The sequence below is a fragment of the Physcomitrium patens genome, chromosome 25 (assembly GCF_059467195.1).
Source record: "Physcomitrium patens ecotype Gransden chromosome 25, ASM5946719v1, whole genome shotgun sequence".
In the NCBI taxonomy this organism is placed as follows: Eukaryota; Viridiplantae; Streptophyta; class Bryopsida; order Funariales; family Funariaceae; genus Physcomitrium; species Physcomitrium patens.
The window spans coordinates 4,317,626-4,448,474 of NC_143434.1; the positions used below are offsets into that span (position 1 = coordinate 4,317,626).

Sequence of the window (130,849 nt, forward strand, 5' to 3'; positions counted from 1 at the left end):
GTAAGGCCAACCCTCTAGATGTCCTTAATAAATTCATTCAAGATTTTTGAAGAATATATTTTTTTTCTCTCACTGATGTGCTACTATGGGATTTTGAATTTGGAACCTCTTAGGTCCTACCAAAGCACCTTATCATCCATCCACCACCATAAGCCCCAAGCTACTACTTAATGTCTAAAGCCTCAATTTGTTTTCCTATAAGATTGTTGTCTGACCTCTTTTTCTTTTTAAATCTTTATTTTTTATAAATTATAACTTCTTTTTTTAAAAAAATTATATATCTATTTATAGATATATTAAAAATATATCTAATAAATTTTATATGAAATAGACACTCTAATAATTAATTATCCTAGAACTTATTTTTCCTTTATATGAACTTAGTTTTAATAACTGCAACACTTTTTGCTAATAAGATAATCTTTTAAATATTTTTTTATAAACCTCTATAATAATTGATTAATTAAGAACTAAGAACTAATATATTTCATAATTTTTATCTTCTTTTATATATTGTACACAAATACAATATGACATCACCCTCTATTACTAATCAATATCTTAGAGCAATCAAATCAAGTGATGATTTGTTCAAATAAGAAGTTGGCTATAGTCTTAGTATCATTTGTTATTAGTGCCTTGGCCTCCATCCATTTAATTAGATATTTGGTGGCCACAATGTTATATTTTTTACCATTAGAAGAATTAGGATAAATTTTTTTAATATGATCAATTTTTTATTTTTCAAATAGGATTAAAGGAAATGATACTTTAAGAGGTAGATTCATATAAATGTTATTTTTTACATATTATTTATATATATTATATTTTTTTGTATAGTCATTGGCATCTCTAAATATGTTAGGCCAGTAATAACTAGTCCAAAGTACTTTTTGGCCTATTAACATACTAAAAAAGTGACCCTTGCATGCACTATTATGGCTTGTAGTTAAAAATGGTTGATATTTCCTCAACCATTACATAATGTCAAAAAATGCCATCTATTCCTTTGTAGTATAATTTATTTTCTATCACTACAAAGTATCTATTATTCACTCTAATCTTTCATCGTTTATTCTTGGATGGATTTTGTGGTAATTCTTAAGTTATCAGAAATTTGATAATATGAGAGTACCACACCAAAGTGGATGAAATAGTAAAGTATTCATGTACAAGGATATTATGTAAAGATGTAGGATTAAGATTCTTTAATAGTTACGAAAAATAATCTACTCAATTATACATTCTATCAAGCTTGTATTCTACAGTTTAGTCAAATTCTTCCAATAGCAAAATCCATTGAGCTATCTTTCTACTCAAATCCACCTTGATGACTAAATATTTAATGGCCATATATTCTACAAAAAAGACTATTGGATTCAAGAGAAGGTAATGATGGAACTTCTTTACCAAAAAAACCATGGCCAAATATTCTTTCTTTATTATAATGAAGTTCTTTTCATCTACATACAATTGTTTGCTTACATAAGTAATAGGATAATCTTTTCTTTTTCCAATTGATGATTGACATAAAGTACTACCTATTACAACTGATGAAGCATCATAATACACATGAAATAGTTGACTCCAATTTGGTGGTTTCAATACTAAGTAAGAACTTAGATCTTTTTGCAACTGATTAAATGTTTGATGGCATTCTTGGGTCCATCCAAACTTAATTGCTTTCTGTTGAAGTTTAGCTATGAGAAGGACTTTGGTGGCATAATCATGAATAACCTCTTGGTACCAACTCACGTGACTCAAGGTCCTTTGTATTTCTTTTATAGTTGAAGGAGGTTGAAGGTTCATAATTACTTCTACTTTCTCTAGATTGGATTTTCTTCCATTCTTAGAAACCACATAGCTTAAAAAAAATAAATGTTATATCATAACAAAGATCTTATCTAGATTGAAGGCTATCTCTATATGTCTATTACAATCAAAGCTCTCTTGAAGACAAAGAAGGTGATCCATCTTAGCAAATTGAGTGCTAAAGTCATCGATAAAAACAGTCATTGATTTGTATAGCAAATAAAAAAAAAGGCATAGATCATTGTTCCTTGAAATATAAAAGAAGCATTATAAAGCCCAAAAGATATGACTATATAGACAAAGGTTCTCCACAAAGTTATAAATATCATTTTGTAGTGGTTCTCTAGAGCAATAGACATTTGATTATATCTTGAGATATCATTCATAAATATATAAGGTTCATAGCTAGCTACTTTCTTTAAAATGGTGTTTATAAAGGGTTGAAGAAAGTGATCTTTTTGGATGTATTGGTTTAATTTTCTATAGTCTATACAAACTCAAAGCTTTACATTTTTTTTTATTCTTATTATTAACACCATAGGAGAATCTTAATTAGTTGTTTCTACAAGTTTAATGAAACCAACTTACAAAAACTTCTCTAATTTGGCCTTGACTATGAGTTTTAGAGCAAGATTCATTTAATATTTTTTTTTGCCTCATTAAGATGAAATTAGGTGGTAAAAAAACTTTGTGTTGAACTACTTCTAGAAGAATTTTCTTGAGAACTTTATAAGATCAAGTAAAAATTTCTTGATACTCTATAATTAGAGTTTTATAATGGCTCATTTCTTTATTTGTTAGTTAAAAACCAATCTTGATAAGTCTTGGTTCTTCATTATTATAGGAAATATCCAAAGTGTTTCAATCTATTTCTCAAATATGATGTTGTTCAATGGATCCTCTATACCAATTCTTTGGAATTGGTGGATAGAGTTTTCTTTCATTGCTAACATTTATTCTAATCAAGGTTCTTTTAAAATGAAGGAATAGATTCGGTTTTTTCTCTTCTACTAATATCTTTAGGTCATTGACTTAGATACCAACTCAAGTAGATGTGGAAAGTCCTCCAATGAAGTGTCATCTATGGTTATTAGATTTTGGTTGGCACCCTTTGACTTAGTTATAATTGCCAAGACAAAAACTTCCATTGCTAAATCTTTTCCTTTGACTTGTAGCTTATACAAAATAAAATTAGAATATGAGGAAGAAGGTTGGCCTTGGTCACTTTGAATTTGAAGTTGCATAGTTATGGGTTCAAGTAAAGTTACTAGAAATTTAATAACTTAGCTAACTTGATCGTTGTTTTTAAGATTGCCTTGAATTTGAATACAGAATCTATTTAATAGAATTATATGAGCCACTATTTATAGACTAAAGAAAGGGTGTTGAGTTTTTTGATTGTTTTAATAATTATAAAATAAATTTGGAGACTTCAAATTATTCTCATATTGAGGTTATTTTGATCCCTTCAAATTATCTGAGGCTTATCTAGAATAATTATCTGGTAGAAGATTTAGAAGTATAACTTGGTCTGGTTGCCTACATCCAATTGTTACTTGGTATATGACTATTACCATAAAGGTTATGAATATCATATCTTTGCTTTGATTGATCCCTAAGACTTTGATTGGATGAATTATAATATTATTGTTGAAAGATAGATCCAACATTGATTTGATGTCTATATAGAAAGACAACAGATTGCTGTCCTCTAAGTTATTATTATTGCACAAGAATCATTGTGCACAATTATCCAATGTGGTCTGTTTTGCTACAATTAGTATACCACAAACTTGAGGCATGTCTATCGAATTCTATAAGTGGTGGCACTTAGTTGAGGTTCTAGTTTTTTTTTTTTTTTTTTTTTTTTTTTTTTTTTTTTTTTTTTTATCAAGAAAGACATCTGTTCTATCTTCATTTTAATTTGTTAAAAAATTTGATTTTTGAATCCATGTTGAGTTTAATAAATCTTATTCATAATTTCTTCTTTTCACCTTATCTTTTTTTTTACATATATTATCTCTAAAAGGATAGGTAGTACTTTAATATCTAAAGGTGGTAGAAAATACCATATTAGATGGAAATGAATGCTAATAGAATCATGTAATGGTTGTTGAATGGTTTCTATGTTTTGAGCATGGTATAAAACTAAAGATCCTTTGATCTTCCTTTTTTTACATCCTTTTCTGTTCCTTATCAATTTGTTCTATTATTCTCACAATTTTTTTAACATTTGCTAAAATTACGGGGTGGTCCTTGAAGATTTCTCTAATGGTACCTTTATTATTAAATCCTTGAATAAATAAATGAATTAAAATGTCATTAATAAAAAGAGCACTAACAAATTTGTAACCACTAATTCAAATTATCTTATGTAAAGAGTGATTTCTTTGCGATTTCCTTGCCTCAAGGCATATAAGATGTGTGGACATTACTTTGTCTTAGTTCTAGCCTAAATTCTTCTAAGAATACTTTCATGAGTATATTCTAATCTATAGAAGGTATTAGGAGGATTATTCTTATACTACTCATAGGCTCCATCCTTCAATGTGTTAGAAAACCATACCAAATAGTATCTAGAGTCCACAATCAAACATGTGGTAAGCAATTCTAAGAACCTCTCTATATGTGTAGATGGATCTTCATCTCTTATATCCTTAAATGTGGATATATTTGATGGCATGGATGTCGCTTACAAACCTATTGGTATTAAAATAGATAATCTTCTTGGCTGAATCAAGGAATTTATGAATATAGGATTTGGAAGTGGTACACCTCCAAGATCCATTTGGAGGTGAAATAGGTCTAGATCCTTGTTTCTTTTCTACTTGTAGATCAAGATGTGATGGTTCTAATACCTCTTCTACATATTAGTTTGTAATATTCAAATCTAATTCTATTATATTTACTAACTAGACTTCTACAAACTCCTCGAGTTGGCTTGGTTTTATTTGGATTTTATTGATAGAAATTATAGACCTAGTGGTTGTCTTGCTTAGTCGTTTCTAAGAATTCTCTACTAGTAAGATTAAGTTCAAATGAGATCTAGTAGATAGGTGCATCTAGCATCCTAAAGGCTTGAAGGCACCACACATGTTCCTTTCACTATCTCCAATTTGCCCTTATCTAAGTAGTGATTTACTTTAAAAGAGAAGGAGTAATCAACCTTGTCCCATATACAATCACTTAATCATTTTTTTTTTGCCTAAAAGGCTCATTCCTTTTCAGCATGAGATATCATCGATTTCAACCTAACTTTTCACTCCTTAATTCTCTAGTGAATTAATGCCTAAAAATGGAGAAAGATCACCAAAAGACATGGGACTAGCTTCTTTAGTGTTGGATAGAATCTCACTTTACTTTTGTTTTCTCACAATATAGCACATTGAAGAATTAACTTTTAATTAAATGATCTGATAGCTATTCTAATTGAAAGCCATATTTTTTTTTTTTTGCTACTTAGTTCAATAATTATGTAATATATGTGTTCACAAAAAGAATACCACCTTTACTTGAATGTAGTACACATAGTAGAAGATGAATGCCTACCCAAGCCTTCTGCAGGCTGTAGGTAAGTGGAGTCACCTTTCAACTTCCACACTTCTACTAGAAATTTTTAAATTAGGAAGCACAATTTCTTTTAATTCTCTATCAATTTTTTTACACAAGGTTGAATTACAAAAATCACAATAGACAAAAAAAAATGACAATCTATAGGACAACTTGTTGCTTTTGACTTTATTTCATGAAAGTCATCACGTTCCACAAGTGCAAGTTCAACAACAAAACAAAGTCATACTGGCTATGGACCCTACTTTACTTTCTGTAAAAAAACTATAAATTGAAATAGCACCTATCAACAACTCACTAGATTTTTTTTTAAGAAAAGAAGTAGAGTGGAGAAATTTCTAGGTTGTATAATGGGTGTTGTCCAATTACACTACAAGAGGATAGAAGGAGTTTAGAATTTACTTGGATATAACAAATCTTGCCATGTATCTTCCTTAACCACCACCTAAAATAAAAATATTTTAAATTAGAAGCTAATTTAATAGAAGAATAAAGAACTTACCTCATGCCATGCTCCTTCCATCACAACCTCAAATTTTTTCTAGTCCCAACTCCAAAAAAATAAGCAAATAAGTCCACAATAATTTAAGATAAAGAATAGAAGAACCAAAACAATACAAGAATAACCAAAAATTCAAAAAAATTACAAAAGAAAAACTAATAGTTGCAACAATTAAGATAAATATGTTCCAAGCAACAACACCAAAAGGGACACTCTCAACAAATGCACCAAAATGTCAGTAGTTTCTTTTTCTCCTTTCACTTAACTTCAATATGATTCAATTGTAATGTAGATTAAAATTCAATAATAACCAATGTGGGTACATAAACCATAAAATAATAAATAAATTATTTATTTATTTATTAAAATAAATAAATTATTTATTTATTTATTTATTTATTAAAATAAATAATTTATTTATTTATTTATTTATTTATTTATTTATTTATTAAAATAAATAATATAATATAATAATCATAATTAATTCAATCAAATATAAAAAATCAAGTATATAATTTTTATGATTTTTTAAATATTATAGTCTAATTAGTTAATTATCTTTCAAGATTTACTTGATCAAGCTTAAATTTTGTGAATTATGAATAAAAATAAATAAAATAAAATAAATTAGAATTAATAACTAAAAATTGAGTGAAAATTTCAAAATAACTACAATAAAAAATTGAAGATAAAAAGTAAAATTTACAAAATATAGTTAAAAATAAAAGATGAAAATAAAATGATTGGATTTTTTTATCTTTTAAAGATAAGGATGGATGAAAAGATAAAACTTTATCATTAATTATTTGAATGAAGGAAAATTTCTTTAAAATTATTAAATAATATTAATTAATAATAATAAGATTGATAATAATAAAAATTGATACAATAGATTAGGTGCTGAAAGAATGTGATTAAAGGATGATTAGAAGAGAAAAAAAATAATATACCTTGAGTATGTCAAGTTGGAGGCAACCACCCTTTGCTACTTAAAAATTCACCAAAAATTCTCTAAGACTTCTATGCATGTGAATTTTAATGTGATGCAAGTTAAATCTAGCATGCTCCTATTTCCTCAAATCTTGTGGCAATCTGATCCAAAATACTTGAGATATGGTTTTTTCCAAGTAGAGCCACATGGATTGCCTTGGCAGTAGACCTCTTTTTATTTAAAAATTTACAAAGAGTTGGTTAGTGATTCAAAGTTAACAGTTTTAATTTTTTTTCCTAAAACTACACTTTTCAAGGTTTTTTTTCCAAAAAAAAGGAGATCCAATGACAAAACATCAATAGGTATTAAGCCACGTTTTTTCAAAGATAATTGTTCTAAACTACCAAGATAGCAAATCCATCCTCTTTAAAAAACATCAAAAAAAATTTATAACTTAGAAGTTTGTGACTCAAATTTTTTAATAAACCAGACTTCAAATTGCATTTATAATAGCAAATCATATTAAAGTTAAGTTAGAAGTCACCGAATTATTAATTTTTAAAGTTGATACTCCTATGCTACTAAGGGCAATGGATGCCCTGCCACTTGGAAATTTGCCAAAAATCCATCCAAGCTTTAAATTACTCATGGCTTACATCATTGAAAAGCTGATAATTAAAAAAAAATGAATACCAAATATAGCTCAAAGCATAAAAAAATTGAATAACTGAGAAGAAAAAAATATCAAGGCAATGATAAGGTGAGAGAAAATTCCTTCAATTAAAAGCATGGAGATAATTTGGCAAGGCTTTGCCTTACAAAAGTGAAAAGAGAGAGAAGGAGCTTGGCCACCCAAGTCTCTCAACCAGGTGGGAGGAGGCCCAAAGGTGGCAACCACATCTCTACCATTCAAATCAAAAAACTCCTAACCAAGATCAAGGGTCCACAATCACTATAAGCCTAAATCCAATTTTAAGATTGGAAATGCCTATAACTCAAAAACTAATACTTTTTTGGCAAAATTAACACCAATAAATTTCTAAAATATATTTTTATCCAAATTTAACTATTTTCAAGTCCAAATTCAAGTTCTAAATTATAAAAACTAATTAATTTGCTAATTTAGTTGTAAGTTTTAACTACAATTTTAATTTGAATCAGTCTACTTGGATATCAGCAAGAATTCTTGCCATCAAAGCCATCATGATTACCATTCTTCAATTTAAAATCTCTTAAATATGAATTCTTAGCAAATCCAAGATCCAATTGCAATTTGGTCTTGAATTAATACACTTGTGATTTTTTCTTTTTTTCCAATTTTTAACTCTAAATAGTGATTAAAATCACTAAGAAAGGAAATTTCACCATAATAATTAATTCACCTATATCTTCTAAAAGTCACTATTAATTTAGCAATTAGACTTTATATTTTTAATCTATTTTAATTGTGATATAAAATTTAAGCTTAAAAATCTTAAAATTAAATAGGAAAATAGACTAATTAGACTAAAGGGATTTTTAACCATAGTCAAATTAAAAATTAGCCTTGGGGTTGAATACTAAGATTATGGATTAATTCAAGATATAATTTCTAGGATTTAAAAAGAAATTCTACTAAAATTTTAATTTTAGTACGTAAAAAAGAATTCAAATTAAATTTTAAAAAATCATATATCTTTTAAACTTACTATTTTTAGAATTTTAAATAATCACTCAATCTAATCATTAGAAGTATCTACCTAATTAATAACCTAAAAATATAGATAAAGTCATAATTAATTAAAAAACTAATTAGGATCAATAAATTAATCATATTAGTATTAAAATTAGTAAAAATATGTTGAAAATCACAAAAGTAATTATAACTTACTATTGGAACTATTAATTGTACTCACACTTAGATTGATGTAGTAAGTGAAAAGTTAGCATTGAAGAGTAATATATGGTCATCCTCCTAAAAGGTCTTATATTCTTGGTAGTTATCCGCATGTTACATCTATCAATTTCATGTAATAAGAAGGCAAGGCCATGCTTTTTGTAAGATAATTCTAAATCATTGTATAAACTCTTCTATTATTGAATTGTTGATGTTGATAGGACAATAGAGAGTTGTTGGCATAATTAGATGATGATTGATATTAAAGAAGAATTGTAAATGATTGGTACTTGCTTGAATACTATCATTATAAGTAAATTCCAAAGGCATCAAATATTCATCTCAATCATTATGGTGAATCGCTACAAATGCCCATTGTATATCTTCCAAGGTCCAATTTGCATCCTTTATTTGTCCATCTATTTGAAGATGGAAGGCTATAGACATAACAAGTTGTATATTTAGTAGCTTGAACAAAGCATGCTAAAAACTCCTCGTAAAGTGTGGATCTTGATCTGAAATGATGACACAAGGTAATCCATAGTAACAAAAAGATAGTAACAAAAAAGACTCATATAATTGCAAAGACATCAAAATCAGATTGCACTATAGCCAAATAAATTTACTTCAAAAATCAATCCACAAAGTTAGTAACTATAGTGTGATTATGGTCCACAGTCACTTACTCTTAATGTGCCATAGGTAGTAGAATTGGCTGCAATATCTCAAGAGATATTGCATTGTGTCCTTTGTTACATTGAGATGATTCGTAAGAGTATACAAAAGCTCAAACATCATGGTCCAAACCTATTCAAAATCATGTCCTTAAGATTTATTTTAGAATCTCTTCACGCTTTAGATGTTTAGATATTAGAAATTCTTGTCTCTCTTTAAGTATGCTCGTCCAAGATATAGCATTATGAAATATATAAATCTGCTTCTTAAAACAAAACAAGCCATCACTAAGACTATAATCTTGATATTATACATCACCTACTTTCAATTGATTGCTAATCAGCTTGAAATAAGCATCTCAATACATAGTTTCTTTCTATTTTATTTCTTTGATTAGGTTTGAAATAACATTATTAATAGTAGTGAATTTTTTCTTATCTTTTGATTTGGACTTTAATTCTGGTCTCCACAATAAGCTATTCGTTACAATATATTGTCATCCTTGCTTATAATCAAGTTAAATATCAAAAACTTGCAATCATTCTTCTCAATAATGATGTCGTGAATTTATATTTTTTAAATATAAATTGTGTAGTAGGAATTGATGATTAGTCCAAACAATTACTAGCTTCTTCAACAAATAATGTCGTGACACTTTTGTAGCATGTATAATTATTAATTGCTCTTAATCATATGCAAAGTAATTACACTTTGTCCTTCTAAGCTTGCATGATTTATACACCATGGATTGAAGGCTCCTACCAAAGTCTTATTAAAAGATCGCTCCAATAGCAAAGTCAAAAGCAACAATATCAAGAGTACAAGAAATATTAGCATCATATGGTTGCAATATTAGAACAATAATGAGTGCTTCCTTCAACCTATCAAAGGCACTTTGCTACTCCAACTTCCATTCAAATGGATCATTCTTCTCCATTAGGCTTTAGAATGAGGTAGTAATGTGTACAAATTGTCAAACAAAATGATAATAATATCTAACACGGTCTAAAAATGAGCGGGCCTTAAAAGCATTTTGAAAGTTGGTAAATATTTCAGTACTTTCTCCTTATTTTGCTCCATGTACACACCTTCAAAGGATACTACATGCCCCAAAAAAGTGACCTTTGACTTCCAAAGTTTGCACTTTGATTGCTTGTAATAAAAGCAACTATCTCATATCCAACTATGAGTCATTGAATTGATTCACTTGAGTATTTAGTATAAAAAATATACTTATGGTGCTTAAAATCATAGATTTTGTGAGTTGGTAGTAGAATTTTTAAGAAAAAATAGAAAATAGATTGCTCATAGCAGATATAGAGCTTAAAGTAGAATTTATTAAGATAAATTTCTATGATGAATAATTTTTTTTTAATTATCATTAAATGATGACCAATAGAAGTAGCTTTCATTGTCAAAAAATATATATATATATATATTTATTGATAGTTCTTAAAACTTATATATATATATTATTAAAAAATAATATATATAAAAAATAATAATAATAAAAATATCAAAAGAATAAAAAGAATAAAAAAAATTTTAAAAAAGATATGTAAAATAAATTAAATAAATAAATAAATTATTCAAAAAGAGATTAAGGTGGCAAGAGGCTCCTTTTGAATACCAAAAGCCTCTACTGCAATAAAGGTCTCGCCGTCGGATCCTTCACCTTCTTTTTTTTTTTTTAATTTTTCTTCACAATTCATGAGCATCGGCTACTTTGGGACTGTTCTCTTGTCTCTTTTGCATTGCGGGAATACAACACATCCCATCATTATTTTCTATGTTCCTATTTAAATTTATTATAGTATGAATTAAGAAAACTGATCTTTCAGTGGCTAGTTCCTAGAAATATAATTTATTGGTACTGAATGGCCACTATGGTTGGAGTCGCGGAAGCTACTATTGCATTGCATTCTCCAATATCATTTTTAAAGGTAGATAATTTTTTTTAATGGTATTATAGTTTAAAGCATTTAGTTCTTATGTTTTTATTCATCTTGAAGGTGGCATTGGTCTGGATTACAAGGTGGTTGCTCAAATGGCAAGTTGAATGTCATGATTGTGTAGCAAAGGATTGTGCTTTGTTGAGCAAAGCAACATTTAGCAAGTATGAATAATAATACAAAATTTATAAGCTTTATATTTTACAAGAACTTTCAATGATTTTTCTTCTTAAGTGGAAGAAGAGCTTTGTATAATCTAGAGTTGTAATTGGAGAATAATTCTTCATTATCATAGTCGATTATACTAATACTATGATATTTGTGGTAGTGCTTTTTGTCGAGCTACTAATCATTATTTGAGTGGTGTCACAAGAAGTAGCAATTCAACCACGATTTTTGCTACAAGCCTTCAAATTCTCCTTCTTCATTGCCTTACTTCATGTAATGCCTCACAACTTGCCTAATTATTTAGTTTTTGAAGATATTTCATAGTATATTATAGGAATTTTTATCAATTTACGTGCACTATCATTGTATTGGTTAACAATAATGATCTTCGGAATTTTGGAGCACAAGTTGATGGGAGAAGTATGTATGTATGCTATTTAGTCCATATAGGAATTATTTACAAGTTGATGCAACTAATTTATTTTTATTAGCTCTAATTCTATTTTCTATGACAATTGAAATTCATTCATAGTTTATAGTTTGTTAAAATTCAAATAGAATTGTAGATGTGATTTTGATTGCTTCTAAAGCTATCTCAATTGATCTCATATCCAAATCAATAGATAGGATCTAGTCGCCTCTTTTTTCTACATTTGAAATGACTTATGCTCACAAATTTCAAGCATTATTAGGTAATACTACTATGAGTTGATGTTGAATTGAGTTGTTCAAGGTAGTTGAGAACCTTATAGCCAACATTTGAGGTCATCAAAAATGAGATCTATACAAAAAGAGAGTCATTGCAACAAAATCAACTGTCCAATTCTTGCGACAACAACGATAGCAGTTGTAAGGGTCTAAAAGATCTGATCCTAGCACTTGTGAGTCGAAAGGTTTGGAGCCCTGGCAATCCCTAAGCCCATGGAAAAGCTATGGTGAGGTGGCAATGGAGCAGTTGGGCGGGCTACCTCCCTTATACCAAGGGACCACATGATGCAAGGATAGCGTGCAGTGTGAAGGAAAATATGTAGAGTCCTTATCGAGTCTTGGGTGATCCAAAGGAATCATGAAAACTTTGACAGCCACGGAGGTTTAGTTTGCCGGCGGCGTGAATCTGGAATTACAGGGACCAGACTATGGTGACAGTATCTGGAAGTAGGAACCAGTTCACGGAGCTAGTACTAACAGGGTTTTTTGCTGGTAGTGTTTGAGGGTGGAATTAAGTAATAAGTAGAAGAGGCCTATGACATGTGGTATCAAAGCTTGTTTTAGATCGGTATTGAGAAGTAGGTTGGAGGAAAATTTTTGGAACCAAGCTCTAGACCAAGATAAGAGAAGCATTAGCCCAAGATGGAAAAGAAAACTACCAAAATTACCTTTCAATGATTGGATAAGGATAAGATCCTTGAAACTAAAGTACAAGTGGATCAAAAAGTAGCTAAACCAAAGAGGAGGTTGATGAAAAAGAAATCTTTTCTTCAAGAGGAATTTTCTCTCATCCAAGTGATAGAAAATGAAGAAGAAGCACAAAGAGAGCAAGAGAAGTTTCAAAAAAGCTAGCAAGAAATTCAAAAACCTCATAGTAATGAGCAAGAAAGTGATAAAGCAGAAAGGAATCTTTGATCACAAAGACCTACTTCTTCCAAAACCTCTAAAGACTCAATACAAGAATTAAGAGTAGAGAGACAAAGTGTTGTCTCCCTTGATGAAGTTGAGAAAATGGTTATGAAGTTGATGGACAAGAAGAACAAGGAGTTTGAGAAGAAGATAGAAATGAACCAACTTCTAATAGACTCCTTGATGAGAGAAAATGTGAGAAGAGAGGCCTTACTTAAAGGACAAAAGGACAAGCTAAGTTCTCACATAGCCAAGACAAATCAACCAAAAAAGTAGAAGGGCACATAGTACAAAAGGATTGTAAGGAGATTTCTTAAGGAAATCGAATATTGGCATTTGGCCAATGATATTGAAAGTGATGTGGATAAAATAAGGACCTTATCTGCATTATTTGAAAGAAGTGCTTAAGATTGGTTTGATGGAAAAATCAGAAACAATGCTAACTATGCTAAGGAAACCACTTGGACTGGAGTCTGTAAAGAACTAATAACTAGATTTGAGAGTAAGTGGCAAAACTTCATTGAAGGATTGCAACTTCTCAAATTAAGGCAAGAAGGAGGAAAAGCCTCACTTTTGAAATATGTTAGTGAGTTCCAAAACCAACTAGCCTACACTCAGCTGGACTATGAAAAGTGTTTATTATTTTTCTTTTACAATGGATTGAGTGTTGCCACAAGAAAGAAATATTGAGAAAAAGAAACCATACCTATCAATATTAATAATTCGTTTGCCTTGGCTTCTCAATTCGAATTGGAGGAACAAAGGGCGGGTCTTAGTGAACAAAGTACTATGACTAAAACTTTGGAAAGAAAGACTAGTTTCCAAGGGGGAATTAGGTACTTCTATGGAAGTAAGAAACCACCTTTTTTCAAGAGAAATTTGAAGAAAGTACTTCTAAAGTTGAGAAACTTAAGACTAAAGAAAGTCAAGGGAATAGTGCTAAGAAGGCAAAAGCAAGTTCTTCTAATATAATTTATTTTAAGTCTCAATAAAAAGGACACTATGAAAATGATTGTAAGAATGAAGAAGTGCCTATAAAGGTAAGTGAACTTCTTAATGCTTCTTTGTCAAATGAGACTCTTGAAGTAGATTGTCTTCAAATTATGAGTCTCAGTAAAGGAATTCTCGTTAAAGAAGGGGATTTTCAAGGAAAACTCACTGCCATTAGTTTACATAAAAAAATCATCTATCTCAATACTAAAGTTGAGAATTATGAAACCTCCATGTTGATTGACACATGGACAACCAATTCATTCATGAATCCAACTTGTGCCCAAAAGCTCAAGTTGATTCAAGAAGAAATTAAGAGGATGAAGATTTTCTTTACACAAGGCGAAGAAGTGATCAACTTAGTTATAAAGGATGTAAAGTTTAAGTGTCGAAATCATAGGTTTCAAGAAGACTTCACTATTTGTAACCTTGATGGAATAGATGTAATTATAGGAAATATTTTCTTGGACTTCTATAGAATTGAACTTCTATGGAAGTCCAAAACCAGAGTGGACATGGTTGGAAAAAATGAAAAAGTAGTAGACTTACTATTTATAAACCTCTCCATATTATACCAATCCAGGATTTCCATAATTTTTCAAAGTGAGTTAGAAGGAGAACAATTTCTCTTCCACTTAAGAGATTATGATATGGATCCCAAAGATGATGTAAAAAGTGTCTCTTTTCTTAATAAAAATGAGTTAATGAAAACAACTTCTCATTGTGCAAACTTAATTACTGATCTTGTGTATGAGTATAGAGATGTTTTGACAAAGAAACTTCCAAAACAACTCTCACCAAGTAGAATGGTGGACCATAAGATAGATTTGGTACTAGGATCACAACCTCTAAATAAAGCACCTTATCAATTAAACCAGTGAGAATTGAGTGAATTCAAAGCACAACTTAATGAATTGTTTAAAAAAAGGTATATAAAACCAAGCAAATCTCCATTTGGAGCTCCAATTCTTTTTGTGACCAAAAAGGATGGAAAAATGAGGATGTCCATTGACTATAGAGCTTTAAATAAGATCACCATAAAAAACAACTACCCACTTCCAAGAATTGATGACTTATTGGATAACTTAGGTGGTAGTAGACGTTTTAGTAAGATTGATCTTAAAAGTGGATATTACCAGATAAGGGTAGCTCAAGAAAACATTGAGAAAACTACTTGTAGAACCAGATATGGTTCCTATGAGTTTGTAGTAATGCCTTTTGGGTTGTGTGTGAGCCTAAAATCCACCACTCTATGGATTTATTACTACACAACGAGCTCAAGAGGTAGAATGAAAGAACTCCCAATTGTGAAATTGTTAGGTTAATTAAAATGTGGTGTTTGTAATTCAATTAAAATTAATGCCTTCCAAGCAATGGTTACTGATATTAAATTAAAATATCAGATGAAATTTACCACACAAAAAAAGGATAAAATTAATTAATTAAGTTTTTCTTATTAATTCACAATAAGAATAAAAACTTAAGTTAAAAGATAAAGTTAAAAGTTAAAAATTAAAGTTAAATATTTTATTCAAAAGTTAAAGTTCAAAGTTTAAAAATTTAAGTGAGAATATTAAAGGTTAAAATTTAAAAGTTAAAATTTATTAGTCAAAAGTTGAAATGTGGAGATTACGAGTTACTGTGAAGATAAAAGTAAAAATAAAATAAGAAGGGTAAAAGCGAAGGTACCTTGACAATGCCAAGGATTGAAGGCAGCAACCCCCTTCTACTCCAAAATTCGCCAAAAATTTTAATTAGCTCCAAATTGAATGATTCGTAGGTTTTTGCAAGGTTAACTTAAAGACGCTCCTGTTCCAACAAATCTCATTGCAATCTAGTGATCCAGTCGTGAGAATTTCTCCTTTGAAGTTGAGTGATCCAAACTGCCGTGGCGACCAACCCCCTTCACTTAGAAATTCTCTAAAAATTCAAATTGTCTTCAAATCCAACGAAACTTGCGCCCTTCAAAGCTTAGCTTACAAATCTTGATTCTCTCAAAATTTCAAACGAATTCAGTTATCAGGCACTGAGAAATGCCTTCTCAAAACCGATTAATCCAAACTGCAAAGGCAGTCGACCCCCTCACACTCAAAATTTCACCAAAACTTCAGTTCAACTCCAAATGGAGCGATCCTTACCTTGTTGGAAAGCTAACAACAAAAGCTACAATCACAAAAAAAATCACGTTGGAACTAAAACAATTGAATGACTGATGGAGGGAAATCTGAGGCTCTTGAAACCCTTGGAGTAATTGGAAGGCCAAGGGAGCCATTCACCACAATGAAACGTGTTTTAAGACCCAATGACTATCATTCACAACTCGAAATCCATGCACACCCACCCACAAAATTCACAATGAGATTTAAAATCTAAATGAAATTAAAATTAGGGTTTTTGGCCAAATTTTAGCATGGCTTCATCCTTCACCAAAAGAGGAGAGAGAGAGGGCTTGGAAAACCAAGCCTCTCTTATACAATTGAGTGGAGGCTCATAGAAGGGTGGCTACATCTCCACCCTTGATTTTTCAGATCCCTAATCTAGATCTATGGCCTTCATTCATCCAAGAGCCAATCTCGTTATCAAGGCTGATGGCCCTTGTAAGTGGTCAAGAAGGCATTTTTTTGTAAATCTAACTTCACTATTGTGTTCAAAACACCTTTTTAAGCTAAGATCGACTATTCACATGCCCTAATCCATGCTCAATTATAATTTCCATGGAAGTTTTTACTTACAAGGATCTTGGCAATTTTTTTGTGAAATTCTTCAAAATGAGAATTTCATTGCTTCTCTTGTATTTTGAAGGAGAGATTGCTGATCTTTTTTTCTTCACTCCACAAGGTAAATCCGGTGCTGCCATTGCATTAAAGAGACTCCCATTAAGTAGAAGAACCACCATGCCGCTTAAATTTGCCGAATTTGGAGGAAAAATCCAAAATTACCATTGCTAACTTTCCTAAATCTTTTAGAGAATTATAATTCCAACCCCTAAATCATGTGAATGATTATAGATGTACTCATTGGCTTTTAGTCAACCCTTATAGTAATGACTAACAACCTCTAAATTATTAAACTAACTAAGTTGCTATTCTAATTTTCTAACTCTTATCACTTTAGTCCTAATTAACCTAATTCAAGGAATTAGGCTATGATTTATACCATGAGGGGTTGTTATCCTAAAAATTCTATAAAACTGAATTTTACTTATATAAATCTTAATCTAACATGTTTAATTATCATAAAATAGGAAAATAATAAAAATTTAAATTTTAGAGTATAATTGAGAGTTGGCATTGTGTAATGCGCCTGCTAACTTCACTACTTTAATGAACTCAATCTTTCATAAGAAAAGTGATGAGTTTGTAGTGGTGTACATTGATGATATTCTGGTTTTCTCTAAGAGTGATGAAGACCATAAGTTGCACCTGAGGATAGTCTTATAAAAATTGAGAGATAATCAATTATATGCTAATTTAGAAAAAAAAACATGTTCTTTTTGAAAGAATTGGAATTTCTTGGGCATATCATCAATGAAGATGGAATAAAAATAGACCCAAAGAAGATTGAAGCAATAAGAAATTGAAAAGTACTAAAAACTCAAAAAGAAGTGAGGTCCTTTTTAGGACTAGCAAATTATTATAGGAAGTTTATAAGGAACTTCTCTAAAATTGTTAGCCCACTTACTAGCCTCTTGAAAAAGAAAAACAACATCATTCAATGGAATGATGATTGTAGTACATCTTTTCAAGAAATCAAGGATGCCTTGGTATCAAGTTATGTCTTGTTCTATCCTAAATTTGATATGGAATTTGAAGTCCATACTAATGCAAGTGATTTTATTATAGGAGGAGTCTTAATACAAGAAAAGAAATTGGTAGCTTTTGAAAGTAAGAAATTAAGTGGAAGTCAATTGAGATGGCCAATCCATGAGAAAGAATTTTTTGATGTGGTACATTGCTTGAAAGCTTGGAGACACTACTTGGGAAGTAGAAGAATCAAAGTATACACTAACAACATTTCTTTAAAGTATTTTACTTCCAAATCTCAGGCCTCACCTAAGGAGTTGAAGTGGTATGATGTGATAGTATCAATGGATATTGAACTAATTCATAAACCAGGCAAAGACAACTTGGTGCCTGATACACTAAGTAGAAGAAAAGAATTCATGGGAGAGAAACTCCATGACACTACAGACTATAGTATATCATAATGACTCTCTCTTGATAAAGGGCATTAAGAAAGATTATGAATAAGATAAGGATGCACTTGAGATTAAAGAAGCCTTTGCTTAAATCAAAACTACAAGAGAACAAAGGAGACTTGTGGGGGTCTCTTTTATAAGAAATGGATTGATTTGGTTTAAGCAAAGCAGACTCTAAGTACCAGAAGTTAAGTGGAGAAAAAAAACTAATGTATAAAATACATGATTCTCTATGTGGTGGACATATTGGTAGAAAGGTCACTTTTAAAGAAGTGACAAGATCTTATTATTGACCCTCTATAAAGGAAGATGTGGACCAATATGTAAAAAGTTGTTTAGTCTATCAAAGGAATAAATACTCTACTCAGACAAAGAATGGACTTTTAGAACCATTGTCTATTCCATCTCTACCTTATAGAGACATTTCAATGGACTTCATAATTAGCTTACCAAAATGTGGTGAAGCTAACTCCATAATGGTAGATGTTGATAGATTCAGCAAGACTGCTAGATTTGTATCAATGACTATGTTTCTAAAGGATTCAAAAGAGGTAATAGAAACTGCCCCAGAATTAATAACAAGTATATTCTTTGATAATTGGATCTCTTTATATGGAGTGCCAACTTCAATTGTGAGTGATAGAGATGTGAAATTCACAACTCAGTTTTAGCAACATATTATGAGAAAACTAGGTTTTAAAATCATATTAACCACTGCTTGGCATCCACAAGGAGATGGCCAAACTGAGAGACTCAATTGAATTCCCTCGATGTATTTAAGGCACTATGTAGCAAGTGATCATAAGGATTGGATCAAATGGTTGCCTATAGCTGAATTTACTTATAATACAACTCAAAATGTGGCCTTAGGAAATATACCATTCCAAGTTGTTCATGGCTTTAATGCTCTACAACCTATAGATTTAGTATGAGTCAAACAGAGTGATAAAACAGCTTTGGAATTTTATTCAATTAAAGTGGCAAAGTGGGTGACAAAACGGGAAGCCATATTACAAACCGCCAAAACTAAACTGGAATTGGTCCAAAGAAGATATAAAAAACAAGCAGATAGGCATAGAAGGGATGTGTAATTTGAAAAGGGAAACAAAGTTTGATTGAATACAAGTAATCTCACTTGTCCAGCACATCTTACTTCCAAATGGACCCAGAAATGGGCAAGTCCTTATGAAATTGAAAGAGTGCTATACAAGAATGTCTATGTCTTGGACATACCTAAAAGATTGAAGTGGCATCCGATTTTCCATGTAAGTATTCTCAAGAAATTTATAGAGGATGAAAAAGGCTTTCATAAAGAGAATGTAAGAATTCCACTTGAAGAGTAAATATGGGATCAAACCATAGGTCGAATAGAAGTGATACTTGACAAAAAATGGACAGATGTTAGAGGGGTTCAATACTTGTGTACTTTCAAAGGGTACCCTCCGCATGAGTTTCAATGGATAAATGAAAGGAACTTACGACATGTGCATGGGTTAGTCACAGCTTTTAATAAAAAAGTGGATGACTATAGAAGATCCAGGATGATAAGGAAGCAAATCAAAACCCACTAAAAGGATAGATGGATTAGTTGATTGACAATTTGGGAGAGATCAATAGAAAGAGTGACCAAGAAGATGAGGGCATCTTCACTCCAAAGTGGAGGAGGGTCACAAGACTATATGACTTATAAGAAAAGAGAATTCATGAGCTATAGTATAAGGGGAAATATGGAGAAACTTGGAAAAGAAGGTGATGAAAGTTTTCAAGAGATAGAAGATTTTGAAAGGATTCCAATCCGAGGGGACTTCGTAGAGGGAAATCTTAAGAAGCTTGTACGAGGCGCATGTAAGACTCTGAGCAACCAGGCCTAAACGGTTGGCCTTTCCTAAATGGGTTTCACATTGAGTGATAGCAAGTCACTTCTATATAGTATGGAAGGGTATTGGGGTGAGACAGATCCTAGTTAAGGAGTTCCACAGCCGAGGCTAAGTCTAAGTGGGGAGTAATTTCCTATTATTTACATTGGAAGATGTAAACTTTCAAAATCCATGAAATTAAGAAAACTTAAGTAAATTGAAGGCAAAAAGAAATTGCAGAGAAGCGCGAGAAAGAAGTAGTGTCCCTTCTCAATAAAAAACTAATAAATCCTCCTTTATCCCTACCACCTTTTGAAAGACTAGAATTCTGAATGGAGGCTAGGTAGACAAAAGAGCCTTCAAGCTACCTAAGAAAGAAAGAAGGATGTAAGTGCAAAACATCTATTGTAAACATTCTGTGAGAATGGAAAAACAAATACACCTTATATGTCAATGAAGACATTGACTCTCAAAAATGGAGCAGGGTGTAAGGGTCTAAAGGATCTCACTCTTGCACTTGTGAGTCAAAAGGTTTGGAGCCCTGGCGATCCCCAAGCCTATGAGAAAGCCGTGGCGAGGTGGCAATGGAATAGTTGGGTGGACCACCTCCCTCACACCAAGAGACCACACGATGCAGGGGCAACGTGCAGTGTGAGGGGAAATTTGCAGAGTCCCTGTCGAGTCCCGAGTGATCCGGAGGAGTCATGAGAACTCTGACAGCCACAGGGATTTAGTTTGTTGGCATCATGAGTCTGGAATTACATGGACCGAACTGTGGTGACAGTATTCGGAAGTAGGAGCCAGTTTGCGGGACTAGTACTAACGGGGTTTTCTGCTGGCAGTGTTTTAGGGTGAAATCAAGTGATAAGTAGAAGAGACCCGTGACAACAGCTAGAGTGGCAATACTACAATAATCTACCTTCAAGTTTTAGGACAAGGCAAGACAAGAGAAGACTACATTACAAGGGTTATTACAATAAAATCGTGGAAGGGTGTTGAAATCAAGAACTCAAGATCAATATGAGAAGTAGGCAAAATCTCAAAAATTATAGATGAAAACTTGCTCATGGATAGAATTTATTTTGGATGAATTTTTGAATGATGATTAATACTAAAAGAAGGTTTAGTAAGTATATAAGTCAATAACAACAACTTTGAAGGGTCATCACTTAATATTTATGAAAGTTGTGGTTATGAAATTTAAAATATATTTATTTTATTAATTCAAGAATCCATTTATTAGATTTTAAAATATTTTGATGTTTGCTTTAAGAAATATACACAAAAGAATAATTAGATATAGGATTGTGATGAAAAAGCAGTGACCAAGAAATTAGCTTAAGAGATTTGCTTGCTATAAATGATTTAAGTCATCAATCACTTTGAAAATTGGAGTATGAAGAGATAAAATATGTAATTTATTGCAAAAGATCTCAAATTATTCCATTGATTTTATATTGAATTATAAGAATTTAAAATGAAGTAAGTTGGATTCGATGCAAGTGAAGATTTGTCCAATAACTTAGAATAAAGTAATGCAAAGAAGAGGATAGAAACTAAGACATAAATTAGCAACAAAGATCTTCACAACAAGAAGCTTTACGTTTTTCCAAACCAATAACAAACTTCTTAATATCAAATGTATAAAAAGAAGTTATATTAGATAAATTATTCATATATGAAGATTTTACAATGTCAACTAGCATTGCCATGACAAACAAAAGTAAGAAGAAATATTTGGTTAAAAAATAAAAAAATAGCCACCTTAAGGAAGTTTAAGGCTAATTTTATAGCACAATTCAAATTAATTCTAATTTTAAAATACATAGTCAACTCAAAGATAGGATTAGAATCTAAGCTTTTCACCTCACTTATTTTTTAGAAACCAACTCAAAAAGATATTTGTCTTTTGAAGCTTTTTTAGAGACATTGCTATATAATTAGTTACAACTTTGCAAGTTGGCATCCAAGTCTATAACTATCTCTATATAGACATTGATCTAATAGCTCAACAAGTTGCAATAAAGCATATTAAGTCACTTTGACTTTTTATTTTTCAATCTTTAAGCTAAAATTTGCAATTATAAAATTAATTCAATAATGATTTTAAATTTGAATTAATTAAAAAATTAAAAAATTAAAAAATTATAACTTCTTTTCTTGTCTTTTGAATATAAAGATTTGTTTTAGCTCTACAAAGCTTAAGATTAATTATTGTTCTAACATAAGATTGTTGTTTAATAACAACTGACTTCATCATTTTATATCCATCTATATTCATCTTCTCCTTGTGAAATCTACTATCAAAATTACAGAGATAAATCACCAAAAAATAATAAGATTTTCAACAATTTAAAAAACTTACACAAAATTATGACATAAAAAATTTCTAACAAAATTGATTCTTAAATCTTCTCTTTTTTTAGTTGATTGTAACAAATATGCCATTATAAAGAAGCAAACTTGAATTAATATTTTATATTGGATTTATATTTATATCAAAATAATTTATAATATGCTTTAAACAATATAAGAAGACTAATATATGATCTATTACAATTACATCTAGTATAAATATGTAATAAATTATAGAGAATGTTCAAAAGTTTGATTGCATATATTTTGACTACAACTAAATATGTATAATACAAAATAAATAAATATTAAATTTGAAAAATCCTAAATAAAACTCACCATTAATATTATATCATATCTAATCTACATTTTTATTAAAATACTTCATTGATTACTCTACTGTTAAGGATAATTTAATATTCTTCTTCATTCTTTCATTATGAAAAAATCTTTATTATTACAATCTAATTATTGCTGAAAAGTCTTTTATTCTTAATCCAATGACTTATACGTGCAAAGATCTATACAAAAAACCAATATGAAATTGATGAATCCATATGCAATTGAGTGTGAGCAAAAGTTTACAAATGCCAGTGTAAAGAAGATTGCCTAAATGTGATATTTTCCTCAATTTCTGATAACTATCTAAAAACTTTAAAAGTCAATGTTAGCCTTCGAAGGACTTCGGTCATCCTTGGAAGCTAGTTTACCACCACCACTAGCATTTTCAACACCATTTGCCAAGCCCTTGCCTCGTGTTCGAGTAATGCCCAACTTGGGCAATCCACGATTTAGACCATCAAGCAGAACACAAGCCTTGCACCATTTCTGCACATTCATAATCAGCTCGAAGATGAGCCTGGACATAACTTCAAACTAATAAAATGCAAAATCCCAAGCCCACAACACGTGACATACCCATCTGGGCAACTCAAAAAATCTTCCAAACAAAAACTCATCGTTTTCAGCAGAAAGCGTGTTGGGTTTTCTACGGGTCTTTTGAAAGTTTACCTGGCTTGAAATGTATCCGCATCTTTCACACAAGCCCTGTTCTGGCATCTTAGCCGTAGAATCTATCCTAAATCTTTCTCCAGAACTTATGATGTCAAGAATTGCTTGCGGCCTGATCAACACACCCAGAATGTGTTAAATTATAAGGATTCTCAGGTACATACAGATACAGGCATATCGACGAGAGAAATTGTGTTCGTCAGAACCTGATAGCTTCGAGATCTTTAATGAACTCACGTGCGAACCCTCGATAAGCATTTGGAGAATAAGTGCCTGAAAACAGGAAACGCACATACTGATAAAAATCAATGATCCCCAGAATAGACATAGACTTCAACGCAAATGAGTGGTAACATCCGCCGGTTTTTTATCAAATATCTGTTTCAGAGCATGTAAGAGGCAAGTCCATATGTTGACCTGTATGCTACTAGGGCATTAGAACAGCTCATACTATCTTCACAAAACTGCAAGGTCTCAAGGGAAACAAGAACCTAAGTTTTGAAACAGAAATAACTATAGAAAAGGACTTACATTCAGTAGAAAAATAATCCAGCTTCTTGAAATATGCGTACATTACAATCTCCTTCTCGTACGTATATTTAAAGGGCTTGCAACGTGGCAAAGCACCTTCTTCTCCAGTTATAATCGAAGTACATCTCGCTAATCTGCATGCAAATGATTCAAAGTTAATAGATAAGAAAGAGCGGAAAAAATAATATCCATCTTGATCGAATGCTTGTGAAGGAAAACAAATCCTGATAACTTTTCTGAATGTCCTTTAGGCACTGCCAGGTGAATGCAGTTTTGACAATTAGTTGCCTCGCTATACATCCATTTTTTATGATAGGTTCACAGTCTTACCTAGCAATGTCACCACGAACAATGTTGAGCAAGATGGTCTCAGCAACATCATCAGCATTGTGACCAGTAGCCATCTTGACAGCTTTCATCTTAGCAGCCCCTCTATCCAAAGCCTACACACATCCAGCACCACACAAGAACCGCAGTTTGTAAGCTAGCTGACACTTGCAGGCTGCAACAACAAGAAGCATGCCGCTGAAAACGCCAATGTGAACCCGTCTTACTCAAATAGGATTGTAGGAAAAGAAACTAATTCCTTGTTATTAGATTGCTTCATTGCTAACTGACTTAAGCTCTCCGTAAACACATTCATCAAACAGTTGAGTTAGACGTCTACCTGGCGGCGAAATACACCACAGAATGTACAGTTGTTCTTCAGCCCAATTTCTTTGACTATTTCATCCATAGTCCAATTATACAGTGTCTTGTATGAAACGACCTCCAAAGGAATTCCATACTGCAACAAAAATATAAACAACAAAATTAAACACCCAAGCGTTCTCCCAGTCTAACCTCTCATAACACTAGAATTACAGCCATCTTACCAGAAAAACTAGAGATCAACAACAAAAATCCGCACCTGTGTTTCGTTCCGCTTTACAGTCTCAAGGGAGTCGTCCCTGTATCCAGCAATACCTTCATCAATCGATAGTAAAAACAAGTCCAGGCCGTAGTCGTGTCTCTTATTCAGTAATGTTAAAACATGTGCTAACACTGTTGAATCTGCAAGTCCATCGTCCAACTTGAGCTGCGGGCAAATTTAGTCATCTCTTACTCTTACTACATGCTGGTACTTTTACTGACACTTTATGCCACATGAAATTGATTTCATCCAGGTTTTCAACAAGATTGTTCTGTAATTTCTCTAAAAGACACTTAACAACTGTCTGATGAGCATAGGCAAATAAATGTCATAAAAATACATATGAAGGGTTTAGTGCCCCAACAAGTCTAAAGTCAAAACCAACTATTCATCCATAATGGTGATGCTTCTTTTGTAAGGAGTAATTTTACTAGTCTTACGTCTAAACCCTAAATCCTAGACCTACATATACGTTAAGACGTGGAGGATCCACAAGTTACAGCAGACAAGCCCATTCATAATAATGCCAATAGCAACTCAAAGGCAATAGCTTCTTGCAACGCCCATCCAAGGGGCAGGAAAGGTCCACTAAGCCAAACAAGCAGGAGTTGTTAAGCAGGCGACTCAGACTCACCTTTACCACCAGAAGCAGCGACAGCAACGCGGTCACCCCGATTAAAAAGTTTGTTGTCGACAATAGTTTGATGGATCTCCTCCTCAAAAGCAGTGTAGAAGCAGTCTTTACAAACCTGCACCAAACCGAGTGATCCATTACAGTAAGATTCTTCAAAAAAAAACAGAACAAAAAAAATAACCACAACAACAACAACAACAATAAATAAAATAAAAAATAAAAAATACTGTTTCAAAAATCCTCCATCAAACTCTGCGAAGTTTCGAATAAGATTGTGTTTCAGAGCAGACGTTAGGTTCTCCAACGTGCTGATACGACCATGCCAGGATGACAAAAAACCACAAACCACTCATGCTGACCTGCTACTTCTAGAACGACTAGAGAGTGATTTGAAAGAGTAATTCAAGACGCTCCACATATTAGAAATAAATAAATAAAACTAAACGGTGAGATTCTGAAACACCAATTCACAGAACCCTAAGTCCACTTAATCGCTGGCTGGCACTCTAATACGTCGTACTGACGAATGAGTCCAATTCATCGATACACCACACACCAGAGTAATCGATTGATACGAGAATTTTTGCATACCTGTTGTCGGTTTCTGGGCCGGACCAGGGCAGCACGCTTTGCCTTGCAAAGCTCACAGTGCCGAACCATCTCTTCAAGAGCAATGCATGCAATTCCTCCCCGAGAAAGACAGTCTCGCACCCTAAACAAACACAAAAACTCGGCGAAGCAAGGCCTTGAGCTTGCGCCGGGTAATCTCAAACATTGAAAGCTAAGTCGCACGGCGTTGATGCAATACAATGGAAGAATTGGCGACAAGAGGAGCCGAACTTTCCTCAAGTTGATGCGGTCTTGGGTGCAACTTGATAGTCCCGGCGCCGTCTATCACCATGAAAAAAGCGGTGACAGGCACTTCCGAAAGCGACGGAGAAAGTTTGCCCCAGTACACGGGAATACCCATCACCGTGTCTTTGCACCATTCAGGTGGAATACTTTACCTTTGCAGGTAATTTAAGTTCAATTGAGAAATTCTGAATCGATTCTATTGTATGTCATAACTATAACAAAATGAATCGATTATGAACATGTAATTGACATAGTATATATGTATAATACTAGCCATATAATATTATTAGGATAATGTTAAATAGACCCAAGTTTTTATTAATTTGACCTATCTATGATGACGAATATGGTAACCATAATGAATGTGGTTGGTTCTCATTGGCTTTGGATCCAAGAGACATGAATCTAAATGTCATTTTTTTTTTTTTTTTTTTTCATCATAGTTAAGATGGGTGGGTCAATTTAGTAAAAGCCTAGTTCAATTCAACATTCTCCTATTATTATTATGATTACTATTATTATCAAGAATGTAATAATTTATTTGACTTACACATATTAATTGAAATTTATAATCTGAATATCATAAAAATAAGAATTTTTTACTTATTCTCTAGTAGTGTTGAAAATTATAAATTAATTATACATAAAGATAAAAAAAAAAACAACATTAAATAAAAGAGTATTATTTGAGCATTTTTTTTGTGAAAAGTTGTTTTTATGTTGGTTTTTTTTGTTTATTCAAGTAATGAATTATTTCAAGACGATTTTTTGAAAAAATTAGTCATGGTCCACATTTTTGAGGATCATGTCCCTATCAAAGACAATTTGACATCAATTAGGGTTAATGCATCTAAAAAACATATAAATTCTAAAAACATGGATTGCTTCGATTTTGTGAATTTTAATGTCAGATAATTTCTTGGTGATACGACTAACACCTTAAAGTGTTGCCCAAGACTTGTAAAGTATAGATGGTGCAGAACAAGAGATAAGGAGTTTTCACTCTTCTGATTTTCAAATGTCAATAACCATGTCCTTTAGAAGCATGAACAAAAAAATGCAAAAGCCACGGTTACGTTGCGGCCGCAAGGACTTGTCGGGTTGACTGATCTTGAACAATCTATTTACAACGACAATGAATCTCTTGAATAAGTTTGCATTTCAAGTCTCCTTGTGTCCGAAAGAATGAGATACAAATCTCGCTGACTGGACGGTAGATGCCCGTTGATGCGATTCTTGCATCATTAGACCTATCGAGTTCATCGTCTGATGGGAATCCTTGAGCGGGTGCAATTTCTCAACGACCAAAAGAAGAGAAGTCGACGAGAATATTCACGATCGGAAGCTCATTTAGTATGTTTTTAGCAACTGTTGAGATATATCTATATATAATGTCGCATGAAGTGAAGTGAACTTGCAAAATACATCGAATTGAAGTGTGATCCAGCTTAGTCAAGCACATTAAATTTGGCGTGTGCTCTTCGACGTCGGTTTCCTTGGCTGCAAATTGTCGATGAGTACTTGGCGAGTGGAGTTTGGTTTCGGAGAATGTCGAGATGTGCTGAGTGCAGTGGATTAGAATGGTTAGGATCCATCAGGGTTGCACAAGACATATCGATAGGGCGTCGAGGCCTCATCGTTGTATTTAGACTGTGATATAGTCAACGACGTTAACAATCCACTCCGGAGATTTTCACGGCGCTTCGGACGGCCACTTTGGTTGCATCTGAGGCTTCTTCGGTCGGGGACAGTGGCCACTTGCGGACCCCGCGGCCCGATTCGCTCTCAAGCTGTGTGGGGACCGGTCGCTACTGTCCGCGTCCTTAAACCCGCGGCCGAGAACAAAACTTTTTCGCCAGTGTCAGCGTTCAAGAGACTCTAATAGCCTTCTTGTTCACTACCGTTCCTACTCTCCGCCAACTTCACACTTCCGCACACGTTCTGCACTTTACTGGTCCTGAGTTGTGGAGGGTGCGCCGTCTTCTTCATCGCGTGCCTTGTGAGGGACCTGAGATTGGAGCTTCGAGGGATTCGATATTGCTTATCCTGTCTGATCTTTGATGAGTATGAGCGTTTACTAAACTCCGTTGACTCCGTTTGTAGTCTCATTTTTACTTTATTTTTATTTTAGTTATTAAGGATATATTGAATGAGAAGTTTTTTTTTTGTGTGTGGTATATTGTTCGCAGAGAGAGCGAGAGAGAGTGAGGGAGGAAAGGAGAAGATATAACTTTGGGGTTCATGAGTGAAACCGAGATTCCACCTACATTACAGGTTTCGGCCAATTGATGTGTCACGTTTCAGCTGTAATAAGTTTTTTTCAATGAACCTAAATTATTCGTACTGCACGTTTGATCGTGGTACTGGCTGGCGTCAAGGAAGTTTCTTCCTTGACTGGTGTGGTACTACGGTGTGACTGTCATCTCTATGTTCTCAATACCGCATGAAGAAGCACGTACAACACATATTCGAGTGGTTGACAAAGTCCAGATTGAGGCCATTTATAGTAGCTGCATTAATAGTGCATATTCATACGAAAGACACAACTTAAAGAGAGAGTCAATCCACATACCTCTGTAGTAAGTAGCCATATAAGACGAGAGGTTAAAATGTTGAAATATGCATCGGTGGAAAAAATACAAATGCACGGATATAATGTTCACTGTGAGTTCAATATCATTAAGAGGGTTGTGGCGACATATGAAACGCTCCCTTCCTCTAAGCAGTGCACTGTTTTAAGTTCTTCTCTTTATGGAAGGAGAGTGACTCCTTTGGATCCGGATCTGTTTTGCAGCTATGGCAGTGAATACTTTAATGAGGTCGGTTGCAGCTGGCCGAATGCTTGCGGAACAATTACATTATGGAGGGGTTTTAACACGTCCTACAATACAAGACATGGATGGAACTAGACTACAGGAAGATTTACCCACTTGTCCCATGGTTTATGCTATAATCACAGATATGAAAGTTTTCGGCAATCCCAAAGTGGACAACGATCATTATGAACAATACCCGCCAACTTATCCATTGGATGCGCCCCCTCCACCTGCTTTGGTCCCTCTTACTCTCGAAAAGTCGAAGTTAAATGTTGAATGTTGCATCAGCACGGGATTTGTTACATCGAAGTGTACATGGAACCTAAACTGCGTTCGAAGTCAAGCAAGTTGTGATTGCCTTCTTGCAGTCCCTATAGATAACCAGGTATGCACTTATTGCCGAGAATTAAACCACTCCGCAAGGATGAAAAGTTTTAGTAGGCATCAACTTACTTCATATGATGTCGAACAGGAATGTTTCCCCGCAAAATAGAGTCTGTTCTCAGCGAGTTCTGAGTGATTTTCGTGGCATAAACTTGTTTGTTGTTATTCATATCTGGAGGCTGCTGTTAAAATTCATCTGAAAGATGGGATGTGAAACCCAATTCTACACCGTCTTCAGGATGTAGTTCTCAGAAGGTATCAACTGGCCAGTCTTTTTCCTGACGCGCCGTTGACATTCATTTCCTCGATCGTTTTTGCGTTAGGGTACTGTATCAAGTGTCGAGATTGACATGGGTCATGATAGGCTGTACACTACCATAGTTGTTCCTACGGATGAAGCTGCCAGCTATTGTACAAAAGGTAACACACAAGCAGATGTAAATGGCCCCGGCACATATAATCCTGAGCTCTTCCGGCTGAAAATTCCACAAGTGAGTCCTTCTTCTCTTTGGTCTATGCACTCAGGAATTCTAAAGCAGGCTTTTTCGCCCTCGTTCTTGTGTGGCGTAAACCGTGTGTAGCAGACATTAGTTGGTTTGTATAAAGACCACATGGATTACCTGTACTATGTTAATGTCTGATTTGTTCAAATAAGCTGCATATGAGATAGTATTCACAAGCTTCTTTGCAGGTGGAGGGTGGAGCAAAATTGGAAGTTAAAGTCACATGGTTCCAGTCTATGATATTTGACAACGGAATGTACTCATTGCGAGTTCCATTTGTATTTCCTGAGCATATTCTGCCTATCGCAACAAAATTGTCTTCCATCATAAAGGTCAAATGTTCAATCAACACCGGGACAAACGGTGGCGTAGAATTGGGTGCATTTGGCAATCCTATGGAGGTGTGCAGATACCAGCTTTAACTCATGCTAAGAGTTTTCCTTTTTGGCTCTCCCTCTGCTTTCGATGCACTCTATTTGAGTGTCTTTGGCACAACAGCTGCAACAGTTTTTGCAGTTTTAGTGCCCTTCTCTCATTCCGCATTCTTCTAGACACAGATTAATACAAGCTGCATGGACAGAATGATAACTTGTCGGAATTTGGTGTAGCCAGCTTTTTCTCGTGTACACATTGTGCTTCGTTAAGGGCTAAGAGGGTTCTGACCTGTTGGTCGTACATCAGGAAATTTTAAGAGAACATGGAAAGGTTATATTTAAGAAGGGAGGAAATGACTGGAAGAATCAGGATTTTATTGCTTCGTACAAAGTAAGCAGCGATCCGCTTCTTTATCCTGTTGTATTTCAATACTGATATTATCTTTTAACAGGCAGAATCTTGTTTATTAGGAATTTACATGCTAACGATGTGATTGATTGCATAAGTGGCTTACAAGTTGGTGAACAGACGTGGTCAGATGGAATATTTCCAAATTTGATTTTTCAAGACCCAGAACCTGGTGAATCTGACAATCGAGGGTCGTTTTGCCTCTCAATATCTCCCCCAGATCCAAACAAGATCAAGGTAAATTTTGGAATTAAGTTTTGACTTTCAGATTAGACTATTGATACCTTGCGCTATTCTTATGTAGCTTAACAGCGTTTTCTGAAGTTTCCTCTCTTCTAGAAGCCTCCTGCTCATACGATAAATCATTTGAATCTACCCATTTTTTTATTTTACAGCTTCGTTCTGTTCCAATTTTTTGAAGCGGTGCATGTGCTCACAGTAAAACAAAGCGCTCTTCGTGAATAGCTTGGGTTTGAGATGTTGTAGTGGTTGTTCATACTTAAACTCTTAGTCTTGAAACATACATGGTGTATTGAACACAGGTATTTCAAAGGGCTGTGGTCTTTTTGTTAGACAGGAGTGGAAGTATGAAGGGCAAGCCAATTGAAGCTGCCCGGCAGGCTCTTTATTTTGGTCTAGAATCTCTTAAACCAGAGGATTCCTTCAATATTATTGCTTTTGACCATGATCTTACCTTATTCTCGCCTCAAATGGAACGATCAACCACAACTTCCATTGCTCGGGCTTGTGAATGGTCAATGACAAATTGCACAGCCAGAGGTGGCACCGATATTCTCAGCCCTCTTCAACAGGTACTTAGTGCTCAAGTTAGTTTGTTGGTAATAATGTAGCGTTTCGGAACCTTCTTAACCGTGTGTGCAGTTTCACATGTCATCTTTACTTTGGTTTAACTTCCCTGTTGCTCCAACGTGCAGGCGTTCCAACTTCTTGAAAATTTTCCCGGTGCGATACCTTATGTGTTTTTGATCACTGACGGAGCTGTTAGTGCGGAGCAGAATATCTGTCTCACAATGCAGTCACGTATTGTCGCACTAGGTGCAAGGGCGCCTCGTATTTCCACGTTCGGAATAGGTGGGTGGTCCACTCAACCAGCAACGGAAAGAGTCTAAGCTAATACAATGCAGTTTGGATATTTCACTTGGTGAATCTATAGCCTAGGCAATTTAAATATTCATATAGACCATATTCACCAAGTGAAATATTCATTTAAATTGCGAGTTCGTCAGTGCAGGTGTTTTGTTCGTGAAGAGCTCGTGACAATATCAGCCGAATTGATAAGTGTGCACACTTGTCATCTGCGTAGCAAGCATAAGTTGCATGCTGCCGCCATTACGCATCAGGGGAGAGATATCTATGGAAGTTATTTGCATGAGAAAGCTGATTTTTTTTCTTTGCGTGTTGCAGGTCACTATTGCAACTTTTACTTCCTGAAGATGCTTGCTGTAATTGGCCGTGGCATGAATGAAGTAGCCTTCAAATCTGGTATGCTATTTTCAGTATCTTTCAGTATCAGTGTCTTTTTCAGTATCGTGTCATGGCTTATTCTGGTGCAGTAGATTCAAAATCCAACTGCACATCGTCGGCTCCAACTCTTGGGTTTTTCATAAAACAGAAAGGGAATGATCTCATGATTTGGCATAATGCTCAGATAAAATTCGGGGTCAAATGGAACGAATGCTGGTGGCTACAGCCGCTCCAGTTCTCACCAACATTGGTTTGGCAAGGTTACCTGATAATTGTGAGGTATTCCATCTATATTCTATATTTTTAATCTTCTAGTGCAGATAATCATTTCGAGTAATACGGTGCAATTAGTCCAAGTTGTTGTTATGAAAGCCTTTTGAGTATCAATTGTGGAAGTCTGGAAATGTCCTCAAATTAGTATAAGCAAGCTGTGTTTTCTAATTGAGCTGAACTTTTACTACGATTGGGAAACCAATATGTGCGGCTTTTCACTCTCCATAACGCGAAAGGTATAATTTTTTGAGTTGACCAGACACATTCATTGGTTATTTCAGGTGTATCCATTTCCAATACCAGATCTCTTTTGCGGAAATCCTTTGATAATTTCTGGAAAATTCTATGGCAAGTTCCCAGATTCTTTAATAGTTATGGGTCTCATGCCTGATCAAAGTACGTGGCAAATTGAGGTTCCAAGCAGAAATTCTTCTAAACTTCCTCTCAATAGGGTAAGAATCAAGGGAAAGCATTACATGGCATTTTACTCACCCTTACTCTAATGGTGATTTAAAAAGTATGAAACAATGTGAGAAACTTTAATATTTTAAATTTGGATTACAAGTTTTTTTTTGAATGATTTTATTTTATTCTTAGCGAGATTATCTCCAACGCAGGTTTTTGCAAAGCAGCAGTTGGATCTTTTCACTGGCCAAGCATGGTTATGTGGAAACAAAAGCAGAGAACAAGAAGTAAGTGCGCACATGATACTGCAATGCTCATTCCTACACCAATTTGTAATTCGTGTATTGAAAAGTATTTCTGCGTCTATGTGATCAATATGTTTCTAAATTCAACATTCGATCTTATGACAGGCTGTTAACTTAAGTCTATCAACAGGTTTGCCCTGTCAATACACCCGGATGATAGGCTTTGAGACAACCAGAGAGAAGTTCGAAGAGTTTCAGAGTCAACGTAAGAAGGTATCTCACTAAATTACTTGCCGAGGGTTGATTATACTAGTAGCATGATGTTTACCAGATAATATGATTTCACTTTAATCCTAGGATATTCCTTTGTAAAGGTGAAAAAATTATTTGCAACGTGAGCTCCAAGATTAGAGTAGGAATTTCGTGCGTGAGTGTACATTCATTGCAGACATTTTGCACTTGCATCCTTTAATGTCTCAGCTATTAGAGGAGGAATTAGACACGCCCTCATATGTCTCAAGTTCCTCTTCGTGAAACAAAACTCGTTAACAGTTGCATATTGCAAATCAGGAATTTGAAAGTAAACAACTTTAGGGATAATATATTTCATTGTTTCTTGCACTTCTGGCACTGAATGCATCTATGATATATGCAGGGAAAGAAGATGGACGTCAATAAGTTTATCACTGCCAAAGCTGCTGGTGTAGTGCTCATTGGAGGTCTGGTCGTTGGATTCGGCAGTGTGGCTGCTACACTAGCAAATTCGGTTATCGAGGACACAATCGCAGACTCCGTTGAGAGCGCACTGGAAAGCCTTGGTGGGACTGTTGGCGATTGGTGCGATTGTTGTTTACGTTGTTTCGAATTTATTTGCACGAATGTAGATTGTCTTTGTGGCTGTGAGTGCTGTGAGTGCTGTGGGGCTGTCCTTGAAGGATGTGAGTGCTTTTTGGGAGGTGCTTGCGAATTAATTTTCGGTTGCCTCTGCGGCCTTCTTGATATGTAAATGGACTACATTCTGAAGTTCTTTAACGTGAGAGCTACTGTGTATTTTTATTTCCAAATACCTCCTTACATGCGCAAAAATCGAGACTATCACAACCGAAGGATCATACGTTCCGATTCTTCTAGTTTGTTACAGTTGGTACCAATATGAAGGATTTTGATACATGCAACTAGATTCTTGAATGGGTAAATTTTGATCGATGGTATGCTTGTGATGAATTGACTGGACAAGTAGTAGGATCATTTAGTAACGATTTGTACGCGATGGATGTGATTAATACTATAGCTGATCAAATTGGGTAACGAATCAGTTACGATGTGATTTTTCTGAACCGCCGCCCCGATCAGTCCTGCCTCTTCACAAGTGAAGACAGGACTGATCCTCATGCCCTTCCCGTGCTCTTAACTTCTCGTCCTCCCCTGGTCAAAGAGAAATCCGTTCTTCTAAGCCGCGTTCCATCCCATCCAATTTGGGAGCTTTCACTGACAATCCATCCAGATCCAGTTTTCGGAGGTAAGCCATTCATCCGGTCATTGTGCACGTGCATTGTATATCTGATATAATCCATGCCCGTTCGTATATTGGCGTTCCTTTGTTTATGCTGTGAAAGTGGACTAGTACTCGTGTTGCTTAAGATCTTTGTGCCAAGATGATGGAAAGTTCGAATGGATTCGAATTGGCTTGTACATGGACAATGTGGTGGTGCAGTAGGAAGATAGACAAGAGACAATGGCGAGGAAGCTGATAATGGCGGAAAATCGCACGAGAATGCATTCCAAGGAGACTCCCTGGGGCAAGTACTTGCGGATGAATAACTTGGCTATACATAGATCAAAGTTACGTCATATGAAATCTACTGTGGACACTGCAGCCCCCAGACAGTGCCCCCAACAGATTATAAACAGAGAGAGGTCGGATTTTGAACAAGGTAAAACTTCTTTGTGCTAATTCGTCCGGCTAGAATCCTCCATTCTCAAGGAAGCAGAGCTTGATTCCCTGATATTGGTTTGCCTTCATCTCTATCCGACATTCGGGACATCTTGATGGCAATTAATTAACAAGTGTCCCGTCCGCTGCCACAAGAGGTACTTCCAGGATTGCGGTTGTGCACAGATGACATGATAACCATAGTATATAGGAGCGGATTTGTCCTCTAGTAGGTGTACATTTGGTGTGGATAACTTTCTTGCAGAAACCATTAACAAGCGTTTTTAACGATCGTTTGCAGGTAAGACCATCTCAAAGTACCTTTTAACTTTGTCCTCTTTTCCAAATCTGAGTCAAAACAAACGTTTTCTATGCAACAAAAATGAGAGGAAAACATGATGCAGCCTGGTATCGAAGATCACAGACTGATGCCAAATCTTCCGAAATTCACCTACAATGCAGATCAGCATCCTTAAGAACCCGCAGGATGTAAAACCCTAGTTCTACGTATCTTAGCTTGCAATTAAACTTCTCCAAGAGAAGAGCAAGGAAGCTAAGTTCGTAGGGTTTAGATTTCTCACGAATGGATTGGCAATCGTGCACTCACACAGAAAACTGAAAGGATCTGGTCGTCAGGTCATGGTTTCAGTAGCTTGTAAGGAGACTAACCTGGGGGTGGGGGGTGGGTGATGGCTGTTTTTGCTGACAATTGTTAGTGCTTGGTGGTGCTTCCAACTGGATTGGCAAATTCAAAAAGGGCGCCAAGAGTCTTTCTGATTGCAGGCCATGGTCAGTTCCGAAGATCTTGAAGAACGATCTGGCGCCGTTTTCCACACTGAGGATTCAGCCACGAGATGGTTAGTGACCTACACTACGCCTAGGATTATATTTCCATGATCTCCGCGTTAGACTGGAACTCATACGCCAGTGGAAGCGAAAGGTCTGTTTTGGCTGGCACTTCGGTTTCAATTTACCTTCAACTCTTGTGCCCCTTGAGCTTTCCCTCTCATTCCTGCATGTATTTGACCCAATTCAGAGGAAGGTAACTGTGGTGATTCTAAAGGGAAAAGGGTAGGTAAAGGGGAAAAGAAGAGATGTGGTAATATTAAACCATGTCCAAAGCCAAAAGGCTGGACAATCAACTGCGAGCGTAAGGACTCTAAAAGACCTTGTCTAACAAATTCTGAGATAGCTATCGTCAGCTTTTCTGTGGGATTATGCTGTAAGCAGCATCCAATTAGTGAACCATCCTTATCATTCCTACACTTGTCTACATTTACGACCAAATTTTCCTCTCTAGATCTTGATGGGCGTGATGCTGCGTCTAATGATCGACTTTGTGGTACTTCATGATGTCGGAACAAGTAGGCTCCCCTGAAGTGGGCGGCAAGTACTGACTTGATAATCGCTGACCAGTTAGTAAAATTAAGTATTAACAGATGGCTTAAATTTGACTGGCAGTTCCTGAAGGACGTAAGAAGAGTGTGAGTGAAATAGGTAAGGAAAACACTAGACCGATTGACTTGGTAGTGTCCGTCATGCACTCCCTCTGCAGCTGCATTCTCTGGTTCTAGCACCTGGTGTGACTCGGTTTTCGCAGTGCACGGCAAGTTTCAATGACAGTCTGCATTATAGGGAATATCTACTAGAGTAGGTGTAGGATAGTAGTTTTAAATGCTGCGAGTATTCATGATCAGTTATCCCCATGTATTCGTCTCAAACGCTTCATCTTAATATCGTATGAATGTAAATCAATGATGGAAGTTACCGAGATTCATCACGACGAGCATTCTACATTTGATAGAATAAAAGAAAGAGAACACTGGAGATGGCAGGTATGTCCAATCTTTCATGGGTAACTAGGTAAGCTTTTGAGTCCCAAAGACTATTCTAAGAGTTTGGACACATCGTGGGTGAGGAATTAATTCTTCTACCCATAACCGATGACCCACATTGGTTACTATTCGCTGTATTATTATCCGTACATGCATTGTATTTTTCTCAACGCAATGCTTGTTTTCATTTTCTAATGTGTCATGGTGTTTGCTTAGATAGGTTGCGAGTAATAGAGCAAAGCCTCCAATGTCACAAGCAAAGGATACGCAAAATCCAAAAGGGTCCTTCGGTATACACTTGTAAGAAGAAAAACTATCTCAACCGCGGAGAAGCGCCATTATATCACAAGTATGCAAGATTCTTCCCTTGCACACATGCATCAGATCCTTACTGCTGTAAGCCTACGGCATGCAGTGTAAAGACGAGTAACGACAGGGTAACTCGTACAGGAAAGATAGAGTTCTTCATCTACTAGGAGATCAAATCTGTATATTGGCAAATGTGAATAGCAAATGTCTGTCACAGTTTCAACACATGTGAAATGCAGCTCGACTTTTGCCATTAGTTTGTAATACCCTATGTGACACTGCTGGTGCTGCAAATGTCCATGCCCGTCGAGATCATCACCGTGGATGCGAAGCTGAAGGAAATACGAAAGTGGGCTATGAGACACCGTGTGAAGCCTGCTCCAGCAGCAGCGCCCACTGGCATTAGGACATTCTTCTCTCCAAAGCCGGCCCCGGAGCCGGCTTCGGAACTAGGGCCCATCTCCTCTGTGACAGAAGGTATGTGGTCCTGTATTCAACCAGTTGCCGTCAAGACTAAAGTTCAATAACGCAGATCCTGTTGTCTACAAGAATCAACAGTCAATTCAAGATTAAAACCTGAATTATTGTAAATGACTTGGTGGTTGCGCAATGCAGAAGAGGCTGCCAAAAATCCTATTCTTGCGCAGCTCAAAGTAGTGCAAGAGGCTGGTGATCCCAACTTTTGAAACATCCTTAGTAGGATTTGGTTTGAATATACCAGGGACCATTCTTCGTTTCCGGCTTTCACTCACTCAACAAATACAAATTCGCTACTTGGCATGTAAGTTCACACGATAAAACACTAACGTATGAATGTTTCACATATTAACATTTCTGAAAAATCTGAGTAAGCTGATGAGGTACATTTAAATATCTTCAGGGTATGGTTGAGAGCTAAATGACTGATGCCACACCGATTAGTTTAACGATCCTAGGGAAACAGCCAAAAAAGAGAACCAGGCACAGTACTGTTATAATTAACTAATCTAGTAGCCTACCTGCATCCTCAGCATCTAGAATATTTGCACTAAGATTGGTGAGTGTGTAAATTTCGTTAGTGAATACCCGATCAAGAAATGAAACTAAAAAATTGTCGTTCTTCAAAAATCCCATCTTTCTAATTGTAGCTCTGCCTCTCCCAAGTCTTTTTGTGCCTTTTTTCTCCTGTAAAATATTGGACAGTCTCGGCTGCAATCCAACAAATGTCTGTTAATTTAATCATTTAAAAGCGGGTATATTTTTCGTACTGCTCGGAAAGCACATTTGAAACAGGAGAAATGTAGCACATCTCCGAAAACCTACTCAGCAGTTATGGAGATAAACTTTAAGCTAAGAATTGCATCCGGTATCATGAAAAAACCTTGTGCATAGAACATCCTGATGTAAAGAACCTTGACAGCGCTGACATTGTGTCCACAGCCTCCCGAATAGCTGTTCCAGATCTCTCACTGCACAAATGTAAGTTGGCATATCATAAACAGTAAAGGCCATCATTATCGATATAACCTTCAATCAAAGGAAGTGTATTCAATGCAAAACCCGAGAATATACTACTGCAAGACCATTCTACCATGTAAACAAGCTCTGATTCACATATAGTCAACATTGCGCCAATGTTAGCCAAATGGCAGCGCTAGAAAACCCAGCTCTACATGCATGAAATAAGTCCTTGAATTTCAGAGTTGGAGTAACCTGAAAATCTGAAGTCAAAAGTAATCAGTCCTAAGGAATTACGAACCGTTTGCAACTGTTTTCTGATATAATTCAGCTTCACGCCCCTGACAATGTTTGCACAGGATTTGATTCTCCTCGCTGCTAAAAAAAGATTATAAAAGTCAAGTATTACAAAACCATCCAAGTGCATGGAATAATTCCGAAAAAGGATCTAAATACGAATTGGATAATTGGGAAGTAGTGATATTCCTCGTGGCTCCTTCAGTTTAATGAGAGAACAAGTTACCTGATTGGGGTCCTACAACCAGCGCAGCTGACGCGCTTCTTTGCAAACTTCATAATTCCGCCGTTGGAAGGCGTCGATATAGAGACCGATCGAGTATGAGATCCATGAAGTAATTCTTTGCTTGCGTTTTTAAGAATTGGATCAAAAATGCGCAATAGGGGCTTTTCATTATGAACACACCAGATGTTAGTCATGAAGATAAATCTTCTGCACTAGACACAATGCCCACACCTAATTTTTCTGAATACTGTGAGACGCAATCATTACAATATACCAGTACTTCTAGGACCAGACCCTTGTTCTGTAGTGGTATCACAACATTAAACGCCCCTGCACACAGGTCTGTAGAGAATAATTTCCAAGTGCAAACCATAAAAGTCTGACTTTAAGCCAAAAACACATCATTGAAGACGCACCTTACTCAGCTGGTTTTCCAAGTAGTATTGTGGATCAATCGGAATATTATTCTCCAAAACATAGATTGGATCTTCTGACTTCTCATACGCCTACAAGACGACACATTGATTTTAGTCTCTAGTTAGAATCTCGCAGAACTTATCTTCATTTCTCTTATGACAACAGCAATTAGCATATTTGGACGTAGTCAGTAGGACACCAGCATCTTCAAATAACTCCACAATAATCCAGACGAATCATGTGATACCTTTGCACCCTTTGCTGCCTTAATGATGACGTAAGGAACGCGATCACCAACAGTAGGAGCAGTTGCAGCGTCCCGCTGAAGAGAAGGATAAGCACACCCACAAAACACATCACGTTGTTTTAGTTCCGGCACAACCATGGATAGAATTGTTTAGCCTGAAGTGAAATTGCACCAGATTGCAAAAATGTTCTCATATAGGTGATACAAAGTTCCTGTAAGGCTCTATGCAAAAGCTTTCGTCAGAGTGTATATATGTTCCCGGAAAGTTCCTTGAAATGTCACAACCTAATTTGTGAGCAGTACTGTATTTCTACTCACCTTGCGCATGCGTTCAGCTAGCTCAACATGAGCAGTTTTGCTTTCATACGCATCCCCTGCCTTTGTCAAACCCTGCAAATGAAAGACCCTGGATTACCACACACAAGATTTATGGCAGATTGACAGCTACACCTCGAAATATAGAGTGGTTGTCCTCGTAGGCGAGACCTGCCCAATTATAAAGAAAACCGAAAACGAATAGAAAAGTGCCAGCAAGGAGCCAAAATACACGAGAAGCACAAACCGTGTATATGGTCGAAATTATAGATGTATCTCACCTTTGTGATGACAAGAAGAGACAAGTCCATTCTATTCATGAGCAGGTCAGAGATTGTATTTTTGACATACTGAACAGCTCCAGGAATATCACGATCAATGAGGATTTTATGAAGACACTCAGTGATCAGGTTCTTTACAAGCAGACAATTGTCTCTTCTCACAGTCTCGATTCCTGAATTTTCATTATTCACGCCTTGCATCCGTTAGTTTCGGAACGATTGGATGATTCATTTTTATAAACAGCACTAATTCTTGCTGAAAGGACTTCCACATCAATTGTCCCCTCCTCCACCCCACCTTTTTTTTTTTCAAATTTTAAAAAAGAATTTGATCTTTCTTCTAAATTCGTACCTTTGGTATCCATTTTATCATATTTCTCTGGCTTGGTCCACAAGAGCCCCGCGTATCTCTTTTTACTGATGAGCAGATATGGCCAATAAACTTTCTCAAACTCCAACTTGATAGGCTGGTGGTATCCCACGAACATAAGATTCATTAGCAACTAAACCCTCCTCTAGAAATGAACCAAAAAAGCACAAAATACTAATTCTCAAATCAGTCGAGCAACAGCAGTGATAATCCTTTCCTCAAAAACTAAAGAGAGCCTTCTATGTTGGTGTATCAGTCAAAAGAAGAACCTTTGTGAAGGTGGCACTGATCTGCTGTGCGGCCTCCCTTCCCAACTTCATGGCTTCATCAACATCAGGAGTTCCAAACTGCACCATGACCGAGTCTGTGTCTCCATAGATAACCTGGTCGTCCAATGAGACAACCTAAGTCAAAACTGACTACCAAGGTTGAGACACAATTCGAGCCAGATTTCAAAGAAGCATGTCTATACTGTTGCTGCACACACTAATTCTATGCTTTCGGTCGTCCTACGTGAAGTCTTGTATTGGTTTAAGAGTCAAAGACCAGATCGTTAGACACAACTATCAACTTGAAAATTGCAGAGGGTTTAAACCACTTCACAGCACACGGTTTCTCACCTCAGCATCATAACTGTAACTGTTTGATGTATTAAAGCGCTCCTGAACCAATTTCTTTGTATGATCGATCATCTGGCGCCCTGTCATACACAGAACAACTTAAACCGATCATAAGACTCTCAAGATCAAGACATAATTTAATGCATACTTCATGAACACCCACCTGCAATAACTAGGTTGAATTCTCTCCAAAAAAAGCTAGCAGAGACACAATACCGTTTGTTTAAATTCAAACACATCGAAGCAATCAGTCTACAGAGTCAAATAAAGGTCAATTATCCCTTAAACATCAATCCTCTTTTCAAATACTGGGATTAGTCTACGGTGAATGCATTTCAGAGCTCAAAACCTGATGAATTCATAGCAACTTCAACAAAAATATTATTTCAAAGATTATACCCTCAATAAAGTGTATTGACCTCTGATTCAGATTTAAAAGACTAATTTTAAAATATGCATTCTGAAAATTTCGTGAAATCGGTTTCCTAAGATTTCAAATGATTAAAAAATCCAACATATAAATTATCGAAACAATCTACACGTATACATGATTGACAAGCAAACATGCTATTTCAGGTTTCAAATCCATACACCAGAGTAAACCATTTTCTTGCAAGATGTTAGGATTCTTTCATGATATTTAACTTTCAAATTCAGACACTGGAATTCGAAAGTTTGATGAATTTTCAGAAATTTCCTGTCGGTAAAGTTTACAAAATTTTCATCTAAAACTACAAATTCGCGTGAAAATATTTTCAAGGCACAGCCGAGTTTAAGGGTTAACCTCCCACCCCCGCTACCAACGGTCGAGGAGCTGAATTTAATTTGATTGAGCTCCACACTTAAGTGTTGATACTTTCGAAACTTAGAACACTTTCTGATGAAGAGTAACAAGAAAAAAAAAATCAATTGCGACTAATGGATGTCAAGTTTCTGACTTACCAAAACTCGTAACACTGGAAGAGATCTCAAGACATGGCAGCTGCCCAACTGTTGCCCCCGTAAATCCATACACTGAGTTGGCACTCACCTACAACTCTTCAGATTATTAGGAAATGTCATTGTCTCTGCCCCATGTTCAGAAATCCTCCTGCCACTACGCCTATGCAAAAATGTACAGCAGTACGCAAAATTTAAATTAATGTTGCTATACTTTCTTTCTTTTTTTTTCATTGAAAGTTCCAGGCAGGTTAACTACAAACACCTTGAGGGCAAGCTGCCGACCATCCAACACAGCCTTCTCCAACGGGTCTGTTGCTTCCTGTCGGCCAGCGCGGATCCATCTAAGGGTTCATGTGCATGATAAACATAATCGAGAACAATGAAGAAGCAAGAACCACAAACTGGAACGCCCATAAGTATTGGTGCCAGCAGGAGCTGACGTTTGCGCAGCCTTAACTCAATTCTAAACTCCAAGCGAGATCAAACGGAGAGAAGGCCAAGCTAAAAATACTAACTTTCAAATCAGCTTTTGCTCGCTTGCGTGCTGCTAGCAGCTCTTCAAGAATCTCAGGCAATATTCCCTAGAACAATCAGGGGATCAGTTTGAGGCAATGTCGCACACAGCTTGAGCAGAAGAAAATGTTAACAACAATTCAAATCGCAGAAGCTCTAAATGTAGATATTTGCAAGCACTTAGTACGGTCTATTGAGATCACAGTCAAGAATATAAGACCGGAGGATTGAAATCCCAAAATGATTTACAAACTTCATGATTCGAGCATTACTGCTAAGCAAGCAGAGTAATTAAAGTGCGAAAAAATTGGTCCGTACTGACTATTGCGACAGTAATGAGACGACAGATTTTTCCAGGGTTCAAATTAATTCTGACCTTTTCCAAACTGGGTTTAACAAACACATCTCCGGATGGAGTTTTAGTCACTTCTTCTGGTCCCAACATGAACTTCTGCAGGTCCTCTGCTCTAACCTGAATGTTTTCAGAAAATCAGATCGATATGCGTATCTGGAGAATTATGAAACGTCGGCATAGGTACAAATGCACTTCAAAGCATCAAGCCACGATTGTAAGAGGTTACCAAAGTGCAGTAACAAAGATTGTACGCCATCATGATGGAGGGGTACAATGATGCAAAATCCAAAGTGGCAATTGGCTTGTCATAGTACCCTGCTTTAGCATCTAATACCTGTCAAACGAGACCCGATGAGCTTGATAAACCAGGTTCTTGGAAAGGAGATAGCATATGGTAATGTAACAACTAGTGCACAACATTTCTCATGCAAAAGAAATGTAACAACAATAATATTGTTTTAAAAATAAAATTAAAAAACTTACAGTAGCTCCTTCAAAGGTCTCTCCTCCTCCTGCTCCTTGAGACTTGACATTAGGCAACACAAAATTCCTTTGCTTCGATTTTCTCAAGAGTTGTGATAAGACCTACCACATATGACGACACATGAAAACATGATGCTGAATAATAAGCTCCAGGCTACTAAAGTGAGTTACTGAGGAGCAAAATATATGACCCTTTAAAAGCTTTGAAAAATCCATGATAAGTATACAAGTAACCATCAAGAACTCGTTGAGACAAAAAAAAAAAAAAAAAAAAAAAAAAAAAAAACTTACGACGTTCGTACATGGATCACAAAAAATTATCCTTCACACAATCCTAGCGAAGAACACTTAAATGGGTCGGTATAAAGATATATGAGCCTTCACCTTGATACTCTGGCCTCTAGCAAGAAGGAAGGAAATGGGAACACCCGTAACGCGAGCCATTTCAACATAATTGTAAACGAACATAAGCTTGTCCAATAATCTTTGAGGAAGATAAGCATCCTGTGTTTGAATTAAAGAATGTCGATGTCAGTTCGTGATGTGCACGCTACTCGACCTGTGTATTCAAGTTGTGTCTAATACCAAGGCATAAAGAATCAAATAAAGGAAGACAAATCTGATAGACATTTGTAAAACACTGCTGCACATGAGCTTAAATCAAGACACCCATACCTTCAGACAATAAACTGCTAACCTTCGGCGAGTTTCAGAATTGCCATTCTGAAGGTCAGAGATAATAGAATGATGCACATCCTCCTTCTGCTCCCAATAACACACAAGCATCATAATTCGGTAACAAGGCCCTTGCTAATTGCATGAATCAGCTGCTAGGCTTTTGAGACCAAATTTCAAATTTGACTCAACATAATAAAATAATAGCGTAGGTAAATTAAAAGACGATTACCTGCTCTCCTAGAAAGTGCGCAGAAACTGAGTTCAATGAGTAAGAACTAAGTTTGTAGTCCCTTTGGATGGCCTGTATATCAAGTGCACAAATAAAGGAAGTAAAACATGCAAACAAAACTTCTCGATCTGCAAAGATAACAATCGCACAGAAATTTTGAACTTTCTGTCTACCACAGAGACGATACTCACCAATTGGCAAGTATAAAGCAGATTACCTGAAGAAGATCAAATTGGACCCGTCCTTCTATTGTCACTTCTTTGCTTTCTCTAATGCCATATTGCCTGAGCCGAACATTAAATATTAAGTATGATGAGACAGCGAACTGATCCTAGCCCGGAATCTGGCCACCATTTCTACAGAAACCTTCAAAAATTATACTACCATTAGCAGACCACATACTGCAGTCTGCTGTTTACTAAAAATCTCTGCCGAAACATTAGTCAAATGTTCATACCTTGACGAAAAAGACGCATCTTTAATACGAAGTCGACTGTTTCTTATACGTCCAAGCATTGGAAATTCAACCACGTTCAACTTCTGTGCCCTCTGTCAATGAAACCAACACAAGTAAACACAGAAAAATAGGATTTTTTTGCTAAAAAAACAAAGTATCGTTACAAAAGACAGATTCAAAGGGGATGTGCAGTAAGGCACATAAATCGACATGAAGGTCGACTGCACTTAGCCAGTAATTAGTCAATCAAGATAATCAAGAAGCAGCGAATGAAACCGTTTGATAATAAGTACATGGCAATATACCCTACCTCGATAAGATAGGGTAAGTCAAATTTACAAATGTTGTATCCAATGATAATATCCGGATCTACTTCTGTGACCAACTCCTACAAAACCACCATTAGCATTCGTAACTCAAAAATGAACATGCCCTTGAAGTGTGAAGTTCAATCGGCTGTGACACTGTACCAATGATTGTGTTGCCTATTACTTAATCAGTAAGCAATTGCCTAAGACAATCCTACTGAAGCAGTCTAACTAGATTATTTGAGCTGCGAGCTCAGGCATTCAAAAAATTATACAAGCACTAAGCAGCCATATATACCGATAAGTCCGAAAATATAGATTAAGCTATGAAAAGAGAATTCAGTCCAAGACATAGTGCATTCTGCTAAGGAGCATTGTCCTTACCCGCCAAGCAAGAAGAACCTCTTTCTCTGTATCGAATGACATCACGTCAGCACCAACAATAGGTGAACATGACTTTAGAGTCATGACATTCTTCACCATGGGTCGCTGCTCACCTTGCACTGTAACCAAGTTGGCGATCTAGCCAACAATTCCAGCAATCGAATGTTACTTTCAATGACATCTAAAACATTTCAGGTCTCCACCAATAATGACATTTAAAATACAAAAAAGAACACATTTTCCTGGTTTGCAGACATGAAAAAAAATAAATTTTCTACATCTAATACCACCATAATTTCAGCTAGTAAATACATGTCCCATACGACATGCCATTACAACGACTGAAACACAACACTAGCTTACTTCCTCCAACCCAGCGTGAGACGTTAAATTCAAGTCTGGGAACTTACCTGAATGACAGGATCATGCTCTGGCTCTGGGAAATGACCTTTTCTCCCAGCACACTCAATGTCAAAGCTTAGAATCCGAAACGGGGCCATCTTCGAGTATTGACCTACTGGTGCATAACTGACAATTTTGCTGTAGCTGAACGCGAAGTCAAGAAATCAAAAATAAAGAAGTAAACTACACATTTGCATATTCTCCAAGAAAATGGATAAATTAACTAACTTATTGTCTCACTTATGAATTGGACAGCTCAACTTTTTTAGACCCGTTAGTATCAAAAACTTGATTAGAAAGTATTCAAACGCAACACGATTTAATTGAAATATCCTAGTAAAGCATCATCACATGGTCAAAGCACTGGCAAAAGACATAGCGTACAAAATTTATCACAGTTTGAAAATGTCGGTTGAGCAAAACAAGATCCCTTCGAACCAGGATCCTTGGCAAGAAATAGGATACTGTATGTCCAATTCCAACTGGCAATAGGACAACCGTCTTGTACTCTTGCAGTAGTTTCCAGCTGGAAGCTCAATCCAATTTCCACCAACAATATCGCAATCAATCATGAAACGCAGTGCAAATAGCACATTGCTCTCATATGTCAAGAAACACCGTTGACCGATGCCATCGATATTGATACCTTTTTCCAGGATTCCTAGAGCAAACAAACACCGACCAGACAGTGCTATGAAAACAGGAGATGGTTTGAACGAACATTTGAAAAGTAGCCTTTTCAAATCATCCACTTGCAGAGTAAATGTACTGTATATAAAGTTCAGAAATGCAGAAATAGATCAGGACCTAATGAGTATGTTTGCTTCGGAACAATCTAACACCAATGAGTTGTTAATTGTTCACAATATAAAAGTTCTTGCCTTCATACCTCTACAACCAGCCACCATGGTTGGCAAAGCAACAACAATTTTCAAGAAAGAACGAGCCTTCTGCACTTGATAGTACATAACACTACGCTTCTGTACAATCTCGATCTTGGTAATAAAGTTTTGAGTTTTGCTATTCCTGTTTGCCTCTCGCATGCGTGTCTGTCACCCATACATGTAAAAATCCCCATTTTCTTTGAGATATTACAAGGACTGATTCCAATCAATATCACATTGTATAATGCCAGCAACTATTTAATAGTGAAGAGCACATTTAAATTGAATAGCTGGACAAGGTTCCTCACCTCCAAAGTACTACGAAATTTAGGAACATCGTCCGGCCCAATACCATCAAGACAGCTGATATAGAAATATGGTTCAAAACCATGTACATTACCACAAACGCTGTTTCCTGCACCAATTTAGACAGTAGCAACAACACAATGTCACATCAAATTCGGAAGTGACAGACAGCAGGTACACGGCAGCATTATAAAATCCAAATCTAGTGATGTGATATCTAATATTCCGAAAAACAACACCTCCAGTACATTGCTAAATAGAAAGCTTCTGGGCTCGGCAATGATTGCAGGTTATTGCGTCTTTCAACAATAACATGAAAGATAAAAATTCGTCATTGTGAATACTATAGGCTTTAGAGAGTAATAGACAGTAACTGTTGAACGAAATTCAAGCGATGATTCAGTAGACACCTTCTTGTGTCACCCCAAACATGCGAAGTACCGCAGCTGGTCCACTTCTGTAAGGACAGAGTTCTTTGTGGCTGTCCCCGATGACGTAATCAATCTCAAGCTGCTGAAACACTGACAAAACTTCTATTAATTAGCCAGAGGGGCTGGGTCAAATGGTGTAATTCCAAATCAATTAAAATTGCTTGTAGAAAAACATAAACGAAAGTCGCTTTGCTCAGTCTCTTAAATATATTCCCTGACTGCACTTAGGCAAGAAACTCGATCACATGAATTTACAGACTACTATCCAGCAGGGCGAGAAAATATCACACCTAAGCTGCTCGTTTCAGTATCAAGGCTAGAAATGGCAGGGCGTCTCCATTTGGTGAACAGAGCAGCTACTGCAGCCCGGGATGCATTCATCTCTTCATCACGTAATAAGGTCTCCTCCAAAAATACGTCCTCATCCTCTTCCTCCATGACATCTGGTGGCAGTACTAGTGGCGGCGGGTAACCTTGACCATTTGCTTGCAGCCGCTTCGAAGGCGGCAAATTAGCATGCATACCGGTTCTCTTCTTCGAATCCATAATGCCAATTCCACCCGTAAAATTCAACACCTGCAAAACCTCCACACTCCAAACAAAATTCCAAACTACACTAAAATCTCCATCCCATCCGTTTCTTCTTCTCCCACGTCCAATTCTCCACCGCAATCACTTACTCCTCATGCATCTAACTCCACAAACCTCCCAGCTCCAAATTCGAAACCCAAAATTTTGCCTCCCAGAAACTTCACCACCGATCTCTCCACAGGGCAATACCGACTAACACCAAATAAAATGTGCAGAATGCTCTCTGTTCATCTAATTCGCTGACGACGAACCGCAATCGTGGACAAAAGCGAGACGATCTGGCGGAAAATTAATGCTCTGAGGCGGCTCTCCTCCACTCTTCGTTCCCGCCATCTTCCTGGTTTGATATTTCTGCTCAGCTCGACCGCCATTAAATTACTTAAATGAGTAGGAGATACTGAATGAATGATATCTGTCCGACTTGCATAGTTGTGAATAGAAAATGATGTAGTGCCAGGTCATTTGTTACGTGTCGCGGTGCTCACCGACTACCGTGACACATGGGCAGGCGTAGGAAGTGAAGGGAGGAGAGAAGCTGAGGGGTTTGGAGACTTGCAGCAGCAGAGGGCGAGAATTGGTGCGCACTCAGTAGAGTTCGATTACGGTTGTTGGAGTCGTTAGTTGGAGATAGCGTAGCAGATTGTGGTTGATGTGTGCAATTAGTGGAGATGGATGATGTGGAGAGGAACTTCGATTTCGGGGAGGAGGATGACAATGGTGCTGTCGTAATAGCCAAGGGGAAAGAGCTGGAAAATTCATGGGCAGAGACTACACAAGAGGTGCAGAAGCAGATGCAGCTCCTGGCTTCGTTCGGTACAGTGGGCGGAATGGCTGATGTCGCGATGGTGCCACGGACGAATGCGTTGTTGCAGGACCACATCGCCAAGCTGCGAGCCCTAATTGTGCGTTATGAGATGATTGCTCAGCAGTACCCTACGTAAGTGGCGCATGGAATAGCCGGTGTCTATTTTCGAATTTTAATTTATTGTTACAATTTCATTGCGACCGTTGTGGTGATTCAGTATTTGCTTATGTTCATGCTTTGACGTTGTGCAGAGAGGAGGGAGTTCAGGCCAGTATGAGGACTGTAAATGATTGGAAAGATCAAATTCAGGCGTGGGTCCATCACATCCTTTCACTTGTTACTGATATCTTTCTTCTGGTCAATATAGTATGCTTTTACCTTTTCCGTGGTAGTAACTAGGTCCACGGAATTGTAGTTTTGTCACCTTGTTCCTGAAATTGGTGTGTCACAATCGATTTCAGCAGAAGCAGGGCCTGAAAAATCCTTTGTCCGACCATGTACCCATTCCTCAACCGTATCTTGTTCGTGCAGATTGCGAATGAGCTCAAGAAATGCTAATCTTCAGGCCAAACGTAATATTGATCAAGCTGTTATGAGTGAGGTCAGATCACGTTTCATAGTAAGCTGCGCAATAGAATAAATAGGGTTTGCCTCTTTGTAAGCATGCATTGTGGTTTTTGAGGCATTTCCCGATGTCTCTAAGCAAACTCATCGCAAGACAGCTACTACATGCTGCGGATGAATTTTGTGCTATCTTATAGACAATTATCATTACTGAAATTGCAATGACCATCAGTGCTTTTGCAAATGTGATTTTCAGAGGGAGCAGCTTCTTTCTGGTGGACAGGATGCTGACCTTCGCCGCAAACAGTTGCAGTAAGATTTATTACGTCCTCTTTCTAGCTTTCATACTGATGAATCTTTTCTTAACGATGTGAACTTTTTCTTGGGTTACTTGCAATATGATCTCCCTCCGATTATCTAATGGCCCTACTTTATGAAATTATGCAATCCTCATCATGTATTCACTTTGATAAATGTCTCTGCATTCAAGAACAAAAGCTGGAATGACTTCTGCTGCCGAGGGCATTACTGATGGATTGCGTCGCACCCGCCAAATCATGATTCAGGTCAGATCAGGGTTTCATTTGACCTCTTGCTTCACAATTGTGGGAATACAGAGCTTGAATGAGTGACTGCTGAAACAAGTTGTCTAGGACTGAAACCATGGTATTAGTAGTCTATGAGTTGGGACGTGCTCTAAGTAGGCATATTAAGGATTATTCATGGACAGTCCTGGAATTACGTCTCTAAATTCTGTGACTCACTTGAAGCCTAATCCTGGTCGCTTGATAAACAGAAGGCCTCTGCCGTGCACTTGGAATGTATTACTTTTACTTGTTGTGGATATAGGAGTAATGCTGGCAACTAGAAATGACGATATGTGCCGCAACACACTCTTAGCTCTACGCTGGCAATCTTACATTTGTTCATTGTCATGGGTTTTGTACCATGATTCCTGCTGCCCTGCTGCAATTTATATATCCACTTGATCTTGAAATGTTTGCAGGAGGTGGAACGAAATGCAGCTACTTTGGGTGTATTAGGTGAGATCACATGATCTCATGAGATTAGTCGACTTGTACTTCTTACTGATGAAGTTGAAAATCTATGGTTAATGTTTTGCAAGCTCTCATGTTCTATCCAATCAGTGATAAAATATGCATGATGCAACGCGGGGTTTCTACCTTGAAAATTTGATTACAGATACTGACTAATTATTTTGCTGGTCATGGTCAGATCAATCAAATGCTACACTTAGGAAGGCAGACGCAGAGTACAAAGGTCAACGCTCTATTTTAGGTGTCACTCGTTCCAAGATAAACTCAATGACCAGACAGGATTTGATTGACAGGTATGATGCCTTCTGTTTTTCATTCCTTTATTGAACTATTAGGTACTTCTGGTGGTAAGACGAAGTGATAACTCATCTCTTGTCACTTATGCTGGATTTCGTTCTGGTTGTCATCCTCCAGTAAACTCTTCATATTAAGGAAAAGATCAGCGTTTCTAATCTGTGTCGGGTGATGGATTCTATACAGGGCATTGGTGATCTTCTTTGTCTTCGTCTTCATCTCCGTGTGTTTCTATATTACTCTGAGGCGGTTGCCAATTGTGAAGCATTATGTACGAGGGTCTTCTATATTGCCGTTGCATCAGCCACTACTGAAGGATTCTGCACCACCTCATTCACCACCTTCATATCCCCAAGCTCCTCCTCGAGATTCTTTGTCCAGAGGTGAATTTCATGAACCTGATGTTTATGACACTGCCCCACAGTTTCATGAGCACCAGGGTGCTCAGTCCCAGGTTTTTACTGCTCGAGGTGCACCAGAATATGTCTTACAAACTGCACATGACAGTGCAAAGGACCCTTGGTACCTTGAAGAGTTGTGAAACACGCCTTGTTGACCTTTGAGGTCAAACTCAGCATCAATATCCTTGTTTTACTTTTATTTTATTTTGGAGTGTGAATATGTCATTAAAACTTAATGAAAAATTAAATGTTCTGTGTCTGGATCTTGAAGCGTGCTATGTCTTGTTCATCTGTTGTATTTTTTGCACTGAATTTTAAGGAGTTGAGTTCTTTCATGACATTGCTTTCTTAATGTGATTTTTAAAATGATTTAGAGCATCAAAGTATTTCCAAATGTTTTTTTGACTTCGAAAAAGATTTTCGAGAGAACCTTTGAATACTTCGTAGAAACAATTTTAATGGTGATGATAATAATATGTACTGTGAATAAATAAACAATTCATAAAGAGTACAAATATATTGTGAGCTTAGTACTCAACTTTATTAAAGCCTCACTAAACACACACACACACACACATATATATATATATATATATATATATTCCTACACACAGGTTATTACAAATCTTCAATTGTTACTGTCCATCAACAAAAATCGGTAATGAGTTGTTGTATGGTCCGCTGTCTAATTTGGGTTTTATCCACTACCGACTAAAGCATCCATTATGTTACATTTAATTAACACGTCTATTACAAACCTTCGAAATTATTCTTGCAAGACGCGAAATCTACAAAACGCCCAAATTGTAAACCATCAGGCAATTCCATTGGATCATTCATTCAGGGTTGTGGAAGTGACGACGAGAACGCTCTGTTCCCCGAAGTGGGGAACAAGATGGGTTTGGCGTTGAAATGCGTTCCCCACAGGTTTGACACAATTTGCCGTTATAAGGGCGAAGTGCCAACTCGGATGTTAGGGGGGTTATAGCCAGCTAGCAGCGCTCATGGATCCCACTTGAATCGTGCGTAAACGGTGGGCGAGCCCCGCCCCCGCCCTCCTGTCCGGTTAGGTCGTCTCCCTTGTCTAGTCCTCTGGTTCATATACGAAGCTCTTGAATCGCTCGGATTGAGCACTGGTATTGCCTTCAGTCGCTGCGACTCGTTTCTCTCCTGTCTTGGTTGCACATTCCCCTGTGTTAGCTCACAGAGACTTGAATTGTTTGCGCCTTCTTGTATCATTATATTTATTTTATCATTATATTTTATTTTTAATCAAATTTTTTTCCTGACATTTAAGATAACTGTGAGTGGTGAGCATTTTTTATCTTGTTTTATAGAAGTTTGCGCTTGGAGCGTGTATGCCACGCCTGGATGTTTTGTTGTTGGACAGAGCAATGTTAGCTTTGTATATTGGTGATCTGCATTAGGGTTCGAGGTGGAAGTCTGATAGCGTTGAGAGACTTGGCATGCGCAGGATTATGTGAGGAGAAGTGGGAGTTGGGAAAGGAGGAAGGTGAGAATCTGGCGAGTGAGAGGTGAGGATCTGTTTGCGATTGATTTTGGAGCTGGTGTAATCAAAACAACGCTATAATGGAGTATACACAGGAGACGTTGAAGACACTCTCTCAGTGTTTTCTGCAGACTCTTGCTCCTAATCCTGAGCCCCGGAAGCAAGCGGAAAGCTTATTGAAGCAGGCGGCGGATCAGGCCGGCTATGGAATGGTAATTATGCAGATTGTTTGCGAGCCCTCAGTAGACGAGCAAGTGAGGCAGGCTGCAGCTGTGAATTTCAAGAACCATATTAAATTCCGATGGGCAACTCCAGATGCTGACGATCCATCCCCTGTGGTCGCTATTCAAGACCCGGAGAAGGAACAGATCAAGGGTGCGATTGTCAAGTTGATGCTCAGTACTCCTCCTAAGATCCAGTCACAGCTTAGCGAAGCCCTGGCTATTATGAGTCAGCACGACTATCCCAGGAAATGGCAGTCGCTTCTGCCTGAGCTTGTGAACAGCTTGTCTACTGCTTCTGACTACACAGTCATCAACGGCATCTTGCAGACAGCCAACTCAATTTTTAAGCGATTTAGGTATGAATTCAAGTCAAATGAGCTGTATACGGATTTGAAATACTGTCTTGATGGCTTTTGTGCCCCACTCTTGGACATTTTTCAGAAGACTGGGCTGGTCATTGCTGCTAATACCGAAAATCCCGCTATTTTGAAGCCGCCGTTCGAATGCCTACGATTGTGTAGCCGGATATTTTATTCTCTCAACTTCCAGGAACTCCCTGAGTTTTTCGAAGAGCATATAGCGGAGTGGATGGGAGAGTTTCACAAGTATTTGGTATATACGAATCCTCTATTGGCTGAAAGGGATTCTGAGAAAACAAGCGTTGTAGATGAACTAAAGGCAGCAATTTGCGAGAATATCAATCTGTACATGGAGAAAAACGAAGAAGAATTTCAGGCTTATTTGAGTCAATTTGCGACGGATGTATGGGGCTTACTCATGACCGTTTCTTTGGCTCCCAGCCAAGATCGGTTGGCAACAACTGCCATTAAGTTTCTGACCACCGTGAGTAAGAGTGTCCATCACAAGCTGTTTGCAGATCCTGCAACCTTAACACAGATTTGTGAAAGTATTGTTATTCCAAACGTGAGAATTCGAGACGAAGATGAAGAGCTCTTTGACATGAATCACGTTGAGTACATTAGACGCGATGTGGAAGGGAGTGACTTGGACACCAGGTATATCCACAACGTACTCTGATTCTAAGAAAGTACTGATGCAATGCCAAGAAAAAGTGTTGTTTCGGGCTTGCATCAGTACATTCTATTGGTACTTAAATCGTAACGGTGTCCTTGTACCGAAAGGTACACTATGATGCTCAGGTATCCTAACGAAGTGCTATTTTGAACTGACTCCAGTAGATTTGTCGTAGTGATGGTCGAGCTTGAACAGATAGAAGTTGAAAGAAGTGAAAGGTTTTGTTCGAGGTTACTTTTCGATCAGTATCAACCTATGAAAGTGACAATCTATTTGATAATGAAGTGTGCGTCGTTTTCGTAGGAGGAGGATGGCTTGTGAGCTAGTGAAGGGGCTATCAACTCACTATCGTGAGCAGGTGACAGGAATGTTCAATGGATACATACAAACCATGCTGCAACAGTATGCCGCTGCTCCTGCTGAGAATTGGAATGCCAAAGATTGTGCGATTTACTTGGTGGTATCGCTTGCTCCTAAGCAAGCATCAACTGGAGCAGCGGGCACAGATCTGGTGAACTTTGAACAATTTTTCAACTCTCAGATAGTGCCAGAATTGCGAGCTCAGGGCTCAAATTACAACGGGATTCTGAAGGCCGATGCATTGAAGTTCTTGACCACATTTCGCACTCTGGTTCCCAAACAACTGACCCTGGAATTGATGCCGCAGTTGATTCAGTTTCTTGTCGCGGAAGCTAATGTTGTTCACTCTTATGCAGCCTTGGCCATCGAGAAGCTACTGACCATTAAGGATGGAAGACACACTCGTTATTCTGCTGCAGATCTTACTCCATTTCTTCAATCTCTTTTTGCAAACCTATTCGGTGCACTGAAGCTTGTTGACTCTCAGGAGAATGCGTATGTCATGAAGTGCATTATGAGAGTTTTATCCATTGCAGATATTGGACCGTTTTCTGCCCAATGTTTAGGTGAGCTCACTAACATCTTGGCGCACGTGTGCAAGAACCCAACCAATCCGAGCTTCAATCATTATCTTTTTGAGGCGGTAGCCGCACTTCTGAGGAATGCATGCGAGAAAGATCCAGGGCAGGTGGCAACATTTGAGAACTTGCTGTTCCCCGTCTTCCAGACAGTTTTGGAGAATGATGTGACGGAGTTTGCTCCTTACGTTTTCCAAATCATGTCTCAATTGCTTGAGACTCGAAGGCCTCCTATTCCCCCAACATACTTGCACATTTTCCCTGCACTGCTAACTCCTCTTTTGTGGCAAAGGCAGGCTAACGTTCCTGGTTTGGTTAGGCTTCTCCAGGCCTACCTACAGAAGGCTCCGCAAGAAATCAATCAAGCAAACCAGTTGACCCAGGTGTTAGGAGTTTTTGAGAAGCTTGTTGGTTCCAAAAACACCGACCATCAGGGCTTTTTTATTCTAAACACAGTTGTGGAGAATTTGAGTTTTGAAGCTCTGTCTCCTTACATGCTTCAAATTTGGAATATTCTATTTTCACGACTGCAGTATCGCAGCACAGTGAAATTTATCAAGTCTCTTATTATTTTCTCTTCTCTCTTTGGTGTGAAGCACGGCCCGCAACGGGTAATTGAGACAATCAATTCTGTGCAACCTGAATTGTTCTATACCATTTTGGACAAAATCTGGATCCCAAACCTTACAACTATTAGTGGAGATATTGAAACGAAGCTATGCTCTGTATTTGCAACGATGCTTGTTGCACCATTGTTTCAATCTTCCAAGGAGGCGTTGGTAGGCAAGTTGGTCAATAATGTGATGACATTATTGATTAAGCCCGAAGAGGAACGGGTGGATGAAGACAAAGATGTACCTGATATGGACGAAGTTGTAGGTTATGTGGCTGTGTATGCTCAATTACATAATGCCGCTAAAAAAGAAGATGACCCTCTGAAAGATATCAAGGATCCCAAAGAATTTGTGGCAAAAACTCTTGCAGGGGTCTCTCAACAGTACCGCAGCTTATCTACAGTGTTGCAGCAGGGATTAGAACCTGCTAACATGATAGCTTTGGGACAGTTTTGCAGCGCGTCGAGTGTTGCCTTGGCCTGATTTTAGTCGTTTTCGAGAGGTATTGAGGAAAGAGGGACAAATGTAGTGTCCCACATTTTCAGGAAGTTTTGTGTTCACATGATTAACCCGCCAAAGCCTAGGTAGGTAATGTTGAAGTCCTGGAGTTTGGCAAGCTTCGAATGAGCACTTTCCTATGTGGATATGCCTGACTCTTCACCGCAAGAGTATTTTTGGTTTAATTTCATGGTTTCATGAATTAGTGCTTAGGTAGCATTAGTCAATTTATGACTAATATTGATCTCTATTAGCAAAAGGGTCTCGTGTTGGAGATAAGGTTTTTAGAGTATATCTCGTTGAATCCAAGCAGTGCCAAATGAAATGTTCATTGACTCGACGTGTTCTTCAATTGCGATTTTCAAGAGGTGTGTACTGGAAATATTCATTCTTCTTTTACATATTCATTTGATGTTAGAAAACCTGTGGCGAAAGTGATCAATTGACTTAAAATGTTCTTTTTGTATGTTACCAGATTGAAGATCCCCATTGATATGTTCTATTTCATATACTAGACAGGATGAATGGAACTTTATTCACCGGTAAGTTTTGATTAGTTTTAGCGACAAATGCGCTTCGACAAAACACCTCTCCTAATCTACCTTCAGTTATTCAGATGTAAGTTTTCATGCGTAGAAATAGAGTGATTGGTCTGTGCTAAAATCGTCAAACGAACCTCCAGTATCAACCCCACAAATGACCATGTATAAGTTGGTCGCAATTTGTTCGCAGATTGAGTGTAGTGGTTAGTTTGCCGGTTAACATATATACTTTGGTTGTGGAGGTAGTTATATGCGGATGAAGTCTCATGGCTACTATGCTGGTCGGTATACATACGCGGGTTGAGTCTTTATAAATACGCTAATTGAGTCGGTATGCATATGCACTGTCACTTTTTTCTTTTTCTTTTCATTGACGTGAAACGGAGTTAGCCCAATATGCTTCTGCTGGATGAGTCTGATGGTTAGTTCGCAGATTGGTATAAAGACGCGGGTTGAGTTGGGTTAACTAAAGAAATGGGTAGAAATGAAATATTCTATCTAACCCTGTTGATAAGGATAGTGAATTGAAGCTGACAGCTTCAACAGAATTTTCACTGAAGTGCATGCGCTGCCATTCATCATCCCAGCCAGCCAAGTAAACAGTCTATGGTGGCTCAGGAAGTTAACAGATATTATCCACATTTTGCTTTCGTACATGGGCAACACCACTGTAAATACCTGACAACCCACATATATAAGAGAATTATGCACTTTCTGTACAAGTTTCCCCTGTTTAACAGATTTTAAAACGCAAAGGAATCATTAAAATGTTTTTACAGAGTTTATCCATCTCGTGCAAACAGGAAAATTGATGTAAAGTAGTTTAGTTTCATGAATATATGTTACAATACAGTATAATGATTAGAATTGGACTGAAGTCTTTACCTACATATGCATGCCCTAACAAAATTGCTCAGTACATCTTCACAGCCACCAAAATCTGTGGCAACTGCGAACACCAGTATTCACAAATCAAACATAAAGCACTTCTGAAACCAAGATCCGTTCCCCAACGAGACCCTGAAATCACACAATAGTTTCTCACAGGGCGTGAGATGGGCTTGGCAAATATCTTGAAGTGACGAACATATTAAATTTCTCTTTCCTCTGGTGCTGCTGACCTTGATTCGTTAAAGTAGGGCACCTAGTCTGCACAATTAGCTTGGGTACGAACAAAGTACATTTTAAGCACAATCCAGGAACCACACAAATTCAATGTGAATTCAACTTCTACCAACACAATTGATTTCTATAATTTATTCAAGTTCTGTGTGCATGCCGTACATACGTGCGCATCATTCTGACTACGAACTGCCTAGAGAAGTAACAAAAAATATTCAGTAAGATACAAAGAAAATTCACCTGTACCGTGAAGATTCAGGCTGTCTCTTGAGTTATGGGTTCAAAGCACAAACTGAACTTTTGCTTTGAAGCTTCAAACTCTTGAACAATCCATACTGCTAAGCATTATGAAAATTCCATGAAGATGATCACATTGCCAAAGACATGCATCATCAAATATGACATCTGGGATGGAAGAGGTGCAGTTGTTCAGATGCGTGAAAACATCATGTCCAGCTGTATTTCTTCCAGTCAAATCACAGAGTTGTAAATATAAGAGATCGTTTCAACTGTAACCAGAGACTGGAACCGGGAATCCTCCAAACCTTTCTTCACGCCTGTTAAGACACAAATAAGAAAAAGATCAAACTCACATCACTTCTCATGTACGAGAAAGTTGAGGGAGCAGCAAAATTCACAGGGTGCTGAACCTGCATATACCCACCTCCGAGCAGACAATAACCATCACAAATTTAGAACCTGTACAAAGGATGTACTAAAAATAACATCTGCTGCATACTTAACCGAGTAAGAATTACCTGGATAAATCTCCCTTCCAAGAACGAGCACTTGAAACAGATGATTCTGGATACACAAAGCTGCTTGCTCTTCCAAGATTTCTGAATTTATGTGATCTTTTTCGTTGGAGTGCATTGGAAGATGGAGCGTTTATTTTTCCCTGCTCAAAATAGTTCCAAGAATGTCCTTAATAAGCAGTTTCTCTCAAGAAGATGAAGATCCATCGAACTAAAGAGTGTACACCAACAAACATACTATATTCTATCATATGAGATGATACACCGAAACATACCTTTTCAGTCTCCAAGTCAATCAACTTTATGTTCTTCGGGTATATACATGCTTTCTTCAGCTTTCTATGGCTAACAACTTCCACTTCGGCAATGAATGTTGCACAAACTGAACGATGGTCAGACAGCTTCAGATCTCCTCGTGTGTAAGCTACTTGCCTCATCCCCTTTCCGTACCATAGAATTCTGTCACACCTGCAACGTCAAGTTTCAATTAGACATAAAATACAAAATGTTCCACGATTGCATATGAAGTTTGGGCCTCTTCCAACATGCAACAAGTTGTCCCGACACTTGCCAGGCAGGTGAACGTCGCTTCTCCCCAGTGCTTGATGTCTCGCCGGAGAATTGATCTGTTCCTTCCTTGTACTTATAAGTTGGAGGAAAGTGTATAGGCCCTTCCATCCAATCTTTAAACACCCGTCCCTCGCCTTGCTCAAGTTTCAGCTGCTCAAATGTGCGTGATGAAAACATAGTCAGCTGAAAAGAGCAATCTAAGAAAAACCAAGGTGATGCACTTGTGAGCTAGATATTCCTACCTTGTATCTTGGTCAAATTCAGATAGGGTTCGGTTAAGCACCTGATCTTTACGCAAGAGAGATTCCCAATCGCGACAGCTGACGAGTTGCCAGGTCTCTTTGTCTGACAAAGCGAGCCGATAGTTTAGATCTCCAAGCCAAACGATTCGACTGCAATGTGGACAAGAAACCAAGTGTTAAATGGAGCAGTTTGTGAGGGACACAGGAAGTGACATAGAGTAATACATTTCATATCGCCAAGATCACAGACTAGAAAATTAACTGCTGCATACAAGAATAAACGTGTTTTTTAAAAAACACAAGAGAACAGATCGAAATAAATTTACAACATCTAAGTAAAGACTAAAGTAAACAATGGTATGGCAATGTATGTAAAACAGCATCAACTGGTAATGCGTAAAGTTTTACTCACTCATGTGCCAAAATGGTTTCAGGTAGTTCGACATTAAACACCTTCACCAATCGAGGAAATTTTGTTCGGCGCAAAATCTCCATAAAATCAGCATTTCTTCGAAATTGGTCCCCTTGCTTATGTCCTGAAGTCAAATGGGAGCACACGAAGCAGAAGCTTGTGTGGTGAAGACACATGCTTACAGAAATGGATCCCTACATGTGTTGCAAATGGAAAAATGAGAACTTAATGATAGTACTTCAAAGCGATAACCATATATATAGCGAAGGATATGTCTCATTGATTATCATAAGTTCTTACTCCAACAATCAAGTTACATAGAACTGTTTCAGATAAATCGAAAATTTCTGCGACAAAAGTGGCAATCCATGACAGGCATTGAGTTTTCATCGAACATGTGCTCTTCTCTGGTGATGAAAATCATTGTCACCAGACGAAAGTAGATTTTCCCACAGTAATAACGCTTGCTTAGAAGTGTTTACAATGTGAAAGGATTCAATACCTTATTTCCGAGGTAATGCATAAGACCGAGGCCGACAGCTGAAACCTTAACGTTGTGTACATGGCGCCAAAGCTGGGAACGAATCCAGACAGTTATAAAAATTCCCACCATTTGCTTGCTCGCAACACGAGAATACTGGTATTGATTACCTGCAGGATTGTAGCCTGCATACGAGCCGGTTGAAGACATGAGTGGAAGTACAATATTCTCTCTCTCGTCTACCATCGCTGCCTCGTGCAAATCTTGGGTAGTAAAATCTAAACTTTCCCTTTCAAACTTCCAGCTACTATCTGTTAGCGTCTCTTTCTCACCAAGCCTTTCTAATGTTTCAGCTGGAATATTCTTCTCATAATTTAAAAGGTTCCCCTCAGTAGCTAGAAAAGCCGTTTCTAAGTTCTTCCCGCTCACGCATCTACCCAGCATTTTTTCAACGTCGGAGACATCGGTTACAGAAATGCCCATGTCATCATTGCGAGGCGATAATGGTGCACTGCGGCTCTGAAATGGATCATCTTCCTTCCGCACGCCGACCTTTTTATTCAGATATTCGCGGATTTTAGATTCCCATCTGGCTGCTGGTTCTTGATCTTCAACTAACACGACATTGTTTGCATTCAACGGCACGATTTCTTGAAAGCTGCAGCAAATAGACGAGACATAAATAACATGTTAAAGTGCAATGAAGTCTGTTGGGTATATATCAAGTTCCAGGCATCCTTTTTGATATCTAATTCATAAACAATGTGACTGAAGTAGCTGTCACGAAAACCTACCCGAAGACATATATATCAGCCGGCTGAGAATTATCAATCCATTCCTCCAAGTCCAAGTGATCGGGGGGCGGCTTTCCCGCAACATTCCAGGTGTGCACTGCTACTCTGCTCACCATAAGAAATGCAGGTTATCAACTAGGAACAAATGAAAATGATCTCAAATCAATTTAAAACTGAGAAAACATTCCACTTCTGTTAACACCGACCTTAGCTTGAGCTCTAAATAGGTAATAGCTGGAGGTGTACAAACTTTGCTCAGATCTTACATGCTTATTCCAATGCCATGATTGTGTAACAAGTTTGTTTTAGATTTACAGATACTGAGCATAGAAAGTACCGATATTCGTTATAATCGACAAACTGCTGACGTAGAGTCTCTGACTGTCCTCGCAGCAATGACAATGGATTGGACAGCGGAGCAACTGAAATCCCAAATTTCCTCTTGGTCAGTAACTTCGAAGATAATTATTAGGAATACTGTATTATAGAACAAAAACAAAAAAACAAAAAACGAAGAAGAAGAAGAAGAATTGGAATGCGCATATCATTGGGTTCTTAAATGGAATGCGCATATCAGGTACAAACAAAATAGATAATTTTTCTCCAGCATTAACCTGAGACGTCATTCAAATCCACATTCTTGTGAAAATCAGGCGTATGGGTATCGAAGTAATCTAGCTCTTCAAAATCTGCACCAAATCCCACAAATGGTTTAATCCAAAAGCACAACGTTGAAACGGAGAAATATTGAAATGCAGAGATATCATCACATAGAATTTGAAATCACAGTTGAAGCATCCAGAAGAGGTCCAGCGGCTACAGGGGGTTTGACAGGCGCTGCTTACCACTCTCTTCTTCCACAGTATGCTCCACGTCCATATCGGTGTCGCGGTCAAATTTAATGTTTCCGGTATTTCTCAGGTTTAGCCATTTCTTTACCAGCTGGCGAGGCCAGAACTGCCACAGGCAACTCTTTCAATGTCAGTATTCATTCATATTCAGTAGTTAGCTTTCCAAAATTTTGCAGCTTGCATATCTTTTGAAGAGGTTCACTCCAATTACATGTCTGTGTAAAAGTATTTTTTTTCTGGATTTCAAGAATTTTAGAATGATACGGACTACAATTGAAAAACGTTGATGTCACCTCTGGTCGTCCTCGCGAAGCCTCTGGCCACATTGTGTCCCTGCGTGCCATTTTCCAACACATGTGACGTCATTAAAGAATAATTTTCTTCATGGTTGAGCTGCATTAGTACATTCTCAGAATGCTACAATGGTCAATCCAATATCAAGCAGGAGGATGTAATATGTACGCTCCAAAATACATCATCCTAGTGTTACCACTAATAAGAAAGTCTCCGTCAAGACGCTATGAACACAAAGTATAGTCTGAAGAGCGCTCGGATTCGCAGCATCTTGAAGAGATGAAGCGATCCTACGAGATAAGTAAAACATCAAAATATTCGTACGCATCAATCGCATAGGCTGAAGTACGTCCATAATTGTTCTTATTATACCTACAGAGATTCTAACCTAAGAACTAATAGCTTAAGTAATGAAACTCGTGATGAGCTACAGACTCGTCACCAACAGCCTGCAGCGTCGTCAAATTCTGAAGCTACCTAGATATTTTCAAGACTAACAGTACCGTATTTCGAAAAATCATCGAGGCGTGACTCACAAGCGTCGATATCTAGCAAGTACAGGCAATTGGCTTGTACAATGCGACCCTGCTGCGAGTGAAAAAATATATCCAGTACAGATTGCACCAACACATTTCGGAACTCAACAAACACTTAGGCGAAAGGGCTCGAAATCCTCCCAAGAGATATACAGAAGCTAGAAAGGTATACAGATAGCACTGTTGACAATGTTCAACTTCGCTGACCCTGGAGGAGGCTGAGGAAATCTAGAACCAACAACCCCGACTGAATAAAGATGGCACAAGAACACGACAGAATTCATCAGTGGTCGACTACATTCCATTACCATCGCACCAAAAATTTGTCAGTAAAGATGTTAGCAATATTCGTACACTGGAAACCGCAGTGCTAACGACAATCTAGAACCGCCGACCAAGAGAATGTCCTCCACGATTCTCATTTGCCACATAGGAGCACAATGACGCGCATCTAGCTGGCTCCGATCTTTCGTGTTAATATGCGCCACAACCATATATCTAACACCGAGCACAACTACAAAGTGTACTCAGAACGCGTACTCTCATGTAAGAAACCAGCTAGAGTACCTTCCTTCTCGTCCTTCAAACCCTTGCACCAGTGAGAACCGTAGCAATCTCTACACGAACGTCCCAATCCACCCGCCTTCTCTGCACCACAGCTCGCCCGTAGGGGAGCCACCTTGCTAACCCGAGATCAGACGGGTTACTATCCTGCAGTCTTAACAGAAAAACTCCTTAAAACTACGCGTGGACTACAGCAACAACAACAACAACTTCCATCACTTAACAAACGCTCCCCCTTGCAAGCTTAAAGTCGCTTACACGAACTCAATGATCTCACAACAAACAGTTCACGCACGTGTATCTCTTGCTTCGGCTCAACCACTACAGTGAAGCTCGCCCGAAATTGAAAAGACAAAAATGAAGCCAATCGCTCCCAACGCGCTATCCGCAGCCCCGCAAGACCTCACGCAACAAACGAAAAGCGCACAGGCAATTCTCCCCGATAATTAAACACCAAGATCATTCTCCCTTCGACAATGGCCGCACAGAGAGATCCTACACTGGACCCCCATCGTGCGCGGTGCGGAGTTACATGGGGATGCAGGGCGGGGGAGGGAACTGCGTTGGGATGGGGCTGGGAAGTGACGACCGAAGGCGCGTCCTGGTTTTACCGCGCGCCAATGGTGACATAAACAATATAACCTGTCCTGAGACCGTGTGCCCGTATACCGTGCCACGTGGCGTATGTAAAAAGGACATTTCAGAACAAGGACAGCCATCGTGGGGACCAGTCGAGGGTGTCAGAAAAATTGGAAGATGGATAAAAGATAAAAGATGAAACTGTATGGAAAGAAATACGTGACAAACTTTAAAGTCGGGGATAAAGTTTTGCTTCATGTCCCCAAGGCACATGATCTAGTGTTGGGGCTTAAATAATGCACTTAAGTCACTAACCTAAGGTCGACCTGCGCCCAAGTGGCACCACGCTACTGCCCACACAATAAATAATTCAAAATGTATTTATTTAATTATCTGGAAGATTTTGGTTTTGCAGCTTCTGCAGAGCAAAGTTGTGGTCATATATCCTCGATTTTCAAATATCTCGGAGTCTTGCTTATTTTTTTGGCCTTCGCTGCAATTAACCTGTCGGATTCACTCTAATCTGGAGTAAGAAGAAATTAATTAGGCTCCCCTAGTCCGGTCTGAAATGGGGCTCAAGTATCCAAAATATCCACCTCTGGAGCTCTGTTTACACATGTCTTGGGTGCCTTGTAGCATTAACGAATCCCTAAACTAGGATTAGGCTCTTTCTACGGTGAGGTAATTCCATTTCACCTCAAATTAACACTTGAGTTGTATAGCTGGGTTAACTTAGGGTTGGAATGACTTAGCTTCCTTCCTTCCTTGCCTGGGCTTTTCAATTTCGAAACCATATTCTATCAAACAGTTTGCATCAAAATTTGTATAAATTAGGTCCAAGTCTTGGCAATTTCAACAACCACCATGTGGGCATTTCTAATGGGAGCTTATCCTTTAATCTCCAATGCACTCAAATCAGATATGAAGATTCTTTTCCTCTCAAACCAATTTACCCCTCTTTTTATTCAAAATCTATACACACACACGTATAAATATAACTTGGGCGCAGGTCGACCTTAAGTTCCATCACAAAATGGAAAACAAATATAACCTGCTGACTAAATCCCATCCTGGATGTTGCTGCAATGTTGTGTGATTTTTCTCAAAAGGAAAGAAACCCTAAAATTGAGACAAAATCCAAGTCATAACTTTGCCATATGTGTCATTCTATTCATGTTCACATGAAGGGAATTCATTATCCATTATTGGATAACAGAAGGGGGCAAATGAGGAGGAGGTGGGTCAAACAATAAACAAACAAATAATCAACATCATGGTCTCCCAGAATAAAATGATACTCTGAGTCCTTTAAGCATAACTTTGGATATTAATAATCTACGATTTTTATAATAAAAAAATCAACAAAACATGGTCTATTAGGAGTTGGAAAGAATGTAGCCATGCCCCCAACCTGAAATTTATAACACCAAATACTTACGGATATTTTTTTTAAAGATTGTACATAAAAATTTTATTCAGTGCCTCCTCTGAATCAAGTGTACAATATATATGTATATATATAGGATTGTAAACTTTACCCAGGTATATACTAAATTGACCCACCCATCATCCCACATTTGCACATAAATTCTTGCGCTCCTTTTTCATTTTGGATCTAATAGTGGATAATTTTTGATGATGGTTAAGATGGGTGGGTCTATTTAGTAAATGCATGGATTGATTAAACAATTCCATATATATATATATATATATATATATGATTTATATATATATATTCTTTATATATTCTTTATATATTCTTTATACATATATACATATATAATTTTTTGAAAAAAAAAAATTCTTGTATCTTCTTCAACTACCATGGTCATGCTACCATTCAATCTTCTTCCAAGAAAAGCTTATCCAATGAGTTGTGTGTCGCATGCATAGAAAAACAAATATACAAAGAACAAAAACATTGAGTTAGCTATGTGATAAGTTCTTCAAAGGTCTATTTCCTTCAACCCTAAAAAAGTGTTGCATGAAAAGTGCTATTCATAAGGGACCACCAAATTTCCTTTGAAAGTCACAATGAAAGGGGACACCCCTCCAATGATTGTCCTTTTGAAAGGTGGGTTCTCTCATTCATGAGCTCATTGAAATGCACATGTATTTTAGGGTTTTCATGAACAAAAGGGGGGAAACCATGTGTTGCTGTTGTTGTGTGTGTTTGGACCCTTGTTGTGACTTCACCTTTCAAGACACTCAAACGAGGTGAATAGAATATCAAAAAATAAAGCAAATGAAATATTATTCAGTGAGAGAGAGAGAGAGAGAGAGAGAGAGAGAATACGAAGAAGAAGAAGAAAAAAAAAAGGATAGAAATGGTAAGTAAAAAAGTAACAAAAGGCATTACCATCTTAATAAAGTCCACGTCAGATCCACGTCAGCAGTGATGAGCGTAAGAGTACATACATGATTCATGGGAACAGTGGATGAGAACCTGTTCCCGTATTTCAAGGGAACACAACAGTGCGTCTGTCTGAGTCAAATGCTCAATAAACTGTTGGTCAATGTGAAGATTAGGAAGTTGTATGCGGCAGAGGCGGCACAGTTTTCTGGACTTGAAGATTTCAGTATTAAAAAAAATAAACAAAATACGAATGAGAACAGATGCTAACATCATGGATGTAAAACCAAATTTAAAAAAATATTATTTGCTCTTCACCATGCAATTATGTTTACAGAAAAAAATTGAAATATATTTAACAAGTCTAAATAGTGCAAATTACAAGTGTGATTTGGTTGTACAAGTTTTTTGTGTTATGGTTTCTATTACAATAATATATTTATAAAAAATAAAAATAAAAAAAAGGTTCATGTTTGGTGGCCATTTTCTGTATTTAAAATTAGAACAGATTTGGTTTGACATATCAACAACATATCAACATTCTTCACCTTAAACACAATCCATTATTTTTTTTCAAACAAAAGAATGGTCTGATATTTTTTACTTTAGTGTTTCCCCCTCTTACAAAAACTTTCCCAAATGCCCTAAAGGCCATGTACTCATTTCTTTACATGTTGCATTGTATTTTATTTTATTTGTAATAATTTTTTTTGGGCCATATGCAGAACTTGTTGTGGTGATGGGACAAATTGTTTGGCCTCACTCTGCAAGTCAGGATCAACATAATGGTTAAAACCAATTTCAATATTTCTTTTTCATATCCATCGTAATATTTCCACAACTATACTTTAGACATTTAATAGTATAAAGATGGTAACAACTATGAGATAAAAATTGCATTTCATCTTTCCCTTACACCAATGTCAAAGTACATAAAGGATTAAGAAATAAAAAAAGGAAGGACAAGGTGACAAAAGTCATACATACATACACAACACCATTTAGTTAAGTGAAAAAAATAAAAATAAAAAGGAGAAGAATAAGGGAAATTAAAACACAATAATAACACCAATAAGTGTTGTGTTGGGAGGAGTGTGACATATGAAAAGATTCCCAATGTAATTGGTATTTGTAGCTCTCACTGATTCCTAAGAAGCTTTTTTGTATGTATTATTTCCTTCAATCAATTTCAAGCCTTGTACAAGTCCTCATCTATGCCAAATTCTGATACCTATGCCTTAAATGGTTTGGTACAATACATATTGACTTGGTGTAAATAATATAATTTCGAATTTTTGAGGCTGTAGATGTAGTCTCCATTTATAATCAAAAATCGATTTTTAAGGTGCAATTGTGTTAAAATGTCACTTATTTTGACACCCATTTGTATTGTCTTGAACTTAGTTTACTATTTTAGTTTTTAAAAATCTGAATATTAACTATACTATTACATTATTATCTGTTATTTGAGTTATACTTAATCTTTAAAAAGTACTCAGCTTCCGAATTACATATTATAAGTTGAATTTTTTACTAGTTTATACTGTATTTATTTAAAATTGAACGCTTATAATAATCAATTATTTAATTACTTCAAAAAAAAATCTTCAAGTATAACCTATATGTTTATTCAATCATTTTATTAAAAATTAAAACTTATTCAAATACAACATGAGTGAGAATGTTGTATAAACATAATGAGCACTAGATAGTAATACAAAATGATGCAATTAAGATACAATCCAATTTGTGTGTGTACGTGTGTGTTTTTTTTTTTTTTTTTTTTTTTTTTCTTTTTTGTGTATTGGATATACTCTCTACCTATTACATTAGTCATTTTGTTTAAGTAGTTTATCTTACTTTATTTTTTCATATTCTTACCATTTGTAAACAATATTATAGGTTTAATGTCATATTTTTTAGGCTTCAAAATAGTCAAGTAGATGGATAATACATTGGTGTAATTTGAGTTTCAAATCCCTTTGTATTGAAGACCATATGACTCCAAATGTATGTAATTGGGGTGGATCATTGCAATTGTAAAAAAGGTTTGTGAGCAACTTTTACTTGAATGTAACATGAAAACTTAGTATAAATAAACTCTAAAGGGAATGTAAGAGAACTTTAATTGTTAATGTTTACTTTTTTACCATCTTCACAACCAAATCACAACCCAAAATCCTCTATCAACTCCATTTTGTAAAAGATCCTAAAGACAAAATTCACTCACCTAGTGCCATTAAAACTCTACACTATCACAACTTTTTGGCTTTTCACCAACACCAATAGATGATTACTTTTTCTTTTTCTTTTTTCTTTTTTAAATTTCAACATTATATAAACATTACCATGTAAGTAATGTTAGGTCGGTGGGAAGTGGGTGAGAAAAATGGGTTTACAACTTGTAGCAATAAATACGAGTCCTAATATCAAGTTGAAGCGTCCATCAATCAATAGATATATAGATTGATTTTTTTTTAGTTTTTAGTTTTTTTTTTAAAAAATGAATGAATGAAATTGAAATATATATATAATAAGAAGAGAAAGGGGGGGGGGTGAGGGGCAGTGTCAGTGAGAGGGCCAGCAATATATATATTAAATTCTCCTATGCAGCAGTTCATTACATGACTATATATATATATATATATATATAATCTTCCTCTGCAGCAGTTCATTTGACCACAGTCTCAGCTCTGCCTCAGACTGCCTGCTTAGACTGGAGTGGACTGGACAAGACTGGAGTGGACTGGACAAGACTGGAGTGGACCGGACCAGCCTAGGGCTGACCCTTTCATCCACACAAGTGGATGAATACGAGTAAGATGAATGACATATGTCTGAAGGGGTAGATGAATGGGTATGTGCATGAATGAATGAACGACGCCTGGCTTTCTGTCTTCTTTCTGCTTTTGTCTTTTCCTCTGCCTGCCCACTGCAGTCCCCCTGATTGAGGATCGTCCACAACACTCACTGCGTCCACTTGATGGATGAATTTTGGATGGATGTATCGTGGATGACGATTATGGGATGAAGGGGGTTTCTTAATAGCTCCGCTCATTCTCAAAGGCACTGAAGCCCAAACTGTAGGTCAACGGGATACGTGTTGAATCCTTGTGCAACAAAATGGCCCTAAACAGTAGGTTGTATATATATATGTATATGTATATTTATTGGAAGCATGAAATTTGCCACTTTATGCCTTTGAGGGTCCCTCTGATTCTATAACTTGGAGAGACTTCATGCATGTCATAAAGTAGTGTGTGTGTGTTTGTTGTTGTTGTTGTTGTTGTTTTTTTTTTTTGTTTTGTTTTTGTTTTTGTTTTTGTTTTTTTTTCTCTTGAATTGTTGTTTTTGAGATGTGATTGTCTTGATGTTGCCTTGGACATGAGGAATTGGTTGTGTCTTGTGGTATCATGTTTGAACTAATTGACAACTTGTCATGTGCTTTGTGGTATTACTATATGGTTGTTTTGTTTTGAACAATTACATGGGTTGACAATGTGAGTGTGTGTTTCTACTATTGACTAGATTTATTTTTTATGAACAAGCTAATTGACAGTGTGTGTTTGACATAAAGACGTTTGTGTCATTGGACCATGGACTTGAGCTTGATAAGAAAAGATAAAAAGAAACGGCCTACAGTGTAAGGTGTACTTATGTTTTTTTTGTTTTGTTTTGTTTTGTTTTTGTTTTGTTTTTTTTTTAACACTTAAAATAGCAAGTGAGTTTGATGATTCACTCAAGTAGTGGTCAGAAGGAAGAAAAATAAATAAATAAATAAATAAATAAATGCACAAAACTCAGCAGGAAGTGACTGATACAATGGCAGAGTCAAATTCACACTTAGGTTGATAACAAACTGAAACTCAAGCTATTCTATCACCAGTTTTTGCCCGTTTTTGTGCCATGTGTTGATCACAATTTTATGGCTTTAAAACTTGTGGGTATGTTATGTTTTGTTTACAAGCGTGAAAATGATGATACAACACAATGTAGTTCTCTTTGCATTGTTTTTTATTTTATTTTATTTTATTTTGTTTTATTTTGTGTTTTTATATATATACGTATGTATGTATTGTTTCTAAATGCAGCACTTTAGTACAATTGCGGGACGAATAATATATACAACAAAAAGCACTATTCCAACACGCCATTCTTGCATAGTTGGAATTCTTGTAAAGCCTTGTATGACCAGCAGGAAAAGTAACCATTTCGACCTGCAGAACACGAACCTCCGCGCTTGCAACATCGATGTGTTTCTCGTTGAGGAAGCAGACAAATAAAAAAAAGCCAAAACTCAGGCTAGAATACTATTCTGGACCCTGCAACTTTTCTGCCATTTTGCATATGCATCGTTGCAACATCATGCACATGGAAGCACAAGACGGCGTATGTGACAGGATGCTTTTATAATACTCTAAAGTAAACTGCAGAAGCCGAACCGTTTGAGTTCCTTTCACAGGGATCTGCATGCAGCGCCCAGTGTGGAGCCACCAGAAGAAACATCAACTTCTTAACGTTTACTTTGATTTTAGTTTAGTTGAATAATCATTAAAAAAAGAAGCGCAACATCTGCTGCCGAATCACACGCACCCACTTAATTCCCTTGAAGATCTGGTAGCTGAGACGTGTGCAGCGACTGCAGATCATGTCTGATGTTCTGGAAGAGTTTTTGTCTAGCCAAATTTAGCATCAGATGGGAAGTTGATCGAATTTGAAGACAGAGCTCCAGAGGTTACGATTTTCGCAAACTGAAAAGTTTGGGGTTTAACTTGAACCGGGTAGCCAAATGGGCTCCACTGATGCTCAGAAAGCCCACCCAAGGTCTCGCACAACAGGCCCCCGTTGTGAACACAACAAAGTTTGAGCAAGTGTGGACCAAAACAGTTGCTACGACCATTCACATTCACTAGAGAGCAGAAATCATGTGGATTCCAGCTGCACAATGTGGACGCGGAGTACCACGTACCCCTGTGGGGCCTGTGGCGGCAGAGCACAGTAAATCACAAGGGAGAGAGAACCAGAGTGGAATCACACAAAATCAACCTCAGAGACTGCGGAGCAGCCAGCGAAGGTAACCATCACATACAAATCCTGAACAATGAACCCACTTTTTGTGATATTGTAAAGTTCAACAATAACGACATCCCTGCGGCGGCGACACTCCGATTGAAACTAGTCGCGAGGCATCCCTGGAGCCCCACCAGGCCTCAGGTGTGGTAATATATTTCAGCTGATGCGGCATCAAAGTTCTTGCATATTTCCAGCCCTTGCAAAACCAATCACCATTGTATTGGGGGCACAATCAGTTTCGAGTATTGTAGACTTGATGTAACCCCTTCTGGCAGCATCAGATCATGAGCCATCAACATTGGCAGTGAAATGTCGCTATCCAGGCTTTTGACCTGCTCACCGAGGTGGCACCCCACCTAGCGGTAAGCTAGCTTTGTGAAGAATTAACATCATACTGCAGATTTGTTAATGAGCGTAGTGTGTGATTGCGTTATATAAGTATCAGTGATGAGGATTATCTCATATTTCTCGATTTCTTCGGAAGGCGGTCTGAAGGCATTGAAAATACTATCATTGGCAAAGGAACCAGGATTGGAGGAGATGATTCCCACGTACACAATCACATTCTTATCTACCAGAACGATACTCTGAAGTGAATTAGATAGACGTGTCATGATCGTAGTGCTAGTTGATAGGCTGCGAGGTGAGTAGCAAAGAGAGACGATTCTGATGTAGCATTGTCGCAACTAGATGCTTAAAAAGGACATTGGATTCCCACTCCGGAGAAATTTACACGAAATCGCATGCGGCAAGGATTGATGCCGATGATGACATTGGTCACGAAGTTGAGAACCTTTTGTGCGGCCGGATTCTCTAATTTCTCCAAGGGAACAAATTCCTCCATTCTCACTGGAACCTACTGCGATTGATTTGTAACGACCCGTACCCTTCAAACGCTGGCTTCACGATTATCTTCACGACTTCATGACGTTGTGGAGATTTATTGAACGCAATAACACACACACACACACACACACACATATATATATATATATATATATATATATGTATCAACGTAATTGTCTTCATTCACAACTTCCACTGGACTGTGTTCATCTCCCTTTGCTGCTCCATGTCTCTTCCTCGATTGTAACCGCCTCTCAGATCTATCTGCCTTCACCTGTTTTTAATCCTGCTCTAATGCGACTCACTCAAAAAGTGGCTCCAAATTCCTCTAGATAGCCTCTTGGACTCCACCTTGATGAAATGTCATGGCCTTGAATCAACTCTAGTGTCGCATTGAAACAAGAAAAAATACAGCAGATACTAACTGTGCAATTGAAAGAGATGAGTCGCAGCGCAATCAAATAATTGATGCGAATAGAACACTCAAAAATCTCCCATGCCCAACGTGGTTACAAACACAGTCTGAGTGAAAAATATTGATGTCCATTCACGTAGTCAGGCGACCTCCACGCAAGAAACCAAATCAGTTGTGAACACAGCACATAATGAGAAACTGTGCAGATATGGAAACCCCCGGAGATTTTCCATGACGAGTCCAGTTACAGCTGGAGGCATTTCCACGAGATTTAGGATTTGAAACTCTTTAATGAGGCTAAGCTTCCTTCGTGCTCATGATTCCAAGAGGTGATTTCACCACGATCTCAGTGGCAAGCTTCTGTACTTACAGATACAGATGAGATCGATCTGTGAAGGATTTATGTCAATGGGAATTCTATGCGGGGTTCGATGGTGGAGTTAATATTCAATAAGCACGCACTGATTAAGATGAGTAATAGGAATGGATCATGGAAGATTCCTCAGTTCCAGAAATGTTCAAAACCTTTAGTAATGTTGCATGCACAAATCACCAGCAATATGTAGAGTAAAATGATGTCAAACATGAGATGAATTTACGTCCATCATTGGAATAATAAACAAATGATTCAATAGAAAAATTATAAATGCTACATTCTAGTCTTAATCATATCATACAAGCAGCAAGAAATAGCAAGGCACGCTTAATGAAAATGTAAGGTGCCTGAGACAAGCTATCTCCTTCAACCAATAATCTCTGAAGTTCCCGAGGTGAATTAATCAAATAATCCTGTCAAGGTACTCATTTTGGATTTCTTACTTGATGGTCAGACTCAAAAAGCTAAATGACTTAAAATAGTGTTCACAAGATAGAGCTTTACTACGCTCGGGAGGCTTCCATAGTGGTCTCAATGCTATTTACAATAGAGGCCAAGTCAGAACCCCGCTCCAACTCTTGAACAACTGCTTCATGTACTTTCCTGTGCTCCTTCAACATATTGAAGGCTTGAAGAACCGACCACCGGGCGTGATTCGACATCTACAACACCGACAATGCATCTTTTCAAGACCAAGCACGTGATCTAGGAACAAGATTTTCAAAAACAATTACAGTAAGCCATTGATTATTCAAACAATGCTCACTAATATCAGCACTTAATTTGCAAGGGTATCAATGGCAGAATGAAGTTGAAAACATCCACTGAATATACTTTTAAATTCTTAATGAGTTACAAGCAACGAGTAACATGAGATGTCACGAAAGCCCACCCTGCCAGGGCCCCAGGGTGGCCGCAGTCCTGATATGATTCCCTTATACAAATTTTCATCACTTTCCCCGCCTTCAGCTTCTCCATAGACTAAACCCTCCGCAGCAATACCCGCAAATAATACAATGCAATACCTGCACCTCACAAACCCAAGACCAATCGATGACACGAAGAGGAAAGTACTCCTAGTATTATTTAAACTAGAAAACATCACATTATGTTCAAAACTGCTGCGACAAAAAAATCATTCAGACCTGTCAAGAGAAGCCTCAGTCAGTCTGTTCTGTTCTGATTCCCGTGCCAAACTCTCGTCCCAAAATTGGGTGCCAGCCTGCATTTTCACAAAGTAAAATATTATGAAATGAGCACACAAGCAAGTGAGAAATGGTTGAGTAACAAAAACATCTCAATTGGTCAACATCAAAGCAGACAAAGACAATAGGCATGGAAAACACGATGTCAGACTGCATTTCTAATTCAATCTACTGCTATCACATCGAGACGTAAAAATTAAGAGAGTTTTACCTGGCCAGAAATACCAGATTTAAAAGCCTCTTGAGCATCCAAAACTACTCCCCTTACTGGACACCCTAAAAGGTACGCTACAGATGCACAATTTTCAAAATGTCACATATTAGCTTGCAATTTTACCAACATCACCCGTTACCAATCAATGAAAATTAAATGGCTAATTTGATATATGTAAGTAAAAGCTTACCAACGAGAACATGTCCGGCTTCATGGACAAGCATTCGCCGTTTATATCCTGGCCATAGACTAAGAACCTGAGCTTGGGCTGCGCCCCCGAGGTAAATTGAGTCTAATAAACTTAATCCGACAATTATAACTGCAAGAGGACGAATATCGATATTGTTGTTCACTAAGAAGGAGAATAAAGCAAATCCTGCCGCAAGCTGGAAAGCCGAGGCCCCGGTCAAACCCCACTTCTTTGGCGAGAGGCTGGATGCTGTAACAACAAAACCAAGTTGCACAGTACAGAATCAGAAACATAAATGCATCAAAGTATATCTACAACACATTTGATCGTCTTCAATCCTACTATTAGTAGCTTTGAATGTTCCAGAACGCAGCACAAGTAGTGCAGAGACTTGCAGAAGTGATAATTACCATCAAGGCCAGACGACGCCAACATGTCCTCTGCAGTGACGACCCTCTTTGCTCCAGCAGCTTGAAGAACTGCCACAGTAAATTATATTGATTCACATGATCGGGCTAAAAATAATGAAACGTTCAGAAGTAAAGAATCATCAAAGAAAATGATTGTGAAGGGAAAAAAGAAGCATATTACCTCGTGCTTTGTATTTCCCGAAGTTTCGCAACAACCCGTTTTGTTGGAGATACCCATACGCGTCTCCGACCAATTGAAGATCCGTTGCGGTCTGACATATGTTAAGAATCTTCAAGAACTCTTTTTGAGGGAGAAAAAACGTCTCAGAAGACGAAGTTCCTGTTCCCCTCGAAGAATCGATCCTCAGCGACGATCCATTTCCATTTCCATCTCCATCTCCATCTCCATCTCCGTAAAGCTCAAACAAATCACCGTTGTTATCCCCAGATGTTGCAGCGTCTGATTCAAACCTGTTGAGAATCTCAAGTGCTTCCAATGCTTTTCCTAGATTTTTATGCTCTACGGCTTCCTCGAATTCTTTCCACTCAAGTTTCGGAATTCTTTGCCTAGAGTCGCATTCTAAAGGAAGAGACTGTGGCTCTGGATTTGGCTCTCGTTGTATGTCTTGGAAATCTTGTTGCGGGGCCTTTGCTAAAACAGGACGCAGTTGATCTTGTGAAAAATCCTTGCTGATCCTGTTAAACCCCTGTCTTCCTACAGAAATCGCCTTATAAGGACCTCTCACAGCACATCTAGCCCCGAGCCCCGCAATATGTTTGTGCTCGTGCCCAACAGAGAAGGGGCGAACTTGCAAGTGTGCAGTAAAGCTCCTGCTATGGTTCAGCTAAAATCCAGATCATTGCCACAGAATGCAAACACCAAATCAGAACTACATAAAAAATTGTATGATGCAACTCTATTACCTGAGCAACACGAATCGAACCAACCACTCCTCTCAACCCTAAATCTGCTACCTCGACTCAAGAAAGTGGATCCCACGTAATGCGTCCTGCGTCATGTACACCATAATGTACTGGTATTGCTGCAAATTTACCCCTCAGAGAATTTCACCTCATGAGCCTCTCTTCCGAACCAAGGCTATTCTCCAACCACACATACCTAGAGAAAATACAGATTTTAGCTTTACAGTCGACATGTAGACCCGACAACCGTAACGTGCTAAATTCTGATATAGGTCTCGCACATAGAGGCACACACTACCTAGAAACTAGATTGAAAAGCTTTCAAGAGCATTGTTGCATTTCCCGCAAGCTCCAGAAACCAAATTACTTGCCTCAAATCCCAATTTCAGCCGAGGTGTGGCACCCGCACCAAGAAAAAGCAACATTTCTACGCACGACTCAAATTCATTAAGAAGATGAAAACACAGAACCCCTGACCTCATCTGAAGAAACGACACATTGAACAAAGGCTCGATTTCGCTTCTTCCTGTCGCTGAGCGTGCTAATTCCTGCGCTACCTGATGCTAGAATTGCAGCCGCAGCCGCCATGGCTGCCGCTGATGTGATGATGCAACGGACTCAGGCCACCAGTGAGCTCCAAATTCAAATCCAATTCTTCAATCTCCAAACCCTCATATTCCAAAAAAGCAAACCCACAGAGTTCAGTTGGAATTGAAATCGAACTCCTTCGCACAATTCTTGCTGCTTGGCAGCAAATGGGCTTCGGATTGTCACGCTCTAATTCTGAGGCCATTGACCGTGAAAGAAAAAGGCGTGCAGGGCACGAACTCATGCTCTTCTTCTTCGTTCTATGATGCCGATGCTTGTATTATGTACAGGAGGGTATGAAAAATCATACCCGGGGGATATCAGACGGTGCGCCTGGCAGGTCTCGATGTGTTTAGAGCTATCAAAGAATACTCTGACCTTTTGTGTCCCATGACAAGTGTAAAGTGGACTTCTTTTCCATTTCTTCATATGGTTTTGAATTCCCAAAAATAAATGAGTAATTGTAATTTTTTAATCTATTTTTAATCTCTCCTTTTTTTACAACTCAAATAGTTATTGTGAGCTTATTGTGTGAAATAATTTACAATTGATTTTTTAAAAAAATATATATATATATTTTACTTTATTGGTACGATTAATTCTGCATTGTAGACAAAATCGCCCTTGCTTTCTTTTGATGTTGAAAGTAACAATAGAATGATGGATAAATGCACAACTTTGTTACTCTATAACTATGATAGAATCTTTTATCTATTATTAATGATTTCAAACTAATTTCATTTAGCTTCTTAAGAAAATAAAATTCTTTTCTGGTTATGATCTAAATCATGAAAATAAAACATTTCCATTAAAGTAAAATTTGGATTAAAAAGTGTTTTTTCACAATTAAAATTTAAAAATTATTAATTCAATAATAATAATAATAATGTATATAAAAAAGATAAAAGCTCTTTTTATATATTAGAGATGTAACATATTTAATTGATAACATGCTATGATTAATTATATTAAAAATATTTATTTCTGAATCATATACATAAAAAAAGGTTGAATCTTACATGGTTAAAAAAGAAACATGACTGAATATAAAAAACTAAGTATTTATATGAATTATATAATTTGATAATAATATCAAAAAGAAAATAAAAGTCTAATATTTTTGTACCTAATGTAATTATAAATACCAAGATTTTTATTTTTATAATAATAGTATTTGAATATATATATATATATATATATATATATATAATCAAATAACAATAATTTAATACTACAAATGGTAGAAACAATGAGAAACTATTATACTAGCATAGCAACAATGAGCAAAATGTAACTAATGAATGAGGTAGAAATTTGTTAATAAATGAAATAATAATTTGGCATTATCATTTTACTTATATTTGTACAAAATTGAATTGTATAACAAGGATAAGAAATAGTTTTTTAGGCTGACCATATTTACCAAGTACAACAAGACATGATATTTGATATTGTTGATGAGTAGCATATCACTGATAAACTTAAAAGCTTCAAAGAGATTCTACAATCCATCAAATCTATCACTAAGTCTATTGAAATAAATTTTCTATCAATTTTTTTTTGTTAAAGTATTAGACAAAACTACCTTCAAATTAAAACTACATATAAATATTACACAACAAGTTATCATCTCCAAAGTATTCTGGTTAGTTTGTTGCTTGCCATCAATTCCAGAGCAGTGGGCAGGCAACAAGTTGAGCACAACTCTTAATTGAATAAATGATATTAGAATTTGCTTATAATTGTATTTACTAAAAAGATTAGATGGTTAAGGCTCTACTTCTTAACCACAAAATCTATAGATCAAACTCCAAAAATAAATCAAGTGATATAAATTGGTAAAAGAATTTGTGGACCCCATAGTTTGTTTTGACACTCCACTTCTCTTCCTAACTACTCTTCCATCTTCATCTTTCCTTGGACTGTGGGCCTCTTAGAGTTCTGACTTGGGTTGGATTGTGGGCTCGCAAATTAAATTAAAAAAGTGAGCATGCAAAATAATAAAAGTTATTACAATAAAACACAAAATTTTAATGGAGTGTTGGAATTACAGGGCTCCAAATTGACACCAGTTGATAGTTACTAAATCAGCTCCACTGCTCTCGGGTAATTCATTTAACTGTTTAGCAGTTGCTGAACGGATTAGAAGTTATGTGAAAATATCAAGCTACCGTGCTGAGGTGGGATAGGTTCATTCTCTGGATACTTTTCGTTGCTTATGGCTTGAAATTATCTAGCAGTATTTCTTTCAACTTCCACATACACCGCAAATTCAATGCAAGACGGAGAGATCTGAGAGAATGGTAGGCATCTGGAGCTTTCAAATGTCACCATTACATTCTAGAAATAGATAACAATACAAGCAGAATTGCACGATTCAAACTGAGAAGTTCTAAATTTCTTACAATTTTGGAACTGGTTGCAAGTTTAACAATATCATGCGACGTGGATGCACAAACATGGCATGCAAATAAAAACAGAGCCCTCACAGTTTATGTGGTGTGCTGAATCCATGCTGGATGATTTATTGTGGGAGTTCCATAATGTAGCCTCGAAAGCAGAACGAAATAACATGCCCTCTACAGGATCCTTACAAGTCCACATCTGAAAAAAATACATTCCCTGCTCATTGCGGAGGGAAAGTTCACTTCCATGCTCTAAGATATAAAAATCCAACTTCAATAGATATAAAAATCCTCATGTCCAAGGTATGCCACTATCGTAGATGTAAAGACGCGACGTACTGGCATGCTTGAGCTGTACTTTGAGCCTGATCTGCATGTTCATGTGGTTAGATATTCCTCCAATTGGTTGCAAGCCTCTCGCACGACCAAAAAATCTGGTCGAGAAATAGCTCTGGTATCTACATGTGAAAGAGATCTGATATCTCTTTGGCATGATAGAGTGGGTGTCTTGCTTAGACTGGCAATATGTGACACATCTCAGTGGTAAGCCGTCATACTCATAGAGGGGCCCTCATGATCAGTGTAAGGATCAGCTTCTCCCCGGTATGAATGCCATTCGCGTTCTTTGCCATTAGTCTTGGCTTGGAAGATATATCCTATACTAAAAATCATCGTCAAGAAAGTAAAGGCAGCCCCTACAGCAAAGATGGCCTTCTTTGTTTGTCTGCAAAAATTCTCATCCTCACTAACAACTCCCACGTCCAACTGGCCTTTAGTTCGGATACTGTTCACAATTGCACCAATGAGTAGAAAGAGCTCGGCAATGACGAAAGAAAGCCTGCAACACCCAAGCCAACCCCATATTTGAATCCACAAGCTGCAGAGATCCCATGACATAATCAACAAGGACACCCCTCTCAGTCACATCAAGAGAGGTTTGAAGTCAAAAAGGGGCTCCCTGGCGATGTTGAGAGTTTCACGGCGTTTGTATGAGGACATGGCACAAATATCCTACATACGAGGAACAAATCAAACCTCACCTCCCACTATTCCTCCCTTTAATCACACACTCTTGATGTTACTAAACCTTTGATCGACTAATGCGACACATTCCAAGGGACTCCTTGACCATAGTCATTTCACCAAACTCATGGGAACTTTTGAGCTCAGAATGGATGGTTAAACTCTTGAATTCAACCTCCTACATTCCTCCCAAACCCCTGAGCGTCTAAAAATTGCCTAGTTTTATTCTCCGAAAATACGCATGGAGTAGCTGTGTTGCCAGAAGTATCTTACCAGGATAATATAAGAAACAAAATTGTACAGACTCGTGAAAAACCGGACTTCTGAGTGGGTTTCCCGCAGTAGATGCAGCAGGCATAACCTGTGCTTAAGACCTGGCCAAAGAGGAGAAAGACAAATGCCGAGGCTGCTAGCCCAGTGGAAACATCTTTCGTGTAACCACAGGTGAGATATCCAGGCTCAGCATAAGTTGGTCGCGCCTACAGAAACCCACATCATTCCAAGGTCAGCATTCGCAAAATAATCAGCATCGTATTTCTGAAAGTGTCTCTCAAACCAGGTTGTTGCCTTGACGAAAACCAAATTCCTCACTCATGGCCCTGCAAACCTGCAAGATGCCTCGATGCTACTTCCACATCTTAATTTTACTTTGAAGGAGTTAACAAAGAGGCCACACAAGTTGGTTGAAGAGAGAGGATAGTGGGCCGTGGCCGCCATGCTTAGAAGCTCAACTTTGGATACTCATTTCATTCGGAGAAAGCATTTCCTCGCCCTATCAACTCGATCGTGATCTGGTTGTTCATGGAAAAATGCCTCTCTACGATGAAACACGATATTTGTTAACATCTACAGTATTTCTCTCCTGTCACGTTCATCTGATCAGGGCTTCATTACACTAAATTTCATTTTCGATAACAAGTATTCAATTCCTCTAATTCTGACATGTACCATATGACATGTGCAGCCAAGTATTCTAGTGCAATGTAGTAAAAGGATGGAGCGCCTTTTGTTGAATTTGTGCGATCGTTTCAAGATAAATGAAAGCGCTGCATGATGCAGTGAGCGAGCACCTACTTTAGGTCCGGAGGAAAGGCAAAGAAACTGACCGTACTCCGCTTAGCCATCGCGCCTAAAGCAAGCCCGAAGGCAAAAATGTCGAAAAACAAAGCCGCGCCCAACATGCGCGGAGATAATTTCTCCATGGCGTTAGCTATTCGACGCACCCTACTCCTCCGTCGCCCTCACAAGCCAGAACACACCTGTTCCAAAACCTCTGCCTCCTCTCTCAACACTGAGCAAATGTACACCCGCCCTGCAACCGATTCTTTCCCACGTCAAACCAAACTTGACTAAGCTTGCTCTCACCTACGCAAGAGCACCAACTTCGCATCCCACGCCTCACGAAATACACTCCCTCAAATGCCAACTTCTCTTTAGAAACTTTGTTAACACTACTCACTGACACTTCCCTAACTATACGTGCTCCCTGCGTCAGTCGTTAAACACCCTGCCCCGACACACTCGCCCAGTCAACACACCACCGAACTGGAGATTGCCGCAAGACACAAACACACATACTCACACACACCTTAGGGGCTAAACCTTACGCCACCTCAAGCAGATCCGAAAATGGAAAGATGCGAGCTCCAATGATTCCACTGAAGACTCACAAGAATGCGCAAATTTCGTAACACTTCACAGCCACTGACAACAATGATTAACGAGCACTGGCTGCAAATGAAGCAAAATCGAGGCGTCTGAGCTCCCGATGCACTATGATCCTCGCTTCATTATTGTCTCAGGGGTGACGTCGATGGATGAGAACCGGTTGGACAGATAATGAAAAAGCATCCATCGGCATCTCACCCTCCTCGGCAGTGGACGCAATTGATGACCGGGAAGACCTCCGGGAGGATATCATTTAGTCCAAGCTCAATCATTCTTGCCGCTATTTTCTAAATGTTGTGTTGTATTGGGAAACTTTTCCGCCAAAATAAACATGTGTTGAACATGGTGACGAATGAGGAAGTGATGTATCCCGAAAGGATGAATGAAAAACGGGGACGAAGTCCATGCACTGGGGGCCTCGAATACGGAGATACTGTACAGTATATTTCGGTGGGACATTCCGAGAGGGGGTCAAATCCTTCTATTTGGGAGATTCAGTGAAGGGTGAGTCCGCTTGTGCTTAATCGGACATGGGGAATTTTATTTTATTTCATTTTATTTATTTTTGTAGCTGCTTTTCATGTGATAATATTTTTAGTTCGACGTTTGGAAAAAAGTGTTTTGTGAAAGACTGGTGCTCATTTGATGTTGGAAAAGGAACGCAAGTAAAAAAAGTTTTTTTTTACCTATATATTGATTTTAAATTACTTCAATATGTAGCAGTCTGACTTCACCCACTAGGCTTTGATTTAACTATTGTTTGTTTTTATGGGTTTATGAATTAATTGTAGTAGTAAAAAGTGGCAAGAATACACAACCATTTCAAAAGCACTTCATGTGTTAACTTATGAATCATGCTGCTGGGTGGACTGAATTGGTAAGGCCATTCAAATTAAGAAATCATAATTTACGGCATGGCCAGTCATGCCAAACATGAAATTCATAAATATGTTATGTTCATCTTATTATATTGCTTGTACCGACTGTGAAAATGTTTAAAATTAGGGTAGAAGTATCAGGTCAATACACACTTTTTGCACATTATTTCAGATTTATTTATTTATTATTTTGTTATGAATAGTTTTAAAGATCACCACAAGGAATAGAATAATTATGTTTAGCAGTTTGAATTCCTAAGATGGATAGTGGATACCATTCATTTCATTTTAAAAAACTATAAAAATAAAACACGTGCAGTTTTTTTATTTTTAATTCTGTTGATATTCTCTGGTTGGTATTTCTGGGGTTTTTTGGAAGCTGAGTAAGGAAAAAAAGTAAATTTTGTTCATAAATTCTTTAACATATGTATTTTAAATTTGAGCATGGCAAAGTTCATTGGAAATCTATTATTGGATAAATTTAAATATATTTTTATCTCTAAAAAAATCTCATATGTTCATGTAGAGTGGTCATAATATCAAATTTAAACATATAAATCATCATTGTCTTTATAATTTCAACATTTATTGAAACATGTAATTAAGTTATTTTAAGACAAATAAATTAAAATTATTCTTTTTACATTCAAAACCATTAAAGCAAAGTTACATGATATTTAATTACTTGTGAATTTAAATTAGTTGATATAATTGTGCTTTAATATTGATATTTTAATTAGTAGTATTTTATTTTTAATTTAATACATGATTTGCAACACATTTTGTAAGTAAAATAATACTTAGATCTCAAAATATATAATCATAAATTAACTTTTAATATAATATAATTATAAATTAGTACAAGTGAGTAGCATTCAAAATTTTGTCTCAAAGAACAAAGTGCCAATAAATGATAGAAATTCATAAAACTATTGTATAAAGTATATATAATTTCTCTTTTATTTCTTTACAAATTTATTTTGATATTTTGATATTTTTGAAAACTTCAAAATAATGCTATAAGCATAATAGATGCAAGTTTTTTTATTTTTATTTTTATTTTAAAAACAATATTATAACTGCATGGCATTAAAAATATTGGAAGAGGCTTTAATATTTTTATAATTAATATTTTGTGGTTTTATATGAAGATTAAAAACCTTCAAAATTTATCCATATTTATAGTTTTTAATTTAATTTGTTTTTTTATTTGTATTAACAAATTATAAATATAAGAAAAAATATCAAATATCAATGAAGATCAAATATTTAAAATAGAATTAATAAGAATCTAAGAATTTATAAAATTAATAAAAACAAGTATAAATTCTAAAAATCAAATAATACATTTAAAATTCATTTAAGAGAAGATATTTTTAGTTTAAATACTATTTGAAGAGAAAGAACTATTTTTTAGATACTAAGATTTTATTTTTTTATATTTAGAATTTTATTATCTTTTATTATATTTTATATATCTATATTATCAATAATATTTTAGAAAAAAAATTTTAATTTTAAAACATCAATTAACAATAATTTTTTTTTTTCAAAATTTTAAATTTTAAAGTTTGAATTAATTTTTTTTATAAAAAAATTTGATACAAAATGGATATACTTTTAAATAAAGTTTAAAAGTTACAGGAGCATCCAAACTTCTAATATCTTATGTCTAAGATAAAACTTAAAGCAAAATTATTAACTTACTTAATTACTGTCAAGGACAAGAACTCGATGAAAAAACAATTCAGACAAGTGAGCCTTCACTCAAAGAGAGGTGACAAAATATATATAAACAAGTATATATATTGAAAGAGAAAATGGAATGGCTATTGCCAAAAGACAAGAAAACTAAAGACCCTTGAAACTAGACTAGAAGCAAGAAAGGAGTTGACAAGAGTGAAGAAGCCTTCACTCTTGTCTCTATATATACTATCTAACTAGGGGCTATGTGGCGACGTTCTATAGGACCTACAATATTTGTTGACTTTGTAGGACACATGCCTTGACTTACAAAGCAAGTTTTTCTACGTGTGGGCCACATAATTAGCTTGATCTTCAAGCTAACAACATGTGTGGCACATGGCCAACTTGTTGACCACGTTTCTAATCCAAAAAGTCAATTAAAGACACCTATGAAGTCAAAGCAGCATCTATGAAGCTTCTAGGAAGCTTCGATATTAAATACTATAGAATTAACTTACTTTTATCTACTTTTACCTACTTCTACTTATTTGTATATGTAATTACTAGCTTACATGATTATGTCCGTGACAACTACACATAATTACTTTCTATCCTCAAACATATCAACTATTTAACATCTCAAAAAATGTTTAAAATTATATCTTATTGATATATTTATTTTAATTCTAGAGCTATTATATCTATTTTTTATCTTTTTTTGTAGTATTTTTGTATTTGTAGCACTAAAGAAACAAAGAATCAAAAACTAACAAATTCAACTCAACAACTATTATTTCTTGAGTTATTGGATGACGCATTGAGATTGTCACAATCTTCAAGTTAACATAATAGAAATGAAGACTATTAGACCAACATGTTCTTTCTTGAATAGATGCTGAAACACAATATGTTTGATATCATAACCTTAAAAAAGACTCATGATATTTGATATTAATATTGGAGGTAGAAACTACTCTTCACAATGTTCCAAAGGTTTTATTTGAAGGAAGTTATAAAAGCCTTAATAATAATAAAATAACAAAGTAGTATTTTGCTCTTGGTATGAAATACTATAGATGGTTGAGAAGACCTATCAACTAGTTTCACATGGAACAAAGATTGAAATATGTGACAAATACAATTTGTTGCATCTTAAACTTTTTCAATATATGATTAAAATATGTAATATTTTTTTATAAAATACTAATATTATTTAAAATATTATATATATATATATATTAAATAAAAATATTTAAAATTCTATATTTAAATATTTTATATATCTTATAAAATTATCAATAATTAAAATAAAGATTATATAAAAATATCTTTTTTATATATATATATATATATATATATATATATATAATAAAGCTAAATATACCAAATATCAAAGACATGAATCTAAACAAAACTTTAAGAAGATAGTATATTCTTATCTCACTATTAAGGAAGAAAGTAAGCAAAAAATAAATAATTATAAAATAGAAAAGAAACTAAAATAACTATTGTTAATTATAAAAAATCTAAAGAATTTTAAATGAAGTTTGTAATACAATAAATGTATTGATAATATTGTAGATGTCCATAGTATTGCAACTATATATTTTAACTACCTCAAAGATATTATTGAAGCTTCTTAGGCACCATAAAGCTTGTAGTTTAAGCATCAATTTTTAGATTACTTGCAATACAACTTCTTAATAGTAAGTAATTTAGAAAACAAGTTTCAATAATTACATGGCATGCTTATAAAAGTTTAAATTAATCCATATATTATCTATCTAGTACCTTTCTATCTATATCTAATTACTTCTACTTACTATATATATTATAAGTTGCCATTATACCATATCAATAATATGATATACTAATATATAATATTATTATATATTAATTTAATAAATATATTTTAATTAACATAAAAATAAATTAAAATTCATATGATAAACTTAATAGATTGTAATTTATATAATTTAAAAGTTAAAAAAGTGTATTATAAAATATGATTTATAATCTAATCTGGACACTATTGAAGAATATGAGTACTTTGATTTTCATAAGACATGTTTAACCTTTACCTTCTTGTTGTGTAGCAATATTACCTTCAAATGATATCAATCAAGGTCCATTGCAAAAATGGAAAATAGAAACCGACATAAATGAAATTCTTTGTGTATAAGGGAAGTGTTTAAGTAGGAACATGAGATGCTGCAAATAAAATACCATTAAACAACTGAGACTGTAACTACCAAGCATATCAAATTCATGTCTTCAATTCATAAGAAATCTCAAAGTAAATGTTGCTATCATCATGTCCTCTTAAGTTCTTGAATAACATTAACTCTGTCTCATTTAATGTGAAAAATCATTCATGTCATGAACTAAAAAAAGTGTGGTGTCGATTGATGGTATGACCAGGTCTCTCACAAATTCTTTGTCGCAGCGAGAGCGTGAGAGGGAGCTCATAACCTTGCATTGACAAAGAACGAACCCCCAATTGGAAATGTTTTTGTCCAATTAAAGCAAAGTAAAGGAAGGGGCCCCACCCTTCACCTGCTTGGTTCCTGCGGTGAAGATATCACGCACGGACTTCATAGCTTGAACATGAAGGACCTGTCTTTTTAGTGCCGGCTTGTGTCGCATCTGTATTTCCCATTCCATCGTTCAGGGAAAAAATTAGCAAGATCCAGTTATTCTGAACACATGTTCGTAACAAAACACATTGAGCTTCAAATGCATAATCAAATGCACACAATATCACGTTCAGGATGATGTACGAATCCTCATTCAAAGACGTAGCAATGTAACAGAAGAGACGGTAGTTGTGAAACTTCTCGTTGAATCATTGGAAGCTTCTTCATCAAATGGGCCTTGATTGATTTCATTTCTGGTACAACAGAATATGTATTCATCAATCCCTTACTTTGTCCATGAGAGAATAGGTTCTTGACAAAACAAGATAAATCTCATTTTACTGATACTCGATGTATACTTGATGTATAGTAGATTGTGTTCACTCTGAAAAATAATACTAACACTGTTCATGCCTACAACCAGCAGCACTCACATATAAATTAAAGTTCTGCAAAATTTTAACCTTTAAATTCAGATGGTGGTCTATCGATCTGAACACTCTTGTTTGCTAAAGGCACGAACTTGCTTTCTGAGTCAATATTGGCCTCGGTAATGTCCTTCCGTTTCTCTCCAAATAGAATCTCTTTCGCATCAGGATCCAAGTTCGCTATGACGTAGGCATTGAGAGTTGGCTCTGTCAGATACAAAGGCAGCATTAGTATTCACTGTTCACTAGTCAGTAAGGATTGGGACACTCAATAGGCCTGTGCACCAATGCTCACTGAAAAAAAGAAGAAGAAAGAGAGATGCTGCAGTAATACAACGTTCTGAAACGGCAAAAATTTAGCGAAAAAGGACACTTTGAAGTGAGCCGAGTGAAATAACTGGGTGGTTTGAGCCTGGGTTGCCTTCCCTGCACCGCACCTTTTGCTCCAATCTTTACTTGCTGCACTACAGAAAGGCTCATTTAGGATGCTACTTAAAAACTATAGTTGCAATAGTTTGCTTCTCCAACTCATCCATAGTGGAACATCAAATAAATTACTCGTTTTTGAAGGACAATCAATGACTCTTGCATGCAAAGAGGTTAAGCTCACACAATATGTTAATGTCAAATTGGTATTATGAAAAGCATGACTGATTGTGCCTGTGCTGGTTCATAAGTCGTTGACCATTTTTCTTCTGTTTCATGACAGAAGGCAATCCCCGAATGATTGAGACGGCATATAAATTCGTACCATCCTGCAACGTAGAAAGTACCGTGATACAAACAATGGTGCTGAAGAAGAGGTTGAATGAATTCCAGTCTTCATGGAGAGCATCTTCTAGTTTCGGACTTATTTGATCAGAGAAAACAAACCTTTGACGGCTCCTGCATTGCCTTTCGCTCCCTAAAAGCCTTATCCGATTGGTGGCTCATCCGGTCTTGGGTTTGCTTGTCGCCTACCATCACTGCTTCTATCAGCTGAGCACCCAATGCAATAGCTTATTGAACGCCAAACACCACAAGAGAAAAATGCATCTATCTTGTCCTGAACAGTTCAACTCCACTTAATACCCTCTAAAATGATAGTAGTTGTCCTCTATGGTTGTAATTAGATCTGGAAAATCAAGCATGATCTTCGTCAGTACAATTGAACAGAAAATTAAGATTCCTTTCACGCCAAAAACGTCTCGACTTCAATGTTCCTACTCAGGAGTAAAATCTAAGAAAGTTGGTACGATTGTCCTGCCTTCTTTCTCCTGTAAGCTTGGGCCAGGAGGGCAAATGGAAGAGTATATTCACACGGAGCATCCTTACCTGCAAATTGCAGCACTCCACAGTTCTCAGGAGGCACCGATGTTGAATATAGTCCCAACAGTTTAATTTCCATTGCAAAGACGGCTCTCAAACTTCCAACACATCGATTTCCAGCCATCTAATCTTATTTTTAGAAGCACTATTGACCAGTGTTACACATCGAATTTAACAAGGTGGGTACAAAAAATTAGTGCACACCAGCTTCGGAGGGCGCATATTCATCGGCTGGCCACTTATGAAGCTTTGAGAGTATCAATCGCTGGAACAGAGGGAACTCCATCTGCCATGAACATAACAAGTATAGCTCAATAACCTTCTGCCTCCGCATCTTCCGTGTACGTTCTAACGAGTCCTTGCCATATAGATGATCGATTAAGCAAGTGGACACAAAGACCAAGAAGTCAAACTAGAGAAACCAATCTGCAGAAGGCCACAGGAATAGGAGGCCAGCTGTGATAGTACACTCTTCTTGTTACGATTGATTTGAAAAATGGCGGCCTCTATCTCTGGACTCCCCATATCCATATTCAGCACGGCGAAGGCCAGTGAAGCTTCGTCAGTCGTAATCACTCCTGCAACCCCTTCGCCTTCAAATCATTTTGTGATAGCGAATCAGAAAGTACCATCTGTGAGACCAAGTTATTGAGGGGCAGGATGTATGGTCTCCAAGACGAAGAGATCAAGATTGGCTTCATTCGTTGAAGACATATCATGAAACTAAAATTGAAGAAAGGGTTACGCACTTCTTGTAAAATCCTGAACAGCACAGCTGTAGCCTAAAAAAGCCGTCAAGAGAGGCACAGAAAGAGTTTTTAAGGACTATACCAGTTCCAGCAGAGTCAATTATATCAAAACACTCTCTCAGTTCTATTTTTTGTTTCTCGCTCAGCTCAGGTTGTTTCGGCCTGCCATGAGCTCTTAGCCATCTGTCTACAAGAGAATTGGCGAGTATGATCTGCACCGCACAATTCATTCAATCACAATGTTACTCACAATTACAACATGTTGTAATGCAACGCAACCTAAACTCTCTCAGCCAGCTCTCCCACCAGAAACTCTTAGATTTTCCAGTCCTCAAATGAGCTTCACAGTTCAGACTCTCTACATCATGCGCTTTCACCTTCTCAGCAAGCTACAGATTTTTACCTTAAATAATAAAAAATGATATTAAAGGGATCGTATGTACAGAAGCCTCCTTCAATGGCAAATCGAGTGGTGCCATGTTTGTGAGCGAGAGCATCAAGCAGCACACTGCAACACCACGACTGTCACAGCCCAGGATATGCGCTTCTTCATCTTCTTCCTAATGCACATTGCTGTGGGTGTGGACCAAGCGTGCCCCTTCTCCCCAAACACCGACGCTTCGACACTACCAACATACCTTTCATGTTCACAAGCCTCTTCCAGTAGACAAAAGTGGATAGCACTTGAAACGCCCAGAACACGACATCAGAACTCGTGTAGGGACCCATCTGAAAAACCACGAGATCAGCAAACTCGTGACTGTCAAACGAACAAACTCTAGAACGCCAATCTTCGCTGTGATACCTTCACATCTGGTCCTACAAGACGATACAAAAGAAAACAAAAGACAACCATATTTGGAGAAGTAGAGTAAGATTTTAGGGGGGCGGTTCGAATCTGTCTTTTGAGGGTTCACATTGTAACCAAAAAGTCGAGACAAACGACAACCATATTTGGAGAAGTAGAGCAAGATTTTAGGGGGTGGTTCGAATCTGTCTTATGAGGGTTCACATTGTAACCAAAAAGTCGAGGAACGATATCCATGAGGATGATGATGGCTTCTGAAACGTCATAATTTGGATCTGCGGAAACGCCTTCTCCAAGCGTTGTTGAGGTTATGACGTCATTCGATGCCGTGCTCAGCAGGATTCGAACCTGCGCGGGCAGAGCCCACATGATTTCTAGTCATGCCCGATAACCACTCCGGCATGAGCACTAGTACAAGACGTCGACACCCCAGGGGCTCGAACCTTGGACCACAAGACTAAGAGCCTTGCGCTCTACCAAATGATCTAGGACGGCACGGGAGGACGTCAAATTTGACCTCAGAGACGTCCACAACAATAAGATTATATAATATATATCCAACGGGCAGGTTAGTTTCGTTTTACTCGTTTGATCCGTTTCACTGTTGTGCTAGCCTAAGGACCCTTAATCAGTCTGATGAACCCAGGCAGTTTGATCCCCAAGAAACTAGCTAAATGACCTAATTTACATGCTTAGGTACAAAGGTTTTGGACCCACATGGTTGGAATGTGGTTGCGATCACTATGGTTGGAAAACACATGGTCCATGCGACGAAGGTGAGCATCATGCAGTTAGTACCTGAAGCAAGTGATCATCTTGACTTGGATCAGTGGGGTTGAAACTGATGAATTGCTGCACGAGTGAGAAAGGACTAGTTTAATTAGCCAACTGTAGAAACACGAAACTACGACATGTATTAGCTCTAAACATGGAACACTGGAGTTAGCAGCATACGTAAAGATTAAGATGCACACCCCTATGATTTCATGAGGACACATACCTATATGACCACAAATAGTGACCTACTGTTCGTTACGAAACAACACCACAAGTCCAGAACGCAAATCAGTCGGGCGTCTGGCTCGCAACCTCGTGGTCGCTTCGGAATAACTGAAACCTGAGTAGTTAACCTAATGGACGAAGCAATCTGTGTTTCCATATGCCTAGACACGTCCATTTACACGGAAATTCAACATAAGCAAAAAAAAAAATACCAAACATGCCAATTCCTTCAAGAAATGAACTGTACCCAGCAGTTCTAAACATCGCAAATGACGCACCAAGGAGGAGGGAACGGACCTGCAGGCAACGAGGTAGACACCATTGAATACTTCCTCAGATTGTGCAATGAGGCAAGGGTTAACGGCAGAGACTACAGTAATCTTTCAAGACAAATGTTGGACAATACATACCAATGTGTCCTGCGATGATCTACCAAATGAGGTGAACAGCCAAGCAAGTTAACACCTGGTCCTAGACCTGTCAAGTCATACCTCGCGCTCCACCAACTGTACTAGGTCGAAAGCGAGGAGTGTCAGAGAAGGAACCCTAGATTACAAAAACCAACAGTTTGAACGTAGGTCTTCTCTAATGCTCCCCGGATCGATGATCTTGCCATGCCTTAGAAGAAAGAATCTTTACTCAAAAAGAGAAAAATATGCATTCCTGGTTTCACTCCACACCCAGTAATCGGAGAACCTCATTTGCAAACTCTTCTGCTGTTGGAAAAATCTTTGCAACCGCCCTGCTCCAAAAATTTACATAATATTTCAAGTATTGTTGTTGGTGTATTTTTGGTGTTTAAAAATTTTCATTATGTAAAAAATAAGAATTCTTCTACAGTCTTTTGACAGAGTAAATAGACAAATAATTTTGGGTTTCATACTATATATATATGTACATACATATATATTTTTAAATATATAAAAAATAAATATCCTATAGAAATTATCAATGTAGAAAAATAAGATTATTTTTAGTGAATCTATCGTTTATCAATAATTTTTATTTTTTTTATCAATGACAACTCATAATTTAAAGATAAATTTGTAAAAAAAATATTTCATTATAAAATTAACACAATAATATTTTTAAATAGATATACACTGTAGATAGATAGAAATAGAAAACTAATCCCTAAAAATAAAGCAATTGTACTTTTCAAAAATGAAATAATGTACTAAACTTAAATAGAATGTGAATGTTAAATTGACCAGATATAATTCCGGGTAGGAGATCCTGACTGAATTTCCTAGTCAACAATTTTTATGGATTCAGATGCTCTATTGTTCTTCGCAACCACCCACAAGGATGTTCAGCACATGCACGAAACATTAACAAGAGTCATAGGGTACTATTTCATTTTCAATCGTAACGATAAATATCCATCTCAACTTCACGGTGGTAGTCTCTGGCATCATCTGTGAATAGTTACCAAGCCATTCTTGACTTGCATTACAATGTGTAATTACACGACGAGCATTCTCGACTTATATCCAAATTGATTTCTTTTGCCTTGCTGCAGCTAATGGAGATGATGGACAGTGGCCAAGTGGTTGACATCAGTGGATTGCCAAACAAAGGACTTGTTTTACTTCTCAAGAAGATGTTTTCGGCTTTGAACCCAACTTTCTCGCAAGGGACTTATTTTATACCCAAAGTCGCATAACCAACGATGGAACGTTTGGCCCCAATTTTCAAAGAACTCTCCGCAGCAACTCCTGCTACGGATGCAGCAACAAGAGCAGATTTGGAGACCCCTGCCTTTTTAGATAGTGGGCCAGGTCCTTTGGAAGTAAAGCGCAGGTAAGCTGTCAATTTAGGTGTTCGCTTCCATCAAAGTTGTCATTGCAAATTCTAAACAAATGTGGCGACGTACTAGTACTTTTGGTCACACCTGACTTTGAAATATTGAATTTATGGTGTGTTTTAGCGTTTCTATTACTGTTGTTTCTGAGGGACAGGGTCATGGGTCCAGCGATGCATTCAGCTGAAACGTTAGCAGCCGCTGCACGAGTTAAAGAAGCTGTGGCTCGTCTCAGGTGTGACGGTCTCAACTGGTAATCAGTTCTTATTTGGTCGAGGACATCACGCAATGTAAATTGTTACTGATACGAGTAAGTCTCATTTTTGTCGAAAGCATTTTATTTCCTTCCAAATGTCCGTGTTCTCATTTTCTATCCTTCACAGTAATTTCACCATTCTGTCCACATCAGTATTTTCTTCATGTTCCTATGCAGTCAGATATGCCTTTGTGATCACATTTTTCAGGGAGGCAGAGTTGGAGCTAGAGAACGATCCATGGATTGGACCTGCTCCTCCAACAGTGATGGCAGAGGTTGCTTCTACTTATGAAGCTGAGCGATTCGAAGAGGTGTTGTTATGAAGTGACTCACCAAGTATTGTTGATTCTTGTGCCTTGGCCGAAGCGCCAAACTCTTCAATATTCGTTGGTTCAATTTCACACCTGACTATAATGCAAACTATTAAGTTGTTGAGTAGATTTCGCAATGAATACTGTTCCTGTCTTTTGAAGATATCGCCCTGTTTGCTAATAGACTCTACCCGTAATTCACTATTCATTTCCTCTGTTCCCAGATCACCATGATTGGGTGGTATAGTCATTTGTAGTGATGCTCAATGCTTTTTGCGAGGTTCTGATCAGCATGCTGTGTCAATACATACATACAGTCAACAGTAAACTCCGTTCTTATCATTAGTCCTTTTCTCAACTCACAAGAGACATTCCTGCAAGACGATCCCGATTGTGAGATACTTCACAAATCCTCGTCATCTACCATCATCTCTCGAGAGCTACGTTTGTTTCTGATCGTTCTCCTTTTCGCGTGATAGGTTAATTGGGATTTGTATTCCAATTCGGCAGCTCAACCAAGTCATCGTGATGGTGGGGTGTCTCCTCCAAGCGCGCCAAACAACGGTAAGTGGTGGGCAAGCTTCGGCCTAAAGAGTGATTTGATAAGGATGTCGGTGCGTATATTGCGAGTAGGCCAATACTGAAATGTAACTTTTTAGTGAGCCGCAAGTTGGCGGATGAAATGATATTGAATAGAGATTTGTTTTTTCCTGGAGATAAATTTGGTGGTGTCCATCAAGGCCAACGCGGATTCATTGTCTCAGTACACGAGAATAGGTTGTTTTAGGGTTTCGGTGCAGTGGAGGTCGTGTAGCAGTAGCCAAAGCCACGAGTTCAGACGCGGCGGTGGTCATGGCGACGTACTCAGCTTCGGTACTGAACAACTGCAATGGACTTCTGGTGAATAGAGCTCCAGCTTATGGCACCATTAGAGAGTAGAAAAACGTAGCCACTCGTGGAGCAGCGCTCATTGATTTTTCCTGCCCAGTCGGCGTAGCTGAAACCGTGAAGGGAGCGCGGAATAGAGGAGGACCTGCGATACTGCGATACTCCAGATAGAAACCCACGGTACCGCAAAGATAGCGGAATGTGTGTAGCACATCGCTTCGCGCCTTCATCACTGATTGTAAATGATGAAAAAAACTTTACAGCCCGCGACCTCAATCAACTTCGTTGATTACTCGAAACGTTTCTGACTTTGCGACAAGTCTTAGCATTAGTATGAGTTCGTTGACCACGTAAGGGCAATCCCGCATAATTGCGAAAACCGCAAGCACGAATATGTACTTGGCCGAGATTGTGCATGTACTGGGCGAGGACGCTGATGGAGAAGGAAATGTCCGAGCGAGTACACAAGCTGGCCCAGTTCAGCGAGCCAACAATAGTTGCGTATGGAAAATCGACGTAGAGCAATTTGTCGATAGGGGTGGAAGGACAATCTTTAGTAATGAGGTGCGTCCCTGGAGCAAGCGGAGTCGAGACGGGTTTGGAGTCTAAGAATTCGAACTCCGCAAGTTTTTGTTTAATGTGGAGAGCTTCGGTTACTCGCAGCCAGCCGCGGTCGATGTCGCGGGTAACCTGTAGACTCAAGAGATGGTGAACCTTGCCGAGGTCGAAGAGGAGGAACCGCGCATGCAATTGGGTCTTGATCGAATGAAGCAGCATGAGACTACTGGCCGCAATCAAAGTATCCTTGACATAAAGGGTGAGCACCGCAAAGTCCGAGCCATTTGGTAAGTAATAAACATTGCCGTCTGCGGTTGAATTTGTGAAGCCGAGTGTGATCAAAAATTGATTTATAATTTTAAACCACTCATGAGGTAACTGCTTCAACCCGTAGATGGTTTTGCGAAGTCGGCACACCATGCCGGGGCAAGGAGGAGGGGGGGGGGGGGGGGGGGGGAGAAACACCCTCCGAAATCCGCATGTAAATCTCCTCTTGCAAGAACCCATTTAGAAAGGATGTCTTCACGTCCATTTGATGGATGTGAAGATCCAGTTGGGCGGTGAATGCAAGAATGAGGCGGATTGACCAGATCTTCACAATTGGAGAGAAGGTTTTGTGATAGTCCAAGCCCGGGACCCAATTAAATCCGCAGGCTACGAGTCGCACCTTGTAGCAATCCACGACGCCGTTTCTGTTGAGTATTAGCTTAAAAATCCACTTGCATGTTATCAGCTTGCGGTGAGCGGAAAGATTCGTGAAAGTCCAGGTTCCATTGACAGCATGTGAATTTAGTTCTTCGGCTATGGTGGACTACTAGTGATGGCATTTGGGGGAGTGCATTGCCTTGGCATAAGAGGCAGGTTCCAAAGGCACAGCGGCAACGGTAATGAGAGCACACTTCGTGCAAGAGGAACGATTAGAAGTGGGCCGCCGGCGGAGAATGCTTAGATCATAGTTTTCAGACGGGTCTCTCGGTGGTGGAACGTCTTTGTTGGTGCGGGCGAACTGTCGAACGGGATAGGAGAGAGGCTAGCTGATGTCGAGTCGACGGCAGGGGCATCAGAGGTATTAACAGGGGCATGGACATGATGGCCCAAATGCGGCATGAGTTTCAGGTCGGTTGGGGATTCTACAATGCGGTGCGGAGAGGGCCAAGGCGGTGGTGGAGAGCTCGCTTGGGACGGAGCCGCGGATCGGAAGGTCGGTGTGGGAGACGGTGGCACAGTGGAGAAATCCATTGGTAAGACCCATAATCTAGAGGTAGCACAACCTCAAGATGAGCCGAATCGGGTGGAAGGTCATTGGTGGCCGAAGGCGAGCGTAGTTCATGGGGTGGATTTGGAATGGACGTCGAGCGGGGTTGCAGCGTCGAAGGAGCAACAACAGCAGGCGATGAATGTGCGGCTTTAGGGAGCGGGGCAATGGCTTGGGATGCTGGAATGGTCTTTGTCGCCAGTGGTGAATGCAGCGATGGAGTGGCTCCAACAAGGGAACTTGTGGACAGGGTAGAGGTGTCAAAGGAGGACGATCCATTGGGTTGATAAAAATTGGGGTCGGCCTGGATGACTGAATCAGGAAGATAGTCGGGCAGCATAGAAATCACGCAAGGAACACTCTCCTCCTTGAAGATGACATCCTGAGAAACGAGTATGGCGCCATTGCTTACATGTTGGACTTTTTAGCCTTAGCTGATTGGGTTGTATCGGAAGAAGATACATTCTTGAGTTTTTCCATCAAGCTTGATCCTAAGTGGATTAGGGATCTTGGTGAAACATTTACTTCACAACTTGATATTGCTCAAGTTTTCAACTTGATATTGCTCAAGTTTTCAACTTGATAGTGCCACAATTCAAATGGGGTGGTGTGAGAAGGAAAAGCTTTTGAAAAAAAAATTGCATTTTTTTTTTTTTTTTTTCCTTCCAAAACATCCTCAAAATCATGATATTGATTAAAAATATTACTTGATATCTTTTGACCATTAGAAATAGGCATGGCATATGTTGAGAATGTTTAGAAAGACACAAGAGTAATAGTAAGTCATACACATACACAAGTAGTAGTAAGTCATACACATACACGAGTAGTAGTAAGTCATATACATACAAGAGTAGTAGTAAGTCATACACACAAGAGGGTTTCTAAGGAGAGAGAGCTTCACACACACAAAAATCTATTGATTTGGTTGTGTCTCGTACACAAGAAGAGAAGATAAGAGGATGAACAGTACTTCTCCACTAGATTCTAAATACTGTAGCTATGGTAATTACTGTAGTCTACAGTAAATATTATGGAGAGCGTCGGCTACATTTAATGATCTCAACACTCCTCCTCACTCATCATAATATTTACATAATATAAAATTTATATAGATTTATGATCTATACTTTTTTTGTGATCTTGTAAGATCAAGAATTGTTGCTTCATTAAAACCTTATCTAGGAAAACCTTATTTTATTTAAGGACAAAACCATAGATAAAGGAAAAAGAGTACAACATCATTTTCTTTAATTATTTAAAGAGCTCTTTAACTTTTTTATTCAAGAAAAGCAAGTCGCTGCATACCAATGCCATAAGTAAGTCGACGATGATTCCTTAATGGGAGAGCTTTGGTGAAGAGATCAGCAAGGTTATTTGTAGATTCAATTTTCTTAATTATAAGTGCTTGATCAGTAATCAAGTCATGAGTATAACTAAAATACTTTGGATCAATATGCTTTGTCCTGTCGCCTTTAATGAAACCAACTTGTATCTGTGCAATACAAGCACTATTATCTTCATGCAAGATAGTTGGAGAATCATCATATGAAAATCCACAGGTTGTTTGAATGAATTTATCAATTGATCGCAACCAAATACATTCTCGGGATGCTTCATGTAAGGCAATAATTTCTGCATGGTTGGATGAAGTTGCAGTTATTGTTTGTTTCATTGATTTCCATGATATTGCAGCTCCATGTCTTAAAAATACATATCCTGTTTGAAATTTAGCTGTTGTAATATCAGATTTATATCCTGCATCACAATATCCAACCAATTTTGGATCTGCAGATTTTGTGTAATATAATCCCAAGTCTTCAGTACCTTTTAAATAATGTAATAAATATTTGATGCCATTCGAATGTTGTAGTGTTGGACGTGCACTATGTCTTGCAAGAACACTAACTGCAAATGCAATATCTGGTCTTGTAGATGTAGCTAAATACAAAAGTACTCCAACCACTACGAGGTATGGATATTAGTCTTCCAATATTTCCTCCTCCTCCTCGCATGGACAGTATGGATCATGACCATCACGACCACGTCCAACCATTGGTGTGGACAATGGATAAGCATCATTCATATTAAATCTTTGCAAAATTCGTCTAATATACGTTAGTTGGTAGAAAAAAATGCTACCATCTGTAAGATGCATAATCTAAAGATCAATGCAAAAAGTTATTTTTCCTAACATTTTCATCTCAAATTCACGTATAAATAGGTTTGTAGCTGTAATACATGCAGATGTAGTGCCCACTAGGTTAAGATCATCAACAAATACAGCGATGATCACAAAACCAGTTTTATCTCATTTGATAAACAAACAAGGGATTAGTGGATCACTTATAAAATTATTTTTAATTAAATAATCTCGAAGACATTGATACCATATTCGTCCGGATTGTTTTAAACCATACAAGGCCTTTCATAATTTAATACCACGATATTTTCCTGAAGCGGGTTGATTTGGAGTTCCTATTTCTAAGCCAGGTGGAACTTTTATATAAATATTTGCATCAAGAGAACCATATAGATATGCACTAACTACATCTATAAGATGCATCTCAAGGGTGGCATGAATTGTCATTCCAATAATGTATCGAAATGTAATTGAATCCATGACTGGAGAATATGTGGATTCATAATCAATGCCAAATCGTTGAAAAAATCCTTGAGCAACAAGACGAGCTTTATAGCGGGTTATTTGGCCTTGAGCATCTTGCTTGCGTATTAATACCATTTTATATCCCACAGGGCAAGTTGTAAGAGTGTCTACAATTGGACCAAAGACTTTCCTCTTACGCAAAGAGGCATACTCTTCCTCAATAGCAGTTTTCTATTTTGACCAATCAGAGCGACGCATCGCCTCTTCAATGGTTTGAGGTTCACGATCGTCTTTTTTATAAGAAAGGGCTTCTATAATCATATATGCAAATGATTCATCTATCGTAATAGATGGTCTGTCCCAAATATCATTTGTAGCACAATACAGAATAGATAATTCTTTACTCAATTTGTTCTTATTCCTTCCAATTCTAAGATTATTTTTCATGGGAATTGAAGGTACATTATGCATGGATATATCATCATGAATTGGTAGTCTTGCAAGATGAGTGGCAATTTCTTGAGAAATAATACCAAGATTAGTTAATTTTATAGCTTTCTTCTTACGTGGTTGCTTATCTGGTCCACGAGTTCTTTTAGTTGTTGTTGTTATAACTTGAGGTATTGTAGTCAATGGCACTGCAATCTGAGTAGGTGCATTCTGAGCCTCATTAATAGGAACTCTTATAATTCTAGGTGTACCATTGAAGCCATCAGGTATTTCATCCGTGATCCGTTTTAAATGCAAAATCTTAGCAACTTCAGTTTCTGCCAAAGATGTCCTAAGATCGGGATTCATTGTAAACGTTTTTGGTGCTTCAAATATGAGTACTTTATTTCTTTGTTGATTGGATATTCCTCCTTGAAGAGATGGAAATACAGTTTCTTCAAAACGGCAATTTTGCAAACGTGCACGTAATAATGTGCCAATTGATGGATCAATAATATGAATAATGCTTGGTGAATCAAAACCAACATATATGCCTTCTTGTCGATGAGCTCCAATGGTACGCCGTTGAGGTTTTGGTACTGGAATCCAAGCACGGCAACCAAATACTTGTAAGTGAGATACATTTGGAACACGACCCGAAATGAGCTCATGTGGTGAAACAATTTCAAGAGAAGAAGGGCAGAGTCGTATTAATGCTGCAGCATGTAAAACTGTATGACCCCACATAGATGTAGGTAGATTTGCATGAAGGAGGAGTAGCCATGTAATGAGTTATATACGCTTTATAAATGACTCTGCAAGTCCATTTTGAGCATGTTCATATGGAATACAATATGTCAATTCGATTCTTATTGCAGTACAATAGTCTTCAAAAGATTTTGATGCAAATTCTTTTGCATTATCCATATGCAATGTTTTTATAGGATAATCAGGAAAATATGCCCGAAAGCGAATAAGCATAGATATAAGATTGGCAAATACCATGTTTTGAGTTGATAATAATGAAACATGTGATTGTTTACCTGATGCATCAACAAGGACTAAAAAATAATAAAATGGTCCTGATATTGGATTAATAGGACCACAAATATCACCATGCAATCTTTCAAGCATTGGTGGTAATTCTTGTGGAAGTTTCTAAATTGAAGGCTGAGTAATCATTTTATCTTGCACACATGCACGACATAATTCCATAGAATCTACATCTGCAGGCTTTAAATTATGCCCAGTTATACATGGAATGATCTTTCTAAATAATGTAGATCCTGGATGTCCCAATCCTCCATGCCAGAGAGAAACACGACTCTCTGAGATAGATGATGCAAAATTAAATATAATGGGAGGCCGAATCACAATTTGGTATAAACCATTTTCTGTAGCAAAATCTTTTTCAACAACTTTATGGTTCTTCGTAAGAACCAAAACTTCTTTTCTATTTAAAGTGGCGATCGAGAGGTGATAACCATTAATATGCACATCTCGGTAGCTGATCAGACTCCGAAGTGTTGAGGATGCAAATATGGCATGTTTACATTTTATGATGGAATCCATAGGTAATTTTACCATCGCTATGCCCTCTTGGAAACAAAAAGCATTTGCTCCAGCCATGGTCATCATATTTTTAGTTTGCCAAGTTGAAGATTTTTTAATAAAAAATCATCTATCTCACAAGATAGTATGTGTTGTTGCAGAATCAATGAACGCATCATTTGATTCATTATTAGAGGTTCTATCAGTCATATAAGCCTCTAAGTCATCAACACCAATTGAATCCATAGATGCATCCATGGTATGAATTTCATGAGCCTCAGCTCATAATTTCTTATTTTCTTAGAATATTTTAATAAAATATTTTGAAATACAGCACGCATGTGCTAAATGCCCAATCATTCCACACTTATGGCAAGAACGCATCTCTGATTTTTATTTTCTACTATAATTAATAGTAGAACGTTTATTCTTTCCATATGGATAGAAATGGTCTTGACTATGACTACCCTGATACTTATGAGCACGTTTCCCATGTTTATATAATTTCTTCTTAGAATTTGAAATATTTAGTGCATGAGATTCAAGAATTGTAGTTTCAATAGGACGAGCTTCCGCATTACGCAAGAGTAGCTCATTTTGCTTCTCCGCAAGAAGTAAATAGGACATGAGATCAAAATGATTCTGAAATTTCATGTTCCTGTATTGTTGTACAAGTATAATAGATGTAGGAGGAAATATAGAGAGAGTTTTTTCAATCATTTCTTCTTCAGAAATGCTTTGTCCATATAATCATAATTGTGAGATAATACTAAACATTTCACTATTGAAAGCATTTAAATTTGGAAAATCCATGACATGTAAATGTGTCCAATTATGACGTGCATGTGGAAGAAAAATGGTCTTTTGATGATCAAACCTAGATTTAAGATTCTTCGAAAGTTCTGTAGGGTCTTCCATTTCCAAATATTGATGTTATAATACGGGAGAAGATGACGACAAAGGAGAAGAAGTGCTTTCCAACGAATAGCAGGAGATATAGAAATACTTGTTGTAGGAGATTCTTCAAATATAATGGCATCTGAGAGTTGTTCTGCAAATAAATTTGCTTTTGCCATTTTTGCCCATAATAGATAATTGTTTCCATCCACAGTCAATGGTGGAAATAAAAGAGCTTGAAAATGTTGGGATGCATTGATAATAGTAGGAACCATAGTAGAAGCGGTTGAAGATGTTGAAGCACTCATTATAAATAAATCTGTAAAGAAAATACAAGATCAAGTAGAAAAGTTGAGTAAAACGTACCTTAAAATATAAAGTCAAATAAAATGATAAACTTGAACTTGAAAAAACTAAAATATATATATATTTTAAGGAAAAAGAGTTGTAGATTAAGGCAGCAGAACAATAATAAAATGGCGGCAGCAGATAGCAGTAGGGCAACAGAGCGGCAGGGTGGCAGCCGCGGACAGCAGCGGCAGGCAGCGGCAGGCAATGGCGGACAATGGCGACTGGCAACGGCGGGCAATGGTGGGCGGCAATGGCGGACAATAGCAGACAACGGCGGCAGCGACAATGGCAGTGGCGGATTTGGCATTTGTTCGACGGTAGTTAGGCATCTGTTTGATGGCAGTTCGGCATCTGTTCGGCGGCAGTTTGGGACGCAATAGAGAGTAGGGAGCAAGTAGAGGGTGGAGTTGGGCTAGATCAAGTATTCAGAGCAAGCAAAGCAGAGAGTGGAACAAGTGCTCTAAGCAAGCAGCTAATGTGTGAGGGGCCAGCAAGAAGAACAAGATCATGACCCAGACACTAAGCAAGGGTAGCAACAGGTTTGAAGAGTCAAAGACTAGAGCAAAAAAAAATTGTGATAGTGTGTAGAAGAGAATCGTGCTGATAACGTGTTGAGAATGTTTAAAAAGATACAAGAGTAATAGTAAGTCATACACACACATGAGTAGTAGTAAGTCATACACACACAAGAGTAGTAGTAAGTCATACACACAAGAGGGTTTCTAAGGAGAGAGAGCTTCACACACACAAAAATCTATTGATCTGGTTGTGTCTCGTACACAAGAAGAGAGAAGATAAGAGGATGAACAATACTTCTCCACTAGACTCTAAATACTGTAGCTATGGTAATTACTATAGTCTATAGTAAATATTATGGAGAGCGTCGGCTACATTTAATGATCACAACAACATATATAGCAAAAAATGACCTTTCTTTTGCAGTATGTATGAAAGCTCTCGCACATATGAATAAAGATTTGGATGTATTAGACTTAAATATTTTTATTTGATTAATAGAATTTTAGATTAAACAATTAAAAAATTAAGCTTATCAAAAATCTAATCTATTTGATGGTTATACTTTTTTAACCATGATTTTTCTAAAATAAATAGATTCAGAGGATATCTTATTATATTTAATATTATTATGCTATTATGATCTTTAATTATTACATTTAAAGAAACAATCTTATGGATAATATCTTCAAAAGACAATAAACAACCATCTGTGACTTTTACATATATGAATTTAGTTTTCTTGATTAACTATATCTCTTGTTTTTTTAACAAAGTCTTCATCTATAAAACAAGCTAAGGTTTTTGAATCTAATTAGGAAAAGATAATATGATTTTTAGCTCCTAAACATACATCTATTATAAAAAAGGCAATAAATTTGAGGAATGAATAGGACCTTTATTAGGTGATGTCCATGATTTCAACCACATGATCTCTATTATATCTTTTTTTTTTTTTTTTTTTTTTTTTTCAATATATTGTCTTTTTTGGTAATCATACTCTTCATTTTGTAATTATGTTACTTTTTTGGATAATGTTGAGCAATATACTTAGCTTCTTCTTAATATAAGTACAAACCTTTTTAATAATATTGAATCTTTTTTTGCTTAGTGAGAGGTTCAAAATATATTATATGAATTTGCATTGGTTCCAGCTTTGATGAATAGGTTTCTAAAAGCTTAGGAGTTGCTATCATTACTTAACTTCTTTCTCTTCAATTAAATCTTTATTCTTGACACTTTTTAAATAGTCAATTGTCACATGCAATGACTCAACTAATAAATTATTCTAAAAAATCTATTTAAGATATTATTAATAACAAATCTTTGATGTTATTCATCAATCCATGTCAAAAATGATTGATAAGGGCTTTGTCATTTCAATCTACATTGATAATGAGGTTAAATATATATTGTGGTTGATTGTAATCCTTGTCAAAAAAATAAGAGCTTGGCCTTTCTTACTCTTTTTTTATTACTTTTTCCAAATATGGCCATAAATACTTGTAAGAATAAATTCAAAACATAAAAGAATCATGAATTTTTTTCCATCAAAGATACAAATCAAGAAAGAACACTTCCAAAAAGAAAAGCACTTATAAATCCAACTTGAATAAATCCATTAGAATATTGAAAAGGATGTAAGCTTAAATAGAACTTAAGGTAAATAATCTGTAACCTTTGAAATATAATAATAAAAATGAAATAATTTATTCACTTCTAAAACAAGATAAGAACAATGAATTAACACTCTTATCAAATTTTCAAGGACATAAATTTCAAAGAAAGAAAATTCAATATATCCTTGTGTCATTCAAAAAGATTAAAAAGTCATTGAAAGATGATAATATATTAAATTAGAATGGCTATTGCTAAAAATAAAAAGACTAAAAAGTCTTGAAATAAGACTTAGGATTACAAAAGAATTGACAAGAGTGAAGAAGACTTTATTCTTGCTTCTAAATATACTATCTAATAAGAAGCTACATAGCGATGTTCTATAGGACATCCAATATATCTTAATTTTGCAAGATACATATCTTAACTTGTAAGGCAAGTTTTCCATATGTGTGCCACATAGTCAACTTGTTCCACAAGCTATAAATATGTGTGATATGTGGTTGACTTATTGTTCAAGTTTCTAACCTATCAATCAATTACTACTTACTTCTACTTAATCATAAAGATAATTATTGGAGTAAATACATAGATCTATGATAAAATCTTATTTGTGACATAGATTGAAATGAAAATTTCTTATCAATCAATTTCAATATGGATTAAAGAATAATGTAAATTTTTTATTATTAACAATATTGAAAGCCAATGCTTTGAAAGAATTTATTACTCAAGCCATTGCATATAACAATCAACTATTTGAAAGGCATCAAGAATTAAGATTTGGCTAAGAAAGAACAAGTAATAATGGTAACTTTTAAGTTTTTAAAAAATTATTTATTAAAGCTGAAATCAATGCAAATTAATATGATGCATTTTAAATCCCTTATTGAATAGAAAAAGATTCAATGTTGTCAAAAAGATTTCTGCCTATATTCTGAAGAAGCTAAACACACTGCTCAATATTATCCAAAAAAATAATGCAATCATAAAATGATGAGCATGATTGCTAGAAAAGATAATGTATCAAAAAACAAAATTTTCCAACTACAATCAGAACCATGCAATTGGAATCATGTACAATATCTAATTAAGGTTATATTTTCTCCTCAAATTCTTCACTTTGTTTTATAATAGATGTGTATTTAAGATCCAAAAACTATTAAGTCTTTTCTTTATTAGATTCAACAACCTCAACTTATTTTATAAACAAAGAATTTAGGTCACAGATATATATATATATATATATATATATATATATATTAGTAAATACCTATATGATTAAATAGAAATAGATAAAAGTAAATAAAAATAAATTAATTTTATTATACCTTCTAGAGATGCTCCTTAGAAGCTTCATAGATTCTACTTTGACTTTACATGTGTTTGTAATTGATTAGTAGGTTAGAAACTTGGTCAACAAGTTAATTACATATTGGTAGTTTAAGAAACAAGTCAATTATGAGGCATACATATAGAAAACTTACCTTATAAGTTAAAATACATGTTTTACAAAGTCAATACACTTTGGAGGTCCTATAGGATATTACCATGTTGTCATGATGTAATACGACTAATAGGTGAAAGCAATGAAGAATCTATTATATTATAAAAGATCTAACTTTAAATATTATAACAAATTAACTTAGAAAATAGACAATAGTCCAAAATAAAATAGAAGTAAAGGTTTAAATACTCTCTTTTTGCAAAGTAGTCTTCTATTTACTTTGTAAGGCCATAAATAAGGCAAAACAAGGTAGATTTGAAAAATAAAGAATATGAGTATATTTATAAAGAAATTAGGAGTTGATTTAAATAAAAATTAACTTGAAAGAGCAAAATTTGATATCCAAAGATGACCAGTTATCAACATGCATCGAAATCAGATCCTAAGGTACAAAACTAGGCTCAGATAGCAATTTAGGAGTTTTTTTGCAAATCAGAGAATAGGATTTGAGAGCAGACTTGTTAGAATTTTTTTAGGCTTTTATTTTGAAGGAATTGAGTATGTAATGACTTTGCAAGAATTTTGCAAAGTCACAATTATTTTGGTTGACTCTGGAATTTGTGAAATAAAAAAGGTACTACGTTTTGAAAAATTTCAGGTGTTTGGTAGTAGATCTATATTTCAAAATTTGATAGCTTATGAGAATGATTTTTTGAATTGTATGCTGTAAATTTGAGCTTAATCAAATTGTTGAATTGAAGGCTATTGAATTTTAAGTAGGTTGAGATCTCAGAAATTAGACTTTGAGAGGCAGTTAGAATTTCTAAGATCTTCAACAATCTACTAGTTGGATTAGAGTAAAATTTGTATTTGAAGATAATAGACTTAATTTTCTACATATGTGTGAATTTTGAGAATAATTTAATGGTTTGATAAGGAGATATTGGTGTCGGAAGTTTAACATTTAGATTGGAGAAGGATGCCAACCAATACCCGAGTAGATTTTTAAGATTTTTCTTCCAATTGGTGAATGTAAGTATCTTCAAATTTTATTTGCTTATTGCCAACTTAGTTGTTGAAAGGTGTGTAAATTTTTAAGCAAGATCAATAACTCAATTGATAGATATTGAGGTTCTAAACTATATTAGGATTAAATTGAATAGAATTAGAATTTGATTTAGGATTTAGGATTTGTCTAGGATTTGATTTAGGATTTAGGATTTTTGTAGGATTTGATTTAGGATTTAGTTTAGGATTTAGGATTTGTTTAGAGTTTGATTTAGGATTTTTTTTAGGATCTAGAATTTAATCTAAGGTTTGATTTAAGATTTAAGATTTAAGATTTGTCAAGGATTTGATTTAGAGATTAGTTTAAGATTTAAAGGTTGGTTTAGGATTTAGAGTTTAATTTAGGATTCAAGATTTGTCTAGAATTTGGTTTAGGATTTAGGATTTTTTTAGAGTTTGATTTAGGATTTAATTTAGGATTTAGGATTTATATAGGATTTGATTTAAGATTTAGTTTAGAATCTAGGATTTGATCTAAGATTTGATCTAGGATTTGGTTTAGGATTTAAGATTTTTTTAAAATTTGATTTAGGATTTGATTTAGGATTTGAAATTTGTTTAGTGTTTGATTTAGGATTTGATTTAAGATTAAAGATTTTTATCTAGGGTTTGATTGAAGTCCATTAGGATTTCAATTAGAATTAAATTAAAACTTAGTTGAGATTTATTTGAAAAATATTTTAAATTATTTTAATATTTTTTAAGACTTCTTAAGAATTCTTTTAAGGTTTATTATGGATTTTCTTTCAACTCTTTTAAGATTTCTTATTGTTTCTTTTGTAATTTTTTAATATTTCTTTTGAATTTGATTAAAGCTTATTTAACATTATTAAGGTTTAATTAGAATTTATTTAATATTCTATTAGAATTAGAATTTTGTTGTTGCAATTTTCATTTTGCCTTTCATAGTCAGGTGCTTGGTGCATTCTTGAACAAGACTTCACGTAATACAACAATGTAGCTACTAATTAAGAGTATATATAGAAGTAAGAATCAAGCCTTTTTTTTACTCTTGTCAATTCATTTCTAGTCTTTGGTCTTATTTCAAGACTTTCTAGTCTTCTTGTCTTTAGAAATAGCCATTCTAATTTAATACTATATCATCTTTGAGTGACTCTTTAGTTCTTTAGAGTGATACAAGAATGTATTAAGAATTTCTTTCTTAAAGATTGATATCTTTGGCAATTTGATAAGAATTCTAACTTATTATTTCTGTCTTGTTTTAGAAATGAGTAGATTACACCACTTCTATTGTTATCTTTTAAAGTTTGCAAGATATCTACCTTTAAACAAAGAATCTTATATTTTAACACTAATTTTTTTTTAAAGAGAGTAGATTATTCTTATTTTTAGAATTTTTAATTTAATATTAGAGGTTCCAAATTATCCTCCTCTAATTTAATTTTTAATTTTTTTTGAATTTTCTATGGAAGAAAAGATTATAAATGATATTATCAAAAAAATTGAGAATAGATTTGCAACTATTACAAATCTTCATGAATTTATCAACACTCTAAGAATAAAAATCTCATATATTTTCAATGTGAATCTTGGAGGTACTATTCCTATACTTATGGAAGAAGTTTAGAGTCTATATAAAGAAGTTGTGTAGTTAAAAGAAATAAGTAGATTGACCTCACAACCAAATCTAAGAAATTTTTCTTCTATAAATATGATAAGGACAAGGATTAGTATACCTAAGAATTTTGATAGAAAAAGATCAAAATTTTGAGGTTTTTTACAACAAGTCAAGCTCTATGTAAGATTGTATTTTTTCCAATATTCTCATGGATTTATTAAAGTTAGATTCTTAGGTATACTTCTATAAAGAATTATTCTTTTTTGGTTTACACCTTTAATAGAAAAAGATTTGTAACTCTTTTATGATTTGAATTCATTCCTAGAATTGCTTATAGCCACATTTGGAAAAAGTGATTGAAAAAGAGTAGCAAAGATGAAGCTTTTATTTTTATGATAAGAATAACAGCCAGCCATCATATATGCTGTTGAATCTTAAAACTTCAATTGCAACATGGACTAGAATAACAAAGCCATTATAAATCAATTTTGATATAGGTTAAAAGATAATTTCAAAAAAAAATTATTAACAATATCAAAGGCAAAATCTTTGAAATAATTTAATTGTTCAAGCTATTACATATAATAATTAATTATTTAAAAGATGTCAAAAACAAAGACTTAATTGAAGAGAAATAAGTCAAATAATGTCAGAAACTCTCAAATTTTTGAAAACTTATTCATCAAGACCAAAACCAATACAAATTGTTACGATATGTTTTAAATCCCTCATGGAGCAAGAAAAGACTTGACAACATCAAGAATGCTTTCACTTATATTATGGAGAAGCTAAATAAACTTCTCAATATTGTCAAAAGAAACAATATAACTACAAAATGAAAAGCATGGTTACCAAAAAAGACGATATGTTGGAAAATAAGTTTCTTCAACTATAATAGGAACCATGTACTTAAAATCTTACGAAACTCCTTGTAAAGATCATATTCTCTCCATAGATCCTTCACCTTATTTTATAATAGAAGTTTATTTAGGACCAAAAAATCACAAAGTCATAGCTTTTTTAGATTCAAGAGCCTCAGCCTGTTTTATAGGCAAAACTTTTATCAAAAAAACAAGAAATATTATTAATCAAAAAAATTAAATCTATACATGTAAAAATCATAGATGGTAATTTTCTATCTTTTAGAGATGTTATGCATAAGACTATTCTTTTAGATATAGCAATTAAAGATCATAATAATATAATATTTAATATAATAAGATCTCTATCCGATTTGGTTATTTTAGGATTATTTTGGTTATAAAAGTATAATCCTCAGATAGATTGAATTTTTTGTAATCTTAATTTTTTTCATGGTTTAATCTAAAATCCCATTAGTTAAGTAAGAATATATAAGTCTATTACATCCAAAACCTTATTAGTAGGTGCAAGAGTTTTTATGCATACTACAAAAGAAGGATCATCTTTTGCTATATATGCCACACTTATTTTTGATGGTGGAAAGATATCAAGTAATATTCTTAATTAGTATCAAGATTTTTAAGACATTTTTGAAAAAAAAAATATTCATATTCTTTCAAAGCATCATCTTTATGATTATTCTATTAATCTTTAAGAAAGAATTCAACCACCTTTTGGACCAATCTATAGCCTATTACAAAATAAATTGGCTGCACTCAAAGAATACATTAATGAGAAGTTGACTAAAAATTTCATATATCATTTTAAATCTCTAACTAGAGCTCTTATCTTATTTGTGAAGAAAAAAGATTGATCTCTGTAAATATCTGTGGACTATTGAGGATTCAATAAGATCACCATTAAGAATAGGTATCCTCTATCTTTAATTTTAAGACTTTTGGATCAACTCAATCAAACAAAGATTTATACAAAAATAGATCTATAAGGAGCATATAATCTAATATGTATTAAAGAAAGAAATGAATGAAAATCTATATTTCAAACGAAGTATGGACATTTTAAATATAATATCATGTCTTTTAGACTCACAAATACACCAATTACTTTTTAATATTTAATAAATGATGTCTTTTGCAAGTTTTTTTGATGATTTTATTATCTGCTATTTGGATGACATCTTAATCTGTTCTAAGAATACAAAAATGCATGCAATTCATGTTTATTGTGTATTACAAAAATCTAGAGATACAAGATTATATGTCAGGTTAAAAAAGTGTATATTCTATACTATTCAAGTTGACTTCTTAGGATACATCATTTCTAACAAAGGACTAATAATAGATACAAAAAAGATCTATATTATTATGGATCAAAAGATTCCAAAAATAATAAGAGATGTGCAATATCTTTTGAATTTTTTCAATTACTATCGGATCTTCATCAAGAATTTTTCTTAAGTTATAAATCTATTAATAAATTTGACTTGTAAAGACAAACTTGAATGGAATAAAGAAGCCAAAGCATCATTTGATGTTTTAAAAAAAAAGTTTATTTTTGCACAAATTTTATATCATGTTGACTTTTTTAATATATTTTTTATGAAAAAAAAATGCATCAAACTTTGCGTTAGACATAGCATTGTCACAAATGAGAATAGATGACAAACTCCATGAAGTAGCTTTTCATTCCAATTTTTTTTAATAATCAAGATTAATTATGAGATCCACAACAAAGAGTTCATTGTAATTGTGAATTCTTTTCAAAAATGGCATCATTATTTAGAAGACACGTTGAATCCAATCATCTTGTATATAAATTACAAGAATCTCAAGTACTTCATAATGATACATATTTTGAATTGCTGCTAAGCTTGTTGAAGCATGTCTTTATCGGGATTTAATTTCAAGGTTATTCATTGATCCAAAAAATAATAAAGTTTCTCAAATATCTTTTCTAAAAATTCTTATCTTACATCAAAAGAAGGAGATGAATCTTTAGACCAACAAAGAATAATTCTCTTAAAACTGGAGCATTTTCATCTTTGAGCAATAAACTCAACATTAACTATTGATTCAACCTTTGTCAAGTAAATTCAATCAAGTATGTTCTCTGATCTTCTTGTCCATGATATCAAGAATAATTCTTCTAAATCTCATGATACTTCTAAGTTCGAGTTGAAGAACAACCTATCCTATTTTAAAGAAAAATTATATATTCGAAAAGGTGGAGCATGATTACGTGTTCTTCAAACTTGTCATGACTTTCCAGTAGCCAGACATTTTGAATACCACAAGGCTTTAGAGCTAATATCAAGAGATTTTTGGTGGCCTCAAATATAGAAGGCACTCAAAAACTTTGTACAATCATAATATATTTGTTCAAGATCCAAAACTCCTTGCCATTGATCTTATGGACTTCTTCAGCTATTACTTATTTTAGAACAAATATGGTCTTCTATTTCTATAGATTTTATTATAAATCTTTCAATCTCAAGTTTGTATGATTCTATATTCATGATAGTAGATTATTTTATCAAGATGGAATATTTTGTACCATATACAAAATCTATCCCAAGTGAAGAAATAGCTAAGTTTTTTTTTAACAACATCTATTGCTATCATGGATTGTTTAAAGATATTATATCAGATAAGAAAACTCAATTTAAATCAAAATTTTTAAGAATCTTTTTTAAGATTTTAAAAGTAGATATAAAGCTCTCTTTGGCTTTTCATTATCTAATTAATAAGCAAATAGAATGGATGAATTGTGTTTTGGAGCAGTATTTGAGGTGTACCATCAATTATCATAAAGATGATTGGACAAGTCTTTTACCATTGGTAAAGTTTGCATATAATAATTTGGTATATTCTTCCACTCAACAAATAATTTTTTTTTCTAATTATGGTAATCATCCATAACTTGATATTTTTGACTTTTTAAAAGTTGATAATTTTACAATAAAAGATTAAATAAAATTATTTATTAAAGCTATATGAAAAAATAAAGGTGCAATTAAATGGAGTTGAAGATTGAAAAAAAATTAATATAGATGCCTATTGCAAAGAAAAACTATAATTCAATGTGGATGATAAGATATGGTTACTTTGTTGCAATATCAAGTCTACTCATTTTTATGATAAGTTGGACTATTGTAGGCTTAGATCTTTTCTTATATGTGAATAAGTCAATCATGTTGCTAATCAATTACATCTACTAGAGTCTATGAAGATGCACCTTGAATTTCATATATCTCTTTTTGAGCCATATAAGATAATAAATATCTAGAAAAAAAGACAAATGCTACCTCTTCTTATAGAAGTGGATAATAATCAAGAGTTCAAGGTAGAAGAAGTCTTAGATTCAAGGCGGCATCAAAATAGGTTGGAATATGTTGTTCATTAGTACAGATATGATTCTAGTGAATGTACGTGGAAGTCAACAAAGAATTTTGCAAATGCAACAAAGAGAGTTGAGGCTTTTTATTGATGACATCTTACTAGATGAGACATTATAATTGTTAAAGCCTTTGAGATAATGTAATCAAGATGAGGATCTTCAAGAACAACATATTTTTCCTGGAATAGATGGCAAGATATAACGTGTTTGATATCACGACCTTGGAAGAGACTTCTAATATTTGGTGATTTTATTAGAAGTAGGAACAACTCCTAATGTTGTTTCAAATGTTTTATTTGAAAAAAGTTATGAAGGCCTCAACAACAACCAAATAATAGGATGGTCTTTTTGTCTTGATATGGGACATTATCAATGGCTGAGAAGACTTATCAATGATCTTCAAAGAGAACAAAGATCAAAATATGTAGCAAATATAATTTGCTGCACCTTGGATTTTTTCAACATATGAAGAGTGCTCTTTATAGAACTTGTCTTTAGAAAGGGGAATAATGGCACAAACAGGTACATATATATATATATATATATATATATATATATGTATATATATATATATGTATATATATATATTTTAATATTTACCTATATGATTAAGTAAAAATAGATAAAAATAGATTTATTTCATAATATTTTCTAAAGAAGCTTCCTTAAAGCTCTATAGACAATACTTTAAATTTACATATATTTGTAGTTGATTAGTAGGTTAGAAACTTAATCAAGAAATTAATTATGCATTGGTAGCTTACAGAATAAGCTAATTATATGGCGTACATATAGAAAACTTGTCTTACAAATTGAGATACATGTCTTGCAAAGTCAACACATTTTAGAAGTTCTATAGGACATTACCATATAGTTCCTAGTTAAGAATATATATTGAGGCAAAAGTGAAGCCTTCTTTACTCTTATCAATATTTTTTTAGTCTTTAGTCTTGTTTCAAGACTTCTTAGTCTTATTGTCTTTGGCAATAGCCATTCTAGTTTAATACCATATCACCTTTGAGTGACTTTTTAATTCTTTTGAGTGATATAAGAGTGTATTAAGAATTTCCTTCTTCAAGATTCATATCCTTGACACCAGAGGATAACAAATGATTATTTATAACTTCTACATATAAAGATTTATTTTTCTTGAGTAATGATATTTGTTTTTAACAAAAGACTTCATCTATTTAACAAGTTGAATCTCTTGAATCTATCAAGAAAAAGATTGTGATTTTTTGGTTTTAAACAAACCTTTATTGTGAAATAAAATGAGAGATTTGAAGAGATAATAAGACATTTATTAGATATTATGCAAGATTTTAGCTACACAATTTTTATTATTATTCGAAAACCTTGTTTTTCAAGATATCATTCTTTTTAGCAATTATGCTCTTCATTTTGTGGTTGCATTGATTCTTTGGATAATATTAAACAACATGCTTAGATTCTCCACAATATAAGCATGAACTTTCTTGATGGCCTCAAGTTATTTTTTGCTCAAAGATTAGAAGATTAAAATGGCTATTGTTAAAGATAAGAAGACTAAAAAATCTTGAAACAAGACTAAGGACTAAAAAGGCCTTGACAAGAGTGAAGAATTCTTTATTCTTGCCTCTATATATACTATCCAATGAGGAACTACATGGCAATGTCCTACAAGGCCTCTAATACATGTCCAATTTGCAAGACACATGTCTTAACTTGCAAGACAAGTTTCCTATATGTGCCCTACTTTGTTAGCTTCTACCACAAGTTACTCACATATATAATACATGGCTAACTTGTTGGTCAAGTTTCTAATGTACTAATCAATTATTAATATGTATAAAATCAAATATAAGTCTATGAAGCTTTTAAGAAGCTCAGTCACAAGATAATATCAAATCTACCTAAATTTACCTTCTACTTAGTACTTTTTATTTAGGTAAATATGGATGTTTATAACATCTCTATACAACTTAACTAAAAAACATGCTTTTATACTTAAGGTATGTTTAGCAATCTAATATTTAACTCCAATAATAATTTAAAAATAGAATAAATTTAAAAATATTTTTTATATTTTTGGCAACCAAGTTCTTTTTTTTAAAATTGAAATAATTTTTTTAAAGTAAGTATTCTATTTATTTTTTTTAAAAAAACTCATGATTTGTATATTCATAAAATATTCATTATTTCCCTCTCAATATCTATTTTTTCTTAATGCAATGAAAGAAAAAAAAAATAGGCAAAAAAAAAAAAAAAAAAAAAAAAACTAATAATTAGTTATCTACAAGAAGGTTACAAAGGGTGTAGCAATATCAATTGGAGATGAAATATTAACAATTCACTAAATATCAATAAATAAGCAAGTCAAAAATTCATCACTAATCAAACAAAATTTGTAAAATCTAATTTGAATTGCCAACACCTATTGCTGTATTATCTATGTAAACATGGAAATAAATAAAAATACTATTTAATACTATATAACTATATACTGTTGCTTATTTTTGGTGCATAAATAGAATCTTGCAATTATCTTTATTCCCCCCTTTGAATAATATATTTATTGTTTCTTTTCTACAATTTTTTTTAGAACTCCAAATATTTGAACGTACTCCAAAAAAAGGGTTGCAACATTATTTCGTACGGAAAGAAAGAAAACAAAGCATAAAAAATAAACACAACTTTTTCGAAAAACAAAGTTCATAGAATTCACAAACCCTACTCATGCGTTTTCAATTCAACAATTTTCAGCAAATAACAAATCAATCACACAATTGTTACAGGCGGAGAGTCCTAAGAGTATTAAGAATGTATAAAAGCTACTCACGAGCAAAGAAACTGCAACACAATTGATGCAGGACCACGCTGAAGACTCCAACCTCTCTGGCACGAAGTCTAAACTGTCGGTGATCAAGTCCCGAATGTCGGTATCCAACACGTCCCTTGTTTCCACCCAGTTTCTGCAAAACCTTTCGATGCTGTTTCCACGTCCAGTTACACTCCACATGCCAAGTTAAAATATCAGTGTGACGGTGGCAACCAGTGCATGGATAAGTCAACTTACAACCTGGTTGCAGAAAGTGCAAAAAGCTTGCGGTGATTGATTGTTAGGCGTTGCCGAAGTGGGTCAACAGTGTTGGGTTGGTGGAAGCTTCAACTGAGAGGGACAGGACAGTCACCGCAGCGGATCTCACATGGTGAGGCCTTTGCAGGGCAGCATGTGACGATAACCGCCCTGTGCGTCTTGGCATTGAGAAAGATGACAGGCGAACTTCATGGGCGAGGGTGGAGGTGGCAGACGCCCGGAGAATGGGCCTTAGCAACCTGGCTTCAAGTTAGTCATAGTATGGGGCTTGGAATTTAATGCGGAAAGCAAGGCAGGTCATTGCTTTTCAGCCTTTCAGCTCCTCCTCCTGCAGCCCCAATCATGCCCCCGGGTCATCATCGTTTTCTCCTAGGAGTATCAGTTTACTTCTTTTGTGCAGAAGCACAACCTTTCCGGGGCCCAGGAGCCGTGCTCACTGGTGAAGAATGCCGATGAGCAGTACAATTATCCGTCTTGTTTTATGGCCGCTAAGCGATTCTCGCCATTAACCCGTCGACCGGAATGCAGTTTTGTTCTTCGGAGATGTTGTACATGATCACTGAGATGAAGATCTTGCGAGCACGATGTGTCGAGAGCGGATTCTGACATTGTTGAATAATGTGTGCACAGGTTGGTCATAAATCATGACCCTCGAAACGGTTGAAGGCTTGCCTACTGATTGGAGTGCACTATAAATGGATTGTGCAGAGTTTATCAATGGCTTCCACGTGAGTTTCTGTGTCGATTCTGTCACGCATCATGATGATTCTCGAACCCTGGGATCGTTTGGGGAACGCAAGCGGAAGAAGGCAAGCTTGTCTCAGGAAGAGGTGAACCCTTCTGTATCCAGGCTTCAGTGAATGCCTTGACTACAATTCTTTTGTAAATACTAATGCTTACCCAACTTGGACACTCCACAAATCTCTTGAGAAATTAACTAATGTGCTATGAGTAGGGAGATTATGGCAAGATTAGTGAACTCTTCTCTGGATCTTTGGTTATCAATCTTTAAGACACCAAGTAAAATGATCTATTCTGGATTGTGCAGAGTTTATCAATTGGAGTGCACTATAAATGAATTGTGCAGAGTCTATAAGAATGTTGCAAGGAGGTGAACAGGGCTCAAGACTCTCAACCTTTCTGCTGAGTTTGCACTAACACAGAGTTAGTTACAATGCAAGTGACTTGGATGGGTGTAAAGACAGACTAGGAAAGATCCCACCACCAGTCAGTCATAGCTAGCACTAGTGCCTGCCATTCTTTTCGTGAAATGTTATTCCGACTTTCATCGCCTAATTGCTCGCTATACATCACGGAAATTGATGAATCATCATTCGAGTTCTACTCCATATCTCACTCAATCTACACATTCCAGTCAGATGTTTGAACATTCACAGAATTCCACCAATTTCTTTTCATGCCTCCAGCATTAAAAATGACTCCCATGGAGACGTCTTTCTGGTTCATCAGTCAATTTTACTAAATGTCTGCTTTTATTGAAGACCTGATACCTCAGTCAAGTCACATCCGTCTGAGCGACCGTTATACGAAGAGAACAATGCTAATCATGTTTAAATCACACAATATCAGTTAATCTGGCCATGGCTGAATAGAATCAAGGCGGGAGCAGCTCGGCCGTTGTTTCAGCAATACTGACATTGATGGTGCACCTGCTTTAGGCACAGAATTTATGCTCTTCGAGGACAGCTCGAAGTTGTGCTTGTCTACTGTACTCATCTGTCCTTAGTCCACCAGCTGCCGGACTGCAAAGAGAGTTGGTGCTTTTTGGACTGTTGCAATGTCATGGCTACTATATCAGCCCCGGATTCGCACACTTCGATCAGTCCTCCCCAGTTTTTCGCACTTCGTTCAATCACCTGCATTCCACCCCCTCGCAACAGACCAAGATGAAGGGATTCCAAGTCCTCAGGCTTGTGGTGGCGATTCTCGTCATCAGCTCTAGTCTGTCACTCGCTAGAGTTCTCGACGATGGGATTTCCAATCAGAAGTTCAAGTTGCCTACATTGCCGAGCTGCCCACCTCCTCCCGAATCCCCAGTCTACGAGTCTCCTCCCTACGCCTCTCCTTCTCCAGTTTACGAGTCGCCGCCTTACTCCCCCTCCCCTGTCTATGAGTCTCCTCCATCACCCACTTACTCTCCTTCTCCAGTTTATAAGTCTCCTACTTACAGCCCTTCTCCAGTTTACAAGTCTCCACCATCGCCCTCATACAGCCCATCTCCAGTCTACAAGTCTCCTCCAGCTGGAGGTTACTAGAAGTCTGCAATTAGCCAAGTCACGCAGGTAGCTGAGGTAAGCGAACATTGTTTAATTCTTTTTAATTTTACATCTGTTTGGGTTATAAGAGTCAATATATTCTTGCATACTCGCACTGCTTGTATTGGGTGGCAGGTAAAACCGAAATAGCCCAGTGGCAATTATATAACTTGACTTGATTTGTTTCTTCTTGCTTCAGATTTTGTTGGTAAGTCGTTGGGTTTGCTGGGTGGACCAAACACATGTACACAAGAACTTGATGATCGACTTGAGCGCGCAACTAAAATAAATGTTTTGTGACTTGAGACATCAGCTTGTCGGGTGAAGTCTTTCCATGTCGACACTAGACAGCTACACTTGACGAGAAATAAGTGCTGAGAGATGGACGGTAGATTTTGTACCAATTAGTGCCCAGATTTTGCTACTGAAGCGTAGTACGTGATTTGAGTACTAGGCATTAATTCATCAGAACTAATAAAGACCACAGAACGGTGGACATTCGGAACATAACCATTTCTGTGGTCTAGTTTTACAAGTTTGTGAACCATCGATGCTGCTGTGTTTGTTGCTACATGATGGACAGTGAAGTATGTATCGCATCAAAGCGACTAGATGGACTATACCAAATCATCTGAGCACACCATTTTCGATTTTGATTGCTATAACAATGGTGAACGTGAAGACCAAATTCATTGTTGCATTCACGCTGCCACACATTAAGGTTTAGCTGGCAGACCACCCCACTCCTCGGGAACCCAAATCTCGACCGCTAAACATGAGAACCTTGTCACCAGTCTGGCGTCAACGTCGCAAAGAGTCAGTATTTCAGCAACGATGAATCCAGCAATATAATTACTAAATGGATCCATTTACTGGGATTCAAAATTTACTATCACAAGGAAACAGAGAAGCACGAGTCAGAGCATCACCAGTTTCTCAATCTTTTTTTTTAGAAGGTGAGAATTCAACAATGGTCGAACGTATCATTGAAACTTGACACAGATATCCTCAGCTCCTTCACAGATCCTTGGTTTGCGCTTCTTCAAGAGTAGTGACATCTAACATGCGTGGATCAGGAAACAAGGGAGCTGTGCTATCCCGGCTGATGACACACACACACACACACAAGAATCTTCATGTTGGATCCACAACTGTACACTGCTAGAATTAAATTGGATGGAACTGCTGGCGATGGCATTTGCAAGTGGGGTATCACAGTTGCAAGGAGGAAGCTAGCAAAGTCTTTCTAATCGACATCAGCTTATATAGCATCTTTAGTGCCGAACCTACACAATGGCAGCACCGCATCTGCAGGGTTTTGCTCGGTTCTACAACATCAGTCTTACTCTGCTGCCAGTTGGTTTGGTTTTAAAAAATAGATTTGGAATTGACAGATAGATTGTTATTGCTAATAAATCGGGTTTTAATAGATAGATTTGTTGATGCCATCAAAAGTTGAGTGAATTAACCGTCCTGTCTGCCACGATTTATTGCCGATCTAACTGTCAAACTTTTGTTTTTGTTTCTGAGCTTTAAACCAAAGCTTATAGAAGACCCAGAGGGTTGTATGCTTTTCTTGACATTCTGTTATTGTTATTATTATTTTGTTTATATAAAAAAATATATATGCATAATAATAGGGTATCCAACATCAATTCAAAATGTTTTTGAATAACAGACCACAATGTTTTGCAATCCATGTTATGATATTCCATGTTAAATGCTTATATCTTTATTAGATTTAATAAGATTGCAATACAAAATATTACATGGAATAAACAAATAAGCTATAGATATATCCAACCATTGACAATAGAAATTAAAATGATAACAAAGTAATTGTAAGACTTATGATTGTGCAATATTATTTGAAATTTGTCAATTATTATTGTAACTTTATAGAGAATTTTTTTCAAATTGAAGCTCCACTTACACCTTTGACTTGTAAATACAAACTTAAGTAGAATAAAGAAGCTAAAAAAAACATTTGAAGCTTTAAAGATAGCTTTTGATTCCACATTAATCTTGTATCATGTCAACTTTTTCAAGTCAGTTTTTTTATAGAAACATATGTATCATACTTTCTTTTAGATGTAGTACTATTACAAATAATAGCAAATGGTATACTTCATTTAGTAGCTTTTTTTTGAGAAAATTTTCAGCAATTGAAATCAACTATAAAATCTATAACAAAGAGCTTTTTAGAATTATGGATTCATTTAAAGAACAACACCATTATCTCTAAGGCACTTCTAATCTAACATTACTATCATAAGAACCTCAAGTATTTCATATCAACATGTTGTCGTATTATATAAAGCCTCACTTAAAAATACATCAAGTACTTGGCTATGGATTATGAAATAAAAATTACAACAATAAGGTCTTAATAATTCTAATAGAATCTTAAACAAACCTCAATTAAAGTTCAATAATTTTAATCAAACTTTGATCAAATCTATTTGAAATATTAAAGATATTACAAAAAATATATTAAAAAAACTTTTAAAAATATCAAAATAAAAATCATAATTAAATCCTAATTAAATTCTAAATCCTAAATAAATCTTAGTTAAATTCTAAATCCTAAATCAAAACCTCGTTAAACCTTAAATATTAAACTAAAACATAATAAAATCTTAAATCCTAAACCAAATCCTTATAAAATCCTAAAATCTAAATAAATCCAAATGAAATCCTAATCAAATTTTTAATCTTAAATAATTCTTATTTAATCTAATAATAGATTAAAATATCAATAATTAATAATATAATAATAAATTTTGAATCAAAATTTTTATATATCTTAATTATTAATTTGACAACAATCACAAATAATTTCAAGAAGATTGTACTTATCAAATAAATGATAAGTTCTAAAATCCACTTAGATGTTGACCACATTTCTTTTTCAACCTTGATTTCAATGTTCTAGCACCTCTTAATTTAACCATTCAATATCATTCAAGCTTTTCAAAAATATTAAAAAATAAATCAACTATATTATGTAATATTATAATTCAATTCAATTAAAAAATTGATATAATTTTTAGAAATATTTATTAATTCTCTAAACTCTAATTCATGAAACATCAATATATTTGAATTTCAATAACCTTTAAATGAATTGTTAAATTAAGCTAAATTTTTATGACATAAATTTAATAAAAAATCAATCATTTAATACAAATTTTCATTCATAGACCATATACCAAGCTCACAAAATTCTTCAAATTATAAGCTCTTTATATTTTTTGAAAATCCAAAGTTATTATAAAATAACTATAGCTTTGCAAAGTCTTTACAAAATCAATAGAAATCCAAATTACTTCAAATCAATGCTAAAAAAACCTTTTATTTTTTTTTCTCTCAAACCCTACTCTTTCATCAACCAAAGAACTTTAGAATTGGTGTAGATGCATCATTTTATGCCTCAAGATTTGATTTCTATCTTGGTTCACAATTAGTCCTCTTCAGGTATCAATATATAATTTTTTAAGATAATTTTTGCTAAAAAATACTTTTAAGTTTTTCCTAAAGATTCTTACATTATTTTTCTTTTATTTACTTTGATATGCTTTATTTATGGATCTACAAAATAAGTAAAAGTTATTTTTATAAAAAAAAATATTAGTAATTATTAATTTTTAGTACCTCTTTATCTATTATTTATATTTTAAAGATAATTTGCTACAATATTTTCTTTTAAGCTCTACTATAATATAATTATTATTTTTCCTTTATCTAATGGCCATGTTACAATACAACAGCATATTCTAAATTATTGCTAAATCTATTGAAACATGTCTTTATCAAGATTTGAATTCAAGATTACTTAGTGACCAAGACAATAATATAGTTTATCATATATCTTTTTTGAATGTTCTTATCTTGTACCAAAAGAAAAAAAAATATAGATTTTAATAGACAACGAATAATTCTTTTAAAGATAAAGTAATTTCATTTATAAGCAAAGAAATTAACATTAATAATTGATTTAATATTCTTTAAGCAAGTTAAATCAAGTTATGTCTTAAAAACTTTTTATTTATGATATTAAAAATAATCTATCTAAATTTTATAATATTTTTAAGTTTGAGTTTAAGAGCAATCTTTTCTATTTCAAAAGATGCTTATATCTTATGGAAGGTTAAATATGATTACGTGCTCTTCAAACTCATTATACCTTCTCAACTGCAAGACATTTTGGATATTACAAGACTTAAGAGATAATATCTAGAGATTTATATTAGCCTCAAATATTGAAGGCAATTAAAACTTTTGTGCAATTATGTAATACTTTTTCAAGATTGAAAACTCCTCATCATCAAATTTATGGACTTTTTTAGCCATTACCTATATTAGAATAACTATGGTCTTTTATTTCTATGGATTTTATCATAGATCTTTGAATTTCAAGTTTTTACAAATCTATAATTGTGATAGTAGATTGTTTCAGCAAGATGGTATATTTAATACTATATACAAAAATTATTATCCATTATCTAATTATTTACTAATAGAAGTATATATCCAATTCTACTAATCTTCTACAAAGAAATCTTTATATAAAATGAATTCTTACAATTGCAAGGATCTAAAGGTTATAATTTAAGCATATAAAATTTTGTATAGTTCAAATTAAAGAAGATATTGCTAATATAAAAATATATAATTTATTAAATTTTACAAAAAAAATATGAAATTCAATAAAAATAAAATAAAAAGAGATAAAAAGAATTATTTTATTAATTTAAAAGGTATAAAATAGATGTATCCTACAAGCTTTAAAAAAACTAAATAAAATTAGAAAGATTTAAAGATTAGTAATACAAAGGTATTGACATTAGAAAAATAATAAGATAGAAATCTTATAGCTATAAGTATAAAAATAATTTATATAAAGGATTAAAATATATAGTTCTAAGACTAATTTTTTTAGAATTCATAATAACAAAAGAAATCAAGGTAAATAAAATAAATATACAAAGAAAGTTTGTTAGGACCTTTATGCTAATATATAGTGTAGTTCCTTGAATACAATTGAAAAGAATGAAATCTTAGATTCTATAAGAACAAAGATCTAAATTAAAGTAATTAACCAAATAAACAAGTATCATTCAACAATTATTAATACAAAGATTATATTAGAGATTCAAAAATAATGCCGTAGACAAGACATCAAATATAAATAGAATAGGAATAGAATTATTCAAAAAAGAATAGAATTTTATAAAAAGCAATGATTTAGATATATTATTGAAGGCTTTAAATAAAGGATTTGTTCTTAAAAAAATATACTTACAGATATTATTGTGTTAATATACAAAGAAGGAGACAAAAAATTCTCAAACAACCAAAGACATATTACATTTTTGAATATTGCATACAAAATATACACAAAAGCTATTAAGAACTATATTTAATTAATTCTTATTTATTTTTTTATCTAATTCTAAAAAATTTAATAATAAAGAATATTATATAAATTATTTTTTAATTTATAATAGTATCAAGATTAATAATTTGATTGCAATAAATTTTTAGTTCATTAGTAATATAATTAAAGTTTTAAAAAATTATAAATTAATAAATATAGGTGGTTTTAGAAAGAACCTAGTGAGGTTATAAACTCATCAAAAATACTATTTAGTTAATCTTTTAAAATCTAAAATATAAATCTATTCTTACTAAACATATTATAAATAAAATTAGACTATTGGTATTTGTTATAATAAGGATAAAAAATAAATAATATTAAAAATGATATTCTATTTTCATCTTATTTATTTCATTTTGCTACTATGGATTGAATTTCAAAAAATCATCCTAAAAATCTATCTAGTATTTTAAATTTTTAATGGAATGATATTTAAATACTTTGTAAAATCAATATAGCATATTATAAAGGTTATACAACAAAAGAAGCAAGGAGATCAGATAACATTAATTGTAAAGAAGCTTTGGTGGTCTTATTTGCAAAACAAAATATTTTACTTCTCTATTAGGCTATTCCAATGTGAAATTAATCATCAAACATAGATTTGTGATGAAAAAGCCTACAACTTCAAAAAAGTAGTGGCAGACAATGTTTGGGCCATAAATCTAGAATACAAATAAAAAATCAACATAGGATTGGAAAAACATGGACCAAGCTAGAATAAAAAAATAAATCTAGATTCTTCAACATTCTTCTATGAACTGTGGAATAGATTCAAATGGTCAAACAATTATTTTTCTATCATATTGGATTACATTTAATTTTAAAGATTGACATAATCCTAGAAAAATAATATATAAATAGTAAAATATGTATTTGTATTTATTTTATTTCTTAAATAGATGTTATAATTAAATTTTATTTTTTAATAATATATTATTTATATTTAATTTATATATTATCAAGATTTTTAAGATACTAATTAGACTTTCTAGCTAATTAGAAATAATATATTTCTAGTTGTGATTGGATTAAATTTTATAAAAATGAAGATGATTATTTAATTAAAATATTTATAAATTCATATATATATTATTACAAAAAGATATATGATTTTAAATATTATGTCTAACTAAATTAAAGTTGCATAAAATAAGAATAAAATTATAATTTTTTTAATATAAAATTCCATTATCTAAACAAAGAATTACATGCCAAATTTTTAAGAAAAAATATCTTATATATTTGTCAAATATGTTGAAATATCAAAAATATCTATATATTCTTCGTAATAGCAAATCTATCTCTCATTTTTGTGATAATAGTAAATGTACTCTCAAATGTCATAAGATATTACTAATCTTCTTTTTTTAGTTGTCATTTGGAGTCCAAACCATGTTGTCATATTACAAGTATTCTTGCTTGAGAATGCATCATGCTCCTAGCTATAGAAGGTAAGTAAAAATGCAACAAAAATTCTATCAAGTCTAATAGAGTCCTAAATAAACTTCAAGTAATCCTTAATAACCTCAATCAGACCTTAATCAATTAAAATTAAGTTTTTAAAAAAATCACAAAAGAAACACAAAGAAGACATAATCTAATATCAAAGGAATAAAATAAAAAATACCTTTAAAATGTATATAAAAATAAAACCTTAAGAAATAATAATAATCTTTTAAAAATTCTATAAATAGAAATTTTATAAAATAATAATAATAATAATAAATAATTTTAGAATACTAAAAATAGATATTTTAAATAAATCTCAATTAATCTTATTTTAATCCTAATAAAAATCTTAATGAATCTTAACCAAATCTAAGATCAAATCCTAATTGAAATCTTAATTAAAATCCTAATAAATCTTAATTAAATCTTAGATCAAACCTTAATGAAACCCTAATAAAATCCTAAATCCTAAGCAAATCTTAAACCATAATCTTGGACTAAATCCTAATAAAATCCGAAATTCTAAACAATTCCAAGAAAATTCCAAGTAAATTTCTATCAATTATTATAGTTATTTGAAACTTCAATAAATATTAATTGAACCATAGATATTAATTAAAATTCATCCAAAATTTAATTAACAAGCAATTAATAAGAAAACAAAGTTTAAAAAGAATTGGACTTACCAATTGTAAGAAAAGCTCCCAAAACCTCTCAGTGGTTGGCTACCCTCCTTCTCTAATTCAAATGTTGTTCTTTCAATACTAATTTCTCCTTGCTAAACTGTTCAATTATCTAAAAATTGGATTGTGGGTAGATATTCAAGTCTTAAGTAAGCTCTCTAAATTTTGCTTCAATCCAACTAGCAAATTTTGCTAGATCTTAGAATCACTCATTAATTCTAAATTTCAAATTTTCAAGATCATAACTCATAAAAATCCTTGTATGCTTACAAGGATTTTATAATTACAAACATAATTATATCAATTTCTTATCTCATTTACTTTGATTTGGCTTATTTATGCCTCTATAAAATAAATAGAAGTTCATTTTATAAAAGGTAGCATTAAGACTAAAAATTTTACTATCTTTTTATAATTTATCATTATTTTTCTACTACATCTTTTTACTAGACTCTTCTATAATAACATCAATTTTTTTAATTTTTTACCATATATTCATATTACCACACAATAGTGTGTATTTTGTCATGTAGAGTTTAATTTGGCTTAGTTTTCAACTTTTCAACAACCTCATGGCTATTATAGTAGCTTGAAGTAGTATGGCAGTGGAGTGTAAGTGGAAACACATGGCTGAAATATAAGACTAAATTTTGTTGCTTTTCAAAGCTACTCAAGTACCTACAATTCGGACCATGCAGGTCTTGGAAGGATTTGCATAATTTGGCTTGCATTCTAAGGCTAAAATCACTAATGTTGTATCTATTTCCAAGTAATTTCATTATTAACCATCTCATGTGACCATGGGACATATAAAGTAATGCCCTACTACTTACCACATTTAAATAATAAAATTTCATATGCATTTATATAAGAATAAATCTTTTTCTTAACTTTTTTACATGGTCTATAAGAGACGTAGAATAGTGATTTTTTAGGCATCAAGTTTTTTCTTGAGACAAACAAATTTGTATCCTAATAGAAGACTAACTTCCTATTGGAGTTTACTATAGTAGGGCAGAGTACATAATGTTATAAAAGGACCCTTATATTTTACAAATTGTAGCTAGTTTAGATGACATCTTCCGTAATGAAGTGAGTTGAAGGGAAAAAAAATAAAAATAAAAATAAAAATAAAAATGATAGATTATGCATTTGTTACAAAATCTTGGCAATCTTGGCATATAACGCTTCTCTTCTCATATAGTCTAAGTACAACTAAGGATGAGAGATGTGGGCTTTGATTTAGTGTGGATCATAATATGTTGTTTGTACCTTGTATATTGCATACTTTTGAATATACGATACATTCTTGCAAAATGTAAGCTTGTGAGAGAAAATCTCAAATCGTTTATCATCTATGCCAATTGTTTCCATCTTAGAATCATGGAAACTATAAGTTGCAAAAAGTTGGATCTAGCAATTATAAGTTGTTGGCGTCAAGTCAAATCACTTATCAATTTGTCAACTTTTAATCTGAGCGTGCATGGAACTACTTTCTTCACTCTTATAAGAAAAGTAATTACTCCTTACTTTGGACGTCATTACAACATATAATTCTATATTATAGTGATGGAAGAAGATGTAAGAGTTTTGCAATGTACAAATGATTCAATTAATACATTTTTTTTGTAATATCAATCCATTATCAAAGACAAGTCAAAGATGTGGTTGAATCAAATATGCACATCAATAAGTTTAGAGTCTACAAGTTATATCATCCTTGTGCTTTATAAATTGATTTTTTTTAAAAATAAAAATAATTATTGAAAACCCAAAGTTAGGCGTGGCTAAAATTTGCACTATAAAATGCATGCAGTTTGGGCCCCAAATTACAACTAAAAAAAAAAAAAAAAAAAAAAAAAAAAATTAATAATATCTTATCACATTCAAGGATATATTTGGTATTATTATAAAAATAAGGGATATATTTGTTATTATCAAGAATATGGAAATATTCTTAATATTTCAATATACTTGAGGGATATATATGATATTTTTTTAATTTTTAAAAAGGCTTCTTTTTACTCAAACTTTACAAATTATACTAAAATATTCTTAATAATTACAAGTTTTTAATTTAAAAATAAAAAAATGCTTCTAATTATTTTTTATGATTAGAAAAATAAAAAATTTATTCATAAATTTACTATGAATAATTTAGATCCAATTTAACAACTTAAACCACCAAAAGATAACAACAGCTTATGTGAAGCCTAAATAGTTTTTATTTTAAAATAATAATAAAAAAGTCTATTTTGTGAAAATATTCTATTTTAAAAAAAGAAATTTATGTCTAATTTAAAGATCTTAAGACACTATTTCTTCTTCAAGAATTTGCTTACAAATCATTTGAATACAAATAAATACATCCTCTATTATGAACAAAGAATAGATGAATACACAAAATGAGAGATTGAATACAAACAAGTATCTTCAAATACGAAAAGATGATATAGAAAGTCACATGCAACAAAATTGGGAAACAACTCAACAATAGCAATACTCTACTTTGCTATGCATATAAAACATGGATAGAAAAGAACCCTCTAAAAAGTCAAAATGATCAAAACTTTAAGTTGACATTTGAGAAACATAGAACATGATGGGTAGTGAAAGAAAATAACTTGTTTGTATACTGAATATACCAAATATATCCTTTGAAAGTGATGTGTGTGAAGGTGCGCAATGCATGATATTTGCCAAATATATCCTTGAATGTGATAAGATTCGCCTGGTCAGAGCTTCGCTTCGAGTTTACCTGAAGGGACATGAAAGCCCAGAACAGGAATCCAAGAGCCTCTGGAATGGATATCGATGCTGGAATTTGAGGACATGTGGGAGTTGGCTCACCAATGCATGCGTTATAGGTCAATTGCTGATGACTTCGCGCGCTAGAAGTGTCCTTCAAGGCTGGAGATGTCTGGATTCCGCGGGACACCTTGCAGGAGACTTTTCTTGCGGAACACGTTTTGGGCTTTGTGATTACGTTTCGGGAGTCTTGATATCATTACCGCCTCCATCTGTTTGTCAATTGCGGGATACCTGCATGGGTCAATCGCGGATCGTTTCCTAAAGATTTCACAGAAGGAGCAGACATATGATCTCGATTGCCTTGAGCTGCCCCCAAGCAATCGCCGCTGGAATTCGCCACTGAATCCGATTTGCTTGGCACCGACTACCCAACAAAAAAGAACACGTGAACGCAAACTTTGTGGGTCGAATCGTTTGTCACAGCCGAGCTTGCTGGAGGGGGCTAGCTGTCAGCCTGCACCAGTTAACAGCGATGTATCCTTCCAACTGATTCGGTATCTCATCCTATTGAGTTTCCCAAATTCTGCAAATTCTCGTCAATCGTCGTTGATTCTTTTTCTTTTTCGTTTCTGTTTTTGACATTTTTAACTGCGTCTTCATAGTAATTCTTTTGATCCACCGATCTCTTGCGAATTCAACATTAAAACTTCGATCAAAGCTGGCTTGAGAACAATGGTGATACTAGAGGATGACCTACTATTTTAATTATTGGTCTAAGTCCAAAAATAGCGCTAGTTCTAGAGCTTATCATTCAGCGTCAGTTTCACGACGTTTGCTTGTATTTCTGGTTTGCGTTGGGATGCTAACATTCGAACGCAGGGTGTTGGGTTGCATCCAGCGTGGTTCGGAAGGATCGCAAATGAGCTGGCTCTGTTCATCTGCAGTCAGGAATCTCCAAGGAGTTCATCCGCTTATGCAACACCCACCCGCCTGATAACTTTCTGGAAAATTTGTTCTCAGACGACCTCTTTCCTCTCTCATTAAGATGACATATTCATCCTCATAGTAACTTCGACAAAAAGTTGGCCAATGACGTGTCCGTTGACATGCTTAGCCAATGGCCTATCCTTCTATTACAAGTTGAACACCATTTCTGATTAATAATTGACGCTGAGGTAGTGATCAGTCAATGGAAGAGGCGGTTATCGCGAACAACAAGACCTTCACTTCGAGTTTGATCCACAAAAGTCCCAAGCAGTGATCAAAATTTCAAAGCCTTGCCCGATTACACAGTTGAAAGACCAAATTCAGGTTTACAATAAGACCATGAAAAGAAAGGAATGACAAGGATCATCCAAAAATGATTACAGAATAATGCTGGGGTCCAAGCACGAGCGAGGAACTTTGTCGTGGGCAGCGGAACTTGTATGAAAAATTAGAAAGGAACAGAAATCATGAGTTCAGGCCTCGGTCCCTTCGTCCTACTTTCTTCTGAAGGGCATCAAGACCTTAACTGAAATATCATGTCTAGAACACCGAACAATTGGACGCAAGTATCAAGGAGCAGTAAAGGAGCAACGACGGCAAATAAACCCTCGCCACATCAGAATCAATGGTTACACCAGCAACCATAAATAATTCGCCGAAAAGAACGACTGGAAAAGGAAAGACAAATAGAAGCCGAATCTGGACTTTTTGAAAAATAAAATAAAAAATACTTACACTCCAACTTGACCTAAACGGCATTTCGATCGAAAGCTACGCTTCTTCACAACACGTCGCATTATCGTGTGGGCCTTAATCCAAATTGGAGGACACAAAGCCCTCGTGTAGACACCCAAATGTGTGGTGGGTCCGGAGGTATAGTCAACAAAATCCAAGTCTTCTACGCCATCTGGTGGAGAGCAACTTTACTTGGTCAAATGGCACCGAACAGAATCGCTCCTGTTGGGAGCGCAGTTGCCAGCGACACCACACGTCTGAAAATAGTCAACTTCTATGTGGAAAATACCGCAGGACAACATGTGCCCGGAGATGAAATAGTTTCAAAATCGAGGAGAACGCATTACCGTACAGAATTTCTAACTTATCGTGAACCAAGTACAGAATACGTGACTAAAGTTGGAGCAGTTGATGCTGCGCGGAAAATGCACAAGTGCCGACCTCTGAGTCCAGCGAATCTGCCAAATCCACGTCTACGCCGCATCCAGGTAGCACTGTAAGAGTGTAGAAGCTGTAGGATGATCCACACGAGGAAATCGTCTGCTGGGTCAAATCTCTGCGAGCACACGCAGTCGCAA

At 35.6% G+C, this 130,849-nt stretch overlaps 12 protein-coding genes, 1 long non-coding RNA gene and 1 other non-coding gene across 64 annotated transcripts; 7 read left to right on the forward strand and 7 right to left on the reverse strand.

The window, feature by feature from the left end:
• Nucleotides 1-23,041: 23,041 nt before the first annotated feature.
• LOC112278284 (cytoplasmic tRNA 2-thiolation protein 1) lies at nt 23,042-26,399 on the reverse strand. The gene is made up of 9 exons (XM_024511535.3): nt 26,183-26,399; nt 25,592-25,706; nt 24,955-25,097; nt 24,712-24,831; nt 24,375-24,487; nt 24,045-24,178; nt 23,720-23,786; nt 23,514-23,625; nt 23,042-23,330 (listed from the first exon to the last, which is right to left on the reverse strand). Exons 1-9 carry the CDS (start codon nt 26,249-26,251, stop codon nt 23,157-23,159), a joined length of 1,047 nt encoding a protein of 348 aa, XP_024367303.1. The 5' UTR covers nt 26,252-26,399; the 3' UTR covers nt 23,042-23,156.
• A 1,920-nt stretch (nt 26,400-28,319) lies between these two features.
• On the forward strand, nt 28,320-34,404 carry LOC112278237 (uncharacterized). 5 transcript variants are annotated; one of them, XM_024511444.3, is made up of 15 exons: nt 28,348-28,510; nt 28,636-28,720; nt 29,241-29,647; nt 29,970-30,137; nt 30,338-30,550; nt 30,831-30,914; nt 31,053-31,169; nt 31,475-31,744; nt 31,868-32,024; nt 32,358-32,435; nt 32,602-32,696; nt 32,972-33,142; nt 33,308-33,382; nt 33,506-33,613; nt 33,996-34,404. In XM_024511444.3, exons 3-15 carry the CDS (start codon nt 29,243-29,245, stop codon nt 34,344-34,346), a joined length of 2,292 nt encoding a protein of 763 aa, XP_024367212.1. In that variant the 5' UTR covers nt 28,348-28,510; nt 28,636-28,720; nt 29,241-29,242; the 3' UTR covers nt 34,347-34,404. The 5 variants fall into 5 exon arrangements, with proteins under 5 accessions (XP_073388004.1, XP_073388006.1, XP_024367213.1 ...); XM_073531903.2 differs by lacking the exon at nt 28,636-28,720 and having other exon boundaries at nt 28,320-28,510; XM_073531905.2 differs by lacking the exon at nt 28,636-28,720 and having other exon boundaries at nt 28,336-28,510; nt 33,531-33,605; nt 33,996-34,139.
• Nucleotides 34,405-34,555: 151 nt separating this feature from the next.
• On the forward strand, nt 34,556-38,524 carry LOC112278240 (uncharacterized). Of its 4 annotated transcripts, XR_012216889.2 has the most exons (9): nt 34,556-34,859; nt 35,055-35,274; nt 35,990-36,130; nt 36,337-36,495; nt 36,735-36,770; nt 37,325-37,457; nt 37,719-37,894; nt 38,033-38,198; nt 38,298-38,524. XR_012216889.2 is itself a non-coding variant. In XM_073531911.2 (8 exons), exons 2-8 carry the CDS (start codon nt 35,076-35,078, stop codon nt 38,101-38,103), a joined length of 915 nt encoding a protein of 304 aa, XP_073388012.1. In that variant the 5' UTR covers nt 34,556-34,859; nt 35,055-35,075; the 3' UTR covers nt 38,104-38,259. The 4 variants fall into 4 exon arrangements, 3 of the variants coding, with proteins under 3 accessions (XP_073388012.1, XP_090103622.1, XP_090103623.1); XM_073531911.2 differs by lacking the exon at nt 38,298-38,524 and having other exon boundaries at nt 38,033-38,259; XM_090247496.1 differs by lacking the exon at nt 38,298-38,524 and having other exon boundaries at nt 36,337-36,423; nt 38,033-38,259.
• On the reverse strand, nt 35,983-49,047 carry LOC112278234 (DNA polymerase delta catalytic subunit). Of its 9 annotated transcripts, none has more exons than XM_090247479.1 (31): nt 48,290-49,047; nt 47,979-48,089; nt 47,571-47,677; nt 47,268-47,427; nt 46,844-47,039; nt 46,387-46,522; nt 45,977-46,114; nt 45,595-45,672; nt 45,285-45,376; nt 45,045-45,111; nt 44,828-44,899; nt 44,596-44,682; nt 44,305-44,424; nt 43,921-44,022; nt 43,664-43,771; nt 43,459-43,554; nt 43,085-43,150; nt 42,832-42,888; nt 42,570-42,657; nt 41,628-41,707; nt 41,277-41,390; nt 40,990-41,104; nt 40,638-40,810; nt 40,360-40,431; nt 40,042-40,116; nt 39,794-39,883; nt 39,378-39,538; nt 39,156-39,229; nt 38,778-38,865; nt 38,483-38,605; nt 35,983-37,904 (listed from the first exon to the last, which is right to left on the reverse strand). In XM_090247479.1, the coding sequence occupies exons 1-30, from the start codon at nt 48,543-48,545 to the stop codon at nt 38,518-38,520; spliced, it is 3,267 nt and encodes a 1,088-aa protein (XP_090103605.1). In that variant the 5' UTR covers nt 48,546-49,047; the 3' UTR covers nt 35,983-37,904; nt 38,483-38,517. The 9 variants fall into 9 exon arrangements, 7 of the variants coding, with proteins under 7 accessions (XP_090103605.1, XP_024367195.1, XP_024367193.1 ...); XM_024511427.3 differs by having other exon boundaries at nt 35,983-37,959; XM_024511425.3 differs by having other exon boundaries at nt 39,156-39,232.
• A 105-nt stretch (nt 49,048-49,152) lies between these two features.
• Nucleotides 49,153-51,975, forward strand: LOC112278239 (uncharacterized). The gene is made up of 8 exons (XM_024511449.3): nt 49,153-49,527; nt 49,647-49,706; nt 49,927-49,996; nt 50,216-50,271; nt 50,450-50,525; nt 50,966-51,002; nt 51,196-51,310; nt 51,498-51,975. The coding sequence occupies exons 1-8, from the start codon at nt 49,259-49,261 to the stop codon at nt 51,850-51,852; spliced, it is 1,038 nt and encodes a 345-aa protein (XP_024367217.1). The 5' UTR covers nt 49,153-49,258; the 3' UTR covers nt 51,853-51,975.
• A 723-nt stretch (nt 51,976-52,698) lies between these two features.
• On the forward strand, nt 52,699-56,883 carry LOC112278236 (exportin-2). Of its 4 annotated transcripts, none has more exons than XM_073531899.2 (3): nt 52,699-52,848; nt 53,187-54,462; nt 54,785-56,883. In XM_073531899.2, exons 2-3 carry the CDS (start codon nt 53,303-53,305, stop codon nt 56,514-56,516), a joined length of 2,892 nt encoding a protein of 963 aa, XP_073388000.1. In that variant the 5' UTR covers nt 52,699-52,848; nt 53,187-53,302; the 3' UTR covers nt 56,517-56,883. The 4 variants fall into 4 exon arrangements, with proteins under 4 accessions (XP_073388000.1, XP_073388001.1, XP_073388002.1 ...); XM_073531900.2 differs by having other exon boundaries at nt 52,754-52,890; XM_073531901.2 differs by lacking the exon at nt 52,699-52,848 and adding an exon at nt 52,855-53,022.
• A 532-nt stretch (nt 56,884-57,415) lies between these two features.
• On the reverse strand, nt 57,416-64,274 carry LOC112278238 (type I inositol polyphosphate 5-phosphatase 10). Of its 17 annotated transcripts, none has more exons than XM_090247491.1 (16): nt 63,990-64,273; nt 63,698-63,841; nt 62,594-62,633; nt 62,295-62,406; nt 62,064-62,138; nt 61,787-61,871; nt 61,450-61,554; nt 60,677-61,313; nt 60,175-60,368; nt 59,804-59,912; nt 59,522-59,670; nt 59,226-59,418; nt 58,954-59,093; nt 58,436-58,752; nt 57,959-58,093; nt 57,416-57,751 (listed from the first exon to the last, which is right to left on the reverse strand). In XM_090247491.1, exons 3-14 carry the CDS (start codon nt 62,624-62,626, stop codon nt 58,701-58,703), a joined length of 1,884 nt encoding a protein of 627 aa, XP_090103617.1. In that variant the 5' UTR covers nt 62,627-62,633; nt 63,698-63,841; nt 63,990-64,273; the 3' UTR covers nt 57,416-57,751; nt 57,959-58,093; nt 58,436-58,700. The 17 variants fall into 17 exon arrangements, with proteins under 17 accessions (XP_090103617.1, XP_090103618.1, XP_090103620.1 ...); XM_090247492.1 differs by having other exon boundaries at nt 63,953-64,273; XM_090247494.1 differs by lacking the exon at nt 63,698-63,841 and having other exon boundaries at nt 63,990-64,274.
• Nucleotides 64,275-73,567: 9,293 nt separating this feature from the next.
• Nucleotides 73,568-77,089, reverse strand: LOC112278536 (uncharacterized). The gene is made up of 8 exons (XM_024512161.3): nt 76,757-77,089; nt 75,537-76,200; nt 75,356-75,424; nt 74,946-75,194; nt 74,753-74,829; nt 74,482-74,558; nt 74,229-74,361; nt 73,568-73,998 (listed from the first exon to the last, which is right to left on the reverse strand). The coding sequence occupies exons 1-8, from the start codon at nt 76,865-76,867 to the stop codon at nt 73,840-73,842; spliced, it is 1,539 nt and encodes a 512-aa protein (XP_024367929.1). The 5' UTR covers nt 76,868-77,089; the 3' UTR covers nt 73,568-73,839.
• A 2,269-nt stretch (nt 77,090-79,358) lies between these two features.
• LOC112278524 (uncharacterized) lies at nt 79,359-82,042 on the reverse strand. The gene is made up of 4 exons (XM_024512133.3): nt 81,884-82,042; nt 81,402-81,607; nt 80,569-80,774; nt 79,359-80,110 (listed from the first exon to the last, which is right to left on the reverse strand). The coding sequence occupies exons 2-4, from the start codon at nt 81,495-81,497 to the stop codon at nt 79,810-79,812; spliced, it is 603 nt and encodes a 200-aa protein (XP_024367901.1). The 5' UTR covers nt 81,498-81,607; nt 81,884-82,042; the 3' UTR covers nt 79,359-79,809.
• A 4,743-nt stretch (nt 82,043-86,785) lies between these two features.
• On the reverse strand, nt 86,786-90,654 carry LOC112278221 (uncharacterized). Of its 7 annotated transcripts, XM_073532037.2 has the most exons (11): nt 90,566-90,583; nt 90,092-90,377; nt 89,731-89,860; nt 89,368-89,492; nt 89,104-89,185; nt 88,838-88,905; nt 88,465-88,569; nt 87,990-88,050; nt 87,628-87,798; nt 87,362-87,417; nt 86,786-87,173 (listed from the first exon to the last, which is right to left on the reverse strand). In XM_073532037.2, exons 2-11 carry the CDS (start codon nt 90,143-90,145, stop codon nt 87,048-87,050), a joined length of 978 nt encoding a protein of 325 aa, XP_073388138.1. In that variant the 5' UTR covers nt 90,146-90,377; nt 90,566-90,583; the 3' UTR covers nt 86,786-87,047. The 7 variants fall into 7 exon arrangements, 6 of the variants coding, with proteins under 6 accessions (XP_073388138.1, XP_024367162.1, XP_024367163.1 ...); XM_024511394.3 differs by having other exon boundaries at nt 89,368-89,477; nt 90,092-90,654; XM_024511395.3 differs by having other exon boundaries at nt 87,348-87,417; nt 90,092-90,654.
• A 119-nt stretch (nt 90,655-90,773) lies between these two features.
• LOC141045042 (uncharacterized) lies at nt 90,774-97,190 on the forward strand. Of its 11 annotated transcripts, none has more exons than XR_016500848.1 (8): nt 90,774-91,899; nt 92,673-92,806; nt 92,981-93,261; nt 93,420-93,497; nt 93,727-93,829; nt 94,309-94,393; nt 95,381-95,534; nt 96,392-96,531. XR_016500848.1 is itself a non-coding variant. In XM_090247416.1 (7 exons), exons 3-7 carry the CDS (start codon nt 93,131-93,133, stop codon nt 96,532-96,534), a joined length of 540 nt encoding a protein of 179 aa, XP_090103542.1. In that variant the 5' UTR covers nt 90,774-92,229; nt 92,673-92,806; nt 92,981-93,130; the 3' UTR covers nt 96,535-97,190. The 11 variants fall into 11 exon arrangements, 8 of the variants coding, with proteins under 8 accessions (XP_090103542.1, XP_090103547.1, XP_073388145.1 ...); XR_016500847.1 differs by lacking the exon at nt 96,392-96,531 and adding an exon at nt 95,670-95,741 and having other exon boundaries at nt 95,381-95,562; XR_016500846.1 differs by lacking the exon at nt 96,392-96,531 and adding an exon at nt 95,670-95,741 and having other exon boundaries at nt 94,309-95,534.
• TRNAS-AGA (transfer RNA serine (anticodon AGA)) lies at nt 90,784-90,865 on the reverse strand. The gene has a single exon. It is a non-coding gene; the product is annotated as a tRNA-Ser (tRNA).
• An 18,966-nt stretch (nt 97,191-116,156) lies between the features above and the next one.
• On the forward strand, nt 116,157-117,243 carry LOC149986270 (uncharacterized). Its single transcript, XR_016500830.1, has 2 exons — nt 116,157-116,777; nt 116,996-117,243. It is a non-coding gene; the product is annotated as an uncharacterized LOC149986270 (long non-coding RNA).
• LOC112278249 (uncharacterized) lies at nt 117,218-118,758 on the forward strand. Its single transcript, XM_024511458.2, has 3 exons — nt 117,218-117,328; nt 117,627-118,259; nt 118,423-118,758. The coding sequence occupies exons 1-2, from the start codon at nt 117,218-117,220 to the stop codon at nt 118,221-118,223; spliced, it is 708 nt and encodes a 235-aa protein (XP_024367226.2). The 3' UTR covers nt 118,224-118,259; nt 118,423-118,758.
• The last annotated feature ends 12,091 nt before the right edge of the window (nt 118,759-130,849 follow it).

Coding starts and splice junctions, on each gene's coding strand:
- LOC112278284 (XM_024511535.3), bottom strand. CDS start 26,251: ATGGTTCGGCACTGTGAGCTTTGCAAGGCAAAGCGTGCTGCCCTGGTC. Junction 24,179..24,374: donor GTTCGTGGTGACATTGCTAG/GTAAGACTGTGA, acceptor ATTTGCATGCAG/ATTAGCGAGATGTACTTCGA. Junction 23,626..23,719: donor AAAGATCTCGAAGCTATCAG/GTTCTGACGAAC, acceptor TGTGTTGATCAG/GCCGCAAGCAATTCTTGACA.
- LOC112278234 (XM_024511425.3), bottom strand. CDS start 48,545: ATGGATTCGAAGAAGAGAACCGGTATGCATGCTAATTTGCCGCCTTCG. Junction 45,112..45,284: donor GATGCGTCTTTTTCGTCAAG/GTATGAACATTT, acceptor TGTTCGGCTCAG/GCAATATGGCATTAGAGAAA. Junction 39,233..39,377: donor GGTTGTAGGACCCCAATCAG/GTAACTTGTTCT, acceptor ATCTTTTTTTAG/CAGCGAGGAGAATCAAATCC.
- LOC112278236 (XM_073531899.2), top strand. CDS start 53,303: ATGGAGTATACACAGGAGACGTTGAAGACACTCTCTCAGTGTTTTCTG. Junction 54,463..54,784: donor GGGAGTGACTTGGACACCAG/GTATATCCACAA, acceptor TCGTTTTCGTAG/GAGGAGGATGGCTTGTGAGC.
- LOC112278524 (XM_024512133.3), bottom strand. CDS start 81,497: ATGGAGAAATTATCTCCGCGCATGTTGGGCGCGGCTTTGTTTTTCGAC. Junction 80,775..81,401: donor CGATGGCTAAGCGGAGTACG/GTCAGTTTCTTT, acceptor GGGTTTCTGTAG/GCGCGACCAACTTATGCTGA. Junction 80,111..80,568: donor TTGTTTCTTATATTATCCTG/GTAAGATACTTC, acceptor TGGGTGTTGCAG/GCTTTCTTTCGTCATTGCCG.
- LOC112278237 (XM_073531903.2), top strand. Junction 30,138..30,337: donor TCCGGCTGAAAATTCCACAA/GTGAGTCCTTCT, acceptor GCTTCTTTGCAG/GTGGAGGGTGGAGCAAAATT. Junction 31,745..31,867: donor TTCTCAGCCCTCTTCAACAG/GTACTTAGTGCT, acceptor TCCAACGTGCAG/GCGTTCCAACTTCTTGAAAA.
- LOC112278240 (XM_073531911.2), top strand. CDS start 35,076: ATGGCGAGGAAGCTGATAATGGCGGAAAATCGCACGAGAATGCATTCC. Junction 36,771..37,324: donor GAAGAGTGTGAGTGAAATAG/GTAAGGAAAACA, acceptor GTGTTTGCTTAG/ATAGGTTGCGAGTAATAGAG. Junction 37,895..38,032: donor CATCTCCTCTGTGACAGAAG/GTATGTGGTCCT, acceptor TGCGCAATGCAG/AAGAGGCTGCCAAAAATCCT.
- LOC112278221 (XM_073532037.2), bottom strand. CDS start 90,145: ATGCTCTCGCTCACAAACATGGCACCACTCGATTTGCCATTGAAGGAG. Junction 88,570..88,837: donor AAGCTTACAGGAGAAAGAAG/GCAGGACAATCG, acceptor TTGGGTGCTCAG/CTGATAGAAGCAGTGATGGT. Junction 87,418..87,627: donor ACCACCATCTGAATTTAAAG/GTTAAAATTTTG, acceptor CTGTTGTACCAG/AAATGAAATCAATCAAGGCC.
- LOC112278536 (XM_024512161.3), bottom strand. CDS start 76,867: ATGGCGGCTGCGGCTGCAATTCTAGCATCAGGTAGCGCAGGAATTAGC. Junction 74,830..74,945: donor AGCCGGACATGTTCTCGTTG/GTAAGCTTTTAC, acceptor GTGCATCTGTAG/CGTACCTTTTAGGGTGTCCA. Junction 73,999..74,228: donor CACCCTGGGGCCCTGGCAGG/GTGGGCTTTCGT, acceptor TCGGTGTTGTAG/ATGTCGAATCACGCCCGGTG.
- LOC141045042 (XM_090247416.1), top strand. CDS start 93,131: ATGGAACGTTTGGCCCCAATTTTCAAAGAACTCTCCGCAGCAACTCCT. Junction 93,830..94,308: donor AAGCTGAGCGATTCGAAGAG/GTGTTGTTATGA, acceptor TTCGCGTGATAG/GTTAATTGGGATTTGTATTC. Junction 94,394..96,391: donor TCCAAGCGCGCCAAACAACG/GTAAGTGGTGGG, acceptor CATGAGTTTCAG/GTCGGTTGGGGATTCTACAA.
- LOC112278239 (XM_024511449.3), top strand. CDS start 49,259: ATGGATGATGTGGAGAGGAACTTCGATTTCGGGGAGGAGGATGACAAT. Junction 49,528..49,646: donor ATTGCTCAGCAGTACCCTAC/GTAAGTGGCGCA, acceptor GACGTTGTGCAG/AGAGGAGGGAGTTCAGGCCA. Junction 49,997..50,215: donor ATCAAGCTGTTATGAGTGAG/GTCAGATCACGT, acceptor TGTGATTTTCAG/AGGGAGCAGCTTCTTTCTGG.
- LOC112278238 (XM_090247494.1), bottom strand. CDS start 62,626: ATGTGGCCAGAGGCTTCGCGAGGACGACCAGAG. Junction 59,094..59,225: donor TTGACTTGGAGACTGAAAAG/GTATGTTTCGGT, acceptor TATTTTGAGCAG/GGAAAAATAAACGCTCCATC. Junction 58,753..58,953: donor TGGAAGGGAGATTTATCCAG/GTAATTCTTACT, acceptor GTGTCTTAACAG/GCGTGAAGAAAGGTTTGGAG.
- LOC112278249 (XM_024511458.2), top strand. CDS start 117,218: ATGTTATTCCGACTTTCATCGCCTAATTGCTCGCTATACATCACGGAA. Junction 117,329..117,626: donor TCTACACATTCCAGTCAGAT/GTTTGAACATTC, acceptor CACCTGCTTTAG/GCACAGAATTTATGCTCTTC.